The 133222-nt window shown below is 50.2% G+C and overlaps 2 protein-coding genes across 2 annotated transcripts; both read right to left on the reverse strand.

Moving 5' to 3' along the window:
• Window positions 1–1894: 1894 nt before the first annotated feature.
• On the reverse strand, window positions 1895–106083 carry Zan (zonadhesin). Its single transcript, XM_059249792.1, has 92 exons — window positions 105882–106083; window positions 104606–104658; window positions 103246–103392; window positions 102803–103074; window positions 102377–102464; window positions 100191–100343; window positions 97699–97863; window positions 96670–96761; window positions 96027–96105; window positions 95774–95920; window positions 94733–95004; window positions 93977–94159; window positions 93674–93698; window positions 92176–93445; window positions 91311–91491; window positions 87749–87890; window positions 87340–87456; window positions 86181–86305; window positions 85814–85959; window positions 83978–84121; window positions 83166–83270; window positions 82884–83053; window positions 81281–81483; window positions 79723–79864; window positions 75134–75378; window positions 74659–74839; window positions 73843–73954; window positions 72490–72584; window positions 70714–70890; window positions 67107–67312; window positions 66135–66276; window positions 64581–64831; window positions 64323–64487; window positions 63594–63718; window positions 62100–62398; window positions 57764–57981; window positions 57273–57414; window positions 56706–56923; window positions 56060–56201; window positions 55097–55314; window positions 53807–53948; window positions 53217–53434; window positions 49609–49750; window positions 48993–49210; window positions 47951–48092; window positions 46812–47029; window positions 45438–45579; window positions 44717–44934; window positions 43620–43761; window positions 42811–43028; window positions 41447–41588; window positions 40612–40829; window positions 39542–39683; window positions 38698–38915; window positions 37765–37906; window positions 37213–37421; window positions 36626–36767; window positions 36039–36256; window positions 34959–35100; window positions 34350–34567; window positions 33017–33158; window positions 32407–32624; window positions 31560–31701; window positions 30948–31165; window positions 30238–30379; window positions 29642–29859; window positions 28468–28609; window positions 27654–27871; window positions 26617–26758; window positions 26039–26256; window positions 24325–24466; window positions 23701–23918; window positions 22264–22405; window positions 21656–21873; window positions 21101–21242; window positions 18199–18416; window positions 17302–17443; window positions 16813–17030; window positions 15762–15903; window positions 15456–15673; window positions 12796–12937; window positions 12403–12647; window positions 11428–11557; window positions 10591–10759; window positions 9919–10089; window positions 8401–8540; window positions 6518–6717; window positions 6287–6425; window positions 5082–5222; window positions 2198–2315; window positions 2059–2102; window positions 1895–1975 (listed from the first exon to the last, which is right to left on the reverse strand). The coding sequence occupies exons 1-92, from the start codon at window positions 105956–105958 to the stop codon at window positions 1938–1940; spliced, it is 16302 nt and encodes a 5433-aa protein (XP_059105775.1). The 5' UTR covers window positions 105959–106083; the 3' UTR covers window positions 1895–1937.
• Window positions 106084–113805: 7722 nt separating this feature from the next.
• Window positions 113806–117450, reverse strand: Epo (erythropoietin). The gene is made up of 6 exons (XM_059249794.1): window positions 117438–117450; window positions 117301–117383; window positions 116733–116891; window positions 116153–116239; window positions 115743–115922; window positions 113806–114733 (listed from the first exon to the last, which is right to left on the reverse strand). Exons 1-6 carry the CDS (start codon window positions 117448–117450, stop codon window positions 114578–114580), a joined length of 678 nt encoding a protein of 225 aa, XP_059105777.1. The 3' UTR covers window positions 113806–114577.
• Window positions 117451–133222: the final 15772 nt, after the last annotated feature.

Raw genomic sequence — 133222 nt, forward strand, 5'->3', positions numbered from 1 at the left:
ACCACCTTAAAAATAACTTGGGGTGTGGCTCAGCCAGGAGAGATGCTTGCTGCCAAACCTGATGGTAAAGAGAGAACTGACTCCCTCTAGCTGTCTTCTGACGTGTGTGTGTGTGTGTGTGTGTGTGTGTGTGTGTGTGTGTGTGTGCTGGAGCGAAGGCTCAGTTGGTAAAGTGCTTGCTGCACAATGACGACCTGAGTTTCAGTCTCGTGGCCGGATGCAGTGGTGTACACTATAAAACGGGGGTGGAGATATGGGAGGGAGGGAGCTGGACACATGGAAGCTGGCTGGCCAGCTCGCCTAGCTACTTGTCCAAGTCTAATGGGAGAGCCTGTCTCAAACAAAAGGTGGCAGGGGCCTGAGGTTGCCCTCTGCCCACTACATCACCAGTGCACACAGGGGAGTGTGCACGGCTGTACAAGAGCTTCCTCCTAGTTGGTACACCCTATTTTGGAGGGGACCTTGTTAGGGCTCAGGATGTTGGGCTGGAGAGATGGCTCCATGCTTAAGAGCACTTGCTCCCTCCCAGAGGACCTGAGTTTGGTTCCAGCACCCACATCGGCTGGCTTACAGCTGCCTGTGACTCCAGTTCCAAGGAGCTCAATGTGCTCTTCTGGCTTTTCTGAGCATCTGCACACAGGGCAGACATTCTTACACACACACACGCATAAAGTCAACAAAACAAAGTTCTGACTCTGTTCTAAAGGGAGCTCCTGGAGGCTCTGAAGTAAACAATTCAGGACGTCCACCAAATGCACTAGGCCTCTCCTTCCTAAGCCTATATCAGCAGTAAGGACTGCTAAGATCACTCCCAGATAAGTGGAGAAGAGATACCCTCCAGTCTGTCTAGCTGCCTCCAAGTCGTGCCGGGAGCACCAGGTCTCCAGTTTTCATGAGCCATCACCGCTCCCTTTGAGTCATTTCTGCTGCTGGAAGTGAACTCTCCCACACTCCTGGAAGTAATCCCAATAAACTCATCAGTTCACCAAGCTGGGCTTCAGTGGTGTCGCTACTTTGGTCCACCGTTGGTTCCCTATCTGGGGTGAGCAGATGTCCATTCATGTCTTCGCAATAACAGTGTCACAGCAGCACCTGTACACACATGGACACATATGTGCGCACACACACGCACACACACACACACACGTTTTTTAAAATGGGGGTTTCTGGGTAAAGAAAATTCATGATTAGCACTGGAGAAATGGTTCACACGGGAGAGTGCTTGCCTAGCACTTACAAAATCCCAGCTCCAGCCCCAGCATAAACTAGGTGTGGTGACATGCCTGTAATCTCAACAGGTAGACGCAGGAGGATCAGGAGTTCAAAGTCATCCTTGGTCACACAATAACTTGTCCTAGAAAAAAATAATAAAGGATGCACACAGGAAGTCTTTTCTCCTGTCTTGGAGGGGTCTGGGGCTATAGAGTTTATTCTTCCTTCTGGAAGTTTCCTCCCTGCCCCTTCTGTCTTCCATTGCTGGAACTTACCAGGACTGAATGGGCCTGCTGACTGGCTTTCAGTGAGTGACATTCTCCTTCCTGAGACCTAAGGTTCTCTCCACATGGACATTCCCTCCCCCTGCACAGTACCCAGCCTTCAGGGATCCATCCACACGTGTCTGTCTCCCTGACTAACTGCCCCCACCACAATCAAGGGAAATCCCTATCTAAAAGCATTGAGTGCGGGACTAGCAAGGTAGCTCAGCGGAGAAGGTGTCTGCTGTGAAGCCTGATGACCTGAGTTCCATCCCCACGTCCCACAAAGCAAAAGGAGAGGGATGACTTCCACAAATTTCTCCTGACCTCAAGACATGCAATTGGCAGGTGTGCGCACACCCACCCACATTCGCACATACATAACACACAACACACAATAACAAACGTAAAAAAAAGTATTTAAAAAAATAAATTATTTTTATCTGTTTGTTTGAGGGTAAGTCAGAACTCGGTGGTTTTGAAGGCAGGCTCTGGAACATCTGAGGGAAGAGCAAGGAAACCCATGTTGGAGAAGGACTGACCTCTCGGCCAGGAATTGCACACCCCCAGGGCTGGTTCTCACCTGTGTCCTCCAGCCTATGTCTATTTTGTCTCAACAGTTTCTCCCTAGAGGTAGTGGGGAATAGGTGAGGAGCACTGCTTTTGTGTGCATTAGGCCCCACCCACCGATGGCCCCCTGCACTCCCTGCACCAGGACTCACCCACTCCTCCTCGCCATGGCAGTTCTCGTCGTCATGTAAACATACATTCTGGGCAGTAAGACAGGGACTAACACCATCACAAACACTCCTGGCAGGATGGCCACCAAGCTGGAGGATTCTGAGTGCAGAAAGGAAACAGAAATGGCGCTGGGAGTGGGCTCAGTGCCTGCCTTACAAAGCCCAGATCCCCAGAACCCCTGTAAAAAGTCAGATGTGGTGGCACATGCCTCTTATCCCAGCAATAGCCAGATGCCTCTAACCCTAACCTTTAACCCTAGAAAGTGAAGATAAGTGGATCCCTGGACACCTGTAAAGTTTCAGGCCAGTGAGACTGTGTGTGTGTGTGTGTGTGTGTGTGTGTGTGTGTGTGTGTGTGTAGAGCGTGCACACACTTGTGGAGGTCAGAGGCTAACCTGTAGGAGTTAGTTCTCTCCTACCATGTGAGTCCCAGGGATCAAATTCAGGAGGCAAATTGAAGCAGCCACGCTTACCCACCAAGCCATCTCACCAGGCCCAAGAGCCTGTCTTAAACAAGAGGTAGAAGACATCTGAACACCACACCCAGGGTTGTCCTGGCCTGCACATGCATACTGTGCTTGTGTATACTCACACCCCAGGGAGAGGTGAAAGGGTGGGAGACCGAGGGATATGGGAGCTAACACTTCCTTTTGGCCCTTAGCTGTCAGCTTAAGGCATCTCATCCTCCTAAATCTCTTGGTGTCTAGTTTTCCCTCCAGAAGGTTCAGGGACTTGAAGATTTTAATGCCTTCACCCAACAGACCTTCCTATTTGTATTCACAACTCCCTTAAGACTCTATAGGGCTGTTCATGCCAGGTGTCATCTGGATCTCTCTCCCTACCTGCCCTCTTGATCTTTTGAGATAGGGTCTCACTTTAGCCTAGCTGTCCTGGAACTCACTATGTAGCCCAGGCAGACCAGCCTTGAACTTAAGGTGATTCTCCTGCCTCATTACCACCCCCCCCCTTTTTTTTCTATAACACAGTCTGTGTAATCCAGGCAGGCCTGAAACTCTCAATTCTCCTGCCTCATCTTGAAGTGCTATGACTACAGACATGCACCATCATGGCCAGTTTATGCCATGGTGGGGATGGAACCCAGGACTTGGTGTGTGCTAGGTAAGCACCTAAGCTACAAACTCCAGTCCTCTGTCACTATTTCTCAGACCCCAAACACTTCCAACCTAGAAGTTTGTTAGAGAAGCAGATGTCTATGCCACCAAACCTGAACCTCTTGGGAATTCTGATAGGTACATGTTAAACAAGTCATGCCTCCCAAGCGCAGACTTGGAAAAATGATGTCCCAGAGGTACAACAGAATTCCAGTTTGGAGTAGGGAAAAACAGAGGTGATGGAGGTGCTGAGCAGGAACAGCACACAATGACACAAACAGGGGAGAGGGTGGAAATCAGCCAGGTGTGAGGGTGCACGCTAATAATCCTAGTACATGGGAGGTGGAAGGGAAGGGTTAGAAAAGGTTCAAGGTCATTTTCAGCAAAATAATGAGTTCAAGGCCAGTTGGGGCTACACGACACCTTACTGCAAACAATAAAAACAAGGAAATGAACAAGAAGGGGCGGGGCTGGGGAGATGACTCAGCTGGTAGTGTGCTTGTCTTGAAAGAACAAGGACCTGAGTTTGATTCCCAGAACCCACATGAAAATCTGGGTGTGCACTTGCAATCCCAGTGCTGGGGAAGAGGAGAAAGGCAGATCTGGGGCTCACTAGCCACCCTCCTACTCCTTGTGGCTGGTTTCAGGGCAGCGAGAGACCCTGCCTGCCTCAAAACAAACAAAAGTGGATTGTGCTTGAAGAATACCACCAGGGGGGGTGTCCTTTGGCTTCCACATATATGTATAAACACATGAACAGGCATCTGCTCCTGCACACACAACACACACACACACAAACGAGTGCTGGGATTTAGAAAGAAGATCCCAGCGTAGTCCACTAGGAGATGAGCAAAACACAGGTTCAGGACTACTGTCTGGCTGATTCCTGGGGATCACATAGTGATATATTATGTTGTTATGTAATACATAGTTTAGGTTTTGTTTTTTTTTTTTTTTTTAACTGAGATGGGGTTTCATATAACCAGGCTGGCCTCAAACTCACTATATAGCTGAGGATGACCTTGAACTCCTGATCTTCTTGTCTTTACTTCCAACATGCTAGGATTGCAGGCCTGTGCCACCATGCCTGAATATCGTGCACATGAACTGGCAAGACATCTGGGTAGGTTAAGGTGCCTGGCACCAGGCCTGGAGACCTGAGTCGGATTCCAGGGTTTCACACAGCAAAAGGAGATAGATGACTCCCTTGAGTTGTCCTCTGATATCCACACATTCACCACAACAAATAAGTATAACCCCTCAAATATATATACTATAACATTATATAAATTATATTATTTGATAGTATATAACTGATGTTATCTAAAATATATAACATAATTTATATATTATACATTTAACATATATTATTAATATATTATACAGTACAACCAAAATATTTATATAGAACCATAAACTATATATGTGATATATAACTGTGTATTTTACATATCATCTATAGTATATAATGCACAATATTGCCTATATTATTTATACTATATATAATATCTTGTAATAGATTAATAATATTGTATAGTATAACTATCAATGTCACCCTTATCACATATCTGTGATATATAATAGATAATATAATGTATATGAAAATTAAAAACAGAAATATATAATAGATAATATAATGTATATGAAAATTAAAAACAGAAAAATATATAATAGATATTCTAATATGTATGAAAATTAAAAACAGTAATTCTGCAGCAATGGCCAGTAGGACAGGCCTGAGATGTGGCTGTTACCTAGCTTTTTTCTGGGTGGGATATCCCGAGGTTCCGTGCACAATACTCCTCCATAACCAGGGTCACAGTGGCAGATGAAGGTGGCCCCCTGCTCCTGACACCGGCCATCGTTGTGACAGGGGTTCTGTAGACACGGGCTATCTGCAAGGACAGAAGGGTGCGAGTGGGTCCCCAGGGGACATTCACAGAGCAGGGGACGCCTGGCTGTGGGGCAGGCCCCAGGGGAGAAAGCAGCAGTCACCTGAGCCTGACCTGGGTCCACTAAGTTTCAAGCCTGCTACCCTGGGTTTAGGGAATGTGTTTAGCCTCCCAGAACCCCATTTGCTTTCTTTGTGTGTGTGTGTGTGTTTGTATGTGTGTGCATGCGTACCCGAAGGTCCAGAGGTCAACTTCAAGGGTCTTTCCTCAGGTGCCATCTACTTCGTTCTTGTTAGAGACAGGGTCTCTTATAAGGCCGGAGCTCAGTACTTAGTCTAGGCTGAAAGCCCGACAGCCCTAGAGATCCATTTTATGTGTACGTATGAGTCCCTGCTGCATGTATGTGTACCACATGCGTGTCTGGTGCCCTCAGAGGCCAGAACTGGAGTTACAGGCAGTTGGGAGCTGTCATGTGGGTACTGGGAACTGAACCCGGATCCTCTGCAGAAACAGTGAGTACACTTAACCACTAAGCCATTTCTCTAACTGTGCTTGGCTTTTTAAACATGGGTTTCAGAGATCCAACTCAGGTCCCTACATTTGTGCAGGAAGTGCTTTACAAACTGAGCTATGTTTCCAGTCCTGGAACCTCCTCCCTTGAGAGAGAGAGAGAGAGAGAGAGAGAGAGAGAGAGAGAGACAGACAGACAGACAGACAGAGACACAGAGACAGAGACAGAGAGTGCTGGTCTCACTATGTAGTCCTGGCTGGCCTGGAACTTAGTATGTAGACCAGGCTGGCCTCACACTCACAGAGATCCACCTATCTCTGTCTCCCCATGCTTGGCTGGAACCCTATTTTCATTGCTCATAAAGTGGGGTGTCGTGCTTTCCACTAGGTAAGGATTAAAGTCTATCCTGGGGCAGAGCTCTGCACGGCTGTAGTAAACTCTTGGAAAGAGATGGTCCTTTTCCTTCAACCCTCCTGCAAGGAGGGTGCAGACTTCCTGAGACCAAGCAGGAATCCCACTCAGGCAGAGGACAGGGAGGGAGGGGATCCCTGCTCACCCCGGAAGCAGCCTCGAGTAAAGTTGGCCACGGTGCAGGACTCTCCAGCTCTGCAGCCATAGGGCTCACACAGCAGGGTCCCCTGGCTTGCACAGGTGCATTGCTGGGTGCAGTCATCAGTTACAAAGCTGTCACCCAGCTGGAAAGGAGGAAGCGAAGATAGGAGACGCTCTAGACTCATCCTAGATCTCATTCTCCAACCCAGATTCCCAGCCTCCACGCCACCCAGACCTTGTAATAGATGCCACTGGCAGTGCAGCCGCAGTGTGTCACTGGGAGGCTCTGGGTATCACTGTAGATGTAGCCTGGGATACTGGCACAGCCCTCCACACAGGGGCCTTCACAGACCTTGGGGGTCACAAATTTGGCACAGGATGCTGGGCAGGGCGTCATACAGCGCTGGTACACAGTATTGGCAGGGCATGTCATGGCTGAGGGGATAAAAGCATAGTTAGGAGCTGGCTGGCCTTGGGGAGAAACAGAAAGCAGGGTATAAGGTCATTCAACAGAGCACAGAGCTCCCTGTAGACAGGGAAGCCAGGGCAAGCAGGCCAGTTCTGTCTGAAGACTTTTGTCTGGCACATGAGATGTTTGATGAAAACAAATGAACAGTGCTAGGGTGGGTATAGTAGCACAAACTTGTAATTCCAGCACTCGAGAGCTGAGGCAGAAGGATCACCATGAGTTTGAGGCCAGCTTGGGCTACAGAGTAAGATTTTGTCTCAAAAGCCAAAAAAAACAGGGGCTGGAGAAATGGCTCAGCAGTTAGGGGCACTTGCAGAGGACCCTGGTTCTGCTCCTAGTGCCCACATGACTGTGTACAACCATCTGTAACTCCCGATCCGGGGGATCTGACAGCCTCTTCTAGCCTCTGTGAGCACCAGGATGCACATGATACACAGAACGCATGCCGGCAAAGCACTCATACATATACATCAACTAAAAATAAGTAAAATCTGGACTGGAGAGATGGCTCAGAGGTTAGGAACACTGACTGCTCTTCCAGAGGTCCTGAGTTCAATTCCCAGCAACCACATGGTGGCTCACAACCATCTGTAATGAGATCTGGTGCCCTCTTCTGGCCTGCAGAAATACATGCAGACAGAACATTGTATGCATAATAAATAAATAAATCTTTAAAAAAAAATAAAAATAAGTAAAATCTTAAAAAAAATGCTGAGCGGTGGTGGTGCATGCCTTTAATCCCAGCACTCAGGAGGTAGAGCCAGGCGAATCTCTATGAGTTCGAGTCCAGCCTGGTCTACCAGGACAGGGTCTAAAGCTACACAGAGAAACCCTGTCTCAAAAAAACAAAAACAAACAAACAAAAAAACCAACCAACCAACCAACCAACCAAACAAACAAAAAACCCACCCCAAAACATAAGCCTGGAGTGCTGGCTGAGGGACAGCTGGGGCAGGTAAAGTGCTTCTGCTCTGGCATGAGGACCAGGTGTGGTGGCATGTGCTTGTTATCCCAGTCCTGAGGAGGTGGGGACCTGAGGACACTTGGGGCTTGCTAGGCAGCCAGCCTAACCTAATTACCAGGCTTTGGGTCCCGAGGAGAAAGAGAGACCCTGTCTCAAAAAAGCGAGGTGGGGGCTGGTGAGATGGCTTAGTGGGTAAAGATGACCTGGACTGCATCCCTCCCACATGGTGGACGGAGAGAACCAACTCCTGAAAGGTGTCTTCTGACCTTCATATGTGGGCTGTGGAACATGTGTACCCCACACACACAATAAATAAATGTAACTGCCCCCCCCAAACAAGCAAAAGAACAAGGTAAATGACTTCTGGTCTCTGGTCTCCACACATATGCATGCATGCACCCAAACACACATGGACACACAGATATACACATACAAAAAAAAAAAAAAAAAAAAAGAAAGAAAGAAAAGACACAACAACAAAAAATCCAGGCAGAGGGGAGGGGGAATGGGATTGGACTGTGGAGCAGTGGGCGGGAAAGGGGTCAGTCTGGAATCCCTTGCTGCCTTGAACTTAGAAGAATCAAGGCCGAAAAACCACGGTGAGGGGGTGGCAGCAGCAGAGCTGAGCAGAGGGCAGAATGCCTGAGGAGTCAGAACCAGCCGCTGGGCAGGAGCAGAGCCTCACCACAGTGTGTCTGGTCCCGCCAGCCAGTCATGTTGGCACCGGCCTCCTGGCAAATGATGGCATATCCACTGAGGACCCGGCAGCGAAGTTCCTCTTCTTCTTTGGTTTTCCATCCAGCGCACATGTCAGACATACAGTGCCTGGGGTAGGAGGGAAGGGCGGGGTAGGTGTGCTGCTAGGGAGGAGGAGCAAAGAGGTCCAGACTTGCTGGAAGAGGGCCCAGGGCGAGGGGCTGACAAGGTGCTTGCCTTGCAAGAACAAGGACCTGTTTGATCCCTGGTGTCCATGTTAAAAATAAGCAGGGTGTGGTAATGGGTTTGTAATCCCAGGGCTGGTGAAGGGGAGACAGGAGGGTCCCTGAGGCTTAGCCATCTTAGCCTAATCAGTAAGTCTTTGGTTCAAGTTAGAAACCTTGTCTCAGGAAACAAGGCGGAAGCTGGGGAGATGGCGCTAGGAAAAAGCACCTGCTGTTCAGGTGTGAGGAGCTGAGTTAGAATCCCCACCCATGCCTGGAACCCCAGCTCTGTGGGGGGAGTAAGACAGAAGGATCAATGGGGCGCTCGCTCGCTCTCACAGTCTAGCCAAAAACTAGTGAGCCGCAGGTTTGTTGTGAGACCCTGCCTCAAAGGAAGGAGAGAGTGAGAGCAGAGAGAGAGAAGGAGAGCGAGAGCGAGAGAGCAGGACCGCTGATTTTCAACTCTGGTGCCACAGCAACACATACCCACATCCATGCTCACGCAAAAGGAAAGAAAGGAAAAAAAAAAATAAAAACCAAGGTGGATGGCTCCTGAAGGACACTTGAAGTTGACCCCTGACCTATACGTGGTATGTACATTGAACAAACATATACATACCATCTCCCTTACAAATCCCCCCCAAACACATGAATAAACAAAAGCTAAGGATGCAGCCTACTTGGTAGAGTGTTTGCTTAGTATTCATGAAGCCCTGGGTTCCATCCCCTGTACCACAGAAGCAAGGGATTGTGGTCCATGCCTATAATCCCAGCACTTGGGAGGTGGAGGCAGAAGGATCAGAAATTCAAGGTCATCCTTAGGTATATATTAGCCTGGGCTGCACGAGACCTAAATAAATACAGTAGAAAATAGATTAAAAATAAACTAGTGAAAAAGGGCCCAGAACCCCACACAGAACGTCGGCAGGCTGGAGGGACAGCTTGGGGATAACAGGGACCCGGAACCCCACACAGAACGTCAGCAGGCTGGAGGGACAGCTTGGGGATAAGAGGGGCCCAGAACCCCACACAGAACGTCGGCAGGCTGGAGGGACAGCTTGGGGATAACAGGGGCCCAGAACCCCACACAGAACGTCAGCAGGCTGGAGGGACAGCTTGGGGATAAGGCATTGGCTGCAGAAAGACAGGATGTAGAATGGGGGAGTCAGCAGGAAACAAAGTCACAAGGGAGAAGAACCAAGTCCACAGAGCTGGAGGGGTCAGAGAGGAAAACCACAGCAGGAATCTGGAACATTCTCGTAAGTCCTGGGCCTGTGACTCACCGCTCGAAGGGCTCTGGGGCTATAATCTGGTGACAGGCAGCAAAGGGGCCCTGGGGGTCCACCAGCACTCTACAGGCCTGGGTGCTGCTGATGAGCGCTGTCTGCTCTGGGCTGCACTCTGAGAGCAGGAGGTCAGGCTCCTCCTCTCCTCCGACTGCTTCTGGCAGGGCCCTGAAGTAGGGATGGTAAGGGGCTGCGTGAGGCTCAGGAGGGAGGTGAACTTGAGGAGAAAAATCAAGTCTGTAGAAAGGTGAAGCAAGGGCACCATGGGGATTTCCAATGAGCAGCTAGCTGTTCACACTGGTCAGTGAGAGACCGAGTGAAAGGTGGTGAAGGCCTTGGAAAAGAGACTTGCTGGGTAGGAGATGTCCAGCTCGGAGGGACAGCACCTGTCTAGAATCCCCCAGTGAGGGGCTGGAGTGTAGCTCAGTGGTAGAGCACCTGCCTAGAATCCCCCAGTGAGGGGCTGGGGTGTGGCTCAGTGGTAGAGCACCTGCCTAGAATCCCCCAGTGAGGGGCTGGGGTGTGGCTCAGTGATAAGAGTACTTGACTTTAATTCTCAGTAAGGGGCTGGGGGTGTGGCTCAGATTACATGCATGAGGTTGTAGGTTCAATCCTCTACCCCTCCAATGAAAGAGACTCTTAGCCATCTTCCTAATTCCCAGCCCTCACCTTGGCAATCGGAAGAGGGTATCCACCTTCACCTCCCAACTGTCGCCAAAGGTATTGAGGTTTGAGGTGAGCATTCCATTGGGCAACATGAAATCATTGTCTCGGTTCTTGTCATAGTTTCCACACAGGCCCCGTACCAGCCCATGGTACATGGTAGGCAAGGAGATCACTAGAGGACAAAGCATGTGCCCTGTAGTGAGCCGCAAACTCAAGCCCCCCCCCCCCACTCCGAGTCTCCTCCTCAGGCTGGGGCTCTGCTCCCAGGTATAACTCCTCTTCCCACGACCTGCCTGTTTGAGCCACGCCTTTCCATCTTCGATCCTGGAAATGGGGTTCCTGTTTTCTGTGGTTATTGGTTTTATTTTCTGTTTTCATTTTTGAGAAGCTGACTCAAACCGGCTATGTAGGTAAGGCTAGCTTCAAACTCCTGATCCTCTTACATCTACCTTCCAACTGCTAAGACTACAGTTTTTTGGTTTGGGTTTGATTGGGTTTCTTTCTTTTCCTTTTTTTTTTTTTTTTTTTTTGGTTTTTTCGAGACAAGGTTTCTCTGTGTAACAACACTGGCTGTCCTGGAACTCACGGAGATCCACCTGCCTCTGCCTCCTGACTACTGGGATCAAAGGCGTGTGCCACCACCACCTGCTTGATTGGGTTTCTTTGAGACAGTATCTCACTATAAGCCCTGGGTAGCCTGGAATTCACTATGTAGACCAAGTTGGTCCCAGACTCATCGAAGATCCTCCTGCCTCTGTTCCTGAGGGTTGGGATTACACATGTGAGCTAGCACTCCTGGCTCAGAGACGGATCTTGGCTGTCTGTGTCCCTGTCTGTTACCTGCATTGTGCTCTCCGTCAAAGTCCACCACCATTTCAAAGTCAGTGATGAGAAACAGCCGCTGTGCCCGCAAGATGATCTGCAGGTGGTTGTTCGGATTGTAGGGGACCGACACCTTTTGATTGTTGACCTTGAAACGGAAGACTGCAGCTGCATAGCATGCTAAGTGGGCCACACTGTTGCTGTTGTCTGTGCCTGGCCTTGCCCAACTCCCCCACCCCACCACGATATTCTTCCAGAGTCTTCACTACCCCTGCTGTCAGAGACCTCCCTTTATACCCCCGTTCCTTCCTTGCAGAACTCAGACAGATGGCTCAGTGGGCAGAGGCACTTGCCACTAATCTGGAGGACCTGAGTTCCATTTCGAGGACTCACACAGGGAACAGAGACTCCTCTAAGTTGTCTTCTGACCTCCACACATGCACCATGGCAATGCATGCCCATGCATGTGCATAGACAGTAAATAAGTGAGAGAGAGAGATGGACCATTGGTTGACAGTGGTCGTTGCTCCTCCAGAGGACCTGCATTTGGTTTCCAGAATCCTTGCTGGACTGCTCACAACTACCTATAACTCTAGCTCCAGGGTACATGACACCTTCTGACCTCTGTGGGTACTCATACATATGTGAGATATACTTATCTAACACACATACACAAGTATATAAGTAAATAATAAATGAATATTTAAATAAACAAACATTAAAAATTAAAGGAGTATAAAAGAAAGCTGTTTTTAAAGCAGAACTGTGGCTGCTTCAGCTCCATGTTCACGTGCACATCACCACCCCTCGCTGCTCTCACCCCTCTCAGCCTTTGTTCAGCCCCACTGCCCTGTGCCAACCTTTCTCCATGAAGTGACACCAACTCGGACTTTTAAGAGGAGTCTGCACCCCTGGAAACTTCCCGACAATGGGGCGTTCTGGCTTTGCCACCTCCAGGTGGTTCCTTCAGGTCTGCTCCTGCCCCTTACTCACCAAAACTAGCAGCCCTTCTTGGAGCTGGATTTTATAGCCATAGACGATGGTGGTCACTTCGTGCAAAGTTGGACTCTCTGTGGAGGTCACTTTGTTGCGCCCCTCTATGACCAGGGGCTCCACCCCCTCTGGGAGCTTGTCCACTGTCTTGATGAGGTAGTAGTTCATCCGACCCAGGAAGCGGTAGCTCAAGCCATCAAAAGTGTGGTAATAGGGGTCCCCAAAGATGGTACACTTTTCCAATTCTGTCAAGAAGTGTGAATACTGAAAAGGACCTCAGTCCAGTCACTGGTCTCCCAGAATCCCTCCCCTCTCTAGACCAGGGGCCCTGCCTCTGATTCCTTCAGCCACCAGGGCACCCTCTCCACTCCCCTTTCCCCCACGGCTCCCTACTGTTGGCGGCACAGCTACTGCTGCCATCTTCATTGTGCTGGCAGTGGGTCCCCGACGGGCAGCTGAAGTCGCGGCACTGAATGTCCCCACTCACGCAGGCACAGCTCTGGGTGCAGCCACTAGAGATCCAGGCCTTGCCTGCCTGCAGAAGAGAAAAGAAGTGGGGACCCAGGTGGTGAGAAAAAGACTCAGCTCCCTGTGGGAATGGTTTACATTTGCCCTCCTAATTGCAGGTCCCAAATCCATTAAGCCAAGCAACTATGGATGAAAATATTTGAAAAAATTGTCTCCAGCCTTTCTATGAGGGTTTGTGCCTGGTCTTATTGTAGCTTGTTATGCCATGTTTAGTTGATATCCCTGGGAGGCCTGCTCTTTTCTGAAAGGAAAAGGAGGAGTAGTGGATCTGGGGAAAAGGGGAGGTGGGGGGTACTGGAAGGAGGGGACGGAAGGGAGGATGCAGTTGGGAGGTATTGTGTGAGAAAAGAATAAATAAAAATAAAAGAATAAAACTACCACATGGTTCAACTATCAAAAAATTGCATCTATGATTAGGGGTATCTCTTAGTGGTAGAGTGTGTGCACAGAATCCACCAGTGAGGGGCTGGGGTGTGGCTCAGTGGTAGATCCCCTAGAATCTCCCAGTGAAGGGCTTAGAGCATGGCTCAGTGGTAGAGTTAGTGTCTAGCATGAATGAGGCCCTAAGTTCTAGAAAGAAAATCTGTCTGCATTTTATGTCATTGTCCCCTAAATAACACAGCAGAACTATTTGTATAACTTTACATAGTCTTATCATTAAAATTCACGTAGAGTTATTTAAAATATATAGGAAGATATACAAGTACTGTGTTTAATTTGTTTGTTTGTTTGTTTGTGTGTGTGTGTGTGTGTGTGTATACACATATATGCATGTACTTGTAGAGAAGTGCCAAAGGACAAGCTTATTCCTCAGGAACTGTCCACCTTGTCCTGTGAAGCAGGGTCTCTCGTCCAGTCCTGAGCTCACCAAGTAGGCTAGGCCGGCTGGCCAGTGAGCCTCAGGGATCTGCCTGGCCCACTTCTTCAGTGCTGGGGTCACAAGTAAATACACTATGTCTGACTTTTAAAAAATAGAAAAAACACACTTATTTTGGGCACTGGATGCCATAGCGTGGGTGGGGGGCAGAGGACACTTCTTTCAGGAGTCCATTCTCTCCTTTCCACTGTGTGGGTTTCTGGGATCAAAGTCAGGTCACTGGGCTTTGTGGGAGGTGTGTTTCCCTGCTAAGCCACCTCCTGGCCCACACCTGGCTTTTTCTGCAGTGGTTCTAGGAATCAAACTGGCATCCTCATGCAGAAGGCAAACACTTACTGACTGAGCTATCTGCCCAGTTCTGTTGTTTATTCAGAGACCTTGCTTGGAAGTTCTAGCAGGGAAGCCCAGCTACTATATACCCTTGAAACAAAACAAAACAAACACCAAAAACAGTCCTCCTCAACCAAACGGGCAGCTGGGGAGGACACATGTGGAGTGGTGAGTGGGAAGGAGAAACCTGCCTAGCCAGACACATTATCCAAATCAACTGTGGGGATCACGGTGGAGACCCATGTCACAGCCAGATGGCCTTCACATTCTTTCTTATTTCTTGAAATGGAGTCTCATATAGACCAGGCTGGCCTCCAATTCCCTATGTAGCCAAAGAGGACTTTGAACTTCTGAGTCTTCTATCTTCCTGGTGCTCGAAGACAGGTATGCACCACCAGTCCTGGTTTATGTGGTGCTGGGGATGGAACCCAGGACTCTGTATGTGCCAAGTCCTCTCCCCACTGTGATACGCTTCCAAGCCTACTACATCATTTTATAAGGGCTTGAACATCTGTGTATTTGGGTATCTTCTGGGTGTCCTGGAACCAAGAACATAATTCCCGTGGATGCCCAAGAACTGATGCAATTAGCCTTCTCTAGAAGACAGTGCCAGTGCCATGAACCTTGGTACCATGTATTCCTCCTGCTCAAGACATTGTTCTTGGCCTTTTGCTCTGTTTAGTTAAGATAAGGTTTTAAGTAGCTCCCACCAGTCTCAAAGTCACTATGTAGCTGAGGATAGCCTTCAACTTCTGATCTTCCTGCTCCCACCTCCCAAGCGGTAGGACTCGAGGTGTGGACCACACTCAACACTCAGCTCGTTCGTGGTGTCTGAAATACACTGCTTAGGAGGGGCTACTAGACCCATCTGCAGATGAGAAGTGGAGCAGCAGGGTTCTTCCTGTTCTGTTGACCTCTACCTTGGTGTTTCAGCTGTGGGTATTCCCTGACACATTCCCAATGAGGGCTGGGAATGTGGCTCAACTGGTAGAGAGCTTGTCTATGAGGCACAACCCTGTGTTCCACCCCAAGCACCACATCACCCAGGCATGGTGGAGCAACCTGCCATCCCAGCACTTAGGAAGTCAGAGCAGGAAGACCAGGAATTCAAGGTCATCTTCAGTTATGAAGTGTGTTTGAGACCAGCCTGAGTTGTATGAGTCCTCGTCTTTGAAAAATGAAAAAAAAAAAAAAAACAACCCTCAATCTACAGCCTGCCAGCCTTCACACTCCAGGGCCAGCCATATAAATAGAAGCATCCAAGTCTGAGAACAGCAGAGGGTACTCAGCCCCAATCCCACTCTCCAAACCAACTCACCGGAATGAGGTCACCCTTGACATCCTTGCAGCCACATTGGTCTCTATGCACGCATGTGTCCTTATTGAGCAGGTAGCCAGGTCGACAGACACAGCCCTCCTTGCAGGTGGGGGCGACTTTGGTGCTGATGCCCTCACAGTGCCCATTCGGGTTGGAGCAGGAAGGTAGACAGGGGGGAAGGCAGGTGGTGTAGAGGCTATTGTCTGGGCACTTCAGAGCTATGGGGTGGAAGGAGAAGAGTGCCATGTCTCGGATTCCTCCAGCCATGAGCTGCTTCTGTCCTTCCCTTCCCATGGGCTCCCTTACTGTTGGAGACACAGTTACTGCTGCCATCTTCATATTTTTCGCACTGGGTCCCCGAGGGGCACTGGAATTTTTGGCACTGAAAGAGTCCTCCCTTGCATGCACAAATCTGGGTACAGTGAGTGGAGATCCATGTCTGGCCGGTCTACAGAAGCCACAGGAAGGGAAAGAAAGAGAGAACATAAGCTTGTTCTAGAAGACAAGCTTAGCTTTCTGTCCGAGAGTCTTACATTCGCCCTCTGTATCTGCAGGTTCCATATCTACTGAGCCAAGCAACTACAGATGACAAAACATGTTTTAAATTGTGGGACTGTGGACATAATTGAGTCTGACTAGAATGCTCAGTGAAGGGGTGGGAGCATGGCTCAGCAGTAGAGCAATTGCCTAGGATTCCTCAGTGAGGAGCTGGTGGTGTGACCCAGTAGTAGCTAGAGTAGTGGCCCAGAACCCCCAGTGAGGTGTTGGCGGGTGTTGCCCAGTGGTAGGTACAGTACTTATTTAGAATCCCCCAGTGAGTGTTAAAGGTGTGGTTCAGCAGAGAACTAGAATCCTCCACTGAACACTAGGGCATGTGGCTCAGTGGCAGAGCATTTCCCTGGCACATGCCAAGACCCTACCAACCTTTAAACCCCTGGGCTACCCATGAATAAGAGCATCCAGAGAGACAGAGAAAAGGAGAAAGTAGTCCTAATCCTAATTTTAAAAATCTAGGTGTGAGTGTGTGTATGAAAGTGTGGGCATACATCCATGCTGAGGGTAGATATTAGGTTTGGTCCTGGCCTTCCACTTTGCACTAAAACAAGATTCATTCCGTCTCTGTCTGTCTTAGTGCTGTTAGTCACTGCTTGTGCACACTACCATAGTCGGCACCCACATTTCTTGGGATTTCCCTGGCTTCACCTCCTTCCTGTATCATAGTAGAAAACTGGGGTCACAGTCAGCTTCCATGCTCAGCTTCCATGGGTAGTAGGAATTCAAGCAAGGTTCTCACATTCATGGAGCAGCTCACTGAGCTAACTCCCAGTCCCTCACTGCAATCTCCATGCCTGCTCACCTGGATGAGGCTACCATGGGAGACTTTGCAGGCACAGTGAATTCTAAGCACACACTTGTCTTCATGCAGCACATAGCCAGATCGGCAGACACAGCCCTCCCTGCAGGAGGAGGGGACCTTGGTGCTGGAGCCATCGCAGAGGCCCTCTGGGTCCGAGCAGGAAGGCAGACAGGACGGAAGGCAGGCGGTGTAGAGGCTGTGGGCCGGGCATTTCAGAGCTTTGTGGTGGAAAAAGAGTGGCGTTAATGTAGAGAACCAGAGGGGCCCAAGGAGGCAGAGGCCACATTCAACAGGGTGGGCAGCACAACTAAGAAACTCTAGGCCTTCCTCTGCCCTTTGTTATTCATCCAGCAGATACTGACTGGGTGTGGACTGGGTGTCCTCCCTGCCACCCCCTGCCCCCCCCCCGAACTAATTTCCTTCTTGCCCTTCCTGTGATTCTTCCATCCATGAGCACATACCCCCGTCCTTCCTCCAAGGCTTCCTTACCATCGCTGGCACAGTGACTGCTGCCATCTACACTGTGCTGGCAATGGGTCCCTGCTGGGCATTTGAAGTCCTGACACTGAACAGTCCCTCCCCTGCAGTTACAGCTCTGGGTACACCCACTGGAGATCCACGTCTTGCTTTCCTGTGGAAGCCACAAGAAGAGGATGGAAGTGAGGATGGCAGCGACGGGCTTACTGGCTGTCTGAGGGACTTCCACTTGCTCTCCCTGTATGCAGGCTCCACATCTATTGAGCCAATCTACTGTGGGTGGAAAATACTTTGAAAAGAATTGCAACTCTGGCTGTGGATCTATCCTAGCTTGACTACGATCCCCAATGAGCAGCAGAGGATATGGCCTAGTGACACAGCAATTGTCTAGAATTCCCAAGCAAGGGAAGAGGGGTGTGGCTCAGCTGTAGAGCACTGGTCTAGCACGTGCCAAGAACTGACCAACCTTCAACTCCAGGGCAAGCCATCTATACAGGAGCATCACACAGCAAGACAGAGAAAAGGAGAAAATGGCCCCCAACTCCACTTTTTAAAAAGTGTGCACGCGCATGCACATTTGTGTTTAAGTATGTGTGAGGGTGGGCACATACTCCTGAAGGTCAGAGTGCATCCTCAGGTGTTGGTCCTTGCATTCCACCTGGCACTGACACGGACTCTCTCTCCCCCACCTTGGTTTTGATGATGTTCACCACTATGAATACCAGAATGTCTAGCCTGCATGTCTCTGAGGATTGTCCTGTTTGTCCCTCCCATATTTCAGCAGGAGCTCTGGGATTACAGACAGACTACTGTGCCCAGTTTAACTGGATTATGGGACTTGAACTGAAGTCTTCACCCACTGAACCATCTCCTTAGCCCTCACTAATCCCATTTTCCATGCCCACTCACTGGAATGAGAGTGCCCTGGGGATCTTTGCAGCCACATGCAATTCTGGGGATACACTTGTCGTTATCCAGCACATAGCCAGGTTGACAGAGGCAGCCTGACTTGCAGATGGCAGGGACTTTGGGGCTGGTGCCCTCACAGTGCCCATCAGGATCCAAGCAGGAAGGCAGACAGGAGGGCAGGCAGTCGGTGAAGTGGCTGTAGGCTGGGCATGGAGGGGCTATAGAATGGAGGTGGAGTGGTGTTAGTGGAGAAGGCCTGAGATGCTGATGGAGGCAGAGGCTTCAGAAACCAGACCAACAGAGCTTGTTTGTGGATTTTTCCCTCCTTTTATTATTTGTTCAGCAAACTGGTAGTAAGCATGGACTGTGTGCTAATTCCTGAGAGAAGGGTGGGCCTCCCAAGTCAATGTGGGAAACCAACACAAGCAGAGGCCCTGCTGTGGGTCCCCAGAACCCTCCCCTTGTGGTACCTCCTACCTCTGATCTCTAAGGCCCGGGAGAGTAGGTTCCTCTTGCCCTGCCTCCGGTTCCTCCAGTCAGGAGCACCCCTCCCCACCTTCCTCGTGGCTCCCTTACTGTTGGAGGCACAGTTACTGCTGCCATCATCACTGTGCTGGCAGTGGGTGTCCGAGGGGCAGGTGAAGGTGTGGCACTCGACGGCCCCATTGACACAGGTACAGCTCTGGGTGCAGCCGCTGGAGATCCACGTCTTGCCTGCCTGCAGAAGCCAGAGAAGAGAAAGGGAGTGAGGAGAGAATGACTGTAAGGAGCCAAGCTCAGTCTCCAGGTTCCACACCTATTGAGTCAGCCAACCACAGTGAGAACAACTGCATCTGGACTTAGGGGGTTAGTTCAGGGGTACATGGCCTGTGTAGGACCTACTAGGAAGAGTGGAGAGGTGGGGCTCTGCCTTAGGTATTTGGCTACAATCCCCAGTGAGGGGCTTGGGATGGGATTCTACATAGAAAGTCTGCCTACAATCCTGAGTTACGAATGAGGGAGCCTGGATCAGAGGCAGCACAATTGCCTAGAATCCCCCAGTGAGGGGCTGGGGTGTGACTCAGTGGTAGAGCACCTGCCTAGAATCCCCCAGTGAGGGGCTGAGGTGTGACTCAGTGGTAGAGCACCTGCCTAGAATCCCCCAGTGAGGGGCTGGGGTGTGGCTCAGTGGTAGAGCACCTGCCTAGAATCCCCCAGTGAGGGGCTGGGGTGTGGCTAAGTGGTTAGAGCACCTGCCTAGAATCCCTCAATGAAGGACCAGCCTAGATGCTCAGAGGAAAACATTTGCCTAGCATGTTCCAGGCCCTGACTGATCTTCACAATCCAGGGCCAGCCATACAGACAGATGCAACCAAGACAGACGGAAATAGACAAAAGGAAAAGGCATCCACATACCATCTCTCTCTCCTCTCTCTCTCTCCTCTCTCTCTCTCTCTCTCTGGAAAGGGTAGGTAACCTTTTTTTTTTTTTTTTTTTTTTTTGGTTTTTCGAGACAGGGTTTCTCTGTGTAGCTTTGCGCCTTTTCCTGGAACTCACTTGGTAGCCCAGGCTGGCCTCGAACTCACAGAGATCCGCCTGCCTCTGCCTCCCGAGTGCTGGGATTAAAGGTGTGCGCCACCACCGCCCGGCTAGGGTAGGTAACCTTTTAGTGTTTGTGTGAATGTGTGCATAAGAGAGTACAGGTGTACACACACGGATTGGGAAGACAAGCGCAGGTGTCGGTTATGACCTTATACTTTGTAATGAGACATGCCCCTGCACAGCTGTTGTTGTTTACCTCTAGATACAGAAGACTGTCTGGCCCCCAACTTTCAAAGGATTCTGCTGTGGCCCTCCCGTCACCCAATAGCAGCCCTAGGATTATAGACACAGGCTGTCCCATTCAGTTTACATGGATAGTGAAGACTAGAACTCAGACCCTCAGCTGGTCATGGTGGCACACATTTTTAATCCCAGCACTCGGGAGGCAGAGGCAGGCAGATCTCTGTGAGTTTGAGGCCAGCCTGGTCTACAGAGTGAGTTCTAGGACAGCCAGGGCTACACAGAGAAATCTTGTCTCGAAAACCAAACAACAACAAAAAGAACTCAGATCCTCACATTTTCAGAGCAAACCGTTAACTCAGTCATTTCAAACTCCCCCACAAATCCCACTTTAGATTCCCACTCACCAAGATGAGGTCACCGTGGGCATCTTTGCAGTCACACTGAATTTTGGGAACACACTTGTCATTACTCAGCACATAGCCAGATTGACAGATGCAGCCCTCCTTGCAGGTGAAGGCTTTGGGACTGGCACCCTTGCAGAAGCCCTCAGGGTCCAGGCAGGAAGGTAGACAGGAGGGAAGGCAGTTGATGTAGCGACTGTGCGCTGGGCACTGCAGAGCTATGGAGTGGAGAGAGAATAAGGTTAGTGGAGAGGACGGTGGAGGGAGAGGGGCCAGGAATTAGGAACGAGAGAAATGAGACAGGGCAGAATGGCCAACAGAACTCAGGGTTTTTCTCCTTTCGTTACTCATTCAGCAAACCTTTACAAGCACAGACTGTGCCAAGCCCCCAGGAAAGAAAGAAAGAAAGAATGAATGGTTTTTCTCACCTCAGTTGGGGAAACTAACTGTTAAGAGACTAGCCCTGGGAAGGACCGCTCGGCAAACATTCACTGACATGGTTGTGTGTAAGAAAAGGTGGCTCTCCCAAGGTAACATGGGACACTAATTCTGATGGTCGGTTTTAACTGTCACCTTGACACATTGTAGAGTCATCTAGGAAGATGACTAAGCTAGTCCAGGTCTCCAGAATCCCTTCCCACCATGTGACTCCCTCCAATCCCTCAACTCCCAGGCCTGGGGACTAAGCGTCCTCTTGCCCGCCTCTGAATCCTCCACCCCCCTCATGGCTCTCTTACTGATTTCGGCACAGTCACTGCTGCCATCCTCGATGTCCTGGCACTGAGTCCCTGAGGGGCACTCGAACTCATGGCACTGAACAAGTCCTCCCTCGCAGGTACATTTCTGGGAACAGCCTGTGGCAATCCAGGTCTTGCCTGCCTACAGAAACCACAAGGAGGATACAGGCAGTAGGACAAAGGGTCCAAGTGTAAGAGACAGGCTTAGCCTGCTGTCTGAAGGGCTTACTTGGCCATCTTTACTGAAGGCTCCACATCTATTAAGTCAACTAAGTACAGGTGGGAAACACAGGAAAACCGTATCTGGAGCTATTAGGCAGTAGAGGGCCTGTGTAGACTCCACTAGGAGGGAGGTGGGAGCAGGTCTCTGCCTTAGATTATCTGTCTAGAACCCCCAGTGAGGGGCTGGGGTGTGGCTCAGTGACAGAGCATGTTCCTAGCCTGTTCCAGGCCCTGGAAAACTCCAGGGTCAATGATAGAGTCATGTACATCCCAGGCTCACTGAACAGAGGGAAGAAGGAAGGGGCCCCAATTCCAAATTCTATGCCCACTCACCGGAATGGGGGCACCCTGGGCGTCTTTGCAGCCACACTGAATTCTGAGCACACACTTGTCCTTATTGAGCACAAAGCCAGACTGACAGAGGCAGCCTTCTTTGCAGGTGGAGGGGCCTGTGACGCTGGGGACCTCACAGTGCTCATTCAGGTTGGAGCAGGATGGGATACAGGAAGGAAGGCAGTTGGTGTAGTAGCTGTGGGTTGGGCATTTCAGAGCTACGGGGTTAGAAGGATATGGGATTAGTGCATAGGGCTTGAGAGAGCCAAAGGAAGGAGGGGCTAAAGAAATTAGGCTGGGCTGAATGACAAGAAGAGCTTGTGACTTTTCCCTCTGTCTATCCACACAGCAAACCCTTAGTGAGCATGAACTGTGCCAAGTACTGAGAGAAGAGAGTAAGGAGAGTGAGCCTCCCAAGTCAGTGTGGGAGGCAAACCACTGAGAGCCAAGCGCTGGGAAGAGACCCTGCTATGGGTCCCCCGAACTCTCCCCACGTGGTACCTAGTATCCTGACCTCTCGGGCCCAGGAGACTAAGCTCCTCCTTGTTCTGTCTCTCATCTATCCAGCCACGGACACACCCTCTCCATTTTTCCCATGGCTTCCTTACCAACTTTGACACAGTGACTACTGCCATCACTATCGTCCTTGCAGTGAGTCCCCAAGGGACACTGGATATTCCGGCAATGAATGTTCCCTGCCACACAGGTACAGTTCTGGGTACAGCCTCTGGTGAGCCAGGTCTTCTCTGCCTGCAGAGATCATGGAGAGAGAAGAGAAGGAGACAGAGAGGGCAGTTCTAGGAAGACAGCTTTATGCCATGTCTGAAGGACTCAACATTTGTCTTCCCTGTTCACAGGTTTCACTCTATAGCACCAACCAATCACAGGTGGTCAATACTGGAAAAACTATTACAAATGGGAGTTTTGGTATATGTCAGTGGGAGTGTGCCTACCTAGAATCACCCAGTGAGGGGCTGGGGTGTGGCTCAGTGGTAGAGCACCTGCCTAGAATCCCCCAGTGAGGGGCTGGGGTGTGGCTCAGGGTAGAGCCCCTGCCTAGAATCCCCCAGTGAGGGGCTGGGGTGTGGCTCAGGCGTAGAACTGTGGCTGAAAATTTTTCTGTAGGGGTCTAGTAGCATAGATCAGTTATAGAGCAAGGCTGCCTAGCACTTGTCTTGAATCCCCAAGTGATGAACATGTAAGGGTGACAGCTGGTTGAAAGATAGAGCACTTGTAAAGCATGTGCTAGGCCCGACCAAGCTTCATGCTGCAGGGCTAACCATACAGACAGAAGAAGCCCAGATGGACAAAAGCAAGGGACGGAGAAATGGCTGTCAATCCCACTTTGAAAACAATCTTCAATGACATTTATCTTTGTGTGTCCACACACATGTGCATACACCATGGCACATGTGTGGCGGTCAGAAGACAGATTGCTGGAGTCAGCTCTCTCCTTCTCCCACATGGATTCCAGACATTGGCTTGGCCCGTAGGCAAGTGCCTTTACCTATGGAGCCATGTTCCAGGCATACCACCTTTTTTAAAATTACCTTTTTATGTGCATTGGTGTTTTGCGACGGGTGTTGGGTCCCCTGGAACTGGAGTTACAGACAGGTGTGACCTACCATGTGGGTGCTGAGAATGGAACCTCTGGAAGAGCAGCCAGTGCTCTTAACCACTGAGCCATCTCTCCAGCCCCTACTTTTTTTTTTTTAAAGCTAATCTTGTGTGTGTGTGTTCTGTATTTAATCATGGCACACATATGTGTGGAAGTCAGAGAACAAATCTTGGGTGTTGGTGCTTACCTTTCACCCCATATTCAGATATTCAGACAGCACAGACTACCAAGCGCCTCAATTGTGTGGCTTCTCCTATCTCTGCCTCCTATCTCACACAGAAACCCTGGGATGACAATGAAGGCCTCCTGCAAACAGTTCACTGGACTGTGGAGATTCCAATCATGTCCTCTACTTGTGCTGACCCAGGGCCTTACTCACTAAGCCATCTGCCCAGGCCCACCAGTCTTACATCTGGCATGCACTCACCGGGATAAGAGCACCCTGGGCGTCTTTGCAACCACACAGAATTCTGAGCACACACTTGTCATTATGTAGCACAAAGCCAGCTCGACAGATACAACCCTCCTTACAGGTGGAGGGGACTGTTGGGCTGGTGCCCCCACAGAGGCCTTCTGGGTCCGAGCAGGAAGGTATACAAGAAGGTAGGCAGTTGGTGTAGCGGCTGTGGGCGGGGCACTGCAGAGCTATGATGAAGAGAGAGCAATGTTAACAGAGGGATAGAGGGGCCCAAAGACACAGAGGCTGCAGAAACCAAGCTAGGATGAATGACCAACACAACTTGTATTTTCCACTTTTTTTGCTTTTATTTTTTCTTTTGCTATTCATTCAGCAACCATTTACTGAGCCTGGGCTGGGTGCCAGTCCTAAGGAGGAACAAAGGAATGTATCTCCCAAGTTAGTGTGGGAACTTAACAACTGAGAGACTAGTACTGAAAAGAGATGCAGTCCACAGTGGGCCTCCTAAATTCCTCTGTATTGTGGTATTTCGTGTGTTCAACCTCCAAAGCCAGGAGACTATGCTCCTTGCCCTGCCTCTGATCCCGGCAGCCATGAACACACCCTCCCTGCTTCCCCCTATTCCCCTCTTACGTATTTTGGTGCAGTTAACGTGGCCATCCTGGCCATCCTGGCACTGAGTCCCTGGGGGGCAGCTGAAGCTTCGACATTGGATGGCCCCTCCCACGCAGGTACAGCTCTGGGTGCAGCCACTCGAGACCCAGGTCTCGCCTGCCTGGAGAAGCCAGGGAAGAGAAAGGGAGTGAGGCTAGAGAGGCTCTTCCAGGGTTACAGCCTCACCTCCTGTCTGAGCAGCTTCAGTGTGCCCTCTCCATCTCTATAAGTTCTACATCTATTGAGTCAAGCAACCATAGGTGGAATGGATTTGAAAAGAGAATTGTATGTGGGGAAGGGGGATTATCTGCTCATTGGTAGATCATGGTCCTAAATCCTTAGTAAGGACCTCTAAGAATAGCTCAGTCATACAACTAACCTGCCTAGAATCCCCCAGTAAGGGGCTGGAGGTGTGGCTCAGTGGTAGAGCACCTGCCTAGAATCCCCCAGTGAGGGGCTGGGGTGTGGCTCAGTGGTAGAGCCCCTGCCTAGAGTCCCCCAGTGAGGGGCTGGGGTGTGGCTCAGTGGTAGAGCACCTGCCTAGAATCCCCCAGTGAGGGGCTGGGGTGTGGCTCAGTGGTAGAGCCCCTGCCTAGAATCCCCCAGTGAGGGGCTGGGGTGTGGCTCAGTGGTAGAGCACCTGCCTAGAATCCCCCAGTGAGGGGCTGAGGTGTGGCTCAGTGGTAGAGCCCCTGCCTAGAATCCCCCAGTGAGGGGCTGGGGTGTGGCTCAGTGGTAGAGCACCTGCCTAGAATCCCCCAGTGAGGGGCTGGGGTGTGGCTCAGTGGTAGAGCCCCTGCCTAGAGTCCCCCAGTGAGGGGCTGGTGTGTGGCTCAGTGGTAGAGCCCCTGCCTAGAATCCCCCAGTGAGGGGCTGGGGTGTGGCTCAGTGGTAGAGCACCTGCCTAGAATCCCCCAGTGAGGGGCTGGGGTGTGGCTCAGTGGTAGAGCCCCTGCCTAGAATCTTTAGTGAGGGGTTTGTGGGTATGGCTCAGTGGTAGAATCTTCCACTGATGGAATGGAGGTGTGGATTAATGGTAGAGCACTTGCCTAGCTTGTTTCAGAACCTGACAAACCTTCAAACTCAAGGGACAGACAAACAGACAGGAGCATTCCAGAAGGAAATAGATGAAAGGAAAATAGCCACAATCCAACTTAAAAAATGTTTTATACGGCTCCAGAGATGGCTCAGCTGTTAAGAGCACTTGCTGCCTTGTAGAGGACCCGGATTCAATTCCCAGAACCCACATGGCACCTTACAACTCCTGTAATCTAATTCCGGGGGGATCCAATGCCTTCTTTTGACCTCTGTGGGCACCAGGTTCCCAAGTGATCTATATGAATACATGCAGCCCCCTGCACAATCAAATAAAAATAAATCTTTTTTAAAGATTGTACTCTGTGTGTGTGTGTGTGTGTGTGTGTGTGTGTGTGTGTGTATGTGTGTGTGTATTCATGTGTGTGAGTGCTGGTCCACATGATCACAGGTCAGAGGACAATTTCAGCTGTTGGTTTCTGGGGATGCTCCTGTCTCTGCCCACCATTTTTCGGTAGAGTGATGGAATTGCAGACACAGGTAACTGTGCCCATCTATAGTGAGCTGTGGAGATTCAAACTCAGGTCCTCACACTTGCACAAGAAAGCAACTGACCCACTGAGCTAGTATTCCCCATCCCATTGCCACACCCACTCACCGGAACAAGAGCACCCTGGGCATCTTTGCAGCCACAGTGAATTTGGAGCACACACTTGCCATTATTCACCACGTAGCCAGGCTGGCAGAGGCAGCCCTCCTTGCAGGTGGAGGGGACTTGGGGGCTGGTGCCCTCACAGTGGCCATCCAGATCGGTACAGGAAGGTGGACATGGGGGAAGGCAGTTGGTGTAGCGGCTGTGGGCGGGACACTGCAGAGCTATGGCGTGGAGGGAGAGTGGGGTTACTGGATGGGGTCCAAGGAAGCAGAGAAATGACCCACAGAGCTTCAGGATTTTTAATACTGTTACTAATTTTGAAAATATTTCCTGAGCATGAGGTGTGTGTCAAACCCTTTGAAAAGCAAGAAGAATGGATCTCCCAACTCGATGGGGAAGACTAATCATTGGGAGATTAGCTCTGAGAAAGGTCTCAGCAGAGCCCAAGGTCCACAGACTCCACCCCATTGTGGTACCTAGTTCCAACCTCTGAGGCCCAGGGGACCGAGCTCCATTTTGCCCTGCCTCTCCTCCCTCCAGCCATGAGCACACCCTCCCCACCTTCCCTGTGGCCCCCTTACTGATTTTGACACAGTGACTGTTGCCGTCACTGCTGTCCTTGCAGTAGGTCCCTGGGGAACACTGGAAAGTCCTGCACTGGATGGTCCCTCCCATGCAGTTACAGCTCTCCGTGCAGCCTCTGGTGATCCAGGTCTTGCCTGCCTGCAAGAGCCACGGGAAGAGGAAGAAAGAGAGGAAGGCTCAGCTCTAAGGAGACAGCCTCACTGCTCCAGGGTACGTAGGTTTGCCCTCACTGTCTGCAGGTTCCACATCTATTGTGTCAACAAACAATGGTGAAAAAGATTTGAAAAAATAATTGCATTAGGGAATGTGTGCACATCTTAGAGGCATAACACCTGCCTGGAATCCTGTAGTTAGGAGTTGGAGGTATGACTCAGTTATGGACAGCCTGCCTAGAATTCTCAGTGATAGAGTACTTGTCTATCCTGTGCCAGGCCATGACCATCCTTCACACTCAACGGTCAGCTCTAAAGACAGGTGCATCCATGTGGTGGTGAACACTTTCACTCCCAGCACTCAGGAGACAGAGTCAAGCAGATCTCTGTGAGTTTGAGACCTGTCCAGTCTGTCTATGTAAGTTCCAGGACAGTCAGGGCTATATAGAGAGACCCTGTCTCAAATTAAAAAAACAAAAACAAAACAAACAAAAATACAGGCACATCCCAGGTCAACAAAAGCAGAGGGAAAAAGTTCATTCCACTTTTATTTTAAATCTTTGTGCATTTTCATGTATGTTCATGTGTGTGGGAGATTTGTGCATGTATGTGTGAAGGTCAGAATACAGCCTGGGATGGTGGTCCTCACCTTCTACCTTGTATTGCGAGGCTATGTGTCTCTGTGCAATCACAAGAGTAGCTAGCCTACAAGTTTCTAGGGATTCTCCCTTCTCCCAGTAGAAGCTAGAAGCTACCACACCCAGCTTACATAGGTTCCGGAGATTCCAACTCAGGCCCTCACACTTGCAAGGCAAACCTTTTACCCAGTGAGCCATCTCCTCAGCCACCCACCAGTCCCTCCTTGTCCCACACCCACTCACGGGAATGAGGCCACCGTGGGCGTCTTTGCAGCTGCACTGGATTCGGAGCACACACTTGTCATTATTCAACAGGTAGCCAGGCTGACAGAGGCAGCCTTCCTTACAGGTGGAGGGGACTTTGGAGCTGTTGTCCTCACAGTGGCCATCCAGAACGGAACAGGAAGGTGGACAGGAGGGAAGGCAGCTGGTGAACTGGCTGTGGGCCGGGCACTGCAGAGCTATGGGGGCAGAGAGAGTAGAGTCAGGGAGGGGACCCAAGTGAGCATAGGTTATAGGAACCAGGCTTGGCAAAATAAGCAATAGCTCTTTGGGCCTAATTTTTTTTTCCCCCAAGACAGGGTTTCTCTGTATAGTTTTGGTGCCTGTCCTGGATCTCACTCTGTAGATCAGGCTGGCCTCGAACTCACAGAGATCCACCTGACTCGGCCTCCCATGTGCTAGGATTAAAGGCATGTGCCACCACTGCCCGGCTCTAATTTTTGTTGTTGTTGTTGTTGTTGTTATTCATTCAGTAAACTTCTACTGAGCATTGGGCTGTGTGCCAACTCTGGGGAAAGAAGGTTAAGAGTAATTGTTTTCCTAGTTCAGCATGGGAGACTAAAAACAATGGCTCTCCCAAGTCAGCATGGGAGGCGAACCAATGAGAGACTTGTGCTACAGCGGGCCCAGCCCAGCATTGGGTCCAGAACCTCTCCTCATCGTGGCGCCTCCTATCCCCAACCTCCAAGGCCAGAGGACTAAGCTCCATCTTGCCCTGCCTCTGGTCCCTCCAGCCATGAGCACACCCTCCCCACCTCCCCTGTGGCCCCCTTACTGATTTTGACACAGTGACTGTTGCCATCACTACTGTCCTTGCAGAAGGTCCCTGAGGGACACTGGAAATTCTGGCACTGGACAGCTCCTCCTGTGCAGGCACAGTCCTGGGTACAGCCCTTGGAGATCCAGGTCTTGCCTGCCTGCAGAAGTCATAGAAAGAGGAAGTGAAGGTGGAAGAGCTTGTCCTAGGGAGACAGACTGACCTTCTGTCTGAAGTATATGCATTTGCCCTGTCTACAGGTTTAACATCTACTGAATCAACCAACCAGAGGTAGAAAATATTGAAACAAGAATTATAGCTAGGACAAGTAGGTTAGCTCGGTGGTAGAGCTCCTGCCTAGAATCCCCCAGTGAGGGGTTGGGGGTGTGGCTCAGTGGGAGAGTACCTGCCTAGAATCCCCCAGTGAGGGGCTGGGGTATGGCTCAGTGGTAGAGCACCTGCCTAGAATCCCCCAGTGAGGGACTGGGGTATGGCTCAGTGGTAGAGCACCTGCCTAGGATCCCCTGTGAAAAGCAGCACGAGAGGCTCCGTGGCAGAGTGCAGGCCTAGAATACTCAAAAGGGGCCTCTGAGCACGGCTCAGGTACACAGCTCACTTGTATACAGTCTTCACTGAGAGGTCAAGTGCATGGCTCAGTGGTAGAGCATTTGCCCAGCAAGTGCCAGGCCCTGACCAACTTTCAAACTCAAGAGCCAGCCAGAGACAAGTACACATGTGGAGGTCAGAGGACAACTTGTGTGAGTCGGTTCTTGCCCTTCCCCGTGTAGGTCCTGGTGATTGACCTCGGGTGTTCAGGCTTGAAGGCAAGTGTCTTTACCAAGCCATGTCTCTGGCCCTCTACTTTTAAAAAATTAATCTTTTAGTATTTGTGTGTGTGTGTGTGTGTGTGTGTGTGTGTGTGTGTGTGTGTGTGTGCAGTCAGAGAACAGGCTCAGGTGTTGAGTCTCACTTTCTCTACTCTAGATTGAGACAGGATATCTCAACTCTCAGGTTTTATTGTTGCCATCGGTCTTCACAGTAAATACCTGGCTAGCTAGCTTGCAAGTTTCTGGGGATTCTGCTCCCATCTTAACATGCTTATATGGGATTTAAGCTCAGGTCCCCACACTTGGACCTAATTCACTGGGCCCTCTTCCCAGCTGCCCCAATCCCACCTCCCACACCCACTCACCGGAATGAGGCTTCCATGGACATCTTTGCAGTCACAGTGAATTCGGAGCACACACTTGTCATTGTTCAGGAAGTAGCCAGGTTGACAGAGGCAGCCCTCCTTGCAGGTGGAGGGGACTTTGGGACTGGTGTGCTCACAGTGGGCATCCAGATCGGCACAGGAAGGTGGACAGGAGGGAAGGCAGTCAGTGAAGTGGCTGTGGTCTGGGCACTGCAGAGCTATGGCGTGCAGAGAGAGTGGGGTTACAGGAGACAAGAGGGGCCCAAGAAGCATAGGCTATAGAAACCAGGCTAGGCACAATGACTAAGAAGATTTGGGGCTCCCCGCTCCATGCCTTCATTATTCATTCTAAAAACATTTACTGAGCACAGCCCTTGTGGCAAGTCCTGAGAGTAGAACATAAGAAGCAGCACACCCAGGTCAGTGGGAGATCACCCACTGAGAGGGGTCTGCTGCAGTCCCCAGAACCCACCCCCACTGTTGTAAGTTTTACATCTGGCCTCTGGGCTCAGGGGAAGAAGCAGCTCCTTTGTTCTCCTGCCTCTGCTTCCTCCAATCAGGAGCCCACCCTCTCCACACTCCCTAAGGCGCCTTACTGATTTTAGCACAGTGACTGCTGCCATCATTGTTGTCCTTGCAGTAAGTCCCTTGGGGACACTGGAAATTCTGGCAGTGGATGGTGCCTCCCATGCAAGCACAGCTCTGGGTGCAGCCTCTGGTGATCCAGGTCTTGCCTGCCTGCAGAAGCCACAGGAAATGGAAGTAAAGTCCGAGGATGGCTTCTTTTTCAGGTGTGTGTGTGTGTGTGTGTGTGTGTGTGTGTGTCCATGTGAGTACACGCATATGATTGTTCATGATGGCCAGAAGACACATCAATCCCTTGAAGCTAAAGTTACAGGCGTTTGTGAGTAGCTAGGATCCAAATTCCAATCTTCTTCTTCTTCTTTTTTTTTTTTTTAAAGATTTATTTATTACATATACAGCATATATGACTGAAGGCCAGAAGAGGGCACCAGATCTCATTACAGATGGTTGTGAGCCACCATGTGGTTGCTGGGAATTGAACTCAGGACCTTTGGAAGAGCAGTCAGTGCTCTTAACCTCTGAGCCATCTCTCCAGCCCCCCCAATCTTCTTGATAGAGTGGCATGTGCTCTTAACCACGGCTTCTGGCCCTTAGTTCTCAGGAGATGACCTCACTTCCTGTCTGGGGTACTTACATTTGCCCTCACTGTCTACAGATTTTACATCAGTTGAGTCTCCCAGCTATCTCCCCCTCCACCGTTCTGATTTCCCAGTTCACTCACTGGAATGAGAGGACCCTGGGCGTCTTTGCAGTCACACTCGGTTTTGAGCACACACTTGTCATTACTCAGCACATAGCCCGGTTGACAGATGCAGCCCTCCTTGCAGGTAGAAGGGACTTTAGGGCTGGTGCCTTCACAGTGGGCATCTGGGTCCGAGCAGGAAGGTGGACAGGAGGGCAGGCAGTCGGTGTAGAGGCTGTGGGCCGGGCACTGCAGAGCTGGGGGGCGGAAGGAGAGTGGGGTTAGTGGAGAGGGCAAACGGAAGGAGAAGCTGTAAATACCAAACTAGGCAGAAGAACAACAGAGTTTGGGGCTTTCTTCCTTCTTCTTAGTGTTCGTTTAGCAAATATTCACTGAGGATGGGCTGTGCGTTCAACACAGAGGACAGATGGAAAGAACGGTTTCTTCTAACTCAGTGTGGGAGACTAACCCTGAGAAGGGACTCAGCCACAACCTGTGTCCCCAGAATCCCTGCTACTGAATCCCAGAATTCCTACTTGGACCCTCCTAACGATGACCTCTTAACTGGGGACTAAGCTCCTTCTTGCCCCGCCTCAGACTTGTCCAGTCACGAGCACACACACCCTCCCCACCTTCCCACGGCTCTCTTACTTATTTTAACACAGTTACTGGTGCCGTCCTTATTGTCCTTGCAGTAAGTCTCTGAAGGACACTGGAAATGTCGGCACTGAACAGCTCCTCCCATGCAGGTACAGCTCTGGGTACAGCCTCTAGCAGTCCATGTCTTGCCTGCCTGCAGAAGCCACAGGAAGAGAAATGGAGTGGGGCTAGTTAAAGGAAGTCAGCCTTACTCCTACCTGCAGGACCTTTCATTTTCCCTCCCATTCTACAGGTCCTATCTACTGAGTCAACCACCAGCACATGGAAACCAGCTGAACAAGTACTGCACCTGTCTGTGATGGGGTTTAGCAGTTGAGACCTGACTGAAATCTGACAGTGAGGGGCTGGCGACTCTTTCAACAGAGTGCATCTGCCTAGAATCCCCCAGTGAGGGGATGGGGTGTGGCTCAGTGGTAGAGCACCTGCCTAGAGTCCCCCAGTGAGGGGCTGGGGTGCGGCTCAGTGGTAGAACACCTGCCTAGAATCCCCCAGTGAGGGGCTGGGGTGTGGCTCAGTGGTAGAGCACCTGCCTAGAACCCCACAACAAGGGGCTGGGAATGGTTCTCAGGGGAGAGCATTTGCCTAGCCTATGCTAGGACAGATGTTTCTTCACCCTCCCAGGCCACCCATATAGACATGAGCATCCCAGACAGAGAGGGGCAGACGAAAGAAGAAAGGAGGAGGAGGAGGAAGAAGAGGAGGAGGCGGAAGAAGGAGAAGGAGAAAGAGGAGGAGGAGGAGGAAGAAGACGAAGAAGACGAAGAAGACAAAGACAATGATGATGATGATGATGATGATGATGACGATGATGATATTCTCATTCTCCACTTCCACTCACCGGGATGAGAGCACCCTGGGCACCTTTGCAGCCACAGTGAATTCTGGGGACACACTTGTCGTTATCAAGCACAAAGCCAGAGTGGCAGAGGCAGCCTTCCTTGCAAGTGGAGGGGACTTTGAGGCCGGAGCCTCCACAGTGGCCCTCTGGGTCCAAGCAAGAGGGTGGGCAGGAGGGAAGGCAGTCGGTGAAGCTGCTGTTGGCTGGACACTGTAGAGCTGTGGAGTGGAGGGAGAGTGGAGTTAATGGAGAGGACCAGAGGAGGCCCAAGGAAGCAGAGGCTTCTGTACAGAGATCAGACTTGACGGAATGACCAGGAGATCCTTCACCTCACCACACTTACTATCCATTCAATAAGCATTCACTGAGCATGCCCTGTTTGTCAATCCATGAGAGAGAAAGTAAGAAAAATGGATCCCCCAAGTCAACGGAGGAGACTAAACATTGAGACTGAGACTGAGAAGGGACTCAGCCAAGCTTGGCTCCACAAACTCTCTCTACTGTGGTACCTTCTATCCCCAAACCCCTCAACCCAAGGACCTAAGCGTCTTCTCGTCCTGCCTCGAGTCCCTCCAGCCACCAGCTTCTCCGTCTTCCCCCAGGCCCTTACGGATTTCATCACAGTGATTGCTGCCGTCATTGTCATCCTTGCAGTGAGTCCCTGGGGGACACTGGAAATCCAGGCAGTGGATGCTCCCTCCTGTGCAGGCACAGCTCTGGGTACAGCCTTTGGAGACCCAGGTCTTGCCTTCCTGCAGAAGGCATGGAAAGAGACAGGAAGTGAGGAAGGAGAGGCTGGCTAGAGAGGGCCTCATCTGTCTGAAGGGACTTAGGTTTGCCCTCCCCATTGCTACTGCACATCTACTGAGTCAACCAACAACAGGTAGAACATACTTGAAAAATATTTCCTTCTGCTGCTGTATACATCACTCAGCAGAGCAGAACCTGCCTAGACTCTCCCAGTGAGGAGGTGAGGGGGCATGGGCTATCAGCAGAATTTCTGCCTGGAATCCTAGGTCAGGGCACTGGGGGAGTGGGTCATGGGTAGACACTGGCCTTGAATCCTATAGTAGGGGCCTGGAGAGCATGGCTCAGTTGCAGAGTACCTGACTAGAATCCTCAGTGATGGGCGGTTGTGTGGCTTTGAAGTAGAATACTTGCCTGGAATCCCCCAGTGAAGGGCTGGGGAGTGGTTCAGTGGTAGAGCACCTGCCTACCCTGTGCCTGGACCTGAACAACCTTCACATTCCAGCACCAGCCATACTGACCGGAGCATCCCAGGTGCAGAGAAGCACAAGAAATGAGCTTGTGGCTCCCAATCCTATATGGGTTTTATTGTCACTCATTTGTTTGTTTGTTTGTTTGTTTTTGAGACAGGTTCTCACTACGTAGTCCTGGCTGGTCTAGAACTTGTTATGTAGCTCAGGTTGGTCTTGAAATTTTAGAGATATATCTGACTCTGCTCTCCAAGTACTGGGATTAAAGGCATGAGTCATCACATCTCTCTCTCTCTCTCTCTCTCTCTCTCTCTCTCTCTCTCTTGTGTGTGTGTGCATGTATGTGTGTGTGTGCGTGCATGTGTGTGTGTGCACGCGCACACTTAGACATAAAGATCAGAGGATAATTTCAAATGTTGGACTCATGCTGTAGCTTCTATTGAAAAATTCAGTCTCTCCCTGTGTCTGCCTGTCTTTTTATCTGTCCTCTTTGTTTTGGTCACCACTGCACACAGAGACTAAGCTAGCTCTCAAGTTTCTGAGGATTCTGCTGTCTTCCTTTCCCATCTCCCAGTAGAAGCACTGGGGTTATAGACATAGGCTATTGTGTCCATCTCATATGGGTTGTGGGGATTCAAACCTAGGTCCAAACACTTGCAGGATGAATACTTTATAATGTAGCTATCTCCAAAGACCCCACCAATCCTACCATCCATGCCCACTCACTGGGATAAGAGCACCCTGGGCATCTTTGCAGCCACACAGAGTTCTGAGTATACACTTGTCATTCTGCAGCACATAGCCAGATTGACAGATGCAGCCCTCCTTGCAAGTGGAGGGGACTTTGGGACTGGTTCCCTTACAGAGGCCATCCGGGTCCAAGCAGGTAGGTAGACAAGGGGGTAGGCAGTCAGTGAATAGGCTGTGGGTTGGGCACTGCAGAGCTATGGGATAAAAATAGAGTGGGGTTAGTGGAGAGGCCCAGAGGGTGTCTGAGGAAGCAGAAACCAGGCTGGGCATAATGATCAAGAGACCTTGGGTTTTTTTTGTTGTTGTTGTTGTTATTTATTCAGCAAAAATTTACTGGGCATGGCCTATGTGCCAAGTTCTGAGAGAAGAAAGTTAGAATGGGTCTCCCAAGTCAGTGTCAGAGACTACTGAGAGGTTACCACCGAGAAGGGTCTCAGCAGAGTTACGGGTTACCACAACCCTCTCTACTGCAATACCTAGTATCTTGACCTCTTAGGGCAGAGGCACAAGCTCCTTCTCGCCCCGCCTCAGACTTGTCCAGTCACGAGCACACACACCCTCGCCACCTTCCCACGGCTCTCTTACTTATTTTAACACAGTTACTGGTGCCGTCCTTATTGTCCTTGCAGTAAGTCTCTGAGGGACACTGGAAATCCTGGCACTGAACAGCTCCTCCCATGCAGGTACAGCTCTGGGTACAGCCTGTGGAGGTCCATGTCTTGCCTGCCTGCAGAAGCCACAGGGAGAGATAGAATGTGAGGACAGAGGGATAGGTGACAGGGAGACAGTGCCACTTCCTGTTTCAGGGACTTAGGTTTGAATAGAGGTATCTAGTCACAGCTATTGAGACGACTTACCTGGTGTCAGAAACGTTGGGGGAAATGCTTCTGCTGTTGTGTGTGTAGCTCTGCAACAGGACCTACCTAGAACTCCCCACTGAGGGGTGGGAGTGACTCAGTGCTACCAGAGTCTATAACGGGGGCCTGAGAATATAGTCCAGTTGTAGAGCATCTGATCAGAACCCCCAGGGATCTAGGGGCTCATGTGACCTAGGTATACTTGCCTAGCTCCCTTCCATGAGGGCTGGAGGTGTGGCTCAGTGGTAGAGCACTTGTCTAGCTTGTGCCAGGACCTCATCAACCTTCATACTCCAGGCATATAGACAGAGTATTCCAGGCAAGATTTGAAGAAACAATGAGAATGCGACCCTGCCGATCCTAGGTTGATTTTCAAACCATTCTCCTACTCTGTGTGTGTGTGTGTGTGTGTGTGTGTGTGTGTGTGTGTGTGTGTGTGTGTGTGTATTCATATTTCTTTGTCACTTGAGCATCCACATCAGAGGACAATTTGGGGTGTGGATCCTCATCTTCCACTGTGTATGAAGACAGGGTGTCTCTGCATCGCTGTCTCTGTTTCTCTCCTGCCCTGCCCCCCCAATCTCTTCTCCCTCCCTCTCTCCTCTCCTCATTGATGCTGTTCACTACTGTCAGAAGAATAGCTAGCTTACAAGTTTCTGGAGATTCAGGACTCCTAGTGGGAGCCCCGGCATTAAGACCCAGTTTACAGGGGTCGGCGGTGAATTCAAACTCAGCTTGCATCACAAACATTTTACCCACTGATTCATCTCTGCAGCCTTCACCAATGGGATGGCAGGCGCCCACTCACCGGGATGAGGACACCCCGGGCATCTCTGCAGTCACAGTGACTTCTGAGCACACACTTGTCATTATGCAGCACGTAGTCAGGTTGGCAGACACAGCCCTCCTTACAGGTGAAGGGGACTTTAAGGCTGGTGCCTTTGCAGAGGCCTTCTGGGTCGGAGCAGGAGGGCTGACAGGAGGGTAGGCAGCTGGTGTAGTGGGTGTGGTCTGGGCACTGCAGAGCTACGGGGTGGAGGGGGAGAGGTTAGTGGAGAGGACAGAGGGGTCCAGTGAAGCAGACGCTGTAAAAAAGATCCAGCTGGACAGAACTGGCCGCAGAGCTTCCCTGCCCCGTCTTGTCATTCATTCAGCAAACATTTATGGAGCACGCTGGCGTGCGGAGAACCGCGGAAAGAAGTAAGTAGATCGACTTCTCAGCCAGTGTGGAAGACTAACCATCGGGAGATGAGCGCTGAGAAGGGACCCAGCCCAGCAGTAGGTCCCCCGAATCCCAACCTCTTAGGGCAGAGCACCAAGCTCCCACTTGTCCCGTCTCTGATTTTTCTAGCCATGATGGCTACCGCCCCCAGTCCCCAGGGATGGCCTCCTTACTGATCTTGGTGCAAGTACTGCTGTCATCACTGGTGTCCTTGCAGTAAGTCCCTGAGGGACACTGGAAATTCTTACAGTGGACGTCACCTTCCACACAGGCACAGCTCTGGGTGCAGCCTCTGGAGGTCCAAGTCTTGCCTGGCTGCAGAAGCCAGGGAGTGAGAAGGAAGTGGAGACTGAAAGGGTGCTCTAGAGAGCCAGGCTTAGCCCCATGCCTGAAGGGTTTCCACATCGAAGGTGGACAGGAGGGAAGGCAGGAGGTGTGTTGCTGTGGGCCGGACACTGCAGAGCTGGTGAGTGGGCAGATTTCCACTTCCTTAGACACCCATTCTGATCCTTTTCACTAACCCAAATATCTGCTAAGGACGAGAGTCTAGGGCTGAGGTTGATTAAGTGGTAGAGAGCCTGTACGGAATCCTCTAATGGGAGCGACTGCATGGGTCTCTTAGAGCACTGGTCTACTGGGTGTCAGGCCCCGAGCAGTCTCCTCCTTCCAGGGCCAGTCTTTGAGAACAGAGTCTCCCAGGCTGAGAGAGGCAGCTCATAGGAGAAAACAGCCCTCAGTCCCACCCTCCACGCCCACTCACTGGAATGAAGTCACCCCTGGTGTCTTTGCAGCCACACTGAATTCTAGGCACACACTTGTCCTCGTTGAGCACAAAGCCGTGGTCGCAGACACAGCCCTCCTTGCAGCTGGAGGGGACTTTGGTGCTGATGTCCTCACAGTGGTTGGAGCAGGAAGGCAGACAGGAGGGAAGGCAGTCCGTGAACTGGCTGTGGGCCGGGCACTGCAGAGCTATAGTGTGGAGGGAGAGCGGGGTTAGGGGAGAGGCCCTGGGGCGGGGAGGTCCAAGGAAGCCATGGTCAGGGAAGCTGTGGTAGCCTGAACTACAGGTTAGTTTGGACTCCTTTCCCCCTTTTGTTACTCATTCAACGAACGTTTTTAAGCTATTGCCAAGCCGTGAGGAAATAAGAAAGATGGATCTCCCAAGTCCATGTAGGAGGCTAACCACAGAGCCACTAACGCCGAGAAGAGACTCAGGCCAGCCACTGGTCTCTAAGTCCCAAGGTCCTTCTTGCCCTGCCCCGGATTCCCCATCCATGAGCACACCCTCCCTGCTCTCTCGTGGCTCCCTTACTGATCTTGGTGCAGTTACTGCTGCCATCAGCCATGTTCTTGCAGTAAGTCCCTGAGGGACACTGCATATTCCTGCAGTGGATTGTCCCTGCTACACAGGTACAGCTCTGGGTGCAGCCTCTGTTGATCCAGGTCTTGTCTGCCTGCAGATGCCATGGGAAGAGAAGACACCTGAGGACCACGGACCAGTCCTAAAGAGACAGCCTCACTTCCTGTCTAAAGATTCTTAACTGCCTTTTCTATCTGAAGGTTCCTCATCCATTGATTCAACACAATAGATTAAATACATATTTAATCGCAGCTGGGTCTGTGCCTATAGCCTAGCAGTATAGTGTCTACTTAAAATTTACCAGTGGAGGAATGAGTGCATGGAGAAACAGTGGAAGACATGTCTAGAACTCCCAGTGAAGGCCTTGGGGTGGGGCTCAGTGGTAGACTATTTCCTAGTCTGCACCAGGACCTGATCAATCTTCTCACTACAAGGCCAGCCAAACAGGTGGGATCATTTCAGGCGGGGGCAGGAGGGGGAAGCAGAAAGGAGAAGGCCCCCAACCCCACTTTGAAAAAATTCTGTGTTTACATGTGATTCGTGTGTGTATGTGAGTACACTTATATTCTGAGGGCAGAATACAATCTCAGGTGTTGGTCCTCACATTCCACCTTGTATTGAGACAAAGTCTGTGTCTGTCTGTCTTCCTCTTTGGTGGTGTTGTGCACTTCTAACCCATACCAGACTAGCTGCAAGTTTCAAGGATTCTTCTGTCTCCACCTCCTGTTTCCTGACAGGAGTCCTGGGATTAGAGACACAGGCTACATGCCGAGTGTACTTGGGTTGTGGGGATTAAAACACAGGTCTTCATACTTTCTGAGCAAATATTCTACCCAGTTAGCCCTCCCACTAGCCCCACCAAGCCCATTTTCCACACACACTCACCGGGATGATAACACCCTGGTCATCTCTGCAGCTACACAGAATTCTGAGCATACACTTGTCATTATGTAGCACAAAGCCAGCTCGACAGACACAACCCTCCTTGCAGGTGGAGGGGACTTTAGGGCTGGTGCCCCCACAGAGTCCCTCTGGGTCCAAGCACGTGGGTGGACAGGAGGGAAGGCAGTTGGTGTAGCGGCTGTGGGCCGGACACTGCAGAGCTACGGGGAGAGGGAGAGTACAATTAGTAGAGAGGTCCAGAAGAGCCCAAGGAGGCAGAGGTGACAGGAAGCAGGCTGGGCTGAAAGACCAACAGTTTGTCTGTCTGTCTGTTTGTTTTTCCTTTTGCTATTGATTCAACAAATATTTACTGATCATGAACTGTGTGTCAGGGACAGAAAGAAAAGTTAAGAAGGTGGGTATGGGGCTGGAGAGATGCTCAGTGGTTAAGAGCACTTGCTGGGTCTTGCAGAGGACCTGGGTTTCATTCCCAGAACCCACAACCACCTGTAAACTCCAGCTCCAGGAGACCTAACAGCCTCTTCTAACCCCTGACAGCACCCAACTGCATGCACATGGAATATATACACATAGACATATGTAAATAAACATAAAAAGAAATACATTTAATTTAATTTAAAGATGATGCATCTTTAAGTTAAATGTGGGAGACTGATCACTGATAGACTAGTACTGACCAGCCCAGCATGGGTCCTCAGAATGCCTCTCCACCATGACATCCCCTTACCCCCATCTTCTTATGCCCAAGAGATTAAGGTCCCTCTTGCCCTGCCTCTGGTCCCCCCGCCGTGAGCACATTCTGCCCACCTCCCCGTGGCCCCCTTACTGATTTTGGCGCAGTGACTGTTGCCATCCTCACTGTCCTTGCAGTAGGTCCCCGAGGGACACTGGAAAGTCCTGCACTGGATGACCCCTCCCACGCAGTCACAACTCTGAGCACAGCCTCTGGTGATCCAGGTCTTGCCTTCCTGCGGAGGGCACGGGAAGAGAAGGCAAGTGGCAGCAAGGCGCTGGCTCTGAGTGGGCCTTGCCTCCTGAGAAGAGCGTGGTGTGTGCCCTCAGCACGTTCTACTCCAGCTGACCACAACAAACACGGATGCAAAGAATTCACGGGGGAAGACACACCGTGGCTGTGAGCACATCTCAGACAGCAAGGGGCTGGTCTGTTGCTCACTGGTAGAGCTGAGGCCTAGACTCCTTCAGTGGGAGCCTGGGACTGTAGCAGAGCCTGGGACTGTAGCTCAAATGTAGAACTTTTTACCTAGAATCCTTTAAGAGTAGCTGGGGGCATGGCTCAGTAGTAGAGCAACTGAGCCATCACTGTGGGACTGGGAGCATGGCTGTCTTAGAGCCTCTGACTAGGATTCTCTAGGGAGGGCCTTAGGGCATGGCTTAGCAGTAGAGCACCTGCCTTGCATGTTCCAGGAAAGACCAACTTTCAAACTACAGGACCAGCTGTGGAGTTAGGCGCGTCCCAGATGGAGAGAAGCAGAAGAAAGGAGAAAATGACCCCCCAGTCCCACTTACAATGGTTCTGAGAGTGTATCTGTGTGGCCTTGTGGGTGAGGGCACATGTATGCGTGGGGGTCAGAGGATGATCTCACGTGTTGGTCTCACTTCCCACTTTGTATGGTATTCAGCAGTCTCCCACCCAACCCCCGATGCTGTGGCTCTGTTCATCACTACTCACACAAGAACAGCTAGCTCACAAGCATCCTCTCCCTCTGTCCCATCTCCTAGAAAGAGCCCGGGGATGTAGACACACACCACCAAGGCTTACATCGGTTATACAGTTCAAACTCAGGTCCTCAAACTAGGTGGAGCGGAGAGACAAACATTTTACCTGCTGAGCTCTCTCTCCAGCCCAGACCAACCCCACTTTAGATGTCCACTCACCGGGATGAGAGCACCCTGGGCATCTTGGCAGCCACACTGACTTCTGGGTACACACTTGTCGTCATGCAGCACAAAGCCAGATTGACAGACACAGCCCTCCCTGCAGGTGGAGGAGGCTCTAGTGCTGGGGCCCTCACAGTGGCCATTCATATTAGAGCAGGAGGGCTGACAGGAGGGCAGGCAGGCCGTGAAGTAGCTGTTGGCTGGGCAATGCAGAGCTATGGGAAAGAGAGAGCGCGGTTAGGGGACAGGAACATAAATGGCCAACGCAAGCCGAAGCTACAGAAACCATATTGGCATGCTAGAGAGTGGACGGCTTTTTTCCTTTTGCTATATTCATTCATCAAACAGTTAGTGATCGTGAACTTAGTGCCAAGCCTCAAGGAAAGGAAGAATGGATCACTGGGGGCTGGAGAGATGGTTCAGCAGTTATGAGCACATGCCGTTCTTGCAGAGAAGCTGAGCTGGGTTCACCTCACCCAGATAGTGCTACTCACAGTCTCCTGGAATTTCAGCTTCAGGGGACCCAACCCACTCTTCCTGCTGCCATGCGCAGTATACTCATGTGACATACCCACAGACATATATTAATAGGTGTAATTAAAAGTAAAAAGGTAAAGACAAACGAATATCCCAACTCAATGTCGGGGACTAACCATTGAGACACTAACCATGAGAAGAGACCCAGCTGAGCCAGGGATCCCCCAAAGCCCTCCTCACCGTGGCACTTCCTATCTCTGACCTCTGAGACCTGGGGAACTAAGCTCCATCTTGTCCTGCCTCTGGGCTCTCCAGCCACATGTACACCCTCCCCACCTCCCCGTGGCTCCCTTACTGATTTTGGCACAGTTACTGTTGCCATCCTCACTGTCCTTGCAGTAAGTCTCTGGAGGACACTGGAATTCCTTGCACAGGATGGCCCCTCCTGAGCAGGTACAGCTCTGGGTGCAGCCTCTGTTGATCCAGGTCTTGTCTGCCTGCAGAAGCCAAGGGGGAGAAAGGCAGTCAGGACAGAGGGACTGGTTAGAAGGAAAGAGCCTCACTTCCTGTCTGAAGGGCTGACCTTGCCCTCCCTATCAACAGGTTCCACATCAACAAGTAAGCCAATCATGGGTGGGAAAATATTTGGAGAAAAAAAAGATGCCTCTGGGATTGTGGACATAGCTCAACAGTATAGTCCATGGCTGGACCCTTTCAGTAAGGGGCTGGGGTGGGGCTCACCGGAGAACTAGGGCAGAGAACTCTCTCTCCCTTGGTGCCTGGAAGCACAGCTCAGATGCAGAACCTACGCCTAGAATCCTCAGTGATGAGTGCCGGGAGGCTGGGAGGGGCTGAGGAGGTAGTGGCTTAGAGGTGGACCATTTGCTTAGAATTCTCTAAGAGAGTCTAGGAGCATGCCTCTGCGGTACAAAATTGCCTAGTATCCTTCAGTGGGAGTATGGCTCGGTTGTAAAGAACTTGCCAAGGCTTTGGCTTAGCAGTAGACCAGTTGCCTAGAAATCGCTGACAGGAAGATAAAGACCTCACTCCTTGGTATGACAGCTGCCAAGAATCCACAGGAGATGGGGAGGGCGGCTCAGGAGTAGCACTTAGGCACGGAACCTCAGTGAGGGCCAAGGAGTGTATGGCAGTGTTACAGCCCCTGACTAGACTCCAGAGATGGGCTGGGGGTGCCTCAGCAGTAGAGCACTGGCTTAGCATGTTCCAGGACATCACCGATCTTCACATTACAGGACCAGCCACACAAAGAGGAAGAGGAAAGTATAGGAAAAGAGAAAGTGGTCCCCAATCCTACCTTTACAAGAAGCTTTAGGGAGGAACGGGGAGCACAGATGTACATGTGAAGGTCAGAAATAAATCTCTACTGTTGGTCCTCATCTTCCGCCTTGTATTGGGACAGTCTCTTTCTCTCCCTCCATCCCCTCCCTTCCTCGCTTCATCTCTGACTCTCTTTTCTCTTTGCTGCTGTCCTTCACCCCTGCCCACACGACACTAGCTAGCTGTCATGTTTCTAGGACTTATCCTACCACCACCTCCCATCTCCTAGTAGGAGCCCTGGGATTGCAGATGCACACCACCAAGGCTTACACGGGTTGTACACATTTAAACTCATGCCCTCACACCAGGGAGCTCAAACATTTTACCCACTGAGCTCTCTCTCTCCAGCCCCCACCAATACCATTTTAGATGCCCACTCACCCGGATGAGAGTACCCTGGGCATCTTTGCAGCCACACTGAATTCTGAGCATACACTTGTCTTCATGCAGCACAAAGCCAGATAGGCAGACACAGCCCTCCTTACAGGTGGAGGGGGCTGTGGTGCTGGAGCCCATACACTGGCCTTCTGGGTCCAAGCAGGAAGCCAGACAAGAAGGTAGGCAGTTGGTGTAGCGGCTGTGGGCAGGGCAATGCATAGCTGTGGGGAGAGAGTGTGGTTAATGGAGAGGAACACAGGGTCAAAGCAGGGCTACAGAAACCAGACTAGGCAGAATGCTCAAGAGATTGTGGAGCTCCCCCTGCCTTTTGTTATCCATTCAGCCAACATTTACTGAGTGTGAACTTTGTGCCAAGTCCTAAGGAAAAAAGTAAGAATGGATTTCTTGGGACTGGAGAGATGGCTCAGCAGTTAAGACTACTTGCTGTTCTTGTGGTGGACCCAAGTCAAGTTGGTCTTGTTCAAAAATTTCATGTAACTCAGGCTCCAGAGCATCTGGTGTCCTCTGTGGCCCCTGCATGAACTGACTCAGGTGCACATACTCATATACTGACACACCACTATACATGGAATTAAAAATAAAATCTTTAAAAAGAATACATCTTCCAGGTTAATGTGAGACTGAGAACTAACAGGCTAATAGTGAGAAGGGACCCAGCCCAGCCACAGGTCCCCACAATCCATTCCCGTTATGGTACCTCTTAGGCCTGGGGGACTAAGCTCCATCTTGCCCTGCCTCTGGGCTCTCCAGCCACATGCACGCCCTCCCCACCTTCCCCGTGGCTCCCTTACTGATTTTGGCACAGTTACTGTTGCCATCCTCGGTGTCCTTGCAGTAAGTCTCTGAGGGACACTGGAAAGTCTGGCACTGGATGGCCCCTCCTGAGCAGGTACAGCTCTGGGTGCAGCCTCTGTTGATCCAGGTCTTATCTGCCTGCAGAAGTCAAGGGACAGGAAGTGAGGGCATTGTTAGAGAAAGACAGTCTTGCTTCCTGTCTGAGGGACTTACCTTTGCCTTCCCTGTCTGCAGGTTCTGTGTGTATTCATTTAGCCAACTATGGATGGGAAGTCTATGGGAGAAGGTACACTGAAGGCTGTGGACACAGGTCAGTGGTACAGTGCATGCCTAGAATCCTCCAGGGAGGGGCTAATTATGATTCAGTGATAGAGGTCAGCCCTAGAGTCCTCAGCTTGGGGTTTGGGAGCACAGTTCTGATGTAGAACCTAGGCCTAGAATCCTCTGTGGTAAGTGGTACAGGGCAGTTGGCAGTGGTGTAGAGGTAGAGCATTCGCCTAGAATCCTCTAGAGGGCTTAGGGGTATGACTTAGAGGTACAGCAATTGTCTAGGATCCAACACTGAGGGATGGAGTACAGCTCAGTTGTAGAGTACTTGACTAGAATTTCCCAAGAGGGGCTGAGGCCATGGCACGTTCTAGAACCTAATCAACCTTTAGACTACAGGACTAGCCATAAAAACATAAGCACCCTAGGTGGAGAAAAGCAGAAGGAATGAAAAAAGTGGCCCTCAATCTCACTTTTTACAAAAAAATTTATGTATTTATGGGGTGTGTGTGGCAGGAGCACATGTATGTGTGGAGGTGAGAAGACAGTCTTGAACCTTAAAGTAAAAATCTTTTACTTCATACTGAGGCTCTCTCTCTCCTTCCCTTCCCCCCACCCCTCTGCGCTCTCTCTACTGTTGTCCACTCCTGACCACACATGTTTCTAGGGATTACCATGACCCTCTTCCCCATCTCCTAGGAGGAGCCCTGGGATTACAGACACACCCCACCAAAATTCAAACTCAGGTTCTCAGCTCTTATCAGCAAATGTTTTACACTGAGCCGTTTCCTATCCCCCACCAACCCCGCTTTAGATGTCCACTCACCGGGACGAGAACACCCTGAGCATCTTTGCAGCCACACTCAATTCTGAGCACACACTTGTCGTTGTACAGCACAAAGCCAGGTTGACAGAGGCAGCCCTCCTTGCAAGTGGAGGGGACTTTGGTGATGGTGCCCTCACAGTGGCCATCAGGGTCCGAGCAGGAAGGTTGACAGGAGGGAAGGCAGTTGGTGTAGTAGCTGTGGGCTGGGCACTGCAGAGCTATGGGGTGGAAGGAGATTGGAATTATTGGGAATGACCTAGAAGGCCCAAGTGAACAAGCTACAGAAACCAGACAAGGGGGCTGGAGAGATGGCTCAGCCTTTAAAATTGCTTGCTGCTCTTATATGGAACTTGAATTCAGATCCCAGTATCCATGTAAGGTCCTCAATACCTCCTGTACCTCCACCTCCAGGGGATCCAGCATCTCTTCTGGCCTCCCCCTGCACTGCACTCAGGTGCATAAACACACACACAGGCACACCATTATACACGTCTTAAAAACATCTTTAAAAAGAATTTGGATCTGCCAAGTCAATTTAGAGACTAACAATATAAAGACTAACCATGGGATCCAGCCCAGCCATAGGTTCTCACAATCCCTCCCCATGGTGGTACCCCCATCCCAGACCTTAATTAAAAGCCCAGAGGACTACCCTCCTTCTTCCCCTTCTGATCTCTCCAGCCACATGCGCACCCTCCCCACCTCCCCGTGGCTCCCTTACTGATTTTGGCGCAGTTACTGTTGCCATCCTCCAGGTCCTTGCAGTAAGTCTCTGGAGGACACTGGAATTCCTTGCACAGGATGGCCCCTCCTGAGCAGGTACAGCTCTGGGTGCAGCCTCTGTTGATCCAGTTCTTGTCTGCCTGAAGAAGTCAAGGGGGAGAAAGGCAGTCAGGACAGAGGGACTGGTTAGAAGGAAAGAGCCTCACTTCCTGTCTGAAGGGCTGACCTTGCCCTCCCTATCAACAGGTTCCGAATCTATCCTAAACATGGGAGGAAAAGACTTAGGGGGAAATGCACCTGCGGCTATGGACACCGCTTAATGGTATGGCTTGTGCCTAAAGTCCTCCACTGAGGAGTTGACAGTGTGGCTCAGTGTTAGAGGTTAAGCCTAGAATCCTCTACTGGTGGCTTGGGAACACAGCTCAGATACAAAAATTCTGCCTAGGATCCTCAGTGATGGTGGCTGGAGAAGGTCGAGCTCAGCTGTAGAACACTTGCCGAGAATCCTCCAGTGATGGGCTAGGGATCTGGCTCATGGTAGAGTATCTGCTATGATTCCCCAGTGGGGTGTGGGGAGTGTGGTTCAGTGGCAGAGCTCAGCCCCAGTCCTCAAGTGAGGGCTAGGTAGTGTAACCAAGTCTCATGTCTCCTGACCAGAATGTCCCTGGGAGGGAACAGGGGCATGGCTCAGAAGAGGAGCACTTGTCTAACCTTTATCCATTCAGTCAGGAGCATCCCAAGCAAAGAAAAGCAGGAGAAAAGAGTAAGTCGCCCTCAATCCCAGCTGGTTTTCTTGTTTGTTTTTGCTTTGTTTGAGTCAGTCTCAATTTGTAGCCCTGGCTGTCCTGGAACTCACTTTGTAAATCTAATTGGTCTCAGACTCACAGGATCTGCCTGCCTCTGCCTCTGCTTCTTGAGTGCTTGGCTTAAAGGGGTGTGCCTCCTGCCCTGTGCAATCTCAGTTTTTAGAACGTGTACGTGTGTGTGTGTGTGTGTGTGTGTGTGTGTGTGTGTGTGTGTGCGCGTGCGCGCACTTTGGCATGCCTATAAATAGGAGTGCATGACTATGTGGAGACAGAGGAAACCTCAGGTACTGGTTCTCACCTCCACTTTTTACTGGACAGTGGTTACTCTCTCTTTCCCTCATTGTTCACTGCTGCCCACACAAGACTAGATAGCCCTTAAGTTTCTGGGAATTCTCCTGTCCCTGGCCCCCCACATCCCAGTAGGAGCCCCTGGACTAGAGACAGGCTAGCAAGGTTTACGTGGGTTGTAGGGATTCAAACTCAGCTTCTCATACTTGCAGAGCAAATGTTTTATACACTGAGCTATTTCCCATCCCCCACCAATCCCACTTTAGACGCCCACTCACTGAGATGAGAACACCCTGGGCATCTTTGCAGCCACACTGAATTTTGAGCACACACTTGTCGTTGTATAGCAGATAGGCAGGTTGACAGACGCAGCCTTCTTTGCAGGTGGAGGGGACGTTATGGCTGGTGCCACTACAGAGGCCTTCTGGGTCCCAGCAGGAAGGCAGGCAGGAAGGTAGGCAGCTGGTGAATATGCTGTGGGCAGGGCACTGCAGAGCTTTTGGATGGAGAGAACGTGGGGTTAGTGGAAAGGAACAGAATGGTGCAAGGAAGCAAAGGAAACCCCCCACTATGCCAAACAACCCATAGAACTGGGGGAAAATTTGTTTCTTTCCTTTTGTTATTTCTTTTTTTTTTTTTTTTTTTTTTTTTTGTTTTTTCGAGACAGGGTTTCTCTGTGTAGCTTTGCACCTTTCCTGGGACTCACTTGGTACACTTGGTAGCCCAGGCTGGCCTCAAACTCACAGAGATCCACCTGGCTCTGCCTCCCGAGTGCTGGGATTAAAGGCGTGCGTCACCACCGCCCGGCCCCTTTTGTTATTTCTTTAGCAGACATTTACTGAACATGGGGGATGCACCAAGTTCCGAAGAAAGAAGAGTGGGTCTTGGACTGGAGAGAGAGTGTTTAACTCAGTAGTTAACATTGCTTGCTGCTCTTGTAGAACATCTGAGTTCAGTTCCCAGTACCCAGGGTGAGTGGCTCACAATACGCTGTAATTCCAGCTCCAGGGGATCCAACACACACACACACACACACACACACACACACACACACACACACACACACACACTCATTCACATTCACACACATACTCACACAGTCTCACATACACTCATAGACACTCACACACACAGACTCATACACACAGACTCACACACACAGACATACACACCCCCACACACTCACACACCCACATACACCTTTAAAAAGAAGAAGGAGAGCGAAAAGGATGAGGAAGATCTCCCAAGTCTGTGTGGAAAACTAACAGCTGAGAAAGTATCATTGAGAAAGGATGTGGCCCAGCCATGGGTTCCCAGAACCCCTTCCCACTGTGGTACTCCTACACTCTCAGAATGCCCTTCTCTGGTTCCTTCACCCAGGAGCACACCTCCTCAACCTTCCCCCACGGCCCCTTACTGATTTTGGTGCAGTTACTGTTGCCGTCATTGGTGTCGTGGCAATAGGTCCCTTGGGGACACCGGAAATTCTGGCACTGGATGGTGCCTCCCGTGCAGGCACAGCTCTGGGTGCAGCCTCTGGAGATCCAGGTCTTGCCTGCCTGCAGAAGCCATAGGAAGAGAAAGGGAGTGAGGACTTGGCAGGGTGTTCAGAAAAGACAAGTTCACAGCCTGGATGGATTATCTACACACTCTACCCATCTACTGAGTCAACCATGCACAGGTGGAAGATACTTGATTTAAAAAAAATGCATTCAGGGATTGGGGAGATGACTGAACACTTTTTTCTTAGATTTATTTATTTATTATGTATACAGTGTTCTGCCTGCATGTGTCCCTGCAGGCCAGAGGAGGGCACCAGATCTCATTACAGATGGTTGTGAGTCACCATGTGGTTGCTGGGAATTGAACTCAGAACCTCTGGAAGAGCAGCCAGTGCTCTTAACCTCTGAGCCATCTCTCCAGCCTGAGATGATTGAACATTTAAGAGCACTTTCTGCACCTTTACAGTATTCAAGTTTAGACTCCTGCACCCGCGGTGGGATCCTCAAAACTATCTATAACTCTAGTCCCAGGTTGTCTGATGTCCTCTTTTAGCCTCTTCAGGCATGTGTACTCACGTGGCACACGTTCACACAGACACTCAGATATACACATAAATAAAACTGATAAAATCTTTTTTTTTTTTCATTGCATTTGGTGCTGGTGGATGTGGTTCCTCGGTAGAAGGTCTGTGTAGAACCCCCCAGTGAGGAGTTGAGGGCAAGGCTCAGCAGTAGATTGCTTTCCTGGAACCCTCAAATGGGTGACTGCTGTGTGGTAAAGAGTTGGATTGCTTTCCTGACACCTCACAGGTGACTCACACTTCAGAGTACCAGTCTACTGAGTGCCAGGCCCTGATCAACGTTCACACTCCAGGGCCAGCCATTCAGATATGAGCATCCCAGGCTCAGAGAAGCAGAGGGAAGGGGACCCCAATCTGACTCTCCACACCCACTCACCGGGATGAAGATACCCTGGGTGTCTTTGCAGCCACACTGAATTCTGGGTATACACTTGTCCTCATTCAACACAAAGCCTGGATGACAGCGGCAACCCTCCTTGCAGCTGGAGGGGACTTTGGTGCTGACGTCCTCACAGTGACCCTCCGGGTTGGAGCAGGAAGGCAGACAGGAGGGAAGGCAGTCCGTGAACTGGCTGTGGGCCGGGCACTGCAGAGCTAAAGTGTGGAGGGAGAGTGGGATTAGGGGAGAGGCCCTGGGGGGCTTGAGGAAGCAGAGGCTGCAGAAACCAGAGGAGATGGAATGTTCAAGAGAACTTGAACGTAGGTTTTTTTGTTTTTGTTTCCCCCAAAAACCCTACTTGCTGGCCACAGCCTGTGTACCAAGCCCCTAGGAAAGGAAGTAAGAAGAATAGAACTTCTAAGGTCTTGTGGGGTGCTAACCATGGAGAGACCAAGACTGAGAAAGTACCCAGCCCCAAAGTACCAGTCCCCAGAGTCTCTCCTCACTGCTAGCCCTTACCCTGACCCCTGAGGCCGAGGGACTAAGCTCCTTCCTGCCTGCCCCTGGTCTCCAGTCATGCACACCTTCCCCACCCTCCCTGTGGCTCCCTTACTGATTTTGGTGCAGTTACTGTTGCTGTCCTCCATGTCGCTGCAGAAAGTCCCCGAGGGACACTGGAACTCCCTGCAGTGGATGACCCCTCCCACACAGGTACAGGTTTGTGAACAGCCTCTGTTGATCCAGGTCTTGTCCGCCTGCAGAAGCCCCAGGAATGAAAACGAAGTGAGCGCAGGTGGGCTGGTCAGAGGGCAACAGCCTCGTCTCTGAAGTGCTGACCTTTGCCCTTGATATCTACAGCTCTCACATCTATTCAGTCAACCAATGATTGATGGGAAATTTGGGGGAGGGGAATGACCCGTGTGACTGGCAGAGCACCTAACTAGAATCCCCATCCAAGTGCTTACAACTCAGTGGTACCCGTCTAGGCCCCAGTCGTCCCTTGACGGCCTGGGAGCACAGCGCAGTCCAGACAGCTTCTGACTACATACAGTCTCCTAGTGGGGATCTGGCTCTGGAGGTTCAGCTACAGAGCATTTGTCTAGTATGTCCCAGGACCTGCTCAGCCTCCGCACTCCAAGGCAACCATGTGTATAGACAGGTGCACGAAACAGAAGAAAAGAGCAAGTCACCCCAATCCCACGTTTGAAAACAATCTTTTTTCTGTGTGGGTGGGTGTATTTGTGTGCATGGAACTAGGGCACATGGATCTGTGGAGGTCAGAGATAATCTCCTTCCACTTCGTATTGAGACAGCACCCCTCCCCCTCTCCTTTTTTCTTTTTCTTCTTGCCTTCCTCCACTAAGCACACAGGACTAGCCAGCCCTCCAGTTTCTAGGGATTCTCTTGTCTCTACATCCCACCTCCCAGTAGAAGCCCTGGATTACAGACACAGGCCACGCAGGCAGCCAGGTTACATGGGTTGTAGAGATTCAGTCTCAGGTCCTCATTCTTTTGTGTATGTACTTTACACACTAAGCCATCTCCCCATCCCTCCCCATCCCACTCTCCATGCCCACTCACTGGGATGAGAGCACCCTGGGCGTCTTTGCAGTCACACAGAATTCTGAGCATACACTTGTCTTCATGCAGCACATAGCCAGCTTGACAGACACAGCCCTCCTTGCAGGTGGAGGGGGCTGTGGTGCTGGTGCCCTCACAGAGGCCTTCTGGGTCCCAGCAGGAAGGTAGACAGGAAGGTAGGCAGCTGGTGTAGCGGCTGTGGGCGGGGCACTGCAGAGCTATGGGGAGAGAGAGAGTTGGGTTAGTGGAAAAGATTAGAGGGCTCAAGAAGCAGGGGCTACGGAAACCACAGGGGGCTGAATGAGCAACAGAGCTTTGAGGGGTTCGACCCCTCTTGTATTATTCATTCAGCCAACATTTATTGAGCATGCGATGTGTGCCAAGTCCCAAAGTAATGAAACGGATCTCCCAAGTCAACATGGGAGACTAACCATGGAGAGGCTAATGCCAAGAAGGGGCCCAGCTGAGTGGTGGGACCCCGGGATCTCTCTCCTCTACCCCTCACCTCAAAGGCCCAGGGAACCCCACCCTTCTCGCCCTGTCTGGACCACACCCCTCCCCCCCCCACACGGTGCTCCCTCACTTATGTTGACACAGTCACTGGTGTCACCCTCGCTGCCGTCCTGGCAGTAAGTCCCTGGGGGGCACTGGAATTTCTGGCATTGAATGACCCCTCCCACGCAGTTACAGCTCCGGGAACAGCCTCTGGAGATCCAGCTCTTGCCTGCCTGAAGGAGCCGAGAGAAAAGAGAGAAAGTGAGAAAGGAGGGCTGGTTTAGGGGGCAGCCTCACTCACTGTTTGGAGGGCTTCAGTCTGCCCTCCCTGTCTGTACATTCAGATGCCAGTGTGTCATCAACCACAGGTGGAAAACGTTTGGAAAAAGGAAAAAAGAACACTACTACATCTTGTCAGGATGTGGTGGTGAATGCCTCTAATCCAAGAACTTGGGAAGCAGAAGCAGGCAGATGTCTGTGAGTTCAAGGACAGCCAGGACTACATAGTGAGATTCTGTCTCAAAAAACAAAAACAGCTGGGCAGTGGTGGTACACGCCTTTAATTCCAGCACTCAGGAAGCAGAGGCAGGCGGATCTCTGTGAGTTCGAGGCCAGCCTAGTCTACAAAGCAAGTTCTAGGACAGCCAAGGCTATACTGATAAATCCTGTCTGAAAAAAACAAAAAAATTTAAGACAAACAAACAAAAGAGCAAATGCTACATCTGGGACTGGCAGTACAGTTCAGGGGTACAGTGCTTGCCTAGACTCTTCATGTGGAGGACTAGAGTACGGCTCATCCTCAGACTATCTATCTATAATCCCTATTGAAGGGCTGGGAAATGGCTCAGTGGTAGAGCTGAGGCCTAGAATCTCCCAAAGGGAGCCTGGTGTGTAGGTCAGCCACAGAGCACTAGAGTAAGGCCCAACTGACAGGCAAGGGTGAGAGGTGGCAGTGGGGCATGTACTAGAGGTAGAACACCTGCCTAGAATCCCCCAGTGAGGGGCTGGGGTGTGGTTCAGGGGTAGAGCACCTGCCTAGAATCCCCCAGCAATACTGAGGTACTGCTTAGCAGTAGAGCACCTGCCTAGAATCCTCCAGTGAGGGGATAGAGGTGTGGCTCCTTGGTAGTGAGCCTGCCTAGCCTATGGCAGGCCCTGACCAACCAGGGAAGGACATTCCAGGTGGAGAGAAGCAGAGGAAATTAGAAAGTGGCCACCAAACCTATTTTTAAAAATATTTTTTATGTGTTTGTGTATGTTTGTGCGGGAGAGCGACTGGGGAAGAAGTACTTATCCATCAAGGCCAGAGGACAATCTCTAGTTTTGACTCTTGCCTTCTATTTTGTATTGAGATAGTTCTCCCCCAACACACACACACACACACACACACACACACACACACACACCCCTCTGATGCTGTTGTTCTGCACAAGACTAGCTAGCTCCCACTTTCTGAAGGTTCTCCTGTCTCTCATCTACCAGTAGGAGCACTGTATAAGAACTACGACAGCATCGTATGTGGGCGTGGTCATTCGAACCCAGATCTCATACTTGCAGTGTGGTGGCTGTTCTCGGTTGTCAGCTTGACTACATCTGGAATGAACTAAAACCCAAATGACTGGGCACACCTGTGAGGGATTTATTTATTTTTTCTTAATTAAATCATTTGAAGTGGATCTTCTAATCCGATCTTTGGGATGGGAAGATCCACCTTTAATCTAGGCTACACTTTCTGCTGGCAGCCTAGATAAGACATGGAAAAAGGAAGTTTGTTTCTCTCTCTCTCTCTCTCTCTCTCTCTCTCTCTCTCTCTCTCTCTCTCTCTGCCTGCTTGCTCTCACTGGCAAATCCAGTCCTTCACTGGCATTAGCGCCTACTTCTTTGGGATTCTAGTGTATACTGAAGACCAGCTGAGACATCTAGCCTCACAGACTGAACAACTACTGGATTCTTGGACCTTCCACTTATAGGCAGCCATTGTTGGATTAGACTTACATAAGCCTGTAAGACTTTTAGTGTAAATCATTCTAATAAATCCCCTTTTTATATCTAGAAATATCCATTCCATAGAGAACCCTGACTAATACACACAGCAAGAGAGTTACCCATTGAGCCCTCTCAAACCTACTCTCTATACTAACTCACCGGGATGAGGACACCCTGGGTGTCTTGGCAGCCACACTCAATTCTGGGCACACACTTGTCATTATGCAGCACATAGCCATGTTGGCAGGTGCAGCCCTCCTCACAGGTAGAGGGGGCTTTGGTGATGGTGCCCTCACAGTGTCCTTCTGGGTCCAGGCAGGAAGGTGGACAGGAGGGCAGGCAGTCGGTGTACTGGCTGTGCGCTGGGCACTGCAGAGCTGGGGGGCGGAAGGAGAGTGGGGTTCGTGGAGAGAACAGAGGCAGACCATAGAGACCAGGCTGGGTAGGACGACCAGCAGGGCTTGGGGCTTTTCTTCCCTTCGTTATTCATTCAGCAAACATTTACTGACCATAGGCTGTGTGCCGTGGCTTCAAAGAGGAGGGTGAAGCTGAGGACATGGAGCGTTCAGGTCAATGTGGAAGGCTGACCACTAAGACACTAAGGCCGAGAAGGGCCCCAGCCAGGCTGTGGGTCCCCAGAAGCCCTCATCTCTGTGGTACTGCCTATCCCTGAGCTTATCCCCAGGGAACTAAGCTCCGTCCCCCCCCCCCCCCCGGCCAGGAGCGCACCCTCCCCACGGCCCCCTTACTGATTTTGGCGCAGTGACTGCTGCCATCATCACTGTCCTTGCAGTAGGTCCCTGGGGAACACTGGAAAGTCCTGCACTGGATGACGCCTCCCACGCAGGTACAGCTCTGGGTGCAGCCCCTAGAAGTCCAGGTCTTGCCTGACTGCAGAAGCCACAGGAAGAGGAAGGAAGTGATAACCAAAGGCTACGTCTAAGGAGACAGTCTCACCTCCTGTGAGAGGGACTTACATTTGTTCTCAGAGTCTGCAGTTTCCGTATCTACTCCATCAACCAACAACAGAAATATGTGAAAAACCACTGCAGAGATACAGTAAAGGGGTACTGTGTCTGCCTAGAATCCCTCATTGAGGAGCTGAGGAGTGGCTCAGTGGTAGAGCACCTGCCTAGAATCCTCCTTAGTAGGAGCCTAGGACCATGATTCATAAATGGAGCTCCTGATCAGAAATCTATCAATGGGTAAGGGTGATGAGCAATGGGTGTGTATTAAAGATGAGTACATTCTAGCAATGGGATGTTGCTCATCAGTAAAACACTTGCCTAGAATCTTCTAGTGAGGGAATGGGAGAGGGTAGCTGGGTGGTAGATCGCCTGTCCAGCCTGTAGCAGGCCCTGACCAACCTTCACACTCTGGAGCCAGCCATAAGGCAGGAATAATCTCAGAGAGAAGCAGGGGAATGAGAAAGTGGTCACCAACCGTACTTAAAAAACAAAACAAAAAGTCGGGTAGTGGTGGTGCACGTCTTTAATTCCAGCACTCAGGAGGCAGGGGCAGGCGGATCTCTGTGAGTTCCAGGTCAGCCTGATCTACAAAGCAACTTCCAGGACATCTAGGGCTGTTACACAGAGAAACCCTGTCTCAAAAATCCAAAACAAAACAAAACAAACTTTTTTCTGTGTGTTTGTGTGTGTCTGTGTGTGGTCCTGGGGAGTGTTTACCCACAGGGGTCAGAGACATTTCTACTGTTAGTTCTTGCTTTCTGCTTGTATTGAGACAGGGTGGGTCTCTCTCTCTCTCTCTCTCTCTCTCTCTCTCTCTCTCTCTCTCTCTCTCTCTCTCTCTCTCTCTGCAGGCTCTTTCCTGTTACTGTTCAGTTGCTGCCCACACAAGACTAATTAACACAAGAATCTGGGGCTTCTCCTGTCTTGTCTCTGCTCTCACAGTAGAAGCACTAGGGTTACCCACATGGGCTATTACACCCATCTCATATGGTCCTCACACTTACACAGCAAGTTATTTACCCACTGAGCCATCTCCTGGCACCCCAAATCCTACTTTCAACACCAACTCACCGGGATGAAGGCACCCTGGGTGTCTTGGCAATCACACTCAATTCTGAGCACACACTTGTCTTTATCCAACACATAGCCAGGTTGACAGATGCAGCCCTTCTTGCAGGTAGAGGGGACTTTGGTGATGGTGCCCTCACAGTGGGCATCAGGGTCCGAGCAGGAAGGTAGACAGGAGGGAAGGCAGGTGGTGTACTGGCTGTGGGCAGGGCATTGGAAAGCTGTGGGGTTGAGGAGAAGAAGTGAGTGGAGAGAATAGAGGGGCCACAGATACATAAACCACGTGAGCTTGGGGCTCCCCACAACTGTGCTTTCAGCAAACACTTACTGACTGCGGATTGTTTGCCAAGCCGTGAGAGAAGAAAGTATGAAGAATGGAAGGAAGTGACTGCTAGAATTCTTAGCCCCTCCCCCAGCTACATGACCGCACATGCGCTCTCCAGTAGCCGAGCAAGATGCTCAGTCATCCTAGGGCCTTACATCCCATGTAATCTGTGCGCTGTGTGATCACACAATCTGCATGCGTTGTGGTCATGTAACATATGCGCATGCATGGCGTAGACAGGAAGCCCAGAATCACATGTGTGTGGGGGACTTATAAAGCGGGTTCCACCTATCCCTTCCCTCTCTTCCTGCACGGTCATCCCATAGGCCTGTGCACACCCCTTCTATTCCTTTCCCTTAATAAACTCTTACAGTGGGTTTTGTTGTGCCTCGTGGCTTCTCTTGCGTGGTAAACAGTGCCACTTAATAAATAACATTGCGTCACTTAATAAATAACAGTGACCATTTAGAGACTAACCCTGAGAAAGGATCTAGTCCAACATAGGTCCCCAGAATCTTTTCTGACTATGGTAGCTCTTAGCCCTGAGCTTTAATGCCCAGAGGACCAAGATCCTCCTTGCCCCGCCTCTGACTTTTCCTTCCATGAGCACACCCTCCCCACCTTCCCTGTGGCTCCCTTACTGATTTTGACACACTGACTGCTGCCATCATTGCTGTCCTTGCAGTGAGTCCCTGAGGGACACTGGAAATTCCGGCACCTGATGGCCCCTCTCATACAGGTACAGCTCTGGGTGCAGCCTCTGGAGGTCCAAGTCTTGCCTGCCTGCAGAAGCCAGGAGAGGAGAACGGACGTAGAGACTGAGAGGATGCTCTAGAGAGCCCGGCTTAGCCTCATGCCTGAAGGGTTTATATATGCTCTCCTTATATTCAAGCTCCATATCTAGTCAATCAACCAAGTGCCAGTAGAAAATATCTGATTTTAAAATGGCATTTGGGGCTGCAGGTTTCTGTCCAGAGACAGAAAGCCTGAGTAGACTTCCCCAGTGAAAGTCTAGGGGTGTGGCTGAGCAGTACATTGCTTGCCTAGAATCACATCAAGCAGGGTGTGCTGCATGGCTCAGAGTCAGAAGGCTTGCCTAGAATCCAGTAGTAAGATGCTGGGGGCAAGGCTCATGCTTAGAACATTTGCCTACTGTATACCAGGCCCTGAGGATACAATACAGGTCTACACATTTCAGGGCCAGCCATACAGACAGGAACATTCCAAGCAGTGAGAAGCAGAGGGAAGGAGGAAGGGGCCCCAAACCCACTCTCCACACCCACTCACTGGGATGAAGGCACCCTGGGTGTCTTTGCAGCCACAGTGAATTCTGGGTACACACTTGTCCTTATCAAGCACAAAGCCAGGGAGGCAGAGGCAGCCTTCTTTGCAGGTGGAAGGGAGGCTGGGGCTGGTGCCCTTGCAGTGGTCATCCAGGTTGGAGCAGGAAGGCAGACAGGAGGGAAGGCAGCTGGTGTAGAGGCTGTGGGCCGGGCACTGCAGAGCTACGGGGAGGAGGAGAGATGGGTTACTGGAGAGAACAGAGGGGCCCAAGGAAGCAGAAACTGCAGAAACCAGACTTCTTTTGTTATTCACTTAGCAACCACTTACTGAGTGTGGTTTATGTGCCAAGCCCCCAGGAAAGAAGAAGATGGGTCTCCCAAGTTCATGTGGGAGACTCACCATTGAGATTTAAACTGAAAAGGAACACAGCCCAGCCGTGCATCCCCAGAACCCCTCTCCACTTCCTGTCCTCCGCCTCTTAGGCCAGGAGACCAAGCGCCTTCTCCTTCTTCCCTTGCTGTTGGTCCCTCTAGTCACGCGCACACCCCACCTTCCCCGCGGCCCCCTTACTGATTTTGACACAGTTACTGCTGCCGTCCTCGTTCTCCTGGCACTGAGCCCCCAAGGGGCACTGGAAATTCTGGCACTCGATGGCCCCTCCAATGCAGACACAGTTCTGGGTACAGCTGCTGGAGATCCAGTTCTTGCCTTCCTGCAGAAGCCAGGGGAAGAGAGATAGAGTGAGGGGGAGAACTGCTTCTGGGGAGACAGCCCCCCTCCTGTTGAGGGACTTGTCCTTTCAGTCTGCAGGTTTCCCTCCACTGAGTCAATAAACCACGGATGTAAAAATAGAAAAAAAAAATTGCATCTGCGGCTGGAGGTGGGGCTGAGTGAAGAGCTCCCGTGTGCAGCCCCCGTCAAGTGCTAGGGACATAGGTCAGAGGCAGAGCACTTGCGTAGCCTGCACCAGACCGGACCAACTTTCCTGCCCTAGGGCCCTTCACAGACAGAAGTGACGGCAAGGAGAAAGTGGCCCCAGTCCTACCCTCTATGCCACTCACCGGGACGAAGACACCCTGGGCGTCTTTGCAGCCACAGTGAGTTTTGAGCACACACTTGTCATTGTTCAGCACGTAGCCCGGTTGACAAATGCAACCCTCCCTGCAGGTGGCAGGGACTTTATGACCAGAGCCCTCACAGCGGCTGTCCGGGTCCAAGCAGGAAGGTGGACAGGAGGGAAGGCAGTTTGTGTAGTGACTGTGAGCTGGGCATTCCAGAGCTGTGGCACAGAGGGAGGTTAGCATCAGTTAAGAGGGCCCAAAGGGGCCCGAGGAAGCAAAGGCTGCAGAAACCAGGGTGGGTTAAATCATCAACATAACTCACCCCCGCCCCCATTATTCATTCAACATTGACTGAGTAGAGCCTGTGTGCTGAGCTGTGAAGAAATCAATCAATCAATCAATCAATAAATAAGGTTCTTTTAAACTAATGTGGGAACTTACCCAGGTCAGTCAGCAATAACCAAGTGACCTTTATGTCCCCCTCAGTCCTCCTGCACTTACTAGCTGAGGACATAGAGTTGAGTACCAGGTATAACGGGGCCACAGGGCAGGGAGGGGAAACTGTCACGGAATTTTAAATGGTCCTTAAGGGAAACAGCTCTGTGCTGTGCCTCATAGCTGTACTATCGGCACTCGGAGGACAGAGGCAGGAGGATCCAGAATCAGGGCTATCCTTGACTACATAAGAGAGTTTAAAAACACAGAGAGACAGGGCTGAAGAGATTTCCCAGACAATAAAGATGTGTGCCATCAAGCCCGAGGATCTGAATTGGATTTCTGGGATCCACACAGTGAAATAGAGAATTAACTCCCAAAAGTTGTCCTCTGACCTCCGTGTGTGTTGTTACATGCATGCACACATGCCCATGTGTGTGCATACACACACACACACACACACACACACACACAATAAATAATGTAATAAAGCAAGACAGAGAGTGACTAAATGTAGGGAGAGTCAGCAATGTGCTGTTCACATTAGTCATCCCTTGGTTAATTACCTTGCTCTTTCCCCAGCCCCTCACTGAGAGACTCTAGGCAATCAGTCCACCCCTGAGCTATACTCCTGGCCTGGCTGACTTAGCATGTATATTATATCATATATCATGAGCCATGTAGAGAGGGTTGAAAGTATATTAGATGGTGTACACAGGTTCTATGCAGACTCTGTGCAATTTTATGAAAGGGACTTAAGCATCCTCAGATGTTGCTACCCTTGGGGTTCTTGAATCCAATCAGACAGACCCTGTTGATATGGACAATTAATAATACTAAAAAGTTTTAATCATCCCTTACTTTGCATTTTAAGATATCTGTGGCCGGGCGGTGGTGGCGCACGCCTTTAATCCCAGCACTCGGGAGGCAGAGCCAGGAGGATCTCTGTGAGTTCAAGGCTAGCCTGGTCTACAGAGCAAGATCCAGGACAGCCTCCAAAGCTACACAGAGAAACCCTGTCTTGAAAAACAAAACAAAACTAAGATATCTGTGTACGTGTGTGGGCGTCCATTTGCATGCATGTGTGTTTGTGTCTGTCTGCGTAACGTGTATAAGGGTGCTCACAGAGGCCAGAAGAAGGTATTGGATCCCCTGGAGACGGAGTTACAGGGATTTATGAGCCACCTGATGTGGATGTTGGGGACTGAACTTGAGTCCTCTACAAGAGCACTGAACTGCTGAGTCATCTTTTCAGTCCCACGTTTTAAAAGTTTACAGGTTCTTGATTTACACTGAGGGTTACACAACTGTAACCTAACAGTACTCTCCTCTAAGTCATCTCTCCAGCCTTAATGTTGGTTTGTTGGTTTGTTCAGTGCCACAGCTAAGTCAGGCTTGGCGGTGCAGGAGGAACAGACATTCAAGGCCATGCTTGGCTGCCTAGGGACTGTGCGGCCAGTCTGGGTGGACGACTGTAAGGAACGGTACTCTCCAGACACAACAGGGTATTTGTACACATGAAGCCACAGTGGCTGTTCAACATGCACAAGTTCAAGCCCCACAAAATCTCCGCATGGAGAAAGGAAATGGGCATGAACTCCCACCCCTAGCTGAAGAGCTACTGGCAACTGTTATCTGCTAGAGACAGAGTCTTTTCTTTATGGATGTGGAAGCCCCTGGAAGGTGGACTACACTCCAGTGGATGCCTATACACCCAAAAGTAAATAAAGAGCACAAAATGACTCAATTGTGTTTAAAAAAAGTAAAACTTAAAGTAGAAAAAAAGCAAAAATTGTTGTGTAATAATCTTTGTGTACACTGTGAAGAGGTGTCTTTGCCAGGGCACCTTCTGATTGCTTTACTAAAGGGCTGAATGACCAATGGCTTGGCAGACAGAGAGAAAAGAGGAGGAGATGAGTCTAGATGTGGGAGAGACACCGGAGGACACAGAGAGGAAACAAGAAGTGCAAGATGGAAGAGAGGTAAAAAGCCACGAGGCAAAAATGGAGATTAATATAATGGGTTAATTTAAGTTATAAGAGCTACTGAGACAAGCCTAAGCTATAAGCTGAGCTACTATAATTAATAATTAGTCTCCAGGTCATTTTTGTGGGCTGGGGGCCCAAAGAAAAATCCATCTACAAAAAGCAGAAAAGAACTAGAGAGAGTGTCCAGACATCTAGGGATGTGGTTCAGTTGGTAGACTGTGAAGCCCTGGGTTCTATCCAAAGCTCATCATAAAACCAGGCATGGTGGTGCAAGTCTTTAATCCCGGTACTCTGGTGGTGGAGGCAGGAGGATCAGGAGTTCCAAGTCATCCTTGGGACGTAGCAAGTTCAGGACAAAACTGTGCTATAGGAGACCCTGTCTCCTCCTCCTCAATATATAAAAAGAAGGCACCCACTCTGACCTGGAGGGGCAAAGAACTTTCCAGGGTTGATATGAAGATGTACAGTGTGTGGGGAAATGAAGTTCTTTTTGGTGTGAGCTACATGCAGATGACAGAGGTAACAGAGCCAAGACAGTCTTCAGGGTCTTAAAGTCATAGCACAGAACTTAACCTTAACTGCCAAGGTAGCAACCAGGCAGGACAGTGATGACTTTCCCTTCAGAAGAACAGCATTGGCAGGAGAGATGAAAACCAGAGAGCAGTTAGAGATGCAACTCAGTGATCTATTGCTTATCTATCATGAGAAAAGCCCTAGGTTTCACCCCCAATAGTACAACTTAATTTATAAAATTCTTGTATTAGCTGGACTGGCTAGGAGATTTATCAGTCTACAAGCGCTTTCCCACAAGCATGAAGACCCAAATCCAATCCCCAGAGCCCATGCGAAAAGCCAGGCATGGTGGACAGTGCTTGTAAGTCCAGTGCCAGGGAGACGGAGACAGAGGACCACTGGGGCTCACCAACCAGCCCAGCCTCGGTAGCAGAGATCCTGCTGAGAGACCCTGTCTCGGAAAACGAAGTGGAGCTTCGGAGACAGCACAGTTGCTACAGTGTCAGCCATGCGAGCACAAGGACCCGTTTCTTCTCTAGCACTCACATAAAAACCCAGGCACGGCGGCACGCACCTGTAATTTCAGGGCTGGAGGCAGAGACAGGCAGATCTGTTGGCCAGCCATTCTAGCCTGTAACTGAGCTCCAGGTTAGGTGAGAGACCTTATTTCAAAACATAAGGTAGGGAGGCTAGAGAGATGGTGGGTGGGTAAGAGCACTTGCTGCTCTTCCAGATTTTTCTCAGCAGCCCCATCAGGTGGCTCATAACCCACCTAAGGTACTGGCACACACATGCATACACACACACACACACACACACACACACACACACACACACACAATTTTTTTCTAAAAATAAGGCAGAGCCAGGTGTGGTAGTGAATTCCTTTAGTCTGAGCACTCTGAAGGCAGAGGCAGAGGCAGGCATATCTTTGTGAGTTCAAGGACAGCCTGGCCTACATAGGAAGTTCTCGGAACCAGGGCTACATAGGAAGATTCTGTCTTTAAAAAAAAAATAAAAAAGGTAGAGAACAACCGAGAAAGATGCATGATGTCAAAGTCTGGCCTTCATAGACATGTTTACACATCCAATACACATATACCACCCCCCAACACACACACACAGAATAAGGTAGATGGCTATAATGAACAACACCTAAGGGTGGCTTTTAGTCTCCATGTGCACATGCATATGCTGCTACACACACACACACACACACACACACACACACACACACACACACACACACTTTTAGGTTATAGTGGAACACACCTATTACCCCCGTGTTCGGGAGGCAAAGGCAGGAGGACCTCGAGTTTGAGGCCAGCCTAAGCTACAGAGAGGTATGTGGGGAGAAGCGGGGTTTGGGAGCAGCGTGGGGTGACTACGGCGAGACTCACCACAGAAGCTGCTGTTCCTCCAGATGGGCGGCTTGAGCCCGTGGTTCTGACAGGCATCCTCGAAGGACTGCAGAGCCTCACAGAGGGCACGGAAGAGCTCTTTGAATTCACAGAAGTTTTTCATACATCCCAGCAGGAAGGGCTTGAGGGGTACCCGGGCAGCACACTGGGCCCAGGCAGAACTCTGGAGGGCGGCCTGGCAGTATGCCAGGGCTTTCTCGAAGTCAATGACCTTGCACTTTCCATTCATGATCTCCTGCTGCTCCACTTGGAGGCTCTGCTCTTCCATGTTCTGGCAACTAGAACGGGAAGAGCAAGGGCTCAGAAGAACTGGGCGTGGCGGTACATACCTGTGATCCCGGGGCTTGGAACGGGAAGGCGGGAGGACCAGAAGTTCAAAGGTGAGGCTGGTGGGGCAGTTCAGCAGGTGAAGCACTTGCCGCCAAGCCTCAGAACCCAAGTTTGATCCCTGGAACCTACATAATGGGAAGGGAAAGAATGGACCCATGCACATTGTCCTGTGACCTCTACACATGCAGCATGGTGCGTGTGCACACACACAAACACAATTCATAAAATTAAAAGACAATGTTTTAAGTTGCTCAAGGAGGCTGGAGAGATGACTCAGTGCTTAAGAATTTGTTGCTCTTGCAGAAGAGCCAGGTTCAGTTCCTAGCACCCACAGGATAGTTTACAAGCATACATAACTCCAGTTTCAGGGGATCCAATGCCCTCTTCTGATCATAATGGGCACCAGGAACGCATATGGTGCATATAAACACATACATGCAAAATACTCATACACATGAAATACAATAGATAAATCTGGGGAAAAAAGTTGCTGGGCTGTGGTGGTGCCCACCTCTGATCCCAGGACTTGGGAGGCAGAGGCAGGCAGATCTTTGTGAGTCCCAAGACATCCTGGTCTACAGACTGAGTTCCAGGACAGCCAGGGCTACAAAAACAAACCCTGACTCAAAGCAAACAAACAAACAAAAAAGTTAGTTGTTCAAGGTCATCTTTAACTACAGGTGAGTTTGGGACTGTCGAGGAATACGTAAGACTCTGCCTTAAAGACACACACACACACACACACACACACACACACACACACACACAGACACACACACACCATATATACACAATAACAATAAATAAAATGGAGGTTGGGAATATAGTTCCAGGGTAGGCCCTTGCCTAGCATGTCTGAGGCCCCCTGTACTGCAAAAACAAAAGAAAAAAGCTAAGTGCAGTGGTGCATGCTTGCAATTCCAGCACTCAGGAGGCAATGCAAGAGGACACTGGTGAGTTCAAGGCTAAGCTGGTCAATCTATTAAGTCCCAGGCCAGCCAGGGCTACAGAATGAGACCCTGTCCTGAAAGGGTGGAAGGGAAAAGGGAGGGGGAGGGGAATGGAAGGAAGGAGAGAAGGAAAGAGGAAAAGGAGAGGCAGGCAGGCAAGCAGAACAGGTGGCCAGACTTAGAGGACCATTACTTGGGGTCGATGTCCTTATCTTTCCAGCTCTCCATGAACTCCTCCTCATCATAAGCTAGTTCATCACTGGATGTCATGAGTTCATCCTCTTCTTCGCTATTGAAATTCCCGCACACCCCACAGACCTGGGAGGGCAGAGGGGAGTGGGTTTTCAGTGCTAAGGGGGCAGAGAGGGGTACATACTTTCTTCTTTTTCGGTGCTGGTGATGAAAGCTGGGGCTTTAGGCAGGTGCTCTACCACTGAGCTACAGCCCTCACTGCCTTTTCATTGTTTTAATTTTTATTCTTTGGAAACAGAGTCTTCTGTAGCCTAGGCTGGCCTCAAACTTGATGAGTAGCTGAGGATGACCTTAAATTATTGCTCTTTCCACCTCCAACTCCTTTGTACCACTACACACAGGTTATGCACTGCAGGGATGGAACCCAGGGCTTCCTGGATAGGCTCTCTTCCAAAAGAAGTAAAACCTGTGCCTTCTAATTTTTGAGACACAGTCTCTCTGGGTAGCATGGAACATGCTACCCTCCTTCCTTAGCCTCTCAAGTGCCAACATGCCAGGTGCTAAGGGCATTTTTCATTGATGCGTACTTGCCATCACTACATAAAAAGGAACATTTGGCCTTCTTCCTCTATGCTGGGGAATGACGTCTTTGGTGTGTTAGAATGGGATGCCATTCTATCCCCCAAAAGATTACCTCTCCACCAACACAGCCAAGTGTTTTCTTTCTCACCTTTCCATTAGAGGATGCAGGAATTTTGATATCTAAGAAACTGTTGCTCTCAAATTTGACTTGAACTTCGTCCTTAATTGTGACAATGGTATAGACATCTTCGGTCGTGATGCTGACTCCCGGGATCTGGGTCGTGGCAGGAAGGGTGACTGGCGTGTTATTGATCTGAAGAGGAAGACAGAACCATGAATAGGTGAAGAAACCAGAGGCCTCTCCTTCCGGGTTCTCTCCTCCTTCCAGCCACTGTCCCCAGCTCACCAGAACTAAATGGTCTCTCTGCAGAATGACTCGGAAGCTGAAGATGTCAATGTATAGCTGATAGACACTGAAAGTCTTGATTTTACTGTGGGTGTCCCTGCTAGTCTTGGCACTGATCGTGAAGAAAGGCAGGTTCATGTTGGGGTGGCACACTTTGACCATGATGTAAGTACATGTGTCTTGGATAGGATGGCTATGGCCATCAAAGCTCACAATCTGAGAATCCTCTGAGATGTGACACTCTGCCATCTCTGTGAAGAAAGAGGTAGTTCAAGGATCATTCCAAGATCCCTAGGACACAGTCCAACCTTCTCTGCCTGGTCCAGGCCAGAGAGACCCAAGAAAGAGGAGGATCACATTTAAGAAAAGAATCAAATCTGAGGATCTGCTGGCATAAGGCTTGAGGGTAGATAGGAAGGGTGTGGCTCACACAGTTAGGGGCTCATAATATGTCATGTGTGACAGTTTGAATGTAAGTGGCCCCCCATAAGCTCACAGAATGTGGCACCATTAGGAGGTATGGCTTTGTTGGAGGAAGTGTATCACTGTGGGGGTGGGCTTTGAGGTCTCCTTTGATCAAGCTATGTTCAGTGTGACAGACATTTCCTGTTGTATGCAGATCAAGATGTAGAACTCTCAGCTCCTTCTCCAGCACCATGTCTGCCTGCATGCCGCCCACCATGAAGCTAATGAACTAAATCTCTGAACTGTAAGCCAGCCCAATTAAATGCTTTCCTTTATAAGAGTTGTCCTGCCGGGCGGTGGTGGCACATGCCTTTAATCCCAGCACTCGGGAGGCAGAGGCAGGCGGATCTCTATGAGTTCGAGGCCAGCCTGGGCTACCAAGTGAGTTCCAGGAAAGGCGCAAAGCTACACAGAGAAACCTTGTCTTGAAAAACCAAAAAAAAAAAAAAAAAAAAAAAAGAGTTGTCTTAGTCATGGTGTCTCTTCACAGCAATGGAAACCCTAAGACACCATGGGAGAGCAGGTGTGGGGCCAGTGAGATGAGTGGAAGGGAAGGACACTTGCAGGCAAGCCTGAAAACCTGGGTTTGAGTCCCAGAACCCCCATGGTGGGAGAACTGATTGACATAAGTTGTCCTCCATAGGCACAAGGTACATGCCCACTTCCCCACACAAAATAAATAACTAACTGTATTTTTTTTTTTTTTTTTTTTTTTTTTGGTTTTTCGAGACAGGGTTTCTCTGTGTAGCTTTGCGCCTTTCCTGGAACTCACTTGGTAACCCAGGCTGGCCTCGAACTCACAGAGATCCGCCTGGCTCTGCCTTCCGAGTGCTGGGATTAAAGGCGTGTGCCACCACTGCCCGGCTCTAACTGTATTTTTTTTTAATTAAAGAAAAAGCTAGGTATGGTGGTACATGCCTGTAATCCCAATACTTGGTAAGCAGACACAGGAAGATCAGGAGTTGGGGTGAGGGGATGGCAGTTTGAGTCCTGCCACAAGTCCTTCAGGTACAGCCAGGCTATCAGACTCCAGTACATCAGGGGATGAGTAAAGCTGCTCCTAGTGACCGGCAGCAGAGCCCAGCTCACCTGCAGCACAGCGCAGCAGCCCATCCTGGCGCAGGCACACTTGGTTGGCCTCACAGGCCATGTTGCTGCAGGTGACATTGCTGTGGACTGAGCATGTGCAGAGGGTGGTGCAGGTCTTCTCTGTGTACCAGCTCTCCCCCAACTGTGGGGCATGGCCATCATCAGCAGAGCCAATAGGAAACTTGGAAACTGGAGATGGGTGGAGCCCTCCCCAACCCAGAAGGGTAACTGTATTTGGTCCCTTCCCTTCCCCCATCTTTCTCCCTTCCTTCCCTCCCTCCTTCCCTTCTCCATTCTCTTTCCTCCCCTCCCTCCCTCCCTTCTCTCCCTTCTCCTCCTTCCTCCCACACTTCTGTTTTCTTTCTATCTGTCCATCTATCTTTCCTTTGAGACAGGATCTATGAAGCCCAGGCTGCCCTTGAGCTCAGACCCTTCTGCCTCAGCCTTCCAAGTGCTGAGATCACAGATGTGCACTCCACATCTGGGTCTCTTCCAACTGCTGAGATCACAGGTGTGTACCCCACATCTGGGTCTCTTCCAAGTCCTGAGATCACAGGTGTGCACCCCACATCTGGGTCTCTTCCAAGTCCTGAGATCACAGGTGTGTACCCCACATCTGGGTCTCTTCCAAGTCCTGAGATCACAGGTGTGCACTCCACATCTGGGTCTCTTCCAAGTGCTGAGATCACAGGTGTGTACCCCACACCTGGGTCTCTTCCAAGTCCTGAGATCACAGGTGTGCACTCCACATCTGGGTCTCTTCCAAGTGCTGAGATCACAGGTGTGTACCCCACACCTGGGTCTCGATCTCTGTTTTTCTCAGCTTCTCAGTATCTAGCCTTCGTCCTCTCCCCCAGCTCGTCCTGCCCCACCTTTTCTTGCACTCTGAGGCCTCCAGCTTTCTCTCACCCCCCCCCCCATGCCCACATGAAGCCAGAAAGGGAGAGCATCCCCTGCCATACGGCCTCTCACCAGGTGGTAGGAGCCGTCCTGGTCGCTGCAGCCACACTGTCTGAGGGGCACACAGGTGGTTCCACTCAGGATGTGGCCTTTCTGGCATTCACAGCCCTCGACACAGGGCAGGTCTGGACAGTCTCTTGGGGTGCTTAGGGTGAGGCAGGTGGCTGGGCAGGGGTTGGCACATGGGTTGTAGCTGCTCATGGGTGGGCACCTCAGAGCTAAGAAGAACACCAGTGTTAAGAAAGGCACAATGGCACTGCTCGCTCCTGACCTTGGAGGGACAGTTCCTGGGAAGGTTCACTGATGAGTGAGGAACCCTGGTCTATCTTTGTGAGAGGTGTTAGAGTCTTTTCTTCTTCTGAGGCAGGGTCTCATGTAGGGAACCCTAGTCTATTTGTGTGAGAGGTGTTATAGCCTTTTTTTCTTCTGAGGCAGGGTCTCATGTAGCCCAGGCTAGCCTTAAACTTGCTATATAGTCAAGAATGACCTTGAAATCCTGATCCTCCTGCCTCTATCTCCCCAGCTTTAGGATTACAAGCATGTATCACCATGCCCTATTTTATTGATCAATTAACTGGCCGACCAGTATAGGACTTTGAGGCCCAAGCTGGCCTCACATTGATAATCTTCCATATTCAGCCTCTTGATTGCTGGGGTTATACGCACGAACTACCACACATGGCTCTCATGGCTCTGTAATGAACTATTATCTAGGCTTCCAAAGGAAGTATGACTTGGGCATGGCAGGACAAACCTATAACCCCAAGCTCAGGACGCTGATGTGGGAAGATTGCCATGAGTTCAAAGCCAGCATGAGCTATATGAAATCCTGTCTAAAACCCCATCTTCTTCCTCAGAAATGAAGAATGCCCTGGTCTGTGCTATAATGTGGATGAACATGGAAAAGCATATTAAGTGAAAGAAGTTAGTTATCACAGGACACATACTCTATGATTCTTTGTGTGTGTACATGTTCACTTGTGTGGATATATGTGTGGGAATGGGTGTATGATTGTGCAAGGATATTAAAGCTAAAGCCTAACCTCAGGTATCATTGGACCTCAGGTATCATGCTGTCCATTTTTTTTTTTTGAGAGAGAGACAGACAGACAAACACACACAGAGAGGGAGAGACACAGAGACAGACAGACAGATGGGGGCAGAAAGAGAAAGAAGGAGGGGGAGAGAGAGAGACAGAGAGAGAGAGAGAGAGAGAGAGAGAGAGAGAGAGAGAGAGAGAGAGAGAGAGAGAGAGAGAGAAAGGGTCTAACTATGTAGTCCTATGTAGCCCAGGCTGACCTTGAACTCCTGACCTTCCTGCCTCCACCTCCCAAGTGCTAGGATTACAGGCGTGGACCATGTCTGTTCTTACAGGAAGTTAAGTTTGTAGTGACAGAGGGCTGAGGCGGATGTAGGATGGAGTGTTACCAGGTCAGACTTACATCTGGGGAAGGAAAGGTTCAAGTGATGGATGGTGGTAGGGATTGGTGGTTATGGAACAAAGTGAATGTCCTTCTTACCACTGAATTTTTTAATTTGTCACTTAAAAATATCCAAAATGGTTCTGGACATTTTATACAAATGGTATCACATATGATGCTTTGTGGCCCCCCAAGTGAGCATAGTTTTCAACATCTATCCATGTTGAACTGGTATTTCATTCTTTTTATAGCTACAGAATTGTATGAATATGCCGTATTTTGTTTAACCACTCCACAGTTGATGCGACATTTGAATTGTTTCCAATCTTTTTCTTTTGTTCTTGGTAGGGTCTTTCTGGATAGCACAGGCTGGCCTCCAAACGTCTTTCCTCCTGCCTCTGCCTCCCAAGTACAAGGATTACAGGTCAGCACCTTTAGCCCAGACTTGCGTCCACTTGTTGGCTGTGATGAAAGGTGCTTGGATAGACTTGTGTGGAAGAATTTTGGTTCAAATAAGTTACTGTTTTCTGCACACATGCAGGACTGGATTGCAGATCCGATGGTCAATCTAGTTTAGTTATTTTTAGGAACTGCCATACTGTTTTCCCCAAATGGCTAACACAGGTTTAACTCCATGGTAGTGGGTCTGCCTAGCACACACAAAGCCCTGGCTTGATCTTTATAGCACTACAAAGAGGGGAAAGGAGCACTGTAGGTCTCAAGTCCCAGAAGGCAAGAGGTTGTTTGAGAACATGCTAGACTGCACAAGAGAGTTCAAGGCCAGTTGGAGCTACTTAACAAGGCTGTCTGGAAATGGAACAAACGGACTGGGAGGATGGCTGAACAGGTGGGGTGCCCAGTACCTGAGGACTAGAACTGGGACCCCGCAGCTCCTAAGACCTGGGCGGACATGCTTGTCTGCCTGGAATCCCACAGTTCAGGAGGCTGAGACAAGGGGTCCCAGGCGCAAGCCGGCTAACTAGACTAGCCCATGAAAAAGCTCCAGGTTTATTGATAGACCCTGCCTCCGCAAGTAAAGTGGGGAAAGATCAAGGGAGACATCTGAGGTCAGCCTCTGCTCTTCACACACACACACACATACACACACACACACACACACACACACACACACACACACACACACAAACATATACCCCACAGGCATACATATCTGCATCCATGTGTGCCCACACATGTAAAAATGAATACCTAGGGGCCAGTAACAGATGAGAGGTAAATGTGCTTGCTGACAACCTGTTGAGCTGAGTTTGATCCCAGGACCCTCATGATGCAAGGAGAGAACCAGCTTATGCACATTGTTCTCTGACCTCCACACACACATCATGGTCTGCATATACACGAAAGGAAGGGGGCATACGCACATGCACACCACACACAAATACATACACAGTAAAACCAACAAATCCAAACAGAAAACAAAGTAAATTTAAAACACTTTAAAGACTGCTTTCTGGCCAGGAGGATGGCGCTCGCCTTTAATTCCAGCACTCAGGAGGCAGAGGCAGGCAGATCTCTGCACCTGATCTACATAGCCAGTTCCAGACAGCCAGGGTTACATAGTGAGACCCTGTCTCAAGATTAATTAATTAATTAATTTTTTTAATTAATTAATTTTTTTAAAAAAGGTTTTGTTAAAACCTGGGAGAAGGGAGCTGGGCGGTGGGGGTGTACACCTTTAATCCCAACACTTGGGAGGCAGAGCCAGGCAGAGAAACTGTGAGTTCGAGGCCAGCAGAGAAACCCTGTTTCAAAAAACAAAAACAAAACAAACAAACAAACAAACAAAAAACCTGGGAGAAGGGGGCAATAACTAGACACAGGGCCAAATTTTTGATGATATAAAAATCAGATAGAGTCAGGCATGGTGGCATACACCTGTAATCCCAGCTCTCCACACCTACACAGCAAGTTGGAGGTCAGCCTGGGTTACATGAGATCCTGAGATCCTGCCTCAAAAAAAAAAAAAAGGAAAAAACAGGAAAAAGGAAAGAGGGAGAGGGAGGGAAGAAAGCTCTGGGCTCTGTAAGACAGAGCTGAGCTGGAGAGGCAGAATGGGTAGGGAAGAGAACTTCCGGTGGGTGTGGATGCAGGCTGAGGAACATAGCTTTGGGACGGGAGAGGACAGGGTTCTCGGGATTCACCAAGGGCTGTAGGAGCTGGAAGGGGGGGTCACTCACGGCAGAAGGTGCTGTTGCGCCAGGTAGTCACCTGGCCAGCTTGGGCACACAGGGATGCGTAGGCCTGCAGAGAGCGGCACAGGGCCAGGGTGTCCCCTTTGGTCCCACACTGGCCATACACACAACTGGAGAAGCTGGCCTGCGGGGGCACCGCCTCGTGGCAATTGGAGAAAGGCCCTGGAGGACGAGACAAGGTAGAGGAGAGGAGCAGGAGCCCAGTGGGCAAGCTGGGCCTTGCAGCTTCTGTACAGATAATTTAGGGGATATACGTGTATCTGTGTGTGTGCAGGTGCATGCATGTGCAGGTGCATGCATGTGCAGGTGCATGCACAGACCAGAGGACAACCTCAGGTGTCATTCCTCAGGAATCATTCACCTTGCATTTTAATTTTTATTTATTATCATTATTATTACTGTGTGTGTACAATATGCATGTATGGGCATATGTGCTATGGCATGTGGAGGTCAGACAACAACTCTGTAGAGTTAGTTCTTTCCTTCCGAATTTACATGAATTCTGGGGATTAAACTCAAGTCAGAGCAAGAACCTTTACCTGCTGAGCCATCTCACTGGCCCCACCTTATATATACTAATTGTGTGGGGGGGGGGCACATGTACCACAGGCTGTCAAAGACAGCCCACAGGAGTCCGTTCTCTCCTTCCACCATGTGGACCCTAGAGATGAAATTTGATGGCAGGCACCTGCATCCTCCAAGCCATCTTTCCAGCCCTCCATCTTGCTTTTTGAGACATGGTCTCTCATTGACCCAGCTGGAACACACCAAGTCAGTGAAGCTGGTTACCAGTGAGCTCCAAAGATTCGCCTGTCTGTTCTCTCAGCACTGGATTACACATGTGTATCAACATGCCTGCGTGGATTGTTTTGTTTTTTAATTTGTTGTTATCATTTTGTGAGACAGGGGTATAATCATGCCACAGTACACATGTGGAGGTCAGAGCACAACATCTGGAGTTGGTTCCATGGATTCCAAGGACTAAACCCAAGTCTTCCGGTTGATGGTGAGTGCTTTTGCTCTCTGAGCCATCTTTCCAGCCCCACATTCAGGTTTTTCATTTGGGTGCTAGGGATCAAACTCGGGTCCTGTGCTTTCAAGACAGGCACTTCCCAACTGAGCTATCTCCTCAGCACTTGTACAGCTAATTTATGTCCACTTGCATCGAAGCCTGGATGTACTCAGGCATGGAATCACAGGCCTGTATCCCCAGCACTCGGGAGAATGAGGCAGGAGGATCACCATGATTTTGAGGGCAGCTTGAGCTACATAGAGCGACTGAGCCCACCCCGGTCTACAACTGAGATCTTATCTGAAAAAAACTAACAGGGACTGGGAGTGCAGCTCAGTTGTGCTTGCCTGGCATGCCCTGGGTTCGATCCCCAGCACCATATGAATTGATATGGTGGTGAACATCTGTAATCCCAAGCATTCAAGAGGCAGGAGGATCAGAAGTTCAATGCCATCCTTGGCTACACAGTGGGTTCAAGGCTAGCCTGAGAAACTTGGGACCTTGCCTCAAAATAAACACAAATAAACAACAACAAAACCAGCAATGACAAAACCAGATGCAATGGGAACCTATGGCTAAGTGGGTGTGTCAGTCATGGTTCCTCAGAAGGGAACCACCAGCCATTCTGTACTCCTGTTGACTTCCTGCCTTTCTATCTGCTTCTGCTCTGGCTCTTCCTCCCAGCATGACCCGTGCTATCTCTTGCCCAGGCCAGAGGACGAAGGGCCCCGGGAGGAGAGGCCACTCACCAAGAGGGTTCATCAAGATGGAGCATTTTTTACTCCAGCTCTCGTCCATGTTGTTCTCTTCACAACTGGAAGACTTGCCCCCGGCTACAAAGCAGCTGGATAAGGAGGAGAAGAAAGGTTAGAAAGGTTAGGTTTGAGGAAGGATCCTCCAAGCCGAAGCTAAGCCACAGAGGGGGAAATGGGAAGGAAATATAATGGCAGCCTCAAGTGGGAAGGCAGAAGGCCAGAGGCCAGCAGGACTTCTCAAATGCCTGCGTCAAAGGCAAGGATAAGAAGAGTCAGCTGACATAGGCCTGAGGAGTTAGAACAATTTTATTTAACTGTTTACATTTTTTTGAGACAGGGTCTCTCTACATAGTCCTGGCTATTCTGGAACTCACCATGTAGTCCAAGCTGGCCTCCAACTCACAGAAATCCCCCTGCTTCTGCCTCCCAAATGCTGGGATTAAAGGCATGAGCCACCAAGCCTGGCTTGTTTACATTTTATTATTTATTCTTTAATGTTTAGCTTATTGTGTTTAATTATGTGTGTGTGTGTGTGTGTGTCTGTGTGTGGATATATGCACATGAGTGCAGGTGCCTAGAGAGGCCAGAAGAGGGCATCAGATCCCCTTTGGCTGTAGTTCTAGGTAGTTGTGAGCCACCATGTGGGTGCTGGGAACCAAATCTGGGTCCTCTGCAAAACAGCAAACACTCTTAAATGCTAAGCCACCCTCCCAACCCCTTTTTTGGGACAGGGTCTCATGAAGCCCAAACTAGCTTTGAATTCATTATATGGCCCAGATGACTCTGAAATACTGATCCCCCTGCCTCTACCTCCCATCTGTTGGAATTACAGCTATGTACCATCATGCTTGATTTATGTGGTTTTGGGGATGGAACCCAGAGCTTCACGAATGCTAGCAGAGCACGTTACCCACTGGGATATACCCCCAGCCCTGTTGGAACAACCTTTCAGATTTACAGCCTCAGGTCAGGGATGTGACTCTAGCTATTGGTTAAGTGTGTATCTGACATGGGTAAAGCCCTGAGTTCCCTCCCCAGCATTGGAAACTCAGAGAGGATGAGGAGCAGAATTGACTGGATTCCTGTTAGCAGGGTGTGCAGCACAGAGGAAGCCCATATACACAAGGAACACTCACTGGCAGACTTCCCCACAAGGACCAGTTACCCTAGGCCCAGCTCATCAGATGCCCAGTTCCCCCATGTTCTGATCCCCATGTACATCTCCCTATGCCCATTTCCTCTAGGCCTACCTCCCTAAGACTCAGCCCTCACCAGACCTACCTCACCCAAGCATAGCTCACCCAGGCTCAACTCACCTAGTCCCAGATCCCTATATACCCAGCTCACCCAGGATCAGAGGCTTCAAGTATTTTCCAAGAAGTTCCCAGCAGAAGTGAGTTGCCTGCAGGCTTCCCGTCTGGACGCAGATTGTCATCCAAACTGTTATTGTTGTAGTTCCCTAAGGAAGAGAGCCACCACAGGAGTGGCATACGTTGCAGTATTCCCCTTGAACTCACTAAGCAGCAGAGTTTTAGCGGTCACCCAGAGCTCAGAGGCCACTGCCTTCCCAACTAGAAGACACACTGCCTAATGCCACATCAAAGCTAACCCTTTTGTCCTTTTGTTTTTCTGGGGTTTTTTTTTTGTTGTTGTTGTTTTGTTTTCTTAAAGACAAGGTCTTATGTATATCAGTCTAGCCTTGAACTAACTATGTAGCTAAGGATGGCCTTGAACTCTTCATCCTCTTATTTTCATCTCCCAAGTCCTGGCATTACAGGTGTACACTACCACCCAGTGTATCCAGTGCTGGGATGAAACCCGAGACTTCCTGCATTCGGGGCAAGAGCTCCACCAATTGAGCTACACTCTCATTGCACCTTTCATCTTTGTTTTGAATCAGGTTTTTATGAAGCCCAGGCTGCCCTTGAACTCACTACCTAGCAGAGGATGACCTTGAACTCCTGATCCTCCTGCCTCTACCTCCTGAATACCAGTTTTACAGGCATGTAGCATCACATCTGGAAACCCTTTCCTCTTTCCCTCTGGCTTTCCCAGGTACCTGCTTTTGGGTCTGGTGCCCTCAGCTCATTCATTGGTTGACAAGTCCTGAGGACACCCAACAGAGACATGGGGAGGGGGGGCAGATGTCCCCAAGGGTCTTACCACACAGCCCACAGAGTGAGCCAGTGTACGAGGAAGGCACTGTCACCTCCACTAGGTGGTTTCCATCATATCGAACTTGAAGCCCAAAGTTCGTGTAGAGCAGGACAAAGATGCCGCTCAACCTAATGGCCACCCGTCCTTTCAAAGGCCACACAGGTAGTGCCACCCGTTGGTTGTTCAGCTGCAGAAATGGGCAGGATATAGTAGAGAGGGTCAGAAACTGGGGACAAAGACCAAATGGGGCATGGTTAAAAGAACAGAGAACAGAATGGAGGTGTCTTGGAGCTCAGCTCTTGGAGGTGGAAGCAGGGGGTGGGGTTGGTAGTTCAAAGTTATCCTCAGTTACATAAGCAAGTTCTGGGCCAGTGTGGACACATGCGAGCCTACTTCAAAAATAGCAGTAACTGAAAGAAAAGGGAAGGAGAGAGAGGTTGGGGGGTGGTGTGGGGTCTAGGAGGCAATAGAAGACACATACCATGACCCTTCGACCTTTGAACAGGGAGATTTTGAGGTCAAAGACCTGCACGTGGACAGCTCTGATGCTGGAGACTTCCAAGTTGCCATCACGGATCTCATTGGTGGCACTCACAACAAAGTTGTCTAGAGAATTGGACCAGCAAGGCCGGGTCAGGACGTAAGTGCAGGTGCCCATAAAATGATGCAAAGCTCCATCAAATGTCAGGTAGTGGGGGTCACCGGAGGCAATGCAGGTGGCTTCACCTGGGGAGGAAAGGGCAGGCTTTGGTGTCTCATTGTCCCACCCCCCGGAAGCCTCAAGTCAAGGCTGCCATCCTGGGGAGGCTGTTTTGAGGTGCGACTCATGACACATCCTTGGACTTCAGTCTCCTCTGGGAAGACTTGTTGGCTTGGCCCAGGAAGGTCAAGAACAGAGACTGCCGTCCTCAATTTCACTTTCTGAGCCCTTGAAGATGCTGATCCTACTTTGAAAGTTTAGATGTGGAATCCCAAAGACTCATGTGCCAATTCTTGATTCTCTAGCTCAATGTTGTTGGGCAGTGGTGAAAACTTTAGGTGTAGCAGAAGGTTTAAGGTCAGTGGGGGGATGTTGTTGAAAGGGGATTGTGGGATCCTAGCTTCTTTCTGGTTCTTTCCCTCATGTTCCAGCCATAATGTAAGCAATTTTTTGTTCTGTCATGTTTCCCAACAAGATGTACTGCCTATGCCGGGTGGTGGTGGCACACGCCTTTAATCCCAGCACTCGGGAGGCAGAGCCAGGCGGATCTCTGTGAGTCCGAGGCCAGCCTGGGCTACCAAGTGAGTTCCAGGAAAAGGCGCAAAGCTACACAGAGAAACCCTGTCTCAAAAAACCAAAAAAAAAAAAAAAAAAAAAAAAAAAGATGTACTGCCTAATCATGGGACCCAAATCAACAAAATCAAATGATCACAGAGTGAAACCTCCCAAACTGGGAGACCAAAGAAACCCTCCTCCTTGTCCTCCTCTCCTTCTTCCTCCTTTCTTCTCTCCCTCTTCTTCCTCCCCCTCCTTTTATTAAATAATAAGACATTTATTGATTTTTCACACAGTCCAATTACTTCTACACAAACGGCTTCAAAGAAGTATACGGCCTCAAAGGATTGTGGGCTAACACTCTAGTCAACAGACCTCAAGACATTTGCTCCTCTGCTCTCAACTATTCCCCTCTCCTCCCATCATTCTTTGGCTTATTGGCCCTAGGGAAAAAAAAGACCTATGTTTATAGGACCCTGAGTAGCTTCTACCTAAGCCCAAATGAACAAAAGTAGTAGTATTTTCAAATCCATAGAAATTCGGGAGAATGGAACTGAGCATTACAAATCACAGCAGACAGCCTTAATTTGGGGTTCTTACTGCCATCATTAGCTTCAGATAACCATCTGACACACCTGGAAGGAGAGGACCTCAGTTGCTAACCTGCCTCCACCAGACTGGCCTGTGAGCATATCTGGGGGGCATTTTCGTGATTCCTAGCTGATGTGGGAAGGCCCAGTCCACTGTGAGTGGTACAATCCCTCGGCAGGTGGTCCTAGGCTGTTTAAGAAAGACAGCTGAACTTGACACTGGAAGCAAACAGGAGCACTGTTTCTCCATACGCTTCCGTTTCAGTTCCCGCCTCCGGGTCCATGCCTTGGCGTCCCTCAATGAAGAACTGTTAACCTGTACGCTGAAATAACCCTACTCCTCCCCAAGCTGCTTTTGGCCCTGATGTTTACCACAGACAGCACAGAAAACAAACTAGAACACTTATGTTCGAGAAATGCCTTGCTTTTGCTTCATGAGATTTGAAGGAAAGTCTAAAAATACAATGCCAAATTAGGATTTTCCAGGTAAATTTTGCTCTTAGCAGCTATTGTTCCCAGTATGGCTTGGTGTCAGGTGGAAATTGTTCTGCAGATTTGCTCCCCTGTATTATTTGAGGGATAAAAAATTTCAGCCTCCTGATAGGACATGTAGTAATCATGCAGCCACAAACTCAGAAACCAAGAAACTCTTTGGTGGTAAAGATCAGTGACATTTAGGCCAAAGAAAATGTCAACTTGACCTTAAAAAAGATGAACTCCTCCACAGAATGATCAACCACTAAAAAAAGAGGCCCAACTCTTTAGACTTCAAATTGCCACATTACTCTTATTTCTGAAGGCAAGAAATCAATAAAAACTCCTCCAACAAAAGTCCTTAAACAAATTAAATGGCTTATTTCTTATTTTTGTTTGTTGTGGTTGGTTTTTGGTTTTGAATATTTTGTTGTTGGTGATTGCTCTTTTTATTTTTGTTTTGAGACAGGGTTTCTCTGTGTAACAGCCCTGGCTGTCCTGGAACTCACTCTGTAGACCAGGCTGGCCTCAATCTCACAGAGATCCGCCTGCCTCTGTGCTGGGATTAAAGGCGTGCGCCACCACCGCCCAGCAAATTGGCTTATTTCTGAAAGTGTACACCATATCTACTCCAAAGAATAAAGACACGTAACTGGGCAGTGGTGGCGCACGCCTTTAATCCCAGCACTCAGGAGGCAGAGGCAGGGGGATCTCTGACTTCGAGGCCAGCCTGGGCTACAGAGTGTGTTCCAGGCCAGTCAGGGTTACACAGAGAAACCCTGTCTCGAAAAACAATACAAAAGAATAAAGACACGTTATGACAACCTCACCAAGAATGTACGCGGTAATAGAAAGCAATGAGTCGCGTGTAGCTTAAGGTTATGGAAGGAAACACGTTCTAGGATCAGAAGTTTTCCCACAACCAGAGGCTCGGACGCTATCGCCGACACCCCGTGTTTCTGGAAACTCGGGTGGGGCCCTCCGCTCGCGTGCTCGGAGGGCTCGAGCACACTGGCTCTTCGGCAGAGCACCAGGTCCAGACCTGCACACGACGCGTCTTCCCGGAATCTCCTCTCCGCCCTTCTCTTCCCTGCTCGAGCGAGCGTTCTCAGATTCGCAGAGGAATCTTCCCCCGGCGCTCCTGACGGAAACTGTTGCCCGGAAGTGCCTATCACGGTCCGGTTGGGGCTCCTCCCGGAAGTACCTGCTGTGCTCCTCACGTCGCTCCTCCCGGAAGTACCTGCCGCGCTCCTCACGGCCTGCTGCTCCTCCCGGAAGTACCTGCCGCGCTCCTCACGGCCTGCTGCTCCTCCCGGAAGTACCTGCCGCGCTCCTCACGGCCTGCTGCTCCTCCCGGAAGTACCTCCCGCGCTCCTCCCGGCCGCTCCTCTCAGACCCAGACTTCCTCGCTGGACAGCTGCTCTTCCTATCTTTCCTGAAGGAATTTCCTGTTGCGCTCTAGGCTCCCACAGCCCAGAGCAGCGTATTCTGTCAAGCTGCGGGTTTCGCAGATTCACTTCTTCCCCGGATCCATCTTCTGTCGCCTTCTCTCTTTTTTCTTACTCTTTCTTTCTTTATCTCTCTCTTTCTCTCTCTGTCTCCTCCCTCCTTCCTTCCTTCCCTCCTTCCTTCCTTCCTTCCTTCCTTCCTTCCCTCCTTCCTTTCTTTCTGTTATTGCATTTTTTAAACAGTCTCTGCGCCGGAAAGATGGTGCAGGGTAAGTGAAGAGGACTCGCTGCTTCCGCAGCCAGAATTCAGTTCCCAGCACCTATGATGTGGAGTTCTGGTAGCTTCCATCTGTAACTGCAAATCCAGGGTGTGCGGCACCCTCGCTGGCTTCTTCAGGTATTTACACTCACGTGTACACCCAGTCACACACAGACACAAACACAAAATTTAAAATTAAATATCGACACAGTCTCATATAGCTGAGGATGACCTCAAACTCGTGATCCTCTTGCCTCCGCCTCCCAAATGCTGGGATTCCAGGCAGGCACCACCCCAGCAGCTAAACCTCTTTATAAAGGGGTCTTTCGGGCCGGGCGGTGGTGGCTCACACCTTTAATCCCAGCATTCAGGAGGCAGAGCCAGGCGGATCTCTGTGAGTTCGAGGCCAGCCTGGGCTACAGAGTGAGATCCAGGACAGGTACCAAAACTACACGGAGAAAACCCTGTCTCAAACAAACCAAAATAAATAAATGGGTCTTTCTCAATATTTGTTCCAATCTCAGTAAGATGACCAACACACAATCTCTAGCTGAGCCCCTATTTTTGGGGGAAAGCTGCTTTTGGCAATGCTTTCTACATTACTGTATTTTACTTTCCTTATTACTTTCTATTACCATATTTCTCTATATTACTATATTACCAAAACCTTACAAAAGCAACTTAAGCTAAGAATGGTGTGTTCTGGCCTGCAGTGTGTAGGGAAAACCATCATGGTGGGAAAGCACGGTGAAGGGCGTGTGAGACAGCTCCCATGACATCCTCAGTCAGAGGGGCAGAGAGAGATGAATGCTGGCACTCAACTCTATTTCTCTTTCTTATGCAGTCCAGGACCCCAGCCCATGAATGATGAGGCCTACATTTAGTGTGGGTCTTCTCACTTCCATTAACTGAATCTAGAAAGTTGCTAACAGACACCACCAAAGACTTGTTTCTAGAACCTGTCAAGTTGACAGTCAGTGTGAACCATGGCCATCCTCTCACACGAAGCCCCTGCTCACCTCCCATGCTGACTTGACTGCTCACCTTGGGCATGACAGCCTAATATGCCTTCCTTATGGCTGCAGGCTTCCTGGGCCTTACACTTCCAGGGCCAGCAGCGAATACTGTTGTTGCCTTCACAAATGCAGATCTCTTTGCAGTCTGGATTAAACCACTGCTCCTGTATCTGGGGTACAGAAGGGAGAGCAGTAAGAGATGGCTTCCCTGCCGGCAGTCTTGTCTTCCTGAAGCTCTGGGCTTAGGTGCAGAAGAGGCTGGTATCGAACAGGCTTAGTAGTGTACCACGTGCAGTGGGAGATGCTGTTCCAGGGAAATAGGGCAGAAAGTGATAGAGCAGGATGCCTGGCATCCTCCACTGGCCTCCACACTATACACACACCACACATACAAATCAATAAGATGTTAAAAATAAAAATAAAAAAAATAAAAAAAAAAAGGCCGGGCGGTGGTGGCGCACGCCTTTAATCCCAGCACTCGGGAGGCAGAGCCAGGCGGATCTCTGTGAGTTCGAGGCCAGCCTGGTCTCCAAAGTGAGTTCCAGGAAAGGCGCAAAGCTACACAGAGAAACCCTGTCTCGAAAAACCAAAAAAAAAAAAAAAAGAAGGCCAGCAGGTGACTCAGTAGGTGGGAACACCTAGTGCTTAACTAAGTCTGAGGATTTGAGTTCAATCCAGTGACCCACATACTAAAGGAGAGAGCTAACTCCTGCAGATTTTCCTCTGGCCTTGGCATGGCAGCTGGGCGGTGGTGGCACAGGCCTTTAATCCCAGCACTTGGGAGGCAGAGGCAGGCGGATTTCGGTGAGTTTGAAGCCAGCCTGGGCTACAGAGCAAGATCCAGGACAGGCACACACACACACACACACACACACACACACACACACACACACACACAAAAAGGAAAAGAAGAACAAGTAAAAAGCTACGGCTCAGCCGGGCGGCGGCGGCACACGCCTTTAATCCCAGCACTCGGGAGGCAGAGCCAGGCGGATCTCTGTGAGTTCGAGGCCAGCCTGGACTACCAAGTGAGTCCCAGGAAAGGCACAAAGCTACACAGAGAAACCCTGTCTCGAAAAACCAAAAAAAAAAAAAAAAAAAGCTACGGCTCTGGTGCATTAACTAGTACTACAACTTGGTTGTAGAGCTCCTGCCTTGAATCCCCCAGTGAGAGCTTGAGTCATGGCTCAGTGATAGAGACTTGCTTAGAACCCCTAGTTAGGGACTTGGAGTAGTGGTAGACACCTTGCTTCCTAGAATCACCCAGTGAGGGGCTGGGGTGTGGCTCAGTTGTTAAGCTCTTACTAAACATGCACAAGGCCCTGGGTTCTATCTTCAGCAACATCAAAAAAAAGGAAAAGAGGGAGGAAAGGAAAAAAATTAGTTGAGCCAGGAGAGAGAGTGAGGGAGAGGAAGAGGGAGATATGAGAGCATGGATCCAGTATGCCAGCCTTAGCTACTCTTGCTTTCTCTGGCTTCCTCTTTCTTGCCTGTCCCCTCCACTCCCCCACATCAACACAGGGCTTCAGAAACTCAGAGCAAGTCCTTTTGTCTCTAGGGCTGAGGGATTCACACCAGCTGCTCACCTTAAAGTAGCGTCCCTCAACATTGGTGCACCCACACTGCGATCGAGGGACACACTCAAAACCACTGAGGATGAAGCCAGGGTCACACTCGCAGCCTTCCACACACTGTTCTGGGCAGGGCTGGAGAGCAGATCCAGGATGGCAGGTGTCCGGGCATGGTTTGGCACACAGGGAGTACCTGCTATTTTGAGGGCAGTCCAAGGCTGTGGAGGGAGAAGCTTAGGTAAGAAAACAGGCAAATTGGACGTCATAGTGCAGACCTGTAAATCCAGGAGTCAGGAGGCTGTGGCAGCAGGATTAAGAATTCCAGGCCAGCCTGGGCTGCAGAGTGAGAACCTGACTCAGAAAGTGATTTCAAAAGGAGATAGATGAGACCAGGTACAGAAGGAGGGAACATGCTAAGAAGGTCCCAGCTAGAGATGCTGTGACCAATATTGAGAAATATGGCTGGGAGAAGATGAGCCCAGGAGCCCAGCTGACCGGTAGGGCTTGCGGCTAGAAGCTAAAAGACTTGTCTGCATGCTGAGGGTGTGGCTCGCTTGGTAGAGTGCCTGTATGCACGCATGAAGCCCTGGGTTCCATGCCACATAAACGAGTTGTGATGGTGCATGCCTGCAGTCCCAGCACTAGGAGGTGGAGGCAGGAGGATCAAGAATTCAGTGCCATCTTAAGCTCCATGGTGAGGTCAAGGCTAGCCTGGGCTACATGAGTCTCTGGCTCCAAGAGCAAACCAAACAAAAGCCCCTGCCTAAACCAAGCTTGTTGCTTGGGTGCTACAAAGGCCCTCCATGGAAGGCAGATGAGCTCCAAATTAGAGGATACAGGCACTCTGATATGTCGACATTCTCAGTAAGCAAGTGTGATACCCAGCAAGCCATGAACAGCCTGGTCCTGGGGATGGGCGTCTGCTAATGCAGCTTCTCCAGAGGACTGGGGTGTCCATGCCAGAGCTTCAGTACAGCCTCACACATTCAGTCTGCACTGAATGTGATGAGACCCGGGGGGCACAAGAGTACACTGTCTTCTTCCCTGCAGAACCAAGTGACTATGGATGGTTATTGATCTGCCTTCTCCTCTTCCTCGTCCTTTCCCTCCTCTCCTATTCTCTTCTTTCTTGTCCCCCTCCTCATCTTCTTCCTTCTCCTGCCCACCCCCCACCCCCACTGAGGATTCAATCCAGGGTCTTAGGCACATCAGGAAAATGTTCTGCATCCAGGCCACACCCCTAACTTCTCACTGACAGATTCTAGGCAAGCACCCTATCACTAGCCCATAACCCCAGCCCCCTGTCAATGGATTCTAGGCATATGCTCTACTGCTGAGCCATGCACCTAGCCCTCTTTTTGTCTTTTTGTTTTGAAATAAGCCTAAGTTGCCCAGCTTGGTCTTGAACTTGAGATCCTTCTGTCTCAGCTTCCCAAGTAGCTGAGATTACAGGACTGCTGTCCAGCCAGCTTACTGATATTTCTCAGACATCTTTCCAACTCTCCTCACTCCCCTGTCCTCATATGTAACTGGAGTAGGGAATCAATAGGTTGTACCATGTCTGTATCTAGCGGAAGCTGTACCAGATCATCCCCCAGTGCTTTGGGTCCTAACTCACGACAGAACTCGGGTCCCCTCCAGGGCTTCACGGCATAGCCGGCTTCTTGGCAGGTGGCAGTCATGGCCGACATATGAGCACAGAGCATCTGCTGGAGCCCCTGGAAGCTACACATGTCCGTTACACAGTTATCCAAGAAGGATGAGGCCTTCATGTAGAGCAGGCATGCCCTGGGGAGAGAAGCTAACTCAGAGGGCAGGAGAGGGCAGAGCCTCTATGCTCCACCTCAGAGAAACCCTAGTGCCTAGCAACCCCAGGCAGCCCATCCGCCTTCCTCCATACTCAAAGGTTCCTTTTGGGTCAACAAGCTGGCCACATAAGTTGGACCCCGACATAGTTCTCCCCAAGGCTGAGTCACAAGATGGGGGGCTCTTCTTGTTCTGACACCTGGAAGAGACCCAACCCAAGCAGTCAGCAGGACTGGAAGAGCCCAAACGAGGTGGAACAGCTGGAGTCTCCAGGTAGGGAGAGACAAGAGGGCAATGCTAGTCAGCTTAATTTGTTCTTTTTGAGACACTCTCACTACGTTAGCCCAGGCTTGGCCTTGACCTTCCTATAGCCCTGGAAACATAAAGATCACAGGCAGGAACTACCAAACTCCCCCCACCCCTAACCCCATTACTTTTGCTTCAATTTTTACATTGCTGAGGATCAAACCCAGCATCTGGTGTGTACTAGACAAGTGCTCCACTAAAGAGCCACACCCCCAGCCCCTCACTGGGGGATTCTAGGCAGGGGCTCTACCACTGAGCCACACCCCAGCCCCTCACTGGGGCATTCTAGGCAGGGGCTTTACCACTGAGCCACACCCCCAGCCCCTCACTGGGGGATTCTAGGCAGGTGCTCTACCACTGAGCCACACCCCGGCCCCTCACTGGGGGATTCTAGGCAGGGGCTCTACCACTGAGCTATATCCCCAGCTCTTGGATTTTAGAAACTGGATCTTGCCATGTCTGCAGCTCCAGACATTTCCACCTCTTCTGGAATGACAGGCACGAACAGCTAAGCCCAGCTCTGATAGATCTTAAAATGAGCACGGTCAGAGGGTTGAAAATGGAGGACCACCCCCGGCCCCTGGGGGGAGCCCCACTCACTTCTTGTCCTCTTCCTCTTCTACCTGCCAGCTCTTCCCCAGCTCATCCTCATCATGTGTCATTGTGCCATCCGGCTTCCGGTAATCATTGCTGCTGTCCCCGTCATAGTTCCCACAGAAACCACAGAGTTTGCCTGAGTAGGTACTGTGGGTCCGGGAGAGGGGTAAGTCATCAGAGACCACAGCAAGGGAACGGTGAGCTGTGTGCCCTGATGGTAAGAGACAGGAGGGGGTTGAGACTATCCACTCTTAACAGATTCTGTGACAGGCCCCAGGGACTTAAAGGCCACCACTCAGGCCCCAGCCTGAGCATATATACAGGATCTTCTCTGACCTTTCTGCTCAACATCCTTTGCTGCCCTCTACCTTCTCATGGGTTTAAACAAGAATGTGTTTCTCCCCACCCCCCTCTCTATCTTTCTCAGTGTGTGTATACACTCACATGCAGGTGTATATGCACAGACATGCATGTATGTGTGGGCCAGAGGTCAACAATGGGTATCTTCCTCAGGTTTGTCCCCCTTATTTTTTCTTTTTAGTATATATGTGTGAATATGTGTTTTAGTGTTTTTTCATTTGTTTTTTGTTTTTTTTTTTTTTGGTTGGTTGATTTTTGATTTTTGGGACAGGGTTTCTCTGTGTCCTGGAACTCACTCTGTAGACCAGGCTGGCCTTGAGCTCAGAGATCTGCTTGTCTCTGCCTCCCAAATTAAAGAAGTACATCACTACCACCCAGCATATGTTTTTATTTTATGCATATGGGTGTTTTGCCTGCATGTATATATGTGCACCACATACATGCAGTGTCCACAGAAGTCAAAAGAGGGCATCGTGTCCCTTGGGAATAGAATTACAGGCAGTTGTGAGCTGCTGTGTAGATGCTCAGAATTTAACCTGGGTCCTCTGGTCTGGTTAAGAGCATTCTCTTAATCACTTAACCACTGAGCCATCTCTCCAGCCCTGGTGAGTGTGTTTTAAATACTCTCATGTGCACTCAGAGGCCAGAGAAGGAAGTTGGATGTCCTGCTTGATCACTGTCCACTTTATGTCTTTGGGACCGGGTCTCTCGCTGAATCTGGAACTCGGCTGGCAGGCAGCAAATTCCAGGGATCCTCCAGTCTCTGGCCCGCACAACACTGGAGTTCCAGATGCACACACAGCCAAGTCCAGCTTTTTTTAAGATTCAAGTTCAGGTCCTTGTGCTTGTGCAAGAAGAACCCTTGCCCACTGAACTATCTCCTCAGCCTCCTCCACCTTCATTTTTGAGTGAGGGTCTCTCATTGACCCTGGAGCTCACCCATTCAGTTAGAGTAGGTGGCCAGCAAGCCCCCAGAGTCCTTCCATCCCTGCTTCCCTAGCACTGGTATTATAAGCACACTCCTGTACCCAGATTTTTTTTTGGTGTGTGTGTGTGTGTGTGTGTGTGTGTGTGTGTGTGTATTTTCCAGGGGTGGAACTTAGCTCTTTACCAGATCAGCCACCTCCCTAGTCCCTATGTCACCTTTTCCACAAAGCCTGACTGGTCCTTATCCATTCATCTGGGGAGCCACTCTTCCTTGAAGAACGTGTCCAGCATCAGCTCTTCTGACAGCTCCCCAGAGTCCCCGAGCGATTCTTTCCAGCACATTCCCAAGGACTTGTGTACGCATCCTGCTGTTATCTCACTGTCCTGACCCCACTTCCTACTGTCTCCCTTCTGCTGCCCGGGTTAGCTGCTTCCCAGCTTTGAGGACATATATAAACGATTAACCCTGAGGGACTGCAATGGTAGGGGGTGGGGGGTGGAGCATTCTGAGAGAGAAATGTCAGCTTCCTGACTAGGGCTGCCTCCCCTTACCTGGGCACAGTCACAAAAAGCTGCTTGTCACCATCCCATCTCACACGTAAACCAAATGATGTCCTCAGCTCCACAAATCGCCCGCTTAGACCCACAAAGATGCCATTTGAAGGTATCACTGGGAGGGTGACTCTCTGTTCTGCAATCTGGCAGATAGAGGAGATAGAGAAAGTGATCCAGGAGTCCAGGAGAACCCTAAGACTCTAACATCACATCCAAGGCTAAAAGGCATCACCCTCCACAGCGTCCCTCCAGCCTCTCTCCCCTGGACTGGTTTGAAGCATCACCATCATTATTTTGTAACAGGGTTTGGGGACAGGTGGGGCTGACTGTAGCCTGGTGGGGGAGAGTGAAGGATAGGACTCACCAGTGTGTATCTGTCCCTGATCATGGTAATGGTAGTCTCTGGCAGGGTGATGAAGACTTTGTCCAGGGAGGATACACCTTCTACTCCACGTTCCTCAGTGCTGGCAGTTATCTTAAAGGATGGTTCTGGATGGAGAGAGGAAGGGCCAAGTCACAAACGTTTGTTTGTTTGGTTGGTTGTTTGCTTGCTTGTTTGTTTGTTTGTTTGCTTGTTTGTTTGTTTGGTTGGTTGGTTGTTTTCAGACAGGGTCTCATTGTAGCTTAGGCTAGCTAAGAATGACCTTGAACTCCTGAGAGTACCACTCTCGCCTCCCCAGTGCTGGCATTATAGACATGTACCACCATACCCAGTTTGTGTGGTGCTAGGGGGAAACCCAGTCAGGGCTCTTATGTATCCCAAGCTGAAACTGACAGGTCTTCCTGCCTCAGCCTCCAGAATGCTGGGATTAAACACATGTACCACCCCATCTGCTGCTTTCTGAGACCCTGTTGGTGGCGGTGCCCACCTTGGCCCTATGGGGCAGACAGAAGGTTCAGCGATATGGCCCTGAGAGTTGGTAAGGGTCTCAGAACCCAAAGAGAAAGGGACGTGGCGTGACCGTCTGCTTTTGTGGTTGCCTGTCTCCCCGCCATGGACTGGGACATCTTCAATCTTGTTCATTCATGAGTCCCTGTCACCCTGTTTCATGTAGCCCAGGCTGGTCTCAAACTCTGTAGCTGAGATGACCTTGAACTCCTGGAGATCCACCTGCCCAGTGTTGAGAGGACAGGCATGCACTCCACACTACTGAGGCTCTGGGGGTGGAAACCAGTGCTTCATGCCCACTGAGCAAGCACTCTACTAACTGAGCCACATCCTCCAGCAAGAGTCCCTTTACCAGTAACTGTCACTCTGCCCAGGGAACCTCCCACAGTAGCAGGCCATTGATAGCTTCAGCCACACTTCCCCAGGATGGGGGCCTGAAAGCACTGTCTCTGTGTGTCCTACACATCCCAGCTGCTGCTTAACAGAGGGCCTTAGTCCAGTGCAGCCCCTTGCTGCCATCTGTCACCAACCCTGTTCGACCACCTCCTGTGTCTCCATGCCTGACACTTACTCTATAATCTCAGCCCTTCCCACCCCCACCCCGCTACCCCCAGCTCTGGCTCCAATCTCCTACCTGTGGTGTTCTCGCAGATATGGGTCAAGATATAGGTACATGTCCCTGTGAAGTCAATGTCCCTCTCATCAAAGGTGACAAAATGAAGGTCCCCATAGACCAGGCAGGTAGCACTACCTGCCAGAGAAGGGGAACGGAGATGTAGGAAGCTGTTTCCAGTGTCCCACTTGACTGAATCCCACACCCCAGCCTCTCCTACCCAGAGATATTCCCAGCTCCACTGCTCAAGGGAGATGTGGAGGATACAGACTCTCACCCACTCTGGCAGAGTAATGATTTAGACAGACAGGGGAGATGACTTTCTGGGATCAGAACAGAACACATGCAGATGTGGTGATGGGAATAGCAAATGCACTCCAAAGTGTCCCACCCACCCTCTCACCATAACAGCGTGAGGGCCAGTGCTTACCATAGGGCTGGCATTCATACTGGCCATTCTGCAGCTGGCAGACAGTGTGTGTCCCGCACTGAGAGATCTGGCACTCCATCCGGCTACCGGGCATGCAGCGGCACCGCTCTGTGCAGTTGGGACTGAACCATTCTTCCCCAGGCTAAGGGCAACAGATCGAGAGTCACAAAGTGTGGAGACCCTCAGAGGTTTTGAAGTGAGATCCGAGCTTGCTTTACCCAGCAGGGCTGCATAAGGTGATGATTGGACCATGGGCGTGGTTACCAGGTGTTTGGAAGGGTCTGCACTTGGCTGTGCTGTGTGCTTTGATCTAGCAAAGGGAGGGCTTTTGCCACACCCCTTGGCATTGTTATAAAAAGCCCTTTTGAAGAGACAGAAGGGGCCGGTGGATTTTGATCCAGGACCTCCCAAAGCTATCCTGTGTTTCTGTTTGTCTCCTCTCTGCTATCTTTCTATCTACAAGTTTCTTATTCCTCTCTCCTCCTCATAGGAACCCTTTAAGAGGTGGAAGCTTGCCTCGGTGCCCTGAACAGGGACTTAGGTCCCTGGACCCTCCCCCCCAATAAAGCCACAGTTCTTGTGTGTGTGTGTGTGTGTGTGTGTGTGTGTGTGTGTGTTTTCATGGGCCATGGCACCAGTCTGGAGATCCGAGAACAACTTTCTTTGGGAATCTGTCATCTCCTTCCACCATGTGGGTCCTGGGGATGGAACTCAGGCTCAAGGCTCAGAGGCGAGTGTCTTTACCTGCTGAGCCATTTCAGCAGCCTTGCGCTTTGTCCTGTTTCTTTTTTTTTTTTTAAAGACGATTTTTTTTTTAAAGATTTATTTATTATGTGTACAGTGTTCTGTCTGCATGTATCCCTGCAGGCCAGAAGAGGGCACCAGATCTCATTACAGATGGTTGTGAGCCACCATGTGGCTGCTGGGAATTGAACTCAGGACCTTTAGGAAGAGCAAGCAGTGCTCTTAACCTCTGAGCCATCTCTCCAGCCCCCTTTTGTCCTGTTTCTAAAACAGGGTCTCATGACATTGAATTCAGGTAATTCTCCCGCCTCAGCCTCCCAAGTGCTGGAGTTACAATTTGTGACATCACATATTGTTTGCTTAAAGCACTTTTTGTTTGGTTGTGGTTCTGGTTTTATTGTTGTTTTCATGAGACAGGGTGTCACCTTGTAGACCGGGCTGGCCTTGAACTTAGAGACCCAACCTGCCTCTGCCTCTACCAGTGCTGAGATTAAAGACATGTGACACCACACCCAGCCCACTTTAATATTTTGTATTTATTTATTATTTTTTTGTTTGTTTTTGTTTTCTTTGAGGTGAGACAGTGTTTCTCTATGTAGCCCTGGCTGTCCTGGAACTCCCTTTGTAGACCAGGCTGGCCTCTGCCTCCCAAATGCTGGTATTAAAGGCATGTACCACCACGCCCAGCAGCATTTTTGATTAACAGATTGCATGTGTTTATCATGAATTGCTCATAACAGCAATGAGCATTTATTAAGTAATAATTAAGTAATTAATTATTAAGAAGGATCCAGTTTTAATTGGCAACTTGATACAATCTACAGTCACGCAGGAAGAGAGTCTCCTAGAGGTATTGTCTATTAAGTTGGTCTGTAGACATTCCGGGGAATTGTCTTATTGCCTTAATTGATGTGGCCTCTGGTTTGAGGCCCTGGACTATATAAGGGAGAGACAGACAGACAGACAGACAGACAGAGGCACTAGGCGTGCATGCATTGATTTCTCTGTTCTTGACTGTAAATAGACTATAAAAGTAAAACCAGCTGTCTTTCGCTCCTGCTACCTTGATTTCTCTCAATGATGGACCGTAACTTGGAATTGTGAGCTAAAATAAATCCTCCCCACCCAAAGTTTGTTTTTTATCAGAGCAACAAAAGTGAAACCAAAACACATCTTTACAAAAAAAATCTGTTTAGTTGTTTTTTTAACTATATCTCATGTAGTCCAGGCTAGCCTTGAATTCCCTTAACCAGCAGAGGATGATCTTGAACTCCTGGTCCCCCGTCTCCATCTCTCCAGTGTTAAGATTACAGGTGTGTGCTGGCACATCTAACTTTATGCACTATGAGGTAAGGAGAGAAAATCTTAAGCCCAGACTGGTAGTGCACACCTGTAATCCCAAAGCTTGGAAGACTGAGGCAGGAGAATTGACTCAAGTTTGTGACCAGCCTGGGCTACAAAGTGGGTTCCAGGCTAGCCTAGATTAGCGAGTAAGACTCCACTCAGAACAGCAACAACAATATTCCGTAACCTTCCCTCTTCTTGCTGGAAGTGAAACATGGAGGAGGAGGAGGAGGAGGAGGAGGAAGAGGGCTGGGTGTGGCTTAGTGACTAGGGGGCTTGTCTAACTGCACAAAATCCTCGGTTCAGTCCTCAGTACTACATAACTGGACACCCGTAGCCCAGCACTTGGAAGGTGGAGGCGGAAGAATCAAATGTACAAGGTCATCCTCAGGGACATGAGGAGTTGAAGGTCCACCTGGGACATATGAGACTAAATAAACCGGGCGGTGGTGGCACACACCTTTAATCCCAGCACTCGGAGGCAGAACCAGGTGGATCTCTGTGAGTTTGAGGCCAGCCTGGTCTACAAGCAAGATCCAGGACAGGCACCAAAACTACACAGAGAAACTCTGACTTGAAAAAAAAAAAAAGCCAAAAATGTGACAGTTGTGTAGCTTGGCCCTTTTGTGGGACTCCTAACAGTGGGAACAGGGGATGTCTGTGACTCTTTTACTGACTTTTGGGACCCTACTCCTCATACTGGGTCATCTTGTCAGCCTTAATACATGGGGAGGTGCTTAGTGTTACTGCAACTTGATATTCCATGTTGTATTGATACTTATGGGAGATCTGCCCTTTCCTAAACAGAAATAGAGGGGCAGTGGATTGCCGGGGGGCTGGGGGGTGCAGAGGGAGCATGGGGAAACTGCAGCTGGGATGTAAAATAAATCAATAAATTTATTAAAATTTAAAAAATGAAAAAAACCCAACTAAATAAAAAGGTAGGTCTTACTGTGCATATTCTTATAGCCACAGAAACAGATTTAACAAGATGAACTTTCCCAAGATCATGCAGAAAATGAATACCGCATCCATGTTCCAGCTCTGCTACCTGACTCTAGATCTGTCTAGTATGCCAGTTACCATCCATACCTGGTGACTTGAGCTCTGAAAATACAGTCAGTCCTGGCCTGGGGATGCAGCTCAGTGGTAGAGCACTATCCTAGAGTCCCTCCGTGAGGGGCTAAGGGCATTGCTCAGTGATAGAGCGCCTGTTCAAAATCCCCTAGTGAAGAGGTGCAAGTGTGGGTCCTTAGTAGAGCACTTCCCTAGAAGTAAGGGGTCCTTGGCTCCATCCTCAGCACTGTGAAACCCAATCCAGTGCTGAATGAATGGCTCTACCATTGTGTATCCAGTCCTTGAGCCTACACCTTGGGGCTCTCTAAGCTACTCTCACACAGGGATCGGGGGCACCAGGGCCCGGGTGTTCTGGCATCAGTTCCCCTTTGGAAAGCGGGCCACCCCGGAGGCATACCTGGTAGTACTTGTTGTTGTAGAAGCAATTGCAGGCAGACTCGTTGATGCATTGATTGTTACTAAACAAAAACCCAGGATTGCAGACACAGCCCGGACTGCAGGGGGACTGGCAGCTGGGCTTGGGGCTCTCACAGGATGCAGGGCATGCACACAGTTCAAGGTGGGCATTTGCGGGGCAGCTCTCTGAAAGGAAAACACAGCCTCCATCAGGCTTTCATTACACAGCTGCTCCCCGCCCTGCCCTGCCCATCCTGCCCCAAAAGCCTCCCCGTCTCTCTCCTACCCTGAGCTCAAGTTCTTTTCTAAATAAGTCTGCATTTATTCTGTCATTTAAAAAAAAGAAGAAGAATGAAATAGCTGGGCATGGTGGCGTCCGTGGGAAGCTGAGGTAGGAAGACTGCCAAGGATTCAAGGCCAGCTCCACAGTGGATTTGAGGCCAGCCTGAGCTACATAACAGGACCTTGTCTCAAAAACGAAAAAAAGTTCTGACCAATGTTATAATAAGGTCGCAATATTGAAGACGTTGTGCTCATAAACACGTCCCCTGGTTCCATTTGTATGAAATATTCAGGTCAACGTTAGGTGTGGAGGTACATGCCTGTAATTCTATTACTCTGGAGACCAAGGCAAGAAGATCATCAATTTGAGGCTAGCCTCATCTATGTCAGAAGACAGGAAGGAAAGGAGAAGGGAGAGAAATAGAATGAGGTCAGAAGAAGGAATAAAAGGAAAGGAGCCTGAGGATGACTCAGTTTGTGGCTGGTGTTTCTGCAGTCTAGGTATAGGCCTTTCACTTCCGGAACATCCTTCCCTAATCTCCTCACTGTCTTCTACTGAGAGCTCCAGCTGATGCTCTGTCCACCTCATCCCTGTGGCAGACATACCTGTAGATGTGGCCATGCTGGTTGTCAAGACACCTGGAACCTGTGAAGGGCTTGGACAGGGTGGTCTACATGTTGTGGGCATTTGCATGAGGACAGTAGATTGCTCTGTAAGAACAGTGGTCTCTTCAGAGGAGATAGTGATCTCTACAGGAGGGGTGGTAGACTCCTCAGGAGAAACAGTGGTCACTTCTGTAGAGGTGGTGGTCTCCTCAGGAGAGACAGTGGTCACTTCTGTAGAGGTGGTAGTCTCTTCAGTAGAGACAGTGGTCAATTCTGTAGAGGTGGTGGTCTCCTCAGGAGAGACAGTGGTCACTTCTGTAGAGGTGGCAGTCTCTTCAGTAGAGACAGTCGTCACTTCTGTAGGGATGGTGATCCCTTCAGGAGAGACAGTGGTCACTTCTGTAGAGGTGGTGGTCTCCTTAGTAGAAACAGTGGTCACTTCTGTAGGGATGGTGATCCCTTCAGGAGAGACAGTGGTCACTTCTGTAGAGGTGGTGGTCTCCTCAGGAGAGACAGTGGTCACTTCTGTAGAGGTGGCAGTCTCTTCAGTAGAGACAGTCGTCACTTCTGTAGGGATGGTGATCCCTTCAGGAGAGACAGTGGTCACTTCTGTAGAGGTGGCAGTCTCTTCAGTAGAGACAGTGGTCACTTCTGTAGGGATGATGGACCCTTCAGGAGAGACAGTGGTCACTTCTGTAGTGACAGTGGTCCCTTCTGTGGTGAGAGCAGTCACTTCTGTGGGGACAGCAGTCACTTCTGTAGGTATGCTCTCCTGAAGGACACTGGTCCCTTCAGGAGAGACACTGGTCACTTCTGTAGGTATGCTTTCCTGAAGGACACTGGTCCCTTCAGGAGAGACACTGGTCACTTCTGTAGGTATGCTTTCCTGAAGGACACTGGTCCCTTCAGGAGAGACACTGGTCACTTCTGTAGGTATGCTTTCCTGAAGGACACTGGTCCCTTCAGGAGAGATACTGGTCACTTCTGTAGGTATGCTTTCCTGAAGGACACTGGTCCCTTCAGGAGAGACACTGGTCACTTCTGTAGGTACGCTTTCCTGAAGGACACTGGTCCCTTCAGGAGAGACACTGGTCACTTCTGTGGTTACAGCGGCCACTTCTGTAGGGGTGATGGTCTCTTCAGTGTGAGTGGAGGATATTTCTACAGAAATAGGGGTTGCTTCTGTGGGGACTATAAGGACAATGTTTTCAGAAGGACCAGTAGGTAGAATCTCTGTCTGCTGCGATACTGCAAAGAAAAACAAAATCCTGTTAATTAGTCAAAATTAGACCACCTCCCTTTCACTCATCTAAATAGGAGTGGGTGGGTTCATGGGGGGCCACTTTGTCACCCCTATTTCTGCTCCCAATCTCCCAACCTTCACTCACTTATTCAAGAGACAGAACTCCCAAAACACATTAGTGCCAGGTACAGGAATCACAAAACTGAATAGGAGATAGGGCCCGCCTTCAGTACCACTAGAGAAGGAAGGTTCTGGATCCTGCCACACAAACTCATGCCATCAAAGACACAATCATAGCTGGGTATAGTGTGCCCATCTGTCATCATAGTCACCAGTGACGATGAGGCAAAAGGATCACAAGTTTGAGACCACATGGGCTACCTCGTGAAAGCCTGTCTAACAGTGAAAATGCAACAAACCCGGGAATAAAGTTCAGTGGCAGAGGACTTTCCTAGGGTTCCCTAGAGAGGGGCGAGGACTACAGTGCAGTAGTAGGGTATTGCCTAGAATCCCCTAGGGAGGGGCTAGGGTGTGACAGAGCACAGGAATGCTTGCCCGGCAGGTACGAGGAGGCACGGGGTTCTATTCCCGGTACTAAGGGTGGGAGATGCTGGGCCCTCGAGTTTCATCTTACCCCGACATGGTCCATGAGTGATGAAGATAAAATTCACAGCTACGACAAAGGCGGTGCTGGTACCCCGGGTGGCCTCGAGAAACAACTGCAGGCCACGGGGGACAAAGAAGGCAGAACAGGACAATAAAAGTCTGCGCGGGCGCGTCCTCTGCCTGAGCATCCCTTCGTTAGAGCCTCAAGCGTCCAGCACACCCCACCCTCTTGAACCTGAAGTCAGCCTCCTCTCTGTGCTCTTTCCCCCTCTTCCGACCTGAGTCTGAAATGCCCCAAACAGGCCTGTGTGTTAGAATACTTGGTCCTCATCTGGTGGCGCTGTTTGGGAGGTGGTAGGAACTTTTAGACAGAGGCCATCAGGAGACGGGCATCCGATGGCTGTAGCCTGGCCTTACTTTTGGCACAGTTCCCTGCTTTGTGGTCTTTAGGAGCCGGCAAGCTCATGCAGGATGAGCCCAGCCACCGTGCCTTCCCCACCAGGATGGGCTCTACTAAGCCAAAATAAACCTCTCCTTGCACAAGTTGCTCCTGTAAGGCATTTTGTCACAGCACCCAAGAAAAACTAACATATCACCTTTCTACCTCAGTTTATCGCCCACCCTGGACCCTGGACCCCTTATTACGTTCCCCCCCCCATACATACAGGGCCCACTCCATCTCTCACCTGCATGGGCTGCTGATGTCCCTTCGGGATGGTGACAGAGCTGTTCACCCAGCTAGTGCTCTGAGATCCAACACGGCTCCACAGGGAAACGGGCGAACTGCCCGCGGGACTCCCCAACATGAGCTTGAGTGTGGTCCCTTCTCCAAGGCCATACATGTGGTAAGCGAACTCCACACAGACGTCCCCAGGGGCACAGAAGGGTGGACTCACCAACTTGGCAGACTGTCCTGCCTGGGATAACTTGACTGAATCGAAGTAAATATAATGATCCCCTGGATGAAGGAAGAGGGAACCAGAAAGGTGAACCCCTCCCCACACGGAAACCTGCGTACATGACAAGTCTAGCTGCTTGCTGTAGCCATGTGTAGCTTCCCAGGTGAGCACGCAACCAGACATGCACCATAATATTCCTCTTTGCTCTTTTGTTTAGCTTCTGAGACAGGGTCTTGTTATACAGCTCAGGCTGGCCTAGAACTTACAACGTCCCTGCCTTAGCCTCCCCATCACAGGTTTGCATCCCAGCAACGGCACTCTGCTCATTTAGGAGTCTTAACTGAAGAAGGCCAAAAGACACGGGAAACCCAGTCTACAGTCCAGATTCTATTGGCATCAGCTGCCAATGTCTTGGCTGGAAATAACACAGTGGATTTTTGAAGTCTTGGGCTCAATGTAGAGCAAAGCCTCAATTGCTCCTCTCCATCCCACCCCGAAAGCTAGGAATAGAACCTAGGGACTTTCACATGCTCAGCAAGTGCTCAGTTGTTGAGACACACACAGACACGCACCTGCCCCTCTCTGGAGGATTCTTAGCAACCGCTACAACGAAGCTGTGCCCATATGGGGAAGCCTGGGTTTCCTGCTGGGTTGCAATGATCCCACTGTCTTGAGCAGCCTGGGCAGAGTCTACTTTCCAGGTCTGAGTTCTCCTCCATAAACACCTGCAGGAGGTGGCTCCCTACATCCTCCATCATCCTCACCGAGTCCCTAGCTAGATGCAGATGCAATGACTCATAACCTCGAGGGGGTCCTCAGTCTCCTCACCTCCATATGGGAACTCTCTTGGGGGCCCTGAGATGGGGGTGGGTACGCTTTTGCTTCCCCAGCTCCAGTGTCCGGGGTCTCCAAGCACATGGTTCCAGTCACAGAAAGGATGAGTACTGTCTTCAAAGCTGCACTGAGGAAAGCTCTCTAGCAGATTCCAAGAGGGAAGTTTGAGACACTCACCGCGTGCCCTGCCCCCGCCCCATGACGCCAACCCCTCGCTCAGCAGGGGTTCCCAAGGCTGTGTTCTCACCCCCACAGGGAGCAATGCTGATCGCATCCACAGCTATTGCCGGCTCTGGTATCTCTCCAAACATACCCACCACCATGAACTGAAAAGAAACGGAGACCAGGCCAGTCAACCCTCCGCCCCCAATCCTCCAGTCCTCTTCGGAAGGCTACTATTAATCATCAACTTGACAGAATCTAAAGTCACCTGAGAGGTAGGCCTCTAGACATGCCTACTGGGGGATTATTTTATGTTAATTGAGGTGGGCAAACCCACCCACCATGGGTGGTGTCATCCCCTGGCTGGGATCCTGGGTTGTGTTGACTGTGTAAGGGAGCTGAGCGGCAGCATGTATGTGCTCATCGTTCTCTGCTTCCTGACTGGGGTGGGATGTGACCAGCTGCTTCAAGCTCCTGGTGCCATGAATTCCCCACTGTGGTGGACTGTACCCTTGACCTGTCACCCAGGATAAACTCTTTCTCCCTTAAAGTCGCTTTTGTTAGAGTGTTTGGTCGCCTTGACAGGAAAGAAACTAAGACACCTCTCATCTGGCATTCCACTCGAAGACCCAGCTCCTGCTTCTGCTGCCCAGACCCTCAGCTCATCCCAACACTGAGAGAACCTACCATACACAGGGACTCCTAATGAGGACCTTGCTCCTCTGTACCTGTATCTGTCCCTGTCCCGTATAATTGACAGACACAGTCTGCCAACTGGGTCCAGGGTGTCCTGAGAAGAGAGTGTGTTTCCGGATGTTGCCTACAACGGAGGAAAACCAGAGGGAAGGAAGTCTGTGAGGACTTGGAGTGAAGGACAAGTTGTACAGAGAACGCTAGGACAATATTCCTACAGATGCAAACAATCCCTACCCTCACCTCCTGCTTTGTGTGTTTGTGTGTATGTATGTACACAAGCGCATGTGTGCATTCTCTCACTCTCTCCTGCTTTGTGTGTGTGCACACATATGCACATGTATGCACTCTCACTCTTCCCTCCTGCTTTGTGGGTGTGCACACATATACACATGTATGCACTCTCACTCTTCCCTCCTGCTTTGTGGGTGTCTATGTGCACAAGAGAACATGAATGCATGTGCGTACCTATAAGTGTACGTGTGTGCAGGTTTATATGCAGATGTGCATATGCAGATGTGCGTACACATCTGTTCCCTCCAGGCATCCTTCCTCAGGAACTCTCCATTTTGGTTTTTGAAGCAGAGTATCTCAGACCCGGGCCTTATTAGTTAGCCTACACTAGCTGACCAGGGAGCCCCCAGGGATCCCGTTTCTGCCTCCCCAGGGCTGGGGTTACAAGCAAGTGTTACTATGTTTACATGGGTGTTGGGGGATGGTCGTCAGGTCCTCAAACTTGTGTGACAAGCGCCTTAATAACTGAGCTATCCACCTGGCTGGAGTGTTTGTTTATTTTTATACTGTCTCCTGCAGCATAGGCTGACTTCAAACACACTTTGTAGCAGAGACTGGCCTTGAACTTCAAATCTTCTGCCCCATACCCCCCAAGTGCTCGATTATAGGCACGTCCCGCCACGGCTATACTTTGCTCTTCTAGAATCCAGCGCCCTTCCCATTTCTAAAGCATAGAACAGTCTCACAAATGCATCCTAAGGAGATACTCCTCCTATTTCTCCATCAGTCCAACCCTCCCAGATGTGCCCTGGTCAATGATCTCCTCTAACCCAAGAATGTAGCATAGACGAAAAGGCCTTCGCCGGGCGACCGGCCGCGCATGATGTAGCTGAAAGACAGGGTCAGACAGCCGCTGGAATGGCTGAGGGGACTCAGAAGTACGGCTTTCTGTCCTGGCCGTGCGTTCGCGGAGTCCAGGAGCATGTAGTAGCCACCTGCAAAAGAAAGGGCCAGTGAAGTGGCTGGGATGGAGGGGAGTCCGTAACCAAGGCGTAGGAACCTGGGAAGATGGGGACCTGGCCATGGGGAGTTCCAACAGCCGCCTAGATGTGGCAGTGGTGAGGGAGTTACACCCAGTCACCGCTGGCAGAGTGCTGGGACTGGGTAAAGACCCGGTGTCGCTGTAATAAATGCAGGCGTCCTCTCAGAAACCGCTATGACAATCTTGTCTCTTGGGTCCCTTAATCATAGCCAGACAGGCCAGGCGGTGGTGGCGCACGCCTTTAATCCCAGCACTTGGGAGGCAGAGGCAGGCTATCTCTGTGAGTTCGAGGCCAGCCTGGTCTACAAAGCGAGTTCCAGGACAAAGAAACCCTGTCTCGGAAAACCAAAAAGAAAAAAAAAAAAAAAAAATAGCCAGACAGCCAATCAGCCTGAGGTTCGCTTAGTGACGCAACTAGTAACCAAGGGGGAGGGAAGAGGGCCCTGATGGGAGGCGGAGGTCCGCGCAGGCATGCGTACTCCTGTCCCACACCCATTGGCTCCCGGCAAACCTTGGCTGAGGGAGGCCAGGAAGCCCAGAAAACGAGCAGGTGTCGGGAAAACAGGAGAAGGAAGAAGGGAAGGAAGTAAATAAATGGCGAAGGAGAAAGCAAGAAGAAACAAGGGCCCGAAGGGCTGGTGCCTGTAGCTTCAGCCAGCATCTTGGGAGCCTGAGGCAGGAGATTGAAGCTCAAAGCCTGAGCTTGGAGTCCTTGCTCGAAACAAAACAGGAAAGATTAAAAACCCAACCAACTGCTACTAACACGACTGATTTGGGACGTAATGTTAAAGGCTAAAAGGTAAAGAGAGGAGATGCCCAGGGTATTTACCGGGGGTTTCAAATAAAGGGAAGGAGAGGTTGAAGAACTTTCTAGAAGGTAAACCTCCCGGAACAGGAAGGTGGTGCACACCTTTAATCCCAGCACTTGGGAGGCAGAGGCAGGCAGATCTCTGTGAGTTCGAGGCCAGCCCGGTCTACAGCGTGAGTTCCAGGACAGCCAGGGCTACACAGAGAAACCCTGTCTCGAAAAACCAAAATAAAAAGAAAGGAAAAAAGAATAAGTATGCACTGGAAATGGAAATCAAACATCACTTGAAGTCTGACCTCTAAAACTTGGCAGATGCAGGGACCAGGTGGAGAGAAAGAGGAGAGGGGCACCATGTAGGAGTGCAAAGGAAGGAGTAGGGGGCAGAAACAGGAAGAGAAAGCCCAGGCAGAGTACAGGGAGGGGGAGGGGGAGGGATCACCGTGAATGGAAAGACTAGGAAGGAACATTTTGGCTTAAACGACTGCAAATCTTCCTCTGGAGTCCCCATCAGCCCTTGCTGTTCCAGACAGCGGCTTCTTGGCAGGAAATCCAAGTGGCGTTAAGTCCGTCATGCTGACTAGGCCAGGCTGACCTGAACTCATAATCTTCCTACCTTGGTCTCCCAGGTACTTGGATTACAGGCATGAGTCACGAAGCCTCCCTATCTCCTTCCCTACCTCTCCCTTCCTTCTAGTGGCGCTGAGAATGGAATCCAGGGCCTTGGGCGTGCTAGGCAAGTACATGACCACTGACCAACATCCGCAACCCTTATTTTTCGTGTGTTTCTGAAACAGGGTCTAGCCCAGGTTGCACTTGAACTCACTGTGTAGACTAGGCAGTTCCTGAACCTCACATCCTTCAGGTGCTTCCGCCTTCCCGGTGCTGGGGTTACAGGCATATACCATCATCCCTGGCTCTGTGCTGGTTTTACACACTGATTCTCAAGTTACTGGGACAGTGTGCAGGGGAGCTACTCAGTAGATACCAGATAAATAACTGGATGAATGTAGGGTGGAAGATGCCAGGGAAGGAGAGAACGAGCTGGCTGCACTGGCAGTGTGTGTGTGTGTGTGTGTGTGTGTGTGTGTGTGTGTGTGTGTGTATGTGGTGGGGGGAGCTGGAGAATATGTGAAATCATTCTTTTTTAAAATTGTTTATTTAAATTATTTATTTTTATGTGCATTGGTGTTTTGCCTGCATGTATGTCTGTGTGAGGGTGTGAGATACCCTGGAATTGGAGTTATAGACAGTTGTAAGCTGCCATGTGGGTCCTCTACAAGAGCAGCCAGAGCTCTTAACCACTGAGCCATCTCTCCAGCTTGAAATCATGCTTCTTGCCATGATCCCTAAGCTGAAAGCTTTGGGGGGAGGGGCGTGCTGGGCTTTACCTGGCCTGACCTGGGGATGCTATTGAAAGGGGGACATAGAGCTGGCAGGAGCCCAGAGATTCCGAGGATATCTTCAATACTCACTACCAGGGCTGGAGAAGTCATCATCAGGCCCCACACCAAACTCCCCCGATGAGCCCTTCTTCTGGGTCCACTTAGCCCCGGTGGCAGTTGGGACCCAGCTCCATCCGCAGAGATCATTTAGAGTATCAAAGGTGCACATCTGGGACATGCAGACTGAGAGGGGAGAAAAGAAGAGATGGTGCTGGAGTGTGGCCCAGTGGTTAGAGCACCTGCCTAGAATCCCCCAGTGAGGGGCTGGGGTGTGGCTCAGTGGTAGAGCACCTGCCTAGAATCCCCCAGTGAGGGGCTGGGGTGTGGCTCAGTGGTAGAGCACCTGCCTAGAATCCCCCAGTGAGGGGCTGGGGTGTGGCTCAGTGGTAGAGTACCTGCCTAGAATCCCCCAGTGAGGGGCTGGGGTGTGGCTCAGTGGTAGAGCACCTGCCTAGAATCCCCCAGTGAGGGGCTGGGGTGTGGCTCAGTGGTAGAACACCTGCCTAGAATCCCCCAGTGAGGGACTGGGGTGTGGCTCAGTGGTAGAGCCCTGCCTAGAGTCCCTCCATGAGAAAGTGGGTCTTAGCAGTAGAACACCTGCCTAGAATTCCCCCATCTAAAGGCTAATAGTAGAGGCTGGAGAGGTGGCTCAGGGGTTGAGAGCACTGGCTGCTCTTCCAGAGGACCCAGGTTCAGTTCTCAGCACCCACGTGACACCTGTCTGTAATTCCAGTTCCAGGGCTTCTGACACCCTCACACAGACATTTACTTTTGGATTGAACACCAATGAACATGAAATAAAAAGTTATTATATATATATATATATATATTTTTTTTTTAAAGATTTATGTATTTATTATGTATACAGCATGTATGACTGTATGCCAGAAGAGGGCACCAGATCTCATTACACATGGTTGTGAGCCACCATGTGGTTGCTGGGAGTTGAACTCAGGACATCTGGAAGAGCAGTCAGTCCTCTTAACCTCTGAGTCATCTCTCCAGCCCCTATTATATATATTTTAAAAGAAGCCCATTTGTTAAAAAAAAAAAAAAAAAGAAAGAAAGAAAAGAAAAGAAAAGAAAAGAAAGCAAGAAAAAGAAAAGAAATGTTCTGAGTGCAGTGTCACCATAGAGCACTTATCTAAGTCCTCTGTTACGGGGCTTAGGACAGGGCTCAGCAGTAAATCATTTTCCTAAAGCCTGCCAGTGAGGGACTGGGGCCATGGTTCAGTGGTAGGGCCCTTGTCCAGAATTCTCCGGTGAGAAGCTGGGGGCATGGCTCAGTGGTAGAGTATTTGCCCAACATATACAAAGCCCTGGTTAAACCCCAATATCAAAAGGAAGGGTATGAGCTTTCTGCCACAGGAGGAAGCTTAGAAAAAAAATGCCTTGGCTTGAGGTCAGAACTCTGGGGTCACTCTCAAGGCTGTAGTGAGCTTTAGCAAGCTTTGAGGACAACCTCTATTTTACTGCCTGTGAATTCTGCTCTTAGTACAGATTACATAACCTGCCCAGTCTCAGGCTTCTATCTATAAACTGGGAATCATCTCTGTATAAGGTCGTAAATTAAATTATGTTTGTGGAGCATCTAGCCCAGGCCCCATGTTCAATGAGAAGTTCCCTTCATAGCTTCTGGATTTTTCCTTTCCTTTCCAGTCAGCCTGAAAGGACCGTTCTGCATGTATCAGAGTTGTAAGTAGTTTAACACCAAAGACTTCTTTTGTTTTAGAGTCAGCATGGCATGCAGCCCAGGCTGGCCTCATATTTGCTGTGTAGCCCAGGATAACCTTGAACTTGGGATCTTCTTGCCTCTACCTCCAGAATGCTGGAATTAGAGGTGTATGTCACTACAGCTGTTGTATGCAGTGCTGGGGATGGAACTCAAGGTTTTGTGCGTGCTAGACACATGCTCTACCAACTGAGACACATCTCCCATCCCACCAAGGGTTTCTTGACACATAGAGTGTCCAGTGCTAAGACAGGCCCAGCCTGTGGCCATGGGTCCTGGCCAGTCACTCTAGACCAGATATCCCCTACCACTCCATGTTGAAAGGAGACCTATTACAGAGTGACTGCTTTAGGAGCTACAGGAAACCAGGAACCTCAAATCATGAGAACACAGGATCCTAGTTGCTGAGCTGTCCCACCCCTACTTCGGAGAGTTTGACAGGGGTCAGGAGAGGGAGAGGTGCCCGAGAGGGACAGGAACTCACTCTGGTTGCAGGTACCCCGCCGGATTGAGAGGCCATCCAGAGAGATGTCCAGGTAGGCGGTGTTTCCCCTCATGCCCTCAAACATCAGCTGTGGAATTAGGAACAAAGAGACCCTGACCCTGTGAGTGACATGATTGGCTTCCCTTCTCTGCGGCTGCTGGTTTCCACCCTGAATTCAGATGGCTGGGGATCCAGGTCTCTCTTTTTAAAAATTCCACTCATTTATAGCACATGGCGGAAATGTGAGAGTCAGAGGATGTTTGGGGAGTTGGCTCTCGCCTTCTACCACGTGGGTCCTGGAGACTGAACTCAGGCTTGCTGCAAGAAGACTCCATCATTACCCTCCGGGTCCCCCCTCTGCCGAAGCCTACCTTCCTAAGCCCCTCCCCCCGGACCCCTCCCTACCAGATCTGCTCTCAGCCTCACCCAGCTTGGTATGTCACGGTCTGCTGGCACAGTGACAGCGGTGGGCATCCAAGATGGACTCTGGGTGTTCAAGTGTTTCCAGAGCACGTTGGGCCGGGGGTGCTTCCGGCCCCTGAGCAGCAGCAGTCTGAGCTGGGCACCCCATGACAGCCCAAACATGTGGAAGGCGAAACGGATGCAGAGTGGACCTTGCTCCCATATGTCAGGGCTGCGCAAACGTGCCACCCCGCCCCGAGGGAAGGTGTTGGCATCCATGTGCAGGTAGTAGCCCTCTGCAGGGAGATAGAACAGGGCGGGCAGGGGGGGGGGGGGCTGAGACCTCGCTGTCCCCAGGGGCTGACCCCTCCACCCCCTGCTCGGCTCAGCTTCCAGCAGTCCCCTCCCAACTTTATCTCTTCTCCACTGTCCTCCTCCAAACTTTAGGCTTCCCCCGGACGCATTACCTCCATTGGGGTAGCCCCCTGGGGGGCCAGAAGTGCCCGTGCGGGAGGGCCCAGTAGTTCGAACCCAGTCCCCATCATCTGCAGACATTTGAGACCAGTCACAGAGAGGTCTGGAATTATCTTCAAAGTCACACTTCGAGACAATGGCTGGGAAGAAAAGAGCCTCAGTGAGGCCTCAGGAAGGGGAGAGGGGCCAGGGGTCAGGTCACAAAGCCCCACCGGGAGATGGGGTCAGCAGGGTCACTAAGCTTAGAGAAGGCCACCGCTAAGAGTTCAGATCCGGAGCAGAGATGAAGGAGACAGAACTCCTGGGGAGTAGAGTGAGTCGATGATGGAGTCCGGGAGCACAAACTGGAGTCTGGGCAGATTCAGTCAGACAAGCCTTGTGTTTTATTGTGGCTATTATTATTATTATTATTTTGGGGTGTGTGTGTGTGTGTGTGTGTGTGTATGTGTGTGTGTGTGTGCTTGAGTCCACGTGAATGCTGCGCATGCATGCAGAGACTAGAGGTTAGCATCAGGTGTCCTCTTCAATACCTCTCCACTTCGTTTTGACCCAGAGCTCACCAGTTCAACTACTCTGCCTGGCCAGGGAACCCTAGAGATCTTCCTGTCTCTGTCTCTCTTGTGCTGGGACTAGAGGGTGTGCTCCCAACCCAGTTTTTTGTTTGTTTGTTTGTTTGTTTGTTTGTTTTGAGACAGGGTTTCTCTGTGTGGTTTTGGTGCCTGTCCTGAATCTCACTCTGTAGACCAGGTTGGCCTCGAACTCACAGAGATCTGCCTGGCTCTGCCTCCCAAGTGCTGGGATTAAAGGCGTGTGCCACCACCGCCCACCCCAACCCAGTTTTTTACACAGATGCTGGGGATCGAACTCAGGCCCAGATGCTTGTGCAGCAAGCAGTCTACCTGCTGAGTTACCTCCCAGCATCTCCTCCCCCTTAAGATAGGTCTCATGTTCCCATGTAGCCCAAGGTGGCTTTGAACTCCAGGCCCTCCTGCCTCAGCCTCCTGAGAGCTGGGATTACAGGTGTGTATTATAAAACCTAGGCAATTATTGTGTTATTTTAGACCAGGTCTTGTTACTGTGCAGCCCAGGCTGGGTTTGAACTTAGGATCCTCCTGCTTTGGCCTCCCCAGGGCTGGGACGACAGGCCACCATATCTAGGGCTTGTCGTATTGAATCTGAGCAGGAGTCTCTCAGGTGGAGCCTGACAGTGTTTCCCACTCTCCTGTCGGCCCTTGGCACGTTGATCCCGTGTGGCGCCCTGACAGTTATCCCTGTGCTCGGGACTGGAGTTCACAGTTAGAACATGGATCGTGAGGGGGGAAGGAGGCATGCGCAGCCCTGGTCCCAACTCACAGCTCTCCCTCGAAGTGCGCATCATCACTTTTGGGTCCAGAGAGTTCTGTCTCCTTGGGATTGGTTTGGAGAAAGCAAAACACATTACCTTTGTCATTATTAAAATTATCATATGACTGTGATTTTTTACTATGATTATATTTTGATCTTCCTTCCTTTCTTTTCTTTCTTTCTTTCTTTCTTTCTTTCTTTCTTTCTTTCTTTCTTTCTTTCTTTCTTTCTTTCTTTCTTTCTTTCTTTCTTTCTTCAACACAGAGTCTCATGTAACCCAGGCTAGCCTCAAACTCCCTGTGGAACTGAGGATGACCTTACGGTCATGATTCTCCTGCCTCTACCTCCTGAGTACTGAAATTACAGGAGTTGACCACCACACCCAGCTTTTTTTTTTTTTCTTTTAGAGACAAAGAGCTTTTGATAGTAGCCCAGGCTATCCTCAAGCTTGCAATCCTCCTGCCTCCCTCATCTCTCGTGCTAGGATTGCAGGTTTATGCCACCACATGCAGCCCTCCTCCCCACCGTACAAACCCCAAAAAGAAGCCCTTCCTCTTCAATCTGCAACTTGGGTCATAATTCCCCACAATTCAACTGCTCCTTGTCCATAGCCCTGCACCCAAGTTCAAGGAACCTAAGCTACCTTTCATTTTCTTGCCGCCTTGTACTTGAACTCTGGCCTCTCAGCTCGGCCACCCTGGGGTTTTGGAGAGTGTAAATTCTTTATCTTTCCCTCTCAGCCTGGATTGTCACCTCAGTTTCAGGTGGTGGAGATGGGAGGCTCTCCCCATCCTGGTCGGTAGGCTGTCTTCTCCCCAATCCCACTGCCCTGACCTTTCTCCTCAGTCTTCTGTCTTTTCGTTTTTGAGGCAGGGTCCCATGTAGCCCAGGCTTGCCTAGAACCTGATGTATAATAAGTGTGACCTTGAACTCCCGATCTTCCCGTCTCCACCTTCCAAATGCTAGTGTCACATCCTGAGTCGCCACACCAAGTTCCTGTGGTGCTGGGGCTTGAACCCAGGGCTTTGTGTTTGTAGAGCAGGACAACCGAGCTACATCCTCAGCCCTTTCCTTTTTTAGTTTGTTATTTTGAGACAGGGCTTCGTGTAGTCGAGTCTGGCCTTGAACTCCTGATCTGCCCACCTCTGCTGGGATAGCGGACATACACTACCATGCTCAGCTAGGCCTCTTTGTTGTTAACAAACTTGCTGCTCCCTCTGGGATCCCCAGATGCAGCCCAGAAAACCCCTGCCCCAATGTCACTGTGGTCCCGAGTCCAGCTTACCATACAGAGGCAGTTACTTGGTCCTCGCCCCAGGCAGCCCCCACCAGCAGCATCAGAATCCAAACTAGAGGAGCCATGGGGGACCTTGGAGGTGGCCCTCAGGTAGAGAGGAAGATTACGGTGAGGGTCCCAGGCCACTATATAAACACCCGGCCCTCCTCCCTTCTGAGGAGGCCATTAAAAAAAAAAATCACAGAATTCAAGAAGTCCCTGGGAATTTAAAGTTATCAGAGTTGAAGTTAGAAACCCAATAGAAGATTTATATAGACAGAAATAGAGAGAAAACAAGAAAACGGGGACAGAAACCAGTCCAGGATGTCTAACATCAAACAACAGTAGTTCAAAAAGAAATAACAAAGGGAAGGGGGAGGGGGGGGAGAGGGAGAGGGAGAGAGAGAGAGAGAGAGACAGTCAGTCTGTCTCACAGAGCCCCGGTGGCCTCAGATTCATGATGTAGGCAAGGCTAGCCTTGAACTCCTGATCCTCCCGCCTCCAAATTCTGGGATTATAACTGTGGTAGGCCAGCTAAGAAAGCACAGGAAAACCATCCCAGAACTGAAGCACTCAAATCTCTAGACTAAAAGGTACCTAGTACGGTGGATTCAGAGACCCACAGAAACTACTTTGTGAAATTTAGACTATCAGGGCTGAAAGGAAAATCGGGAACTCTTTTAGATAGTAAGGAACAGGTCACATACTAAGGACCAGGGATCCTCATGGCCTCGGTCTCCTTGGTAGCAACCACAGATTCTAAATGCAGCAGAACACTAGCTGAAGAATTCCGATGGAAAAATTATCCAAACTTAACATTCTACAACTGGAGAAGGTGGCAGACGCCGTTGATGGCCGCGTGAATGGCTGGCAATATCAGGGACAGAGAATTGAAGGACATACTCATAGAGGAAGAAATGCGAGTTGCCAGGAAACATTTCAAGGGGTGTGTGTGTGGGTGTGTACAGGTGTGTATTCACATGCGCGTGCGCACACAACTTGCAGGCATGGCTCTGTCCTTTCACTGTGTAGGTTCTGAGAATCAAACTCTAATTGTTAGGCTTGGCAGCAAGTTGAGCCATCTCGTCCACCCCAGTTTCGTTTTTTCTAAGACAAGAGTCTTATCGCCCACGTTGGCCGTTATGAAGTTGAGGCTGGAGTACCACCATGCCAGGACCATCAAGTCCCAGGTATCATGCGTACTAGGCAATCTCCACACCGATGAGCTGCATCCCCAACCTTTTGTTTTGTTTTTCAGACAGGGTCTCACTCTGTAGCCCAGAGTGGAACTCACTGTCTAGCCCTGAGCCACTCTCAAACTAGTGGCAATTCTCCTGTCTCAGACTCTCAAGTGCTGTGATCCCAGCTACTCGGCAGACTGAGGTAAGAGGATTGCAAGGTCAAAGGCATGCTGGGCAATTTAGTGAGACCCTGTCACAAAAGAAAAAAAAAGATTGGGTGGGCAGTTTAGTAGTAGAGAGTGTATAGCTAGTGTGGGTGAGGACCAGAGGTTCAATGCCATCACGCGTGCGCACACACCACACACACACACACACACACACACACACACACACCACACACACTTTTAGTCCCAGCACTTGGGAGGCAGAGGCAGGCAGATCTCTGTGAGTGCAAGGCCAGCCTGGTCTACAGAGTGAGTTCTGGGACAGCCAGGGCTGTTATACAGAGAACTCCTGTGTCAAAGAACCAAAAAGAAGGAAGAAAATATGTATGTGTCATACTGACAAACAGTTAAAGATTGACGTAGCTGGCCGGGATGTTGATGGACAGTTGTAATCACGGTGACAATAATCTGTGTCGGTGGAAACATGATGACAGAGTTCCGAGTGTGTATACATGATTTTTGAAGATGGCATTTACCTGTGTGTGTCAGTGCGCACATCCGCGCGCGCGCGCGCGCGCGCGCGCGCGCACACACACACACACACACACACACACACACACACAGATGCGTGCCATGGCGTCTGTGGAGTTCGGACGACAACTTGCAGGAGCTGGCTCTCTCCCTCCGCCATGTTGGTCCCGGGGTTGAGCTCGGGTTGTCTGGCTTGACAGCAAGTCCTTTCCTGCCAAACTCCTTCCAGCTCTTGTTTCTGTTCTGGTTTTCTAGATAGGAACTTGCAACTTGGGCCCTTGGTGGCTTCACATTTGAAGCAGTGCTCCTCCCTCCTGGATTCTGGGGTCACGGGCGTGTGCCACCACAGCCAGATGGTTTTGTTTTATTAAAATAAAGCTCTCACCATGTAGCCCAGGCAGGCCTGGAAGGTCTTCCTGCTTCAGCCCTGGATCCTGAGATTACAGATGCATGTCCACATCTACCTGTTCTCAAAAACAAAACAAAACCAAAAAACCTTGCTAGGCCTGATAACACGGGCCTGGCTTCCCAGTCACTCGGGTGGCTGAGGCAGCACTGATCTCAGGTTCAGGCCAACTTACGCAACTGAGCAAGACCTTGTCTCAAAATGAAAAATGGTTTTTATTATTGTTTGGTTTTGCTTTTGTGTTTCTTTTTGCCCCTCTTCTCTCTCTCTCTCTCTCTCTCTCTCTCTCTCTCTCTCTCTCTCTCTCTCTCTCTCTCTCTCTGTGTCTGTGTGTCTGTGTTTGTGTCTCTCTGTGTCTGTTTGTCTGTGTTTGTGTCTGTGTGTCTGTGTTTGTGTCTGTGTCTCTGTGTCTGTTTGTGTCTGTGTGTCTGTGTTTGTGTCTGTGTGTCTATGTGTGTGTCTGTGTTTGTGTCTGTGTGTCTGTGTCTGTGTGTCTGTGTGTAAGTCGGAGGACAAACTCAGGTGCCATTCCTCAGGAATCTTGCACCTTTTTTTGAAACAGGGCCTCTCATTGGTCTGGAGCCCTGCAGTAGGCTGGGCTAGCCGGCCAGTGAGCTCCAGGATCCACCGGTCTCTACTTCCCGACTTGCAGTCACCGGGGTTACAGGCACGCACCACCACATCCATCTTTTTTACATGGATCTGCAGGTTCAAACTCAGGTTCTAGTGCTGACAAGGCAAGCATTTTGCCAGCTGATCTGTTCCAGAAAAACATCTTGTTGCTGTCTCAGAGGGAGCTCTAGAGCCCATGCTTGTTTTAGTCAGCGTTTTCAAAAGGAAAAGAACTGATAGAATGAATACATACATACACACATACATATACATACATACACACATACATATGCATACATACATACATATATACATACACACATACATATACACGTACACACATACATATATGCATACATACATACACATACACATACATACACATATATACATATATACACACATGCATACATACATACACACATATGTATATATACATAAATAAAATAAATCCCCATTTACATATATATGCATATAAATATGTAAAGGGGATTTATTGACGGCTTACAGGAGGAGGTCCAGGTAGCCCAGCACTGGCTGTCTTGTTGCGCTCTGGTGCCAGAGAGAGTGGAGGAGAGGAGATGTCACAGTGGACCAAAGCCAGGGCAGCTCCTGAAGGACTCTGACAGTGGGCCTGTTTACAGTCTCACTTCATACTCTGAAACCACAAGGTGGGGCGGACAAGTGAGGTCTCATAGAAGCACACGGGCAGTCAGCAGGTTGCGAAGGTCAGCGACCGCATTGTATTAGCTGTTTCTCCGGGTCATTCTCTTCCAGGTAGGCAAATAAATCAATAAATCGGCACCTAATAATTGGTCTTTTCTGTCTAACTCTCCTTCAGTCTCACACTAAGGAGACCTAGTTGTCATTCAGTTCACGGGGATGGCTGTCTCAGGGTCCTAATCTGGCACTGAAGGCCTGGTCTTTGGTCCACATTGGAATCCCAAAGCCGTCGGTTCTAACACTGGTGGTGAGCGTCACAGCAATGGTGATAAAGACTTGTCAGTGATGGTGAGGGCAAGCAAAAGGCAGTTTCCTTCTTCCGTGTCCTTTTCCGTGGGCTGCCCTCAGAAGGTGACACTCAAGCCGGGCCATGGTGGCACACACCTTTAATCCCAGCACTGGGGAGGCAGAGGCAGGTGGAGCTCTTAAGTTCGAGGCCAGCCTGGGCTACAGAGTAAGTTCCAAGACAGCCAGGGCTACACAGAGAAACCCTGTCTTGGAAACAACAACAACAAAAGATTGGCCATAACAATGTTTGATTACTACTAAAAATAAAAACAGGATGGCTCTTACTACATAGCCCAGGCTGGGCTAGAATTCCTGGTCCTCTGCCTCAGACACCTGAGTGCTGGAATTACAGGCTTACACCACCCACAATGACATGTCTGTAGAGAGGCTGAAGGATAGAGCCAGAGGCCCCGAATCACAGGGAGCAAAGAAAGCTGGTTACATCACAATTTAGACACCTGAGCCTTAAAAACCAACCAAGCTAGGATGCCGTGGTGTCATTATCAATTTCATAGAGTCTAGAACCAGGGGAGAGGCCAGCCTGTGGGCACATCTGCGGGGGAGGGATTGCCGAGGTCAGGTTTGTTGAGGTGAATGTGCCCATCATTCCCTGGGCAGCACCCATCTCTGCTGCCTGACTGGGGTGCCATGTGCCCAGCCACCCCGTCTTCCTGCTGCTGTGCCTTCTCACCGTGATGGATCTCGTCCCCTGGAAGTGCGCGTGGAAACAAACCCCTCTGAGTTGACTTTGCCAGGTGTTTGGTTACATCAGTGACAGAAGGTGGACAAGACGCTGGGTTGACATGTGTCAAACTCATGGTCAGGTGCCAACTGTTTGTTAGTGCTTCTCCTTGACCTTAAAAGCAAGACTACCTGAGGTCATAAGGGCGGGAAAGCTGCCCCGACCCCCACCAACTGCAACACTCGGGAGAGCAGGCCCTGCACCTCACCTGGGCGATACAGTAGAGCCCACCCTGTTGGTGGAGGAGTGGGTAAGCCGGCCTCGAGGTTGTGAGCATGGGGGAACTATCCCAACTACTCATCTGTCATGTGGCTGTGCAGTGTGGGAGAGATGCCCCCCTTACCCCTCACCTCTTACTGCCTGTGACAGACCCTTCTCCTTACCAGCCGCAGCACTCAGGAAATCAGGCCCTGCTCCTTGCCTAGGCGGCACAGTAGGCCCTGTTGGCAGAGGCATGGGTGAGATAGCCCTGAGGCTGTGGGAGTGGAATGGCTGGCCATACCCCCCTCATCGTCTGCCACGTGGTGGTGAGGGCGAGGGAAAGATGCCCTCCCCCTCCCTTGATCCTGCCACCTGTGGTGGGTGAGGGAGCTGACCTTTCCAGCTGCAGCACTTGGGAAAGTGGGCCGACCCTTCACCTCACCTCACCTGGGCAGCACAGCAGAGCTGGCCCTGTTAGTGGAGGTGTGGGTGAGCTAGCCCCGATGCTGTGAGGATGGAAAAGCTGTCCTAGTTGCTCATCGGCCATGGCATGGGATGGGCAGGGAAGAGATTCCCCCTCCCCCATCAACACCTGAGGCAGGTGGAAGAGCAGGAGAGCTGTCCCCTCCCCCTCATTATCTGCAGCACCCAGGAGAGTGGCCCCTACACCTCACCAGGACAACACAGGGGAGCTGACCCTGAAGGTGTAGGTGTGGGAGAGCTGACCCTGAGGCTGTGAAAGCAGGAGAACTGGCCCCGCCCCTTGCTCGGCACTTCAATGGATGAACTAGCCAGGGCGGTGCTGGAGAGCTCACCCTAGTGGTGAGGACCGGGGGAGAGCTGGCCAGCTGACCAACCCTGCAACTACCCGGGCCCAGAACCAGGGTTATGTGCTGGCCCACCCCAGCACCACCCCATTTGTGATCTGCTGGAGCATGGGGGTGGGAGGTGGGGACCGGGTCAGTCCTGTGGGCCCAGGGCTGCAGGATCTTCATGCACAGGGCAACAACAGGATGTCCAAGAAAAGTCCCAGTGAGGGTCCAGCATCAATGGTGTAGCAGAGACCAGGGGTCTCGAGCCAGACCAATGATTCCTTGCAATGAACATCTGCATGTAAAAACATATCCATAAAGGGGTTTACTGCGTGACTCACTGTGTCACACTGCAGCTTCCGTGACGAGATTTTTCCCTTCCTCCCTCTCCCCTCCTCTTTTTTCTCTCATATTTTATTTTGTTTTATTCTGGGGTGGGAGGAGGGACATGGGTGGGATTAGGAAGCATGATGTAAAAGATGCAAAGAATAAATAAAAAGAAAGTTAAAAAAAAGCAAGACTAAAGTTGGGCATGGTGGAATACTCCTTTAACGCAGCACTCACCAGGCAGGGACAGGCAGAGCTCTGTGAGTACAAGGCCAGCCTGGTCTGCAGAGTGAGTTCCAGGACAGCCAGGGCTACATAGTGAGACCCTGTCTTAGAAAAACAAAAAACAAAAAACAAACAAAAAAAGCAAGACTAATAGCTAGACAGTCAACACAGTGGTTAAAAGTGCTTGTTGCTCTTACAGAGGCCCAGAGTTCAGTTCCCAGAACCTGCAATGGGTAGCTCACAACTGCCTGTAAGTCTAGTTCTAGAGAGGATCTGATACCCTCTTTTGGCCTACACACACACACACACACACACACACACACACACACACACACAGACAGATAGATAAACCTTTTAAAGAAAAAAATAACAAAATTAAGCCAGATGTAGTAGTCCAGGCCTGCACTCCCAGCACTTGGGAAACTGAGGCAGGAAAAGCCTAAGTTCCAGGACTACCTGGGCGATTTAGCCCCTGTTTGGTCTCAAAAACCAAACAGATAAGCAGAAACACACCCCGCCTCCTAGTCTATTAATTCCAACTCCCAACAGCCTACAAAACAGATTTCACCCTTGCCGGTTGGTTCGTAGCAAGGGAGGCCACAGAGGGATGTCTAGTGCTTAATCAGGACAGCGAGTGCCTGGAAGGCTCCCTAACAGTTCCCAACCGCGCCTGAAGAGGGCACTGTAGTCCAGGAGCTAAGTTCGCCTCCCTCAAAGTCTTTCCTTTTGCAGACTCCTCCCACCTTCATTACAGACACAAGAGCACTCGAACACACACACACACACACACACACACACACGCACACGCACACGCACACGCACACACACGCACACACGCGCACGCATGCACACGCACACACAGCCTAGTAAATTCTCTCCAGCCCCCCAACTCCTTCAATGTGCGCGTAATTTTCCCTGCAGTGGACTGCAAAAATACTCCCTTTTGAATATTGAGCTTTCAGGCTGGATTCTAAAGGTCTTGATTTGGGAACAGAATGAATGACAGCCACATAGGATAACAGCCAGGGTTGGGGTCCTGGGACAGTGTGTGTCGTCTCTGACTGGTTGTGTGGGTCTCTCCTGAGCATGCTTGCCCACCTGAGGTACTTCCTTTGGGGAAGGGATCCTAGGAAGAATCTGGAGTCACCCTTGTCCCCCGGTCATGGTACCTATCACTCCTGCACCTATTGACGCTCCAAGTTACAGGGAGAAACCCCCAGAGTGACACCCCCCAGAAAGACACAGGTGGTTTCTATCCTGAGGTAAGTGACGAGTGCTAGGGACATGTTGATCCATTAACCTGCGTTGGCCGCTGCCACCAGCGCCTGAAGGGGAGCCTCTAGGTGCTGGCTCCTGTTTCCTCAGTGGTAGCCCCAGCCCATTGAGCACTTGTTAAGCGGGTTGGCAGCTGCCCACTAAGACAGCCTTGAATGGAGCCTGCTTATTGACCAGCGTGGGCAGGCATTGTGGCCTCAAGCCCAGGGGGTCAAGAGGTCAGACGGGCCATGCGAGGCAGCACGTAGGGCCCAACCCCCTCCACCTCTGGTTTCCCAGATCTGATGCTCTGCTACCAGGTTGGGAGGAGGGTAGAGCCGGGAAAGTTGCCGGGGGGGGGGGGGGGGGGGGGCGCACCCATGAAATACAGACAAGCCAGGAGTCGTATTGGTGATTTCGGCTGTTGCCGGTGGTATTTTAAGGACACAAAACTTCAAACCCCTTCCCTCCCATGAAAGCTAAGAGTCAGTTGCCATTCTTTCTTCATGGTTCCGCCCCCTCTACTGTCCAGCGGGACATGGTGTCAGGGAAAATCCCATGAAATCTGGAGAATTCATGCCTTGCCCCCTAAATTCTCCAGTCCCTGTATTCTTCACAGGTGCCACAAAGATTGAACTCCAAAGCTTGTCCTGTGGGGGAATCACAGTTCTGGCAGGACACTAATTGAGTTTAGATGTCTCTGTCCCTGAGTTATAAGCTGGTTTCTGGATGCTGAGAATATGGTTCGATTGGTAGAGCGCTTGCCTAGCATGCACGAAGCCCCAGCTTCCATCTCCAGCACCCCATAAACTGGGGGGGGGGGGGTATGCACACCTGCAATCTCAGCACTCAGGAAATGGAAGCAGGAAGATCAGGAGTCCAAAGTCATCCTTAGCTCCATAGCGAGTTCCAGGCCAGCCTGGGCTATGTGAGACCTTCCCGTCTCAACAAAAACAAAACAAATCCAAGATGGTTCTCTGAGTGTCTCCTGCTCTGGGGCCTCAGGCTGGCCCAGTGACATGTTTAGATTTCAGAACAGAGCTCTGGAAAGTTCTTCTGGGCCCCAGGATATCACTGCTGGTGCTGGAGTGTCCGTCAGACAAGCTGGTGAGGAGGTCACAAGCCCTTTGATGAGGGTTGGGAGTGGTGGAGGGTTGGCGTGACAGGCAGTGATGGTGAGCGGGTTGGTGGATAGACCACGGCGGCGGCGGCAGTAGCGGCAGCGGCGGCGGCAGCAGGTCACCTGTCCCCTCTCCTGCAGGCCTCCCCCGTGTACAGCTTCAGTTTCCCCCGGAGGAAGTTGGAGTAGACCCGGAAGAGTTTGCAGAAAGTATCCACCATGAGTGTTCGGAGTGGAGCAGGTGGGGTGGCGTCTGGAGGTGATATTGATTCCTTCTGTCAAGAGAAAATGGGATATCACCGCGGTGCCGAGGACTACAGATGAGAATGTAACCAGGGACAGAATGAGGAGTGGGGGAGATGGAGAGAGTCTTCAGAATTATTTATGTGCGGGGTGTGTGTGTGTGTGTGTGTGTGTGTGTGTGTGTGTGTGTGTACAATGTGTGTGGGCGTAGAGGTGTGTCTTCTTCGGTCATCCTCCACATTATTTTTATTTGGATCTGTGGATGTGAATGTGTGAAGGTGCCCAGGGAGTCCAGAATCCAGCCTCAGATCCCCTTGAGCTGGACTTAAAGGCAGCTGAGAGACCCCTAATGTGGGTGCTAGGAAGTGGACTCTGCAAGGGCAGCAAGCGCTCTTAATCACCAAGCCATCTCTCCAGCCCTTCCACCTTGGTTTTTGAGACAGCGTCTCTCACTGAACCTGGAGCTCACCAACTGAGTTGGACTGGCTGGCCAGTGAGTCCCAGGAATCCCGAGGCTCCAGTCTCCCAGCTCTGGGGCTCCATGTGTGTTCCATCTCACCTCGATTTTGGTTTGTCTTGCTTTTGTTTGGTTTGTTTTCAAACAGAAGTGCTGGAGATGGAACTCCGTTCCTCACATTTGTGCAGCAAGCATCACACACACACACACACACACGCACACACACGCACACATGCACACACGCACACGCACACATGCATACACGCACACATGCACACACACACACGCACACATGCACACACACACGCCCGTCTCCCAGCCTGAGCTCTCAGTGGTCTTTGTTTTAAATTTGATATGACGTGAATTCATTGATATATGCATGTGCACCAGAGCACGTGGGTGGAGGTCAGAGACCAGCTCGAGGGATCCAGTTCCCATCTCACCATGGGGCTTCTAGGGGTTTTGAACTCAGGGCATCAGGCTTTGGCAGTGGGCACCTTTACCCAAGGTAAAGGCTCAGCCCTCACTATTCCTTAACAATTCTTGGCCCATCCTGTAGAAAGGGCACGCCCACTCCTACTCACCTGGGCTCCCAGGACCCGGAGCAGGGAGGTGAGGCTACGCAGACCACTGACTGCTTTGTCTATATGCAGCTGAAGCGTCTCTGGTGGTTGGGAGGAATTGGCTAGCAGGGCCTGGCCCCGAAGGATGGCTTCTGAGAGCAGGGACAGGCCTTGCCAAACTTCTGCAGCCTGTTCTTCCACCTAGAGGAGGCAAAAGACTTAGAAAGAGCCAGCCAGACGTTCCCTGGGTATCAGACACCCCAGTGGGTAGGTGGAAGGGCGGGAAAGGCACACAGTGAGGTTGGTTGAATGAATGAACAGATGAATGAGCTAGCGTATCCCATCAGCCACTGTCCACATTCTCTCTCCCACACCATCAACAATGAGTCCCACCCACCTCTAGGAAGGAGGGGAAAAAAAATAGAACTCACCTCCATTCTTTTCCAAGCATAGAAGTTGACTTTGGTATCTGGGACTGTAATATTCTCATTCAGTCTGGGACCTTCTGCACAGCCCATCTAAATAAAAGACACAGCACCTTGTCAACAAGACCTCCGAGGGTATCGTTCCACAAAAAGCCACTTTGAAGGTTACTGGGCGTGGTTTGGGGGCCACCAGCTTTACCATCCCTTCTTATTTTAGACAGTTTCCTGTCAGAATTTCAAGTTTGAGCCTGGCCTCAGCTTATGTAGCAGAGGATCACCTTGAATTTCTGATCTTTCTGCTCTACCTCCCAGGTACTAGGAATGTAGGTTTGTGCCGCCACAAACGGTTCATGCAGTACTGGGGACTTGAACCCAGGGCTTTTTTTTTTTTTTTTTTTTTTCACACTGAGCAGGCACCCTACCAAACTGAGCCACATCCATGTCCAGCCTTATCATTCTTCTGGGGGAGGGGGGTGATGGAAGAAGTTTAGGGCTAAACATCTCATCTTGACCCAAAAGGCAGTGCTAGGAATTCCTAGATCTCCTAGAACCCAGTTTCTCTCTTTTGTGGGGCCGGGAAGCTTACCGTGACATTCTCTGCCTCCTTGGCCTCCAAGATGTACCTCTCCAGAACTCGACTGTCGCAGATGAGGCGTGGGGGAGCACCGAGCACTGGGAGGCCCAGAGGAAGCAGAAGCAAAGACAGTAAAAGGAGCAGGGTGGGACGTTCTGGAAGAAAGGCAGGCTGGGTGTGAGCCAGGGAGGGGAGGGGGCGGTGGGACTGCAGAGGCTGGTTTGCTGAGCGAGGCTCCTCTGCCCTTCCAGTCTCTGCTGACCCCGACCTTGCAATTGCTTAGGCTCTGCCTGAGTGGCCTTCCTTCCATGCCTCGGCGCCGCACACCCCACCCCCCAAGCGACCGGCATCCACTCCTCGGCCAAACTTCACTGTGGGTGCGCGCCAGAGGCTGGCAGATCCAGAGAAGCGGGGACTCCTGGACGCAGGTAATTCTTACAGCAGCTTCTCACCCACCGAGCGGCGCTTCAACTCCCTAAAATCCTAAACTTTGTCCCTGTTCTGGATCTCCCCCCTTTTTTGTCATTCACGGAGGGGGGCTCCCCAAACCCCTGCGTGCACGTGGAGGAGGCTGCCCCACCCCCCTCTCCCTCCTTTGATCCTTGGCGAGTCGCAGGTCCTTGAACACGGCCACTTCCTGGCCAATAGCTTCAGATGTAAATCCTTGCTCAAACAGGAGCCCCGGAGGTCACAGGTCCCTAGCCTGTGAGTACTCACCGGGCACCCCCATCTCCGCGCCTGGCTGCCGCCGGGGCCCCTTAGCGACCCGGGGCTGGGCCAGTGTCCACGCTGCTAGGCTTCATCCTGGGAAGATCTGTGGGACCAGGATACCCCACTAGCCTGGAAGAAGGTGGTCACCGTTCAGGGAGCGCGGGCAGAGTGGGGACGCGATGGCCCTGGCCAAGGGTCTGTTCGGGAACACAGCGAGACGCAGCCACCGGCCAGGCTTGGTCCGGGGACACTGTGGCTCCGGCCGGGGGTCGGGGATGTTATCAGCATGTGTGCGTGCGCGGGTGGGGGTGGGGGTGAGGCTGTGTGTGCGTGAGGGGTCGCCGGAGGTGGGGGCCACCTGGGGTCAGAGCAAGGGGCAGGACGCCTGGGTCTGGTGCTTGCTGGGGTGGAGCGGGCTGTTCCAGGCACGCACGCTGTCGGGGGGGAGGGGGGGCTCTTCCTTGGGGAGGGGTGGACAGATTCCGATTTCCAGGAGGGGAACCCAGTGGGGTGCACGTCTATGAGGTGTGCGGGAAGCCTTGACTGAGATGAGGGGCGGATCTATGAATTGCTGGGCAGCAGATCACCTCCTCTGGGGGGCGTCCTTATCTCGGGACAGGGACTTAGATCAGAAACACCTGGGGCTGGAGTCTGGACGCAACCCAGGTTTCTCCTTCCAATCTCAGGACTTGCTCTAAAAGCCAAAGTTGTCCCTGTTGAGTTATCAGATGCAAGCCAGTAAGGAGTGTGGGTTCCTCCCCTCCCATCCCTCATTTTCTAGGACCCTAAAAACCCAGAGAGGTAACTTTCAGAACAGAAAGCCCGTGGCACATTACTGAGGACATGTGGACACGTTGATATTTGGCTTCTGCTTTTGTTTTTGCAGGGCTGAGGCTGGAACCCCGGGCTTTCGTTATGTTAGGCAAATGCTCTATAACTGAGGATTCTAGGCAAGCACTCTACTGCTGAGCCACACCCCAAGTCCCTCACTGGGGGAGTCTTGGCAGGCACTCTACTGCTGAGCAACACTCCCAGCCCCTCACTAGGGGAGTCCAAGCAGGTGCTCTACCACTGAGTCATGCTTCCATCCCCTTACTGGGACCTTCTAGGTAACTGCTCTATGGATAAGTCAGGTCCCCAGAACTAATATCTGCTTTGTGCAAGACCCTTATTCACTTTGCAGGATAAAAAAAGACACATTAACATCTGTCGGGGTGCACCATGTAGCACGGGTGGGTTGAAGAAAGGCACTCCCAGGATGACATTTTAAGGCCTATGTGGCAGCAGGAAGGTCCAGCCTCTTCTGATGGACTGAACCCCGAACAGCCATACAAAGGCATATTTATTAAAAGTTACATAAAGTATTTCCTCATCCCAAGGTCCCAGTCTAATTTTCATGTCTTACTGAAGGAGAGCATCACATGCCGCCATGACCCTAGTCCTGTATTATGTATCCTATGCAGTACACAATAAGACAAGAGCCTCAGGTGTGCCTGAGGTGTCTTGTGACCAAAGTCATGGGATGGCTGGCTGTAAAGCCCCTTCAGCAAAACAATTCTACAGATCACAGGAAACAATCACTGTTTTCCACGAGGATCCTTCAAGGTCAAAGTACTTCTAAAAAGCAGCTGTTTGTTCTAATATCTGCCCCATACAGTGTTTCTGCTAAATTCCTACATTCCCCCCCTTCGTTTAAGCTCAGCTAATTTAACTCTGTTGGAGATTATGCAGCCACACAGTGAAGACAGCCTTTTCTCTTTCGTGTTGTCTCACCACCTTATGTACATAAGTCAGAACACATTCGAAAGCCAGTAAAATTATTATAACAAAAAACAAGTATAACAATTGCTAGAATAAGAAACGTATCAAAATGATTGAGAGGATTAAATGAAGCTATGGTATCTGCAAAGCTTTTCATAACATCCGTTCCAAACACTTCAGGTAATCACTGAAAAGGTTTCCTTAATCTCTTGTTGTAAATCATGAATCATTTGAGAAGCACTGGGGTGACTTACATGCATTTTAACTTTTTCCCAATCATACTTGCTTTCATTGAACTTTAAAGGTGTAGTACAGTAAGCTGTAACGTTCCAATCACATTTTAACTTACTTTGTTCCTTTAAAGTGTCTAACTGATCTCCCAACAGTAACACAGCTTGCCTCAAGTCAGATACCTCATAAATTATCTCACTGTCTATCTTATTCTGTTGAGCCCAAAGTTCTGCAGAACGCTGATGCCAGTCTCTAACAGACTCAGCAGTTTGTATCTCTTTATGAAGGGCCAGTCCAGCTGTTGCAGCAATAACAGTCAATGCAATAACTCCCATAACTACAGCAGTAATCAGTCCAGTCGACCAATGTGTTCTTCTTAATATTCTCTCAGAGAGTTTCTGGACTGGAATCAGCACAGGAGAGTCTTGCCATGGCCTCGACAACTTCACTTGTATCCCGATTGCTGGCCTTGCTCTGAGAATAAATAAACTTTCAGAAGTGACATCCAATAACACACTAGCATTAATACAGGTATGTCGAGTACAACATTCACAAGTGATACTCTAATTATTAGGGTGCCATTGTATAGGCTCTTTCAATAATATATATGGTAATAGTACACATGCTACAAAGCCGTGACTTTGATTTAACCTAAAAGACAAAGTATACTTACTATTGTAAACACTTAACTTTCCCAAGTTTAAGAGGGCATAAGGCACTTGCCAATTTCCACAAATTAGTCTGAACTGAATTGCCAAATTGTAACATAGAACCTGACATTCCAATTCCATGCCATTGGATAGGATCATCAACAGCAGTCTACCACTGAGCCACACCCCAGCCCCTCACTGGAGGATTCTAGGCAGGTGCTCTACCACTGAGCCACACCCCAGCCCCTCACTGGGGGATTCTAGGCAGGTGCTCTACCACTGAGCCACACCCCAGCCCCTCAATGGGGGATTCTAGGCAGGTGCTCTACCACTGAGTCACACCCCAGCCCCTCACTGGGGGATTCTAGGCAGGTGCTCTACCACTGAGCCATGCTTCCATCCTCTCACTGGGACCTTCTAGGTAATTGCTCTACAGATAAGTCAAGTCCCCAGAATTAATGTCTGCCTTGTGCAAGACCCTTATTCACTTTACAGGATAAAAAAAAAAAAAATACATCAATACCAAAGTCCTGCCCTCTGGAGACTGTAAAGAGCAAGACAAGTTCTCTATGTGGCAGGCAATATATCAGAACCGAGTGTGCGGCTCTGAGGTGGAAGAGCTCAGGAGAGGGTGAGAAAGCTCATAGCCAACTGGAGAAGTTAAGGCAGATTGGATGGCAGAGATCCCCATGAGCTCAGACTTGAGGGCTGAGCAGTTTGGATGGACAGTGACCTGAGGGATGTGGGAGGGGACTCAGGTGTATTGGGAAGGAGGCTGGGATGAGATCAGGCCAGAATGCTCTTAGGAAGGACTCAGGTTGTAGAACAGTATTGAAAGCTATTCTGAATAACTTGGATTTTCTTTTCTTTTCTTTTCTTTTTTTTTAAAGATTTATTTATTTATTATGTATACAGTGTTCTGTCTGCATGTATGTCTTCAGGCCAGAAGAGGGCACCAGATCTCGTTACAGATGGTTGTGAGCCACCATGTGGTTGCTGGGAATTGAACTCAGGACCTCTGGAAGAGCAGCTAGTGCTCTTAACCGCTGAGCCATCTCTCCAGCCCGGATTTTTTTTTTTTTTTTTAAGAGTGGGAAATTTCATTCATTCTTTCAGGAAATGTCCACATGTTGGGATGGTGGTACCCTCCTGTCATCCCAGCACTCAGAGGGCTGAGGCCAGCCTGGGCTGCATATTGAGACTCTATCCCAAAAGATAAAAGAGAGAGCCGTGCAGTGGTGGTGGCACACGCCTTTAATCCCAGCACTCTGGAGGCAGAGCCAGGTGGATCTCTGTGAGTTCGAGGCCAGCCTGGTCTACAGAGGGAGATCCAGGACAACCAGGGCTACACAGAGAAATCCTGTCTCGAAAAACAAAACAAAACAGAATTATTCAAATAATTAAAATAAAATAATAAAAGAGGGATTGAAAAGATTGCTTGGTAGTTAAGAGCACATGTTACTCTTGCAGAGGACCCAAGTTCTGTTCCCAGCATCCAGATGGTAGTTTCACAACCATCCATAACCCCAATTCCAAGGGATCTGATGCCCTCTTCTGACCTCTGTGGCACCAGGCACACGTATGGCACACATCCACATGTGCAGACAAAACATGAAAACGTGAAACAAAACACACACATCTAATTTTAAAATGTAAAGACAAAAGAAATGTTTGTGGAACACACATATTATATATATATGCTTCCATATATATATATATATATATATATATATATATATATATATATATATATCACAAACACACACACACACACACACACACACCCCTACAGAAGAAAGACTCAGAAGGTGCACCGGAAGCTGTGGTTGTCAATAAGCAGTCATGGTTGCCAAGCTGTCAATGTGACACGCTGGGGGAAGAAGGCAGTGTGGAAAGATGAAGACTGGCGTCTCCAGTGAGCTGACTGGAAGTCACGTGAACCTGGTCCTTCTGACTCTGGACTGTCTCCCTGTCCCCTTGGGCCTTCTCAGAGTTTCTTCCTGAACCCGCCATCCAGGCTCAGCACTCAGAACCCAGCTCCGCTCCCCGACTGTGGCCCAGCTGTGGGACATGCACAGGAACACACGTCCGCACACGTCCGCGTGTGAGCTCTGTCCCGACCACCGCACCCCTCCCAACAGGCTGCTCTTTCCAGGGCCCCTGACTCCTGCGTCACTGCTCTGACCTATCCAGAGGAGAGAGGGCCAGGAGCAGAGGGGGGCAGGGGAGACAACATGGCCTGACATGGCCTGAGTCTCAGAAGGAGGAGCCTTTGGGGCTGTAGGACCTGTTCCTTCTCTCGGTAACTTTACAGAGAGCCCTAGGAGAGGGGCCAGGCCACCAGCTTCTACAGTGCTGGGGCCAGGATTGTGTGGCCTGTCCCCTGGGGATTTGGAGAGAGAGAGAGAGAGAGCTACCTCACAGTGAGTTCAAGGCAGCCTGGGTTACAAAGCATGTACCAGGCCAGCCAGGGCTTCACAGCAAGATCTGTCTCAAAACAAAAACAAAGCCGCTGGGGTACGGCGGTACACACCTGTCATCCCAGCACTCGGAAGATGGAGGCAAGAAGGGTCAAGAGCTCAAGGCCATCTTCTGATATGCAGTAGACAGAAGGCTAGCCTGGGCAACATGAGACCCTCTCTCGAAAAGAGGAAGAGATAAAAGAAGGCAAACAAAATTCCATATAGCTCCCCCAACCGAGGTCCATTGTCCTGCCTTCCAGTGAGCCCCCAACTTGCATATATATATATATATATATATATATATATATATATATATATATATATATATATATATATATATATATGTTGCTGTTCTTTGAGACAAAGTCTCATATATCCCAGGCTAGCCTTGAACTCATGTAGCCAAGGTTGATCTTGAACTCCTCTTCCTCCTGCCTTCACCTCTTAAGTACTTATAATCATGCACCATTACACCCCGTTTATAGGATGCCAAAGATCGAACCCAAGGCTTTGTGTATGCTAGGCAAGCACTCTCTCTACCAGCTGAGGCACAGCCCCAGATCCCTTGAGCAGGAATCTGCAGTGATTTCCCATGGTCTCAGAAGGAAGATCCCCTGTAACTAGTCACACTCTCCTTCTTATGAAATGTATTTAGTGTGTGTGTGTGTGTGTGCGCGCACATGGGCATGCTCACGTGTGCCACAGCATATATGTGGAAGTCAGAGGACAATTTACAAGAGTTGGAGCTCTCCTTCCACTCTGTAGGACCCGGGGATTGAACTCCAATCATCAGCCGTGGCAGCAAACGCCTTCACCGGCCGAGCCGTCTCCCCGGCCCCACACTGTGACTATCACAGGAGCTTGGTTAGACAACCTGTGGGACCTTGCCGCTTCCACCCGGCTTCCGCTGTCTCCCTCGTTTCTTTAGACCCCAAACCCAAGCAGTCTCTCCTCCCCACAGCCCCCCACCCCCACCCGCACCCAAGCAGGAAGTTGTCATCACTTCTGCGCATGTGCCAGCTTTTGCCGTATCAGGGCTGCTGTACACGTCCAAGTGGAGTCCTGCACAACTCCAGGAGTTACCTAGCTGTTACCTAGTGTCCTGTCGACACTCACTACTTGGTTGTGAGTTGTTTTCTAGGGTCCCTCCACGCCAGGCTCCTTGGACAGAGATGGTAGGAGACCTAGAGATAATTCACTACACACCCCCTGAGCTGTTGCAAACCCCAGGCTGCACGGAGCCCCCAGCTGCCTGGAGTTGGGCTGAGGGAAGGGGGTGCTCTGAGCCTCCCCTGACAGGCTTCCAAGCCGTAGCTTCTGGGCTTGGGAGTCCAGCCAATGGCCTAGGAGACCTTCTGTGCTGGAAAGTGAATTGGCTGGGCGGGGAGGGGGCCGGGAGGGTGTTGTGAGGGGAGACTCTTGGCCTTGGGGGAACTGGAAGGAAATAAGAATGCTGGAAAAGGGATTTCTGTCCGTTGACAGCCCCGGGGTCACAGCACACATCTGTAATTCTACCTACTCGGGAGGCTGAAGCGAGAGAATCGTGAGTTCCAGGCCAGCCTGGACTACACCTTATCTCAAAAAGAAAAGACGGGCTGGGGAGACGGATCCCTAGGTAAAGTGCTTGCCGCACAAGTCTGAGGTCCTGAGGTGGAGCCCCGGCGTATAAAAAGCTACGTGCAGCAGCATATTCTTGCAGCTCCCGTATTAGGAAGCTAGATACAGGCAGCTTGCCGGAGCTCACTATCCAGCTAGCCTCACTCGGGTCGCAGCGACAGACTCTCTCAAAACACTCGGGGACAGATCCTGAGGAATGACGCCTGAGGCTGACCTCTGTCCTCCGTCCATATGTGCACATATCCCCTACCCCCTACACACACACAAAGGAAAAAAAAGCCAAGCATAGTGGTGATTGCCTACAATCCTAGCACTCAGGATGTGGAGGCAAGAAGATCAAGAGGTCATCCTCAGCTACATAACAACTTCTAGGCTAGCCTGGGCTATATGAGGCCCTGTCTTCAGGGTAGGGGAAGACAGGAATTAAATCTCTTTTCTGTCCTATTAGATGTCACGGGATCAAGGTTATAACTCTTTTTGGCAGACCTGGTACCTAATGCACTTACCTATAGCAAGCAGATGGTCAATACAAATGCTGTAGGTGATAAACAGGTGTCTAGTGGCTGGCAAGTTGGATCAGTGGGTAGACATGCTTGCAGCCAAGCCTGGCAACCTGGGTTTGGTCCCCAATCCCCAGGACCCACATGATGAAGAGAGAGAACAGACTTGAACAAACACGATAAATTTTAGAAATAAATTAGTTGAAAAATACATGTTTACCCCTCTGCCACATAATTTTTCTTTTCAAAATTTTGAGACAGGGTCTCTAAATGGTTCAAGCTGTCCTGTAATTTATTACATAGCCCAGGCTGGCCTTGAACTAATAATCCTCCTGCCTCAGCCTTCTGAGTAGCTGGGATTGTCAGCATGAGCCATAATAGCTGGCTTGGGGATATGTCTCTTCAGGAAGAAACCGTTCCGTGTTCACTGTGGGCTCTGTAAGTGTTCCATAAAAGGAGGAGAAGGGGCACTGTGTTGGGATACACTTTCTACTCCTGGCCTACCCTGATGGGAGCTGCTCAGTGGGAAACAGAAGCGGAGCTGGCTTCTCTGAAGGCAAAGGACACCCGTTTCTGGGCTTCCCAGCCTCATACGCCACACAGACCACAACAGAGGCAGAAACCTTGCTCATAGCTCTACCCGCTGTGGTCGCCCACTCCACTCCCACCTCCAGCCAAACTCTGAAACAGTAAGGCTCCCAGGTCTTCCTTCGGTAGCATCACGGAAGGCGACGTCCGTGGACAGTGACCCAGGGCAGCCCCGACCGCAGGCAGTGAGGAAACACGGAGTAGAAACAACAAACAGAGGCTGTGGGAGGGAGCTGCCAAGACAAACCAAACGAACGTATGAAGGATGCGAAAGGGCTGCCTGCCACCAGCTTGCCTGGGCTCCGGCCAGGAGAGCAGAGTCAAGAACACAGACGTGCCGGGAGACACATCGGCCGTCCAGCTTCCTGCGGGCTCCATCGGCTCCCAGGGGCTTCCAAGGCAAGGAAGGCCTGAAGATGAGGTTGATGGAGGGCTAGTCAAGCATGGTGGCACATGCCTGTAATCTTAGCACTTAAGAGAAGGCAAGGGGATCGAGGCCAGCCATTCTGGACAACGTACAGAGAAACCTTGTCTCCAAACAACAAAAGAGATGGCAAGATGGCCCAGCAGTTAGGTTTCTCTGCTCTTGCAGGGAAACCCAAGTTTAGCTGGCATCATACACTTCAGGTGGCTCACAACCACCTATACCTCCAGCTCCCTGGGGGATAGAACACATCTGGCCTCTGAGGGCACCTGAATTTGTCTTCATATACCCCCACATAGACATATACATAGTTAAAATAATATCAGCCAGTGTGGTGGTGCATGCCTTTAATCCCAGCACTCAGGAGGCAGAGGCAATCGGATAGATCTCTGAGTTCAAGGCCAGCCTGGTCTACAGAGCCAGTTCCAAAACAGTCAGAGTTACACAGAAAAACCCTGTGTCAAACCCCTGCCCTCCCCTCAAAAAATATTTTTGAAAAAAGAATAATAAAGCCAAGTGTGATTGTGCATGCTTGCAGTTCCAGCATTTGGAAAGCTGAGGCAGGAGGACTGTCATGTGTTCCGTGATAGCCTGGACAGCATGACAAGTTTCAAGCCAGCCTGTATTACATACTGAAAGTCTGTCTGAAAAGAACCAAAGAAGCCAGGGAGCGGTGGCAGCTCATGCCTTTAATCCCAGCACTCGGAAGGCAGAGCCAGGAGGATCTCTGAGTTCGAAGCCAGCCTGGTCTATAGTGCGAGATCCAGGAGACTCTGGCTCAGTCAGTAAAGTGCTTGCTGACCAAGTATGGGGAACTGAGGGCTACCTCCGGTACCCATATAAAAAAAGCTGGGCATAGGTGTGTGAGTGTGTGTGTGTGTGTGTGTGTGTGTGTGTGTGTGTGTGTGTGTGTAATCCCAGTGCTGAGGAGTCTTAAACAGGGGACCCCCTGGGCTTGCTGGCCAGCCAACATAGGCAAGTGAGTTCCAGGTAAAAGTGAAGAGACCCTGTCTCAAAAAAGCAAAGTGGCCAGGAGTGTTGTTACAAGCCAGCACTTGGGAGGAAGAGACAGCAGCTCTGTGAGTTCAAGGCCAACCTGATCATACAGAGAGTTCAAGCTAAGTAGGGCTAGTGAGACCTTGTCTCAGAAAGACAGAGGAGAAAAGAAAGGGAGATGGGGGAGGGAGGGAAGGAGAGAGTGGAGGAAGAAAAGAAAGAAAGGTAGATTGCTGGAGGATGATCTTTCTGTATTCTGTGAATATATGTTGTTCCCATTGGTTAATAAATAAGCTGCTTTGGCCTATGGCAAGACAGCTTAGAGGCAGGTGGGAAATCCAAGGAGAGAGACAGGAAAGAGAAAGGCAGAGTGGGAGAGACGCCAGACAGCCATCCTAGGAGCAACATGTAATAGGACGCAGGTAAAGCCACTGACCAAGTGGCGATACATAGATTAATAGTTATGGGTTGAGTTAAACTATAAGAGGCCTGCCATAGGCCATACAGTTTGTAAATAACATTAAGCCTCTGAATGATTATTTTATAAGCGGCTGCGGGACTGCGGGGCAGGGCAGGACTGGAGAAACCTTCCAGCTACAGTAGATGGATGGTGTCCTGTTGAATACCACCCTCCGACCTTCACACACACAGAAACGCATGTTCACGTGTGCCTTCACATCCGTGAATAGGTACAGACACAGACGCTACCCTGAACAACAAAAACAAGGTTGATGGAGAAGGGTGCCACAGTTTGACGTCAGCCTTGTCTCCCTAGTCTCCACGGCCACTCTGTGTCCCTCCTGGCCCACGATGCACCCTGCCTGTTCATAAATCCCTCCCTTGACACCTCTGCACATGTGGTCCTCTTTCCTTTCGTCTGCCCACCAAACTCTTATTCATCCTACAGTACCTGAGTCAAACGGTGGACCCCACAAAGAACTGAACCTTTCCGTTCCCTCAAACGTATCATGGCAGCTTTCACTCCTTACACATCTTGTCCATTCTGAGCTATGTCATATGCAGAAGCCACGGGAAAGGATTTTGGACCACTAGGACCTAATTTTCAGAGCCACATCAAGCTACTCCCATGCTGATTGGAGTAAAATCCAGTTCCTGCCTCTTAGGGACTATTAAACTCTTGTGATCTTAAACAACAGTACAGTGTATAGCCTGGACTGCATAATGAGTTTCAGGCCAGCCTGAGTTACATATCTCTGCCTGTATATACCTGTCCTTGGTGTCTGAGGGGAATGGATATGGGGACCCTACCCGCTGAGAATACCAAGTGCAGGCTACTCAAGTTCCTGATATAAAACTGTACAAGTGGTGGTATGTACCTGTAGTCCCAGTACTCAAGAGGCCAAGGCGGGAGGATCTTGATGTGAAGCCAGCCTGAACTACACAGCAAGACTCAATTAAAAAAATCAGTGAGAGCCAGGCGGTGGTGGCGCACGCCTTTAATCCCAGCACTCGGGAGGCAGAGCCAGGCGGATCTCTGTGAGTTCGAGGCCAGCCTGGGCTACCAAGTGAGTTCCAGGAAAGGCGCAAAGCTACACAGAGAAACCCTGTCTCGAAAAACCAAAAAAAAAAAAAAAAAAAAAAAAAAAAAAAAAAAAAAAAAAAAAAAAAATCAGTGAATAAATAAGCCAGGCGGTGGTGGCACACGCCTTTAATCCCAACACTTGGAAGGCAGAGGCAGGTGGATCTCTGTGAGTTCGAGGCCATCCTGGTCTACAGAGCAAGGTCCAGGACAGGCACCAAAACTACACAGAGAAACTCTGTCTCAGAAAAAAAAAATCAATAAATAAATCTAGGTGTGGTGGTATAAACCCGTAACCCTAGCACTCGGGAGGCAGAGATGTGAGGATTGCCCACAGAGGTGTGATTATCTCCCCCAAGTCTGGGGTTGGCCTGAGCTACATAGCGAGTTCCAGGCCAACCAGGACTACATAACAAGACCTTAACTCAAACAAAGAGACAGGCTGAGAAGATGGCGCAGAAGATACATCACTTCCTATGTGAGCATGGGGACCAGAGTTTAGAGCCTCAGAACTCACATACGCCACGCAAGCGTGGTTGTCCACTTGCAATCCCAACACTCAGGAGGCAGACACAGGGATGTCTGGGGCAAGCTGGCTGTCTTCACAAGCTGGAATTACCAAGCTCTGGGTCTGTCGAGAGACAAAGCCTTAATAGATAAAGTGGAGAGCAAGTAAGGAGGATGCCCAAGTCAACCTCAGGCCTCCACAATGACATACACTTGTGCTGCACGTTTGTGCTGCACACATCAAATTGCATACACACTGCACACACGTGTGCCAGCCCCCTGCCCATAAATCCGTACGTATGTAAGCAAATGAGCCCATACAGGGAGCTCCTGGAAACTGTGGCCACTCCCTCGTCTCTAGATTACTTAAAATACAGAATTTTATGTAAATAGTAGATATGCTGTGTTGTTTAGAGGATAATGCTAAGAAAGCAACACTTGGATATGTTTGCAGACGGAGTCTCTATGTAGTCATGGCTAGCCTGGAACACTATGTAGACCAAGCTGGCCTCCAGCTTACAAAGATCTGTCTGCTTCTGCATCCTGAGTGCTGGGATGAAGACTCTGGACGACTTAGCTAGAAGGTTTATTTCTATTTGGAGATTCATTTTAGTTTTAATTACATGTATGTCTGTGTGCCAGTGAGTGCAAGTTCCTATGGCGGTCTGAGAGGGCATAAGACCCCCCTGGAGCTGGCATTGCAGTTGTGAGCCACTCAGCTTGGGTGCTGAGAACCGTACTTGAGTCTCTGCAAGCACAGTACTCACTGTTAACTACTGGGCCAGCCCTTCAGCCCCTCTCCACTTTCTGTATTGAGTCGGGAATTACAGGCATGAGATTCATGCTCCATGCTCCACTTTCTTGTTTGGTTTGGTTTGGTTTCTATGTCTTTGGTTTTTGAAGACAGGGTTGCTCTGTGCAGCCCTGGCTGTCCTAGAACTCACTCTGTAGACCAGACTGGCCTTGAACTCTGAGGTCCTCCTGCCTCTGCCTCCCGAGTACTGGGATGAAAGGCGTGTGCCACCACTGCCCGGCCATGCTCCGCTACTTTTTGTATTACATTTTTTATTTATTTTACATACCAACCACAGTTTCCCCTCCCCCTTCTCCTCCTGTTCCCTCCCCACAGGCATGCTCCACTTTTTAAAACACTTTTTTTGTTAGCATACAAATAAATGGGTTTCACCGTGACATTTTCTATATATTCTCATGTATCCCAGCCCGGCCTTAAACTCACTGTGGAACCCGGAATGGTCTTTAGCTCCTGATCTTCTGCCTCTGTGTTCCAAGTGTTGCGATTACAGGTTTGTGATTTCATGTTCCATTTATGAGATGCCAGGGATAGACTCAGGGCTTTGAATGTGGTCGACCAGAACTCCAGCACTGTGCTACATCCCCAGCCCATCACTGTGGTGTCTCCATGTGTGTGTATATCTATATCTATATCTATATATCTCAGTATGCTTTCTTCTTCTTTGCCCTCCCCTATCACCCTCCCTCCCTCTCTCCTTGCTGACTCCCTTCCCTCTCACCAAATAGCTTTACTTCAGATATATATGTATGTATGTATATGTGTATATGTGAGTGTGCACATATATGTGTATATACATGTGTGTATATGTGTATATATACATACATGTGCATGTGTGTATATAGGTAGATTCACTTCATACACATATATATGTATGTATGTACATCTTTGTCTTAGGGTTTCTATCGCTGTGAAGACACACAATGACCACGGCAACTCTTACAAAGGAAAACATTTCACTGAGGTGGAGGCTTACAGCTCAGAGGTTTAGTCCATTATCACCATGGCAGGAAGTGTGGCGGCATGCAGGCTGGCACGGTGCTGCCTACATCTTGATAGGCAGGCAACAGGAAGTGAACTAAGGCGCTGGGCGTGGCTTGGGTATATATGAGACCTCAAAGCCCACCCCCGCAGTGATACACTTCCTCCAGCAAGGCCACACCTCCTAATAGTGCCACTCCCTATGCACTTATGGGAGCCAATCACATTCAAACTCCCACAGTCTTGTTCTCTCCTTTCACTGTCTTTTGACCTCCCTAGCTCCCTGGCACCCGTTCGAAAAGCTGCAAATGGCCGCAATGCCACCCCCAGGAGTGAGGGAGCAGAGACAGGGGCATCCCTGAAGCTTGATGGCCAGTTCCCCAGAAATGAGAAGCTACAGTTTTAGTGAGAGACCCTGTCTCAAAAATAAGATGACAAGCGATCAAGGAAGACACACGGCATTGACCTCCGGTCTCCATACACACACACATACACGTACACACACACACACACACACACACACACACAAATACATACAACATACACTCACACAAGTACATGCAACATACACACACACACAAATACATGCAACATACACACAGACACCAATAATAAATTAATAAATCTGCACTCTGTATATGAAGAAAAACCCATGCTATTTTTTTCTGAATCTTGCTTTTCCTACTTAATGATCTCTTGCTCCCTTCATATTCCTGCAAAGGTCATCATTTCATTTTTCTTTACAGCTGAGTAAAATCCCATTAAGTATATGAATAATATTCTCCCTCTTCGTAAGATTTGTTATTGCATGTTAAACCGTACTTTGTGTGTGTCCAGGGGTGGGCTCACACCCTCTGTGCAAAGAGGACCATTGTAGGAATCTGTTCTGTCCTCCTACCACGTGGGCTCTAGAGATCAGGTTGTCAGGCTTGGAGGTAAGACCCTTTTCCATTTCACCTGCCCTGGACCTCAGTTTCTCCATCCATTCATTGTGGCGGGGCATCTCGGCTGGTGCTGTGTACCGTGTGTCGTGCAGCAACAGACATGGATGGGCAGGAATCCCTGGTGCGTGCTGACACAGAGCCCTTTGGGGAGATAGAGGCCAAGGACTGGCATCGCTGGGACACGTAGCAGTGGTAGTGCTACTTTCAGTTTTTTGAGAAACCTCCTTACCGATTCCACTAGTGGCCGCGCCAGTTACCCTCCCGCCAACGGCGTGTAAGGGTTCCCCTGCGCCCCACATCCTCGGTGGTGCTTAAGTTTGTTTTCTTGACAGCCATCCTGACTGGGGTGAGATGGAATCTCAAGTTGTTTTAATTAGCATTGCCTTATAGCTAAGGGTGTTGAAAGTTTTTTTCAAATATTCATTGGTCAAACTATTTATTCCTTTGAGCGTTTTATATATATGTATATATATACAGTAATTGTATATATAATTATGTAATAATGTATTTAATATAATTATATATTTATTAACAACATAATAAACATGTGATATTATTATATGTTTATTAATTATATATGATAATTATATAATATATATACGTTTGTGTGTGTGTGTGTGTGTGTGTGTGTGTGTGTTTCTCTGTGTTGTCCTGGCTGTCCTGGAACTCAATTTGTAGACCAGGCTGGCCTCAAACTCAGAGATCCACCTGCTCTGCCTCCCAAGTGCTGAGACTAAAGACGTGTGCCACCACTGCCCGGCTAAGATCTTCGTTTTTCCATAAACAAGGAAACTGATGCTGAGCAAATCTCAGGCCTCCAGTGGGACTCTTCCCCACTTTCATAATGCACTTTGTCTATTGGAAACCTCTTGTTTGAAGCCCAGCTGGGATTAAAGGCGTGCACCACCACCACCACCACCACCACCACCACCACCACCACCACCACCACCATCCCGCTGCCCAGATTAAAATTATTTATATTTTTCTGTGGTTTGCCTGCAAGTGTGTCTGTGCATCATGAGTATGCCGTCCAGGGAGGCCGAAGATGGTGTTGAAGCCCCTGGATCTGGAGTAACTATGTGGGTTCTGGGGACTGAACAGGAGTCCTCTGGAAAAGCAAATAGTGCTTTTAACCACTGAGCCCATCCCTCCAGTACTTTCTACTCTGTATATGAGCCCATTAATTGATAACATGATTAGTCTTCGGGTGATTTGGGAGATCTTTGTAATTCTAGGCATTACTCTGTCAGATGGATGCCTGGAAAAAAGTTTTCCTCTGATTCTCTAAGCTGTCTCTTCAGTCTGCTGGTTTCCTTTTCTGAGTTTTTGTTTGCTTTTTGAGACAGTGTCTCGCTTTGTCGCTTGGGCTGACCTTGAATTTGCTATGTAGCTGGGGGTTGGTCTCAAACTCACAAGCCTCCTGCTTCGGTCTCAGAAGTGTTGAGATTATATGTGTGTGTGGTCCCACTAGTTGGGCTAGTTGACTTTTTTGGAAACAAAGCTGCGATCCACTGTGTAGATCCTAAAGCCAACAGACGGGATGGGAGAGAACCAACAAGTCTCTGGAGTTGGTTCTCTCCCATCCCGTGGGCTCTGGGGCTTGAACTCAGCTTGTCAGGATTGCCTTTAACCCCCTGAGCCATCTTATCAGGGCCCTCCGATTTCTCCTTTTAGTTTGGGCCATCCACATTCAGAGCAGATCTGCCCACCTCAGCTAAACCTCTACGGAAAGGTCCTCACAGACACGGCCAGGGGTGTGTCTCCCCGGTGGATTTAGAT

This window comes from Peromyscus eremicus, chromosome 23 (assembly GCF_949786415.1).
Source record: "Peromyscus eremicus chromosome 23, PerEre_H2_v1, whole genome shotgun sequence".
NCBI lineage: Eukaryota > Metazoa > Chordata > Mammalia > Rodentia > Cricetidae > Peromyscus > Peromyscus eremicus.

Bases quoted from the DNA above. Each gene is read 5' to 3' on its own strand.
- Zan (XM_059249792.1), bottom strand. From the start codon at position 105,958: ATGGCTCCTCTAGTTTGGATTCTGATGCTGCTGGTGGGGGCTGCCTGG. The intron at 39,684-40,611 runs GTGAGTGGACAT...TGCCCTCCGCAG, and splicing joins CCCAGGGTGCTCTCATCCCG to GAAGGCAAGACCTGGATCAC. The intron at 8,541-9,918 runs GTGAGTCACAGG...CTCCTACCCCAG, and splicing joins GCCCCAGAGCCCTTCGAGCG to GCACTGTATGTCTGACATGT.
- Epo (XM_059249794.1), bottom strand. The intron at 116,240-116,732 runs GTAAGCTTCCCG...TCTTTTATTTAG, and splicing joins AGGAGGCAGAGAATGTCACG to ATGGGCTGTGCAGAAGGTCC. The intron at 114,734-115,742 runs GTGAGTAGGAGT...TTCTCTTGACAG, and splicing joins TCCGGGTCCTGGGAGCCCAG to AAGGAATCAATATCACCTCC.